The 115,647-nt window shown below is 45.3% G+C and overlaps 1 protein-coding gene and 1 long non-coding RNA gene across 3 annotated transcripts; both read right to left on the bottom strand.

The window, feature by feature from the left end:
- Positions 1-22,698: 22,698 nt before the first annotated feature.
- Positions 22,699-101,711, bottom strand: WBP1L (WW domain binding protein 1 like). Of its 2 annotated transcripts, none has more exons than XM_030568611.1 (4): positions 101,576-101,711; positions 40,777-40,879; positions 26,583-26,744; positions 22,699-24,912 (listed from the first exon to the last, which is right to left on the bottom strand). In XM_030568611.1, exons 1-4 carry the CDS (start codon positions 101,660-101,662, stop codon positions 24,161-24,163), a joined length of 1,104 nt encoding a protein of 367 aa, XP_030424471.1. In that variant the 5' UTR covers positions 101,663-101,711; the 3' UTR covers positions 22,699-24,160. The 2 variants fall into 2 exon arrangements, with proteins under 2 accessions (XP_030424471.1, XP_030424472.1); XM_030568612.1 differs by lacking the exon at positions 101,576-101,711 and adding an exon at positions 57,795-58,026.
- LOC115654394 lies at positions 81,485-84,057 on the bottom strand. Its single transcript, XR_004001191.1, has 2 exons — positions 83,480-84,057; positions 81,485-81,992 (listed from the first exon to the last, which is right to left on the bottom strand). It is a non-coding gene; the product is annotated as an uncharacterized LOC115654394 (long non-coding RNA).
- Positions 101,712-115,647: the final 13,936 nt, after the last annotated feature.

The following is a 115,647-nucleotide window of genomic DNA, read 5'->3' as shown; positions in this document are numbered from 1 at the left end:
ATAGGCAGCAGGTTTAAAACAAACACAAGGCAGTATTTCTTCACACAACGCACAGTCAACCTGTGGTACTCCTTGCCAGAGGATGTTGTGAAGGCCAAGACCACAACAGGGTTCAAAAACGAACTAGATCAGTTCATGGAGGTTAGGTCCATCAATGGCTATTAGCCGGGATGAGCAGGGATGGTGTCCCTAGCCTCCGTTTGCCAGAAGCTGGGAATGGGCTACAAGAGATGGATCACTTGATGTTTCCCTGTTCTGTTCATTCCCTCTGGGGCACCTGGCATTGGCCACTGTTGGTAGACAGGATACTGGGCTAGATGGACCTTTGGTCTAACCCAGTCTGGCCCATTTTTATGTTCTTCATTTTTGTTGGGAAACCCGCTCAAAAATAGGCTATTTGGCGCTGCAGCTTTGCCGCAGTCCTAAACAGAAAAGTTCAAATCAGATCTGGAACTAAGTGCTAAGTAACCCAAAGCTTTGTGCTATTTGGATTTAGGATCTCTGGCTTCAGTACTGAATACAATCGATCTTGCAAGCCTAGTTTTTTTGGTAATAATTTCCAGCACTTTGGGAGGGGAGGGAATCTGAAAGAAACCTTTAGCTGTAAGGCGTTACCCCAAAAATCCAAATCACCATCAGAAACACCTGGGAAAATTAATGAGCTGGCTAGTGAGTCTGGGCCACCATTGCCCTCCTTTGGATCAAATCAGAACTGTTCAACTATGAGTCAAAGGCCCTATACTGCTAATGGAGATTCTTCTTCAGATCAAATAGCAGGAGCTCATGCTCTGGGGCAGAAGGGTCTGGGTTCCATCACCCTAGATTGTCAGTCGCCATGGAGTTCTGAATGGCCAAGGGTGCATGGCATAGCAACAGCAGAGTAGTTCCCGACTGGCCAGAGTTTGTTACAACACTACCTTAGTGCACGCAAAGCTTGCAAAGTAAATGGTGCTGCAGACGCGGCCAAATGAGCTAGAGGGTCTAACCCTGCCCTCGGCTAGCTGCATGCCAAGCCTGCTATGTTGCTGGGGAGAGACGTGCCCACGTCACCAAGGGCAGAGTTTAGCATGTGGCCCTTCATCATGCAGCTGGGTGCAGTTTTGCTCTAAAGGAGGAAGAGCAAAATAGGGGTCCAGGCGGCTCCTCTGCTTCCAGATGGTGTGAAAAGCAAGGATGTGCTGAATGGCAAGTACCCAGCTCACAGCAGAGGGACAGGAGGGAATAGGGGGAAGGGGACAGTTTGTACATTTCTGGCACTTAGGTTTGTAAATGGATTTAAAAACAACAACACAAAACCCTTCTATTTTCCAAGCCTGCTAGATTTTATCTATGGCCTCATCTAATTTAGAAAGGGTTTGGATGGAGGGTGTATGGGGATGGATGGAAGTTCTCTGAACGGTTGTATGTAGTTCCCCAAACAAAATCTGCTGTACTGGCAAAAGGTTTTTTTATACCCGTATAACTCCATCTACACTGGCCTTTTGCCAGCAGAGCCACGTCAGTTGAGAGGGGATTTTTTCCAGGTGCCTGACATCGCTAGCCGGCAGGTCGTGGAAGGGTGGACCAGTTGTGTGTCTGCAGAAGGAAAAGGGGGCATTTGAGGTCATTGCGATGACTGCACTAAGAGGGCAACTATCATTCCCGTCAGCCCCATCCCCCGGTCCTATGTGGCAGGTAGATGACTCGTGCCACCCTGTACTGGGGGGCACAATCTAAAATGGAAGACATGCGACTGCCCCACGTCTCTTCTGCCCAGTGACACTCTCCCCTCCCCAAGCCACTGTGGTCTCCTGGCCCCATGTTACCTCCAGGGATGGTGGTGGTGGTGGGGAGTTTGCGCTCTCCCTCCCATGTTTGGTGGCTCTCCCTGGCAGCCAGGCGGGGAACAGGATGGAGCCACTTCTGCCTGACAGAGCCTGACTGGGAGACCTCAGCAGCAGCTTGCTTCCTGCCTGGGCTCGGCTGCCGGGGACAGGGGCAGAGGATGCCGGGGGGTGACGGTGATGACAGTGGTGCCTTCTAGCTGTACAATCTAAGACCTGCCCGGGGGGCAGATGCAGACACATCGCCACTCCCCCTGCCAAGTAGGGGAATGGGCATCAAGCTCTGTGCAAAGAGCCTGCCCCAGGTAGGTGCCTGGCCCCTGGGAAACCAGGCAAGCCAGGCGCAGCAGGGAAGCTGGATGCGAGCGGGGAGAGACACAGCCATGGAACCACGGGGAAGCAGGGTGTGACTGTCAAATGATGCAGCCGGGAGCAGGTTGGTGCAGTACACATGGGGAAGCAGCAGAGGCAGGGCCGGGGCCAGCGCCGAGGGGCCCCTATGAGACACAGCATTTCCTGATCCTGGCCTGAAAGCCTGCAGCTCTTTGCTTTTAATGGAGAACTAGCCTAGAGAGGCACTAGGCCCGGAGAACCCTGTCAACTGGACTGGCCCAGGGATCCACATAAAACCCACTACAGCTCCCTTTGAACTGACACTCTGCACCTAGACTAGTGCCACCCCTTCCCGTTAGCCGTGCATCTGAGTAGTAGGGTGAGCGCCACTGCCTCCCTTGCCGACAAGACTTGCCTCAGTTGTGGCACACCTGGCATGTTACTGGCCCTTCAGCGGCTGGGTGCACTCCAGCCCTGAGCAGCTCTGAAAGGGCTTCCCCTGTGGCCAGTTCCCAGGAGTTCACAAGCCAAGAGACAAGCCCCAGTAATCACCAGGTTGACTTCAAAAAAAAAATCATGTGGTTGAGCCTGTGGCCATCGCAGGGGCAAGCTTTTCTCCATGACCACAAGGATTCAAATCATATGTGGGTTTGGTTTTGTTTTAAATAAAAGCCAAGATTCTCACGTGATCACCTGACTCCAGGAGCTGGGGCTTTAAAAAAACCACTAAATATCAAAATGGTTTTCAACACTGATCTCCCCTCCTCAGCACAAACCTAGTCTGAGGTGCAGGGAAAGTAATTGACCTCCTAACCCCACACAGAGAGTTTGTGAGAGAGTAGGAATCAGAACCCAGGGCTCCTGATATGCAGGCTCCCAGCTCTGGCCACTAGGAAACCCACCCCACTATGGAATTAACTTGTAGGTTAATAAAAGCCAATAAATGAGGTAGGATCCTTTCCCTTTATCTCTGTCTGTGCCCATCACAGTGGTAATGTGCCTTTCCAGCCATTTACTTTCGTTGCTTCTGCAATATTCAGTCAGCCATAGGCAATAGAGTAACCTACTTTGGAAGTATCTAGGTGTCATAAACAGATAGCTAAGGGTTAATGTCTCTTTCACCTGAAACACCTGACCAGAAAACCAATCAGGAAACCGGATTTTTGCAACTTTGGGGGGAGGGAAATGTGTGTCTGAGTCTTTTGTCTGTCTGCCTGTTTCCTCTGAGCTTTGGAGAAGTAGTTCTATTTTCTAGTCTTCTGTTTCTAAGAGTAAGGACAAAGAGATCAGATAGTAAGTTCTATGGTTTCTTTTCTTTGGTATTTGCATGAATATAAGTGCTGAAGTGCTTTGATTTGTGTTCTTTTTGAATAAGGCTGTTTATTCAATATTCTTTTAAGCAATTGACCCTGTGTTGTATCATCTTAATACAGAGAGAACATTTGTATTTTTTCTTTCTTTTTTATATAAAGTTTTCTTTTAAGACCTGTTGGAGTTTTTCTTTACTTCAGGGAAATTAAGTCTGTACTCACCAGGGAATTGGTGGGAGGAAGAAATCAAGGGGAGAGCTGTGTGTTGGATTGCTAGCCTGATTTGGCATTTCCTCGGGGTGAAGAGGAAAGTGCTTTTGTTCCAGGATTGGGAACGGAGAGGGGGAATCACTCTGTGTAGTTTCACAGAGCTTGTGTCTGTGTATCTCTCCAGGAGCACCTGGAGGGGGGAAGGGAAACAGGATTATTTCCCTTTGTTGTGAGACTCAAGGGATTTGGGTCTTGGGGTCCCCAGGGAAGGTTTTTCAGGGGGACCAGAGTGCCCCAAAACACTCTAATTTTTTGGGTGGTGGCAGCAGTACCAGGTCCAAGCTGGTAACTAAGCTTGGAGGCTTTCATGCTAACCCCCATATTTTGGGCGCTAAGGTCCAAAATCTGGGAATAAGGTTATGTCACTAGGTTAGTCGCTGCCATCTAGAAAAATGTGAGCCAGATTCCGAAGCAGAAATGAGCCAGTTCTCCCCATCTGTCAGCAGCCCCACAAGGGCCCAGCCAGACCCTGATGCTACAGCTGGATTTGGCACAAAGTTTTCTGGGTTTGTTCAGCCCTCAAAGTCACAGTGAAATTGTCTTGGGGAAGTGAACCTGCAAGAAGTGAGACAAGGGGAAAAAAATATTCCCTGATTCTGTAGTGCTTGTAGAAAATTGGGGACACAGATAATAGGCAGAGTGGGTCAAACCCTGGACTGATGGCACCACGGTCAAGCCCCTGCCGCTTGTCTTGAACTAAAGGAGCTAACATTAATTACTGGTAAGCAGCAGGATTTTATCTTCATTGGGGTCAGCTACTGGAGGGAGACAAGTGGATGTATTTAGCCAGCTCATTGCATCTTCGTTGCAGTAGCTGAATTACTCACAATATTAATAGTTGGAAGGTGGAGCTCATTTCTGGTTTCTTGCAGTGATAAGGGCTGATCATAGATTCCTTTTGTACCAGGTCTTATGATACAATTGTTTGGAGAATTTCTAGCATATGCCATGAGATGGAATTTCTGGCTTTCTGAGAAGAAGGTGTTGATTAAACCAAGCTATAACCATAAACAGACTTGCTCACAACTTGAGTTCCAGCTTTGTCATCGTGTTCACCAAGTCTGGATCTCCATACAGAGCAGAGATCTCTAGTGACTGAATAATATATTGCAAGTAAACATCATTACAGTGTACACAGGTACACATGCTGCCCCTGACCATCACACGTTGAAACCTGGGCTCCATCAGCCAAAACAACAATGCTGAGCATCAGCGAGTGTAACAAATGCGATGGGGAGCATTCAGTGCTTTGAATATGAGGCCTTTGGTTAGATTCATGTACCAAGTCTCTGGCCTGCATGACAGAGGAAGGAGATGCCGATCTGGGCACACTGGTGTCAGCAGACTGTGTCAAGTCCATGCCCCCCTCGCAGCCTTGCACAGACACTGACTGAGACATGATTAGACTGATCTCAGCAGGCTCCCAGCTCCCATCTTAAAGAGCCAGCACCCACGCTTGCCATCGTTCCCGGGCTGCTGCCACCTCCCATTCACTGGGGCATGGATCAACTCCCCAAGGAGCTTGGGCTCCTCTGAAGCCTTGCACTTACCACCAGCAAAAGGCCCATGACAGAAGAAGGTAATGGGCAGTGGCTGCTAGTGCCGAGGTCTCCGGCTGGTAATAGTATCTGCCCCAAAAATGGACAGTTAGCAGAGAGGAAGGACAGTCTGGTGGTTCAGGTGTTAGCCTAGGACTTGGAAGACCTGGGTTCAATTCCCCACTTGCCTATGGACCACTTTGTCTCTTTCTACCTGAGTGCCCCATGTATACAAATTATGCCCAGCTGGGAGCTTAAACCATGGGCTTGAGAAGGAGAAAGTGTGGTTGTTGCTGCTGCCCCCAGACTGAGCAATAACAGATACTGTGAGCCTTAAGGCAGCTCAGTTTCCCCTTAGGGAAGAAATCAGTGATGCAGTCTGGGTATTTCCATAGTACACACACCAAGCCCTTAGCAGCAGGCAAGCCCCAATGTCAGGAATCTCCACCCAAACCTGGATCCCAGGTGGCAATTCTGTCCCCTAAATTGATCTTTGTTAGTGAGATGAAGGCATGCAGCAGACTCCTGCTGCTTGCAACAGCTCCCATAAAGACACTCCTCGTGTTTATCCAAAGCCCCCCAGCTGTAGGTTAAGAAAAAGACTTGAGAGAGTCTGTGAAACAGCACTGCCCAGACACTTCCTCCATAACAATGAATTGGTTGAGGTCAAACCATTTGTGAGAGAATTTAGGAGGCCACCATCTTTGTCCTTAAGGGAACCGCTCTCCCTAAAAGTTTAGACTGGGCATAAACGCCTGACTCTCACTCCCCTGCCTAGCTGCACCTGCAGGTACTGCAACCACAAGTGCCATTTTCAGGCAGAGAGGATTAAAAGGACACACCCCACTAGTCTCAAGTGGGCGGGGATGTGACGAGACTCAGGAAACGCTAAATTTCAATCTCACAAAGCACAGGGTTTGAATACTGGGGTATGAACAAGGCACCTCTCTCTGTTGCTAACCACCTACAGACCCAGAGGCAGAAGGTCTGGGCTTTACCCCCAGAACCCTGCAGGAGAGGTCAGCAGTCTCTATTTCTCCCAGGCTTTCACATGGCGAGTGCCCCAATCCAAGGAGGACACCCTCCCTGTGACAGACGTGATACCCACACACCACAGCACCAGTAGTGTTAGCGGCTGGGGTTTAGAAGACTGCTACTGCCTCACGAGATACCCAGGAGGGAACTGCCCCTTTCTGAGAGCGATGGGAATGACTAGCAACTGACCTACACTTCTTTATGGCTCTATATAAAATGGACCAAAGCAGGAGAACAAGTTACAGGAAAACAATGAATTGGAAAGATGGCCCAGTGCCTGGAACAGAAGGAAAAGAGCGGACGGGATTCGGTGCTTTTATAACCTCACTGAGGGCACTGGCACATATCACAGCTGGTTTCAGTTATTGCTGTTCAGACCGTTCCAGGACTCAGGGAACTGGGATGTGAGGTCCCAAGCTCAGGAAATTGAGGAGGAAATTCTCAATCAAGTCTGACTCCTCGTCTATCTCCTTTCTTCCCAAAGGGCCAAGAGTCTTACAGGCATTGGCCCTGACCCTTCAGCCCCTTACACAAAGAAGTGTCTTTGTGCTACTCACATGAAGAGAGACCCGCAGCACCAAACCCTAAAGAGAGAACCAACATAATGCAGCCACCTCTAGAGAGCAGCACACCAGCCAGCCAGCCAGCCACACCCAGGCTGGTGGGGGGAAGAGAAGCAGTGCTGGTTAAGGACACTGGTGCAAACACTTACTCTTCAGAAATGTGCCATGCAATCTTTAATATCTATGCCATCATGGCGGCTTAAGAACCAGTCTCCATTTACGAAGGGCTTGTCTGCATGGCAAGTTACTGTGTGCAAGCAGGGGTGTGAACGCGCAGTGCACTGGCTTGCTGCACAGTAACATCCCACCATGTCTGCTCCAGTGCAGCCAAAGTCCAGCTCAACGTGTACCACGACTTCAGTGCTGCCGTCGGGCAGATTCACACCTGGGCCTGCTAGGCAGTAACTGGCCATGTAGACAAGTCCTTAGATGCTCTCTCTCATTTTGCCGGATGTCACCCATCCTCAGCCCCTAGTTACCCATGTTCCACACGACTTGGGGCCCCCTCATTTTACTGTTTAACACTAGTTACGTGGGACAAAGGAGCTTATAATCATTTACCTGCAGCAGAGTGGAAGGATGGCCCAGTGGTTAGAGGGCTAGCCTGAGCTGTGGGAGACCTGGGTTCATTCCCAGCTCTGCCACAAGCAACTTGTGTGACTGGCACGAGCCAGTCTCCTGCCCCTCCATTCCCCGCTGGGCCCTGCCTCCTGGGGGTGCTGAGAGGGTAAATACATTACAGACTGGGAAGCACTCGCATACTTCAGTGATGGGGGTCAGCTAAGTCCCTTAAATGGATAAATACACTAAAGTAATCGATTCCAAAGCATACTACTTTCCCTGCAGGAATAATTTCTTTGTATCCTTCCTCTGGGTCTGTCAAACATCGTGTCCCAGACTGAGACCTCATCCAGGGTTGCCAAGTGTCCACTTTTTGATCAGAACACCCAGTCGAAAAGGGACCCTGGTGGCTTTGGTCAGCACCTCTGACCAGGCCGTCAAAAGTCTGGTGGGCAGCACTGCCGGTGGGCAGCGAGGTTGGCACGCCCTTGGAAGCGGCCTGCCTGGCACTCTGGCTCCTAAGTGCAGGGGCAGCCATGGGGGCTCCACATGCCACCCCTGATCCGAGCGATGGAGGAAGGGCTGATGGAGTGGGGGGGAGGCGCCTTGGGTCAGGGTGGGGCCGCGGGGAAGGACAGGGCCAGCGTGTTCAGTTTTCTGCAATTAGAAAGTAGGCAACCCTCGAGCCCTCATCAGGTTCAGAGATCCGATCACAGAGGGGGAAATGTAGAAATTTTGATGGACAAACCCCATTTTTTTAGCCAAAAGTGTGAAAGAAGGGGGGAAGTTCTAGTGGGAGAAGTGACTTTTCGATCCCCCATGGCTTCAACCTGCCAGGTGCTCAAACCTGTAATCAGCTCAGATGCAGCCTCTTTGTTCTTAAAGACCCCATGGGACGAAGTGGAATTATTGTATTTATTTTTAATGATGCCCATGTGTGCCTCGGTTTCACCTAAATGTTGCATTGTTACCCAGTTAGGGGCTGGGGAAGGAATTAATTTTGCTTCAGGGCAAACTAAAATCCATAGGTAGGTGACACCTCTCTTTCTGGGTAGAATGAAGAGTTGTTAAGGAACTGGTTGAAACCAGACCAGATTAACAAGGAGGGGATGGGGAGAGAGAAACAAGGCCGGCTCCTAGGACTCAGGGAATTCCCTCGCCTCTCAGCTGGGAGGCTGAGCAAAGACCCTCACTGGAGAACAAAAGACTGATAAGTGTTATGGGGGAGGGAGGTAAAGTGCTGGCTTCTGGAGGAAACTGGGAGCTCTCTCACCTGGAAATTGACTAGGGAGGGGAGGCAGCATGAAAACAGAGTTTCACTACAGCTTGACTGGGCTCTGGGCTCTACCCAGGCTCTGGGCTCCAGGTAGGGCCAAGCTATCACCTTAATTTCTCTGGGCTAACCTGAGGATTGCCCATGCTGTCCAGCTGACGGGATAATAAATTTGCCTGTTCTGAAAATGCTGCCTGAGTGTGTCTGCAGAAGCTTGGTGATCCCTGAAGAGTGGGCAAGTCTCCAGCAGGGCCTGTCTCAGCTGGACTCTCTGAGCTGAGCTCATGGTGTGAAGCCAGAAGCCCAGAGATTCAGTCGCAGGAGGGGATGAGGCCTGACAGGAAGAGTGAGTCCCCTTTGGGGTGTGGCACAAAGAGGTTCTTCCAAGAGACTGTTCCAAATCTGGGAGTCTAGCACAGATCCCAGGGATCTGTGATACCCCACTGCAGCCGACTAATCCCCCAGTCACCTATTACTAAGATAAAATCCTGCTGGTGCCTCACAGCGAGTGGACTCAGAGGGAAGCAATGCTGGTTTCCTAAGCATGTTACTTCTGCACGTTCCCTTCCCTAGCACGTGCTCGACGTGCAGAAAGGCGAGCCTTGGCCCCCAAAAGGTACAGCAAACTGCCTGATCCAACTCCCCGTCCACTGGGAGCTGGACTGCATCCTAAACACACATGGCACAGACGGAGGGGTGGGAGAGGAGATGCAAACACAGATCACATTTCTTGCAGTTTTCTACTCTTGTCTATCTACCTCCCTTCATCTCACTCGCTGAACACAAAAAAAAAAGCAGATCGTCGATTCCTAAGGGCTTAACCTTAATGCAGCTGCCCATCCCATCCCTTTGGCCTGCTACCCCTCCCAGCCACCAATACCCCCACCCTCTTCCCAATTGCCCTGCAGACATCACCAGCTCACTCGGGTTTGGCTCCGCTAATGGCCCTGGGGTGGGGGTAGACCCCTGAGACTGAAGGGTCCCATCGCTGAATGGATATTTATGATTATTTGTATTACTGCCGCACTTCAGAGCCCCAATCAGGGACCAGGGCCCCGTTGTGGTAGCCAGCTGTTGTACAAACACATACTGTCCCTGCCCCCTAAGAGTCGACAATCTAAGTCTAAGGAAAGTGACAATCGATGGCATGCAGACAGATGGGCGAGCACAAGAAAACAAAGAGACAACAGGGGTCAGCACGTGAGGCAGTGGTCTGAGCACTCCGGCGGCTTTGCAGCTGTCCAGGTTTTGGAGGCCTCATGGCAAAGGAGAGTTTTAAAGGCAAATAATGAATTTGGATTGTGTTTACCAGGGAGCTTCTCTCAGGCACAAGGGAAAACACCGGAGAAAGCAGGTAGGTGCTTGTTTGGAAACATAACGAGTGGGCGTTGGACGCTGACGTCAGGGGCCGATCGGCGTTTCTCTGCTCCTGCGCTAGCGTGCCAGGGTGCTTAGACGCGAGGGCGATTGGCACACTACAGCCATGTACAGATGAAGGGCTGTGATTAGAGATTGGAAGGAGCAGAAAAGGTGAACTTTGAGAACTGGGAGATGGAGAAGACCATGCAAGTCCCTCCCCCAGCCAAGAGGAGCCGCGTCCAAGACCCTAGGCACGTACTCGGGAGAGCTAGCCTGTCCCACCACTCGTACTCTGGTGACTACATCCTATTTTTAGCATGTTAGCTCAATGAGAACCAGCGCATCAACTTGAGCTGGTAACCACACACCCAGCAGTAAGGGTAGACACCCTATGGGACAAATGTTCTGACGCAGATGTTACCAGCAAGAAGCCAAGGGAGAGAAGCATGGGGAAGATCAGGCAGGAGAATATAGAAGACCCATTCTCTTGACATTTTCTTTTGTGTGGGGGTGGTCAGCAACTCTTTACATGTTTCCTGGGCAAGAAGAATTACACTGATGCAAGTCGAAGCATGTGCAAGTTATTAAGTGCTGGGACAGATCACAACCACTGGCTACACTGGGAGAGGAAGTTTATGTCCTAGTTTTTATAAAGCCTTTTTTTTTTTTTTTAAAGTTACTTTATTTTTCTCATTGCACAAACACTTGATGGGGGAAAACCAACCTGAACCTGCTGCCCAGGCACCAAGAGTGTATGTGGACTCAGACCGTGGCAGCACTTTCCAGACTGCAGAGCTTCCTTCGAAACTTGGTCTGGATCAAATCCCACATCCAACTCCTGAGACTTTATGCTCCAGATCTGAAATCCTGGCCCCACTGAAGTCAGTGGGGGTTTGGCTATTGCCTCCACTGAGGGAGTCAAAAAGTAAAAGGGACCCCAAGGATCAGCTAGTCTCAGCCTCTGCCGGATGTAGGGTTTGTTGTGTCTGAACACTTCGCTCATCTCAAATTGGAGGATTAGCCCAGAGACAACTGCCCAGCTCACATCTATGTGAAACAGCTGCTTTCGAGGGATTGTTTTAGGGGACACCTAAGGGATGGTAGTGTAGGAAGTGAAGCCAGTCCCACACGCCTTCTCTTCGGCAATTGGAAACCCTAACTGATCCCAGGCCTGTGCTCCTCAGGTGACCCACCTCTCTGCTACAGGTTTCAAACCCCATCTGGCTTGATTAAAAGAGTGACAGGGAGTGGGGCAGGGCAGCAGCAGAGGGAGGAGACGGATGGACCCCCTGAATGGGAGTATTTTGTGAGGCATGTAAATGTGGGGAGAGGAGCTTTGTTCAGTTTGAGGTCCTGCTGCTGGTGATATCAGGCTCCACTCCATGCCTGGGGGCACAGGAGAGGGACCACACTAGACTTGTCCAAGTTGCCTCCACTATCATAAGGGCTTAGCAGGGTTTTACAAACGATCTATTTCCCTTTTACGCTCTGGGCTGTAACCGGGGCTGCCGCAGTTATTAGCTTAGCTCAGAACTTCCTAGAAAGGACAGCATTTATTCAGAAACTAATGTCTCACCAGTGAAAAGGGCCAGCTGGTAATGTACATCAGTTAAACAAATACAAGGATGATACTGGAAGTCGTTATTCAGTTTGATTCTGCTAATTGTGATTTCTGGGACAGAATGGCCGTCGGCTGCTCAGAAACCAGCTGAGAACGCTGAAGCCTTCTATTTAGATACAATTCTGCTTATGTAATGACATTAGTTATGTTGCATCTCTTCCCACAGTCTGGGCTGTTCAGGATATTTGCATGGGGAAAAACAGGATATGAGTGTGCGTCTCTGAAGAGTTCAGATGGGGAATAGGCAGGGATGTTACAAAACAAAAGATCCTGCTTTCTTCACGTTCTTGCTAACTAGGGATGTTCGTAAGATGAGAGAAACAACAGAAAAATGTGTTTATAACTGCAGAAAACTTGAGGCTTTTCAAGCCTTTTTTCCATGAGACATCAGAATGGATGCTTTCCCACAAATTGCATTTGGCATCATATGAAGTGAAAGTTTAGAAATCTTAACAACCCTGTACAAAAATAAAGCCAAACCTACCGTAAGCAGATTTCGTTCTGCATCCTGGTGGGAACGCAGAGATGAGCAATACGTGATTATATGGGGAGGGGTTCGCAGGATGGTTTGAGAAGACGAAAACATGACCAAAGATCTGTCCAGGACTGTATATGGTGATCAGCACTGTTGTACTTTAGCATTGGGATAGTCTGGTTGAACGACAATTTATTCAATGGAAAACATAAGGACTCGAATATTTCAAGGGTTCAAACATAAAAGGGAGGAGAGGAATTATTTGGATGATGTGTGTTTGGGGAAGGCAATACCTCGGGCAATACCTCAGGGCACATGAGACACTAACAAAAAGACTTCCCACTGATTCAGCGGCATCAGTGCAGTAGGCAGGGCACTTAACTAGAACTCTGGAGACCTGGGTTCTATTCCCAACTCTGACACCTCATTGCTCTACTCTGTGCCTCTGTTTCTCCTCCCACTCTTTGCAAGTTCTCCAAGGCAGGGGCTGTCTCTTGCAGTATGTTTGTACAGTGCCTAGCACCACCGGGGCCTGATCTCAGTGGAGGCCCCTAGGGGTGGTTATAACACAAACCATTAATAGTGTAGACAAGGCTCCAGTAATGTCCAATATCTTAGACTGTCAGTTAAACGTGCTCTCTGACTGGACACTGGTGTGCTGTGGGAGAAGAGGAGCAAATTTATTCCTGGAGTTATTACTGATTTCCATAGTGTGAAGACATTTTTTAAAAAATTGGAAGGCAAATCTTACTGAGGAAAACAGAAAGGAACATAAACTCTGGCAAGTCAAGTATAATTAGCCAGGCTAAAACAGAATTTGAAGAGCAACCAGCAAACACCACAAAAAACAACAGCAACGTTTTTTTAAAATTAATCAGAAGCAAGAACCAAACAATCAGTAGGGCCCGCGGACAAGTGAGGTGCTAAAGGAGCACTCAAGGAAGACAAGGCTGTTGCTGAGAAGTTAAATGAATTCTTTGCATCGGTCTTCACTGCAGATGATGTCAAGATTTCCACACCTGAGCCATTATTTTTAGGTGACTAATCTGAGGAACTGTCCCAGATTGAGGTGTTAGTAAGAGGTGGTGTTGGAACAAATTGATAAATTAAACAGTAATAGTCACTAGGATGGTGTTCACCCAAGAGTTCTGAAGGAACTCAACTATGAAATTACAGAATTACTAAGAGTGGCATGTAACGAATCGCTTAAATCAGCCTCGGTACTAGGCGACTAATGTGACACTGATTTTTAAAAAAGGTTTCAGAGACGATCCTGGCAATTACAGAACAGTGAGCCCAACTTCAGTACCAGGCAAACTAGCTGAAACTATAGTAAAGAACAGAATTCTCACACACACAGATGAACACAATATGCTGGGGAAGAGTCAACATAGCTTTTGTAAAAGGGAAATCATGCCTCACTAATCCATTAGAATTCTTTGAGGGTGCCAACAAACATGGACCAGGCTGATCCCCTGGATACAGCGGACTTGGACTTTCAGAAAGCCTTTGACATGGTCCCTTCCCGAAGGCTCTTAAGCAAAGTAGGCAGTCATGGGGTAAAGGAGGGAAGGTCCTCTCATGGATCAGTAACTGGTTAAGACAAGAAACAAAGAGTAGGAATAAATGGTCAGTTTTCACAGTGGATAGAGGTAAATGATGGTGTCCCCCAAGGACCTGTATGGGACCAGTGCTGTTCAACATATTCATAAATGAGCTGGTAAAAGGAGTAAACAGTGAGATCACAAAGTTTGCAGATGAAAGAAAATTACTCAAGATAGTCCAAAGCTGACTGCGAAGAGGGATCAAAACTGGGTGACTAGGCAACAAAATGGCACATGACATTCAGTATTGATAAGTGCAAAGTAATGTACATTGGAAAACATAATCCCAACTATATAGATAAAATGATGGGGGTTAAAATTCGCTGTTACCACTCAAGAAAGATCTTGGAGTCATCATGGATAGTTCCCAATATCTGCTCAATGTGCAGCAGCAATCAAAAAGCTAACAGAACCAGCAGGAGCCATTAGGAAAAGGTAGATAAGACAGAAAATATCACTTTGCCATTACATAAATCCATGTCACGGCCACACTTTGAATACTGCATGCAGATATGGTCGCCCCATCTCAAAAAAGATGTATTAAAATTGGAAAAAGTACAGAGGGCAACAAAAATGATCAGAGGTATGGAGAAGCTGGAGTTAAAGAAGGCTGTACTGTAGAGGCACAATAGTGCAATACTTTCTAGAAAAGCACCAGTGCCTCACAAGTGCGTGGGTGTGTTCTCTCTTCTCATCCCCCTCTCCTTTTTCCTGCCAAAAACCTAGGAAATTAAATGCAGACACCTCTGTTCATGTAATACTAAGGTTCCATAGTTAAAGAAAATGCAAAGGTTAAGACTCCTACAGCAAAGTTAATTCTGCCATGTTTTCCTCCTGTAAGCATCATAGTGTGTTTAATATAGATTCCTCCCAGGGAGGTATTCAGAGAGCACTCACCACTTGGTATGGAGAACCACGTTCAATGTACACTGCCCCCAACAGAGAAAGTGCAGTCTGGCCAAGTTAGCAGAACTGCAAGACCCTTCACTTTTACATTTGCCAAGTTCATTTGGAATGTCAAACCGTAAGGTTGCAAAACCCCCTAAATTAACGCATTTCATAAGTCCCAGAGAAAGCTGAATCTTCTCCAGTAACCACCTTACTTATCCCTTAGCTGAGGATGGTAGCATGAACAATGGCTCGGTGTAGCTTGGATGCCAACGCAGCGCTTGCAGCAAGACGTGGTTTGTTAAATGGAATTCAGTGTGACACCAGGGAAGTCACACTGAATTCCATTTAACAAACGAAATGTAATTACAACTCAGAATGGCTGCTCTATGAATGAGAAGTAACGGCTCAGTCAAGAACCCAGCAAGCTAATGCAATGTGCTGACGGTGTTTTCTGCATTGAGAGGATTCTAAATGTTCTTGAACATCTGCAGCTTTAGAAGAGACCAAGGCCCCTCACGGTTGAGTGCTTTGTGAATTCCCAAAGGTAATAAAGCAATGGAGCCTCTGAACATTTTGGAAGCTACAATTAAAGAATACAAAGGTGCTACGGTAATAAGCTGATGACAATGTGAATTAATCTATCCCCCTTGTGGGCAAAGGACCGTGGAGTGCTTTATGAAGATGGGAAAGTACCAATTTTCCATTTTATGGAGGTGGGGACCCTCAACCTGTTGCATTGCAAGTCTGTGACAGACACAGAGTTACAGCGTAGGTCTCCTGCCTCGGGGGAGAGCCTTTCATACATCATGTGGGTGAAGTGCAGCAGACTTAGTCCCTGTTGCTGCTATCGACTCAAATGAGTTTTGCCCTTGACATCAGTTGGCATGGGCCCTTAGGCAGATCCCAGTCCAGACCCAAGGATGGGATGAGCTGTTTCTGTTTGCTCTGCCCAGGCCTGGCCCATACATTCATTCCAAACATGATGTGGGCAGAGAACCCGTTAATGATTTTGGTATTTTCACCTTGGTGCCAGCAGGGCTCAGGCCCCAGCAGAGTGCTTTTCAATTAGTGTCCAGCTAAGCTCGCAGTCAGCAGCGCTGCCCTAGTGGGACTGAAAGGACTTCCATAGGGAAAGGGTTCCCACCAGGACTAGGCCACCTCCAGAGGTGCTCATCTTACATACAATTGATCCAAAAGGTCAGCTAAAAAAATAGTTACGAACTCTCAGTTTCTACCCTACAGCTCCACTTTGACAACACCCAGCAAAAGGTCTTCAACAAGTACCAGATTATGGCTCCCTCCTTGCCAGACTTCCCGGGCTGCAGACATTCCTTTGGTGTTCATTTCCTCTCTTTTTGGTCCTGTTTGACACAAGGTTACACAACACTCACTAGGGACAGGGTAAGCAAGAGCAGAGAGCTATTTTCTTGCTGCAGACAGAGCACTTGCTAGACAGGGTAGGCGATAACTTTCAAATACCTGCAGGCCCCTGCGCTCCAGGCAGCTGGCCAGATGAACTGAGCCAACCCCTACCCTCTGGACACAGCTGTTCTCTGATCAAAAACAAATCAAACAAGAAATGCTGCATTGTTAATTTCACATGCCCGGCCATCACACTGGCTTCAGCGGGGTTGCCGCTGCCCCAGAAGGCGAGAAAGACGCATAGCGAGTCCCTGTAATATGGGGAGGTCGCTACCTGAGCATCCACCCCGGCCTGCTTGCCCCTTCTTCTGGGTTCTGTAAACAAACTCAGCCCAAAGAAAATTCTCCACCTGGGGTCAAATTGATCCAGTCCTCACATGCACACTGGCCTTCCAGGCCCCCAACCCAGTTCAGTGGGTCTCTCCCCTATTTCGCAGAGCTGGGTCACAGCTCAATGTCACTATAGGAGCCAGACTTGCTCTCTGGAGCTGCTGCTTCAAGCCAGCTTCTCAGGTTTCTGTTTTCGGAGCATCTCTTCGCTGCAGCCACCTGCTGCTCTTCAGAGGTAAACAGCTCCTCTACCACGTGTAACCTCTTAAGTAATCAGGATTGGCTCGCCCCAGACACTCCAGCCATTGAGGGCGATCCCAGATATGACCAGCACCTGCTGATAGTTGGTGAGGTGGGGGCAGAGTGAGGGCAGCTGGCTCCAACAGTGTTACTGGGCCAGCTCAGTACAAGCCAAGCAGCAAATCTGGGAGCAGGAAGGATGTGATCCCACATGCCCTCCACGTCAGGTCTGAGCAATCCCTCCCCCTCTTACAGTCCCATTTGCCAAAGCAGAGATTAACTTTAGAGGACATGTAATATTGCTACTGAGCTGCCTCAGTTTCCCCATTGGGTGTGTGTATGGGGGGAAGGTTTAGCCCCCTCCAAGGGCTCTCTACAAAGATGGAAGGAGACCACACATCAGGCCACCCCTTGGGAATCCTCTCTGAGGCCCCTTCCCAGACACCACCATCCATTTCCTGGCTACACTGGCCCTCTTTGCAGGACCCACCCTCCAAGCTGAAGGCAGATGGCTAGCTGGTGTACAATCACTGCAGCCCCATTTGCAGCTTGCGAAGGACAGTGGCTTTACCCTGGTGCTTCATCCCAGATGGAAATGACTAACCTCCCTGTGTTCTGGCTCGTTGGGGATGTGGGTGGGTGGGGCACTGCCGGCAGATTGGGGAAGGGCTTGAGAGAGTCTGGGGACCTGCAACAGGTTTCATTTCCAAGGTCAAGCCACACGCCTTAGAGCAGGAGATATGAGATCAAGTCAAACTGAATAAGAGCCTGATGGGAACCTAGAGGAGGAGGAGATGGGGGCGTTGAATCACACCAGAGAGAGAGGTCCTAGTTTCTTGTAATCACATCTTACAGCTTCCCTATTTTGCTGGCCTTGGCATAAGCGTAAAAAGTAAGACGGAACCATCCCTCAGGCTGGTGTTCCACCCCCAAATTAGCTTGGCCCACTGGCAAAACTTGCTCACCAAGTACGTGCGAGAGAGAAGTTCTTGTACCCTTTAAAAATCTTGAAACATTTAGGAAGTAGGCAGATTAGTGATGCTCCCAAGGTCATTGGTACAGAGATCCAGCAGCCTCTTGGCTCCTGATCCAGAATGAGAGTTCCAGGCAGGTTATGGCTGGCTGCTCCAGATGCCACTTGCTAACATATTTAGTGCCGTCTGCTAATTTAGCCTGTCATAACAATGATCCAGTTTCTCAGGTTTTCTAGCAAGTGGCTATGGTATTACTTGAGAAGCTGATAAGGGCTGAAATACACTCCTCCCCTTACCCTGGCTTAGCCCTTGGATTAGGCAAACATGATCTACTAAAGCATCAAACACTCAGGCTATGTCTACACTAGCACTTCTGTGGGTCAGGGGTGTGCTCTCCTGCCAGCATAGAGCACCTAAACGGGAGAGTGTAGACCTGGGCCTCTCACCTTCCTTTCCAAGCCAAGGAACAGGCAGCTGGGCACTAAATGTGGAGCATTTCACATGAGGGTGTGCCCTGAACTCAGCAGAGACAAAGGAACAGATTGCAGATCCGAAGTGATGGTGGACAGAGGAGTAAAGATAGATGATGTTTTAGGAAATTCTGGATTTGGATAAAAAATACTTTTTGGATTTAGGTTTACGTTCATCTGCTGGATAGATTTTCAATTCCTGAATTTTGTTTGTTGTGTTCTCTCTCACACACACAAAAAGTTTAAAATAACGTGTAATAATCCTGTAACCACATTATGAGCAATTACAAAACAGCCTTACAATGCGTTTGCGTGAGACCACTGATGTTCTACTAAAGTAAAAAATGCCCAGGGCTGACACTTCAGACCATGATATAGCAATTCCACTTTCCAGGCAGTGCATATCAGGGTGGCTAAATTCTGATTGCTCCAGTTACCTTCTACCTGCGGTGGGGTACGACTATGGCACGTGGTGCCCTGCGTGAACGGGGTGGCAGCCAAATGAACCTCTTCTTGTCCCATTACACCTGGCCATGTTTACGCTAGTGATTTTCCCTGAGCCCATCTGAGACCCTGGTCAGAGGATCTTTTTACCACAAGGATAAAGATAGTTTGGAAAAAAAACAAGCTAAATTCTCCTGCAGCTTCAAATGTATCTTCTCTTCCTGTCCTAAAGCGACGGACGCTGTGGACTGCCAAGTACTATTGAAAAGTTACTGGGGTTTACCCCAGAGGCAAGTGAAGTTCAAAAGTGAGTGAACAGATCCTGCTATAAATATTTTTAATACCTCAGAATCCTTTAGAAATAGGCAGAGTGTGTGTGTGTGTGTGTGTGTGTGTGTGTGTATTTTAACATTATTGTCACTAGCACCTGAAGCGTGTTGGCTGCATAAATTGCTTGAAACACAATCACAAGCCAGACATTAACTCGTCTATATTACACAGATGTATCCACCCCACCCCTCCCACACTTTCTAGTCCCTCTCCCTTTGAATATGCAGGGACTGACCTGGTTGGGTCTCTGGAGAACAGTGCCAATATGGCACCACACTGGTGACACTGCATTATTCCATGAGGTGCCTGGAAGCAATCCCAATACGCTCTAGGAAGGCTAAGACCATCGCAACCAACCTGATAAAGGTCTTTGCTAGGGTATGAGTGAGCAGGGAGATCTTCACTGACCCAGGGACCAACTTAATGTCATAGCTGATGAAGGAGTTATGTTGCCTGTTAAAGACTAAAACCATCCAGACCTCCTTGTACCACCCTTAAATGGACAGTCCTGTGGAGTGCTTATACCAGACACTGAAAAGAATGCCCAAGAAACCTTGGGAAGCCCAATAGCCTTGTTCATAGACCCTGATCTGCTAGAGATAGGAGCCCAGGCAGCAGAGCCTATACACGTAGGGGTGAACCTTCTGCCTGCATTGAAAGGTCAAGTGCAGCAGACTCATTCCCTTCTTTCTCACCTGAATTAGGGCAAACCCACTTAACCTATCATGCTATTGAAACCAAGCAGGTCATAGAGGTGGACACCCCCTGGCTCCTTTGCAGCAAGATGGGGTAAGTTGTTAAACAGGAGCTCCAAGCCATGCTGGAACTGGGAGTTACCGAGAAGTCCCCTCGGGAATGGAGAAGTGCTACAATGTTGGCCTTCAGACTAGATGGCATCTCGCAGTTCTGCATCAGTTTCTCCCATGCCCAGAGCGGACAACCTGCTGGAGTGGTAGGGTGAAGCAAACTACATCACCACACTAGCAGATGCTTCTTGCACCGTCCCATGAGAAGAGTGGTTTCTTTGCTCTGTATGGACTCTACCAATGACAGGTCATGCCGTGTGGCCCCCACAGAGCACCTGCAACCATTCAGCAGCTGATGGACTGGGTCCTCCAGCCACAGGTCCAATACGCTATGGTTTATTTGAATGATGTGGTCATTTATTGCCATGGCGGGGAGAGCCACTTAAATAATGTGGTGGCCACCCTCAGGTACCTAGAAGACACTGGGTTGATGGCAAACCCGGCTAAATACAAAATAGGGGAGGAGAAAACCACCTACCTGGGGTACACGTTGGGGAAGGGCAGGTCCAGCCCTTTGTCGATCAAGGGCAGACCTTGAAAGCTTTATCCATCCAGCTGTACTCAGTTAAGACACCACATGAGGTGGGAAAGGCTTCCCCAACTGCCTGCATATTCTGCCAAGGCAGGTGGGGAGAGCTGATGGTACCCTCTTGAGGGGGAGGGTGTGAAAGAAGAGACACCCCACACTGGTCAGGAAAGGGTTAACAAAGTGCTGTGGGCTCCCTCAGTCCCACAATCCCTGCAGCAGGTGTCAGGCTTGGAGGGAGGGGTTAAGAGGGGAGAGCACAGCTCATTTAGGGCTGGCTAGGAGGGAAAGCAGACCCCCGGCCCCCACTCTGTGTGAGGGGCCTGGCTGGAGCCAGGAATTTCTTGAGAGCCTGCTGCCTGTCAGAGCCTCCCTGAGGAGAGGTAGGCCTGATGCGGGACTGTTTGCTACCAGTGCCTTGCTTGCTGCGGTGGGGTACGACTATGGCACGTGGTGCCCTGCGTGAACGGGGTGGCAGCCAAATGAACCTCTTCTTGTCCCGTTACACCTGGCCACGTTTACGCTAGTGATTTTCCCTGAGCCCATCTGAGACCCTGGTCAGAGGATCTTTCTACCACAAGGATAAAGATGGTTTGGAAAAAAAACAAGAGTGGTTTGTGCCCTTTTTGCACAAAAAAGCAGCCTGAAAGGGTTTTTCAAGCACGAAAGTCCTTGTTTCTCATCTTAGCAATGTCAGGACTATCAACTCACTTTCCTTTTTTGCTGGAGACAATCTTGAAGATTGAGAGAACTGAAGTGGGAGCTTCCTTACCCTCAAACTGAAAAGGCAGGAGCGCTGCAAACTAACTGTAGTAAGATAAGGTCCTGAAACAGAAACCCTTATATCAGAGGCCTGGAATGAGGCCTGAACTAAAATAATGGTCAAGACTTTGCTAACACAAAGCAAACTGAAGCTGTGAGCCAGAGGCAGGCCCTTCTCACAGAAGCTGGCAAGGAAAGGGCTGATGCTGCAAAAAGAGACACCTAAAAGGTGCTGGACACCAGATATCAGAACATTCGCATCCTTGTACACTCCACAGAGATAACAAGGAACAGGCTGACCCATCCCAATGACAAGGTCAAAAGGGTAATATGATGGATAGAATTTTGTTTGAACCAACATGTACAAGGTGAGAGGCAGCACCTTGCTACGTAGAAGGGTTGCACCTCAATATATCAGGAGTGTTGTGTAACTTGTTTGTACTGGTGTATAAGAATGCATCCCTGGCGTGGTGTCTTTGTCTGGCCTAGGCGGCAGTGGAGAGTCCTGCCTCTGACTGAGCCAGTCCGTTGTCAGGAGCACATATGTACTAGCAGAACTGTAGACATCCAATCCAGGGAGCTTTTGTTTGAAAATAGACCTGGCCAGGTGCCTTCGTACCTTATAGAAGTCTGTGGTCCTTGGGGGTTCTCTCGGGGTCTGCTGTGCCAGCGATCTGCAGAGCTGGGGCAGCACACAGAGGGAACACACGCACACAGCCGACTGGTATCAACATTGAACAGAGCAGAGCACCACACCGGTGGCAATCTGACAAGGAAAGCTTTTCTTCTAAATGTCTGTGAGGCCAGATTCCACACATGGGATGTAGGTAGGAAATGTGGAGGGAGGAGAGGTGGAGGTAGAGGATTCTTACTATTAAAATCCTGATTTCTTAAAGTTGTTAAATGCTCTTTAAGCTTCCTTGAAATATGTGAGGAAGAGAATTTAACAATTTATTGGGGGGGAGGAAGAGAATTTAACAATTTATTGGGGGGGAGGAATAGCTCAGTGGTTTCAGCACTGGTCTGCTAACCCCAGGGTTGTGAGTTCAATCCTTGAGGGGGCCACTTAGGATCTGAGGCAAAAATCAGTACTTGGTCCTGCTAATGAAAGGAGGGGGCTGAACTTGACTGTGACCGTTAGGGGTCCCTTCCAGCTCTATGAGCTAGATATATCTCCATATATTATAATTCTGTAGCTGACAGATTTTAGTTCTCTCTTCTAAAGGGAAGAAATGATCAATGAGCACAGCAGCTGGTGACAATTTGCCATGGGGGAAGGGAGAAGAACAGAATTTCTAGGCTTCCAGCAAATGATCAGTTCCCTACTTGTGACCAGACTTACGGTGGCGCACACACTATACGAAGAGCCAGTCAGAACAATTAACATGCCATGGAGTATTTTTTAAACCACCTGCACACACCACAGCACGGAACGGGCTTTGATGAATCTCAATGAAGGACTGTTCACTGCATCCTAATGTAGACACTGCAATTCTAGTTCCAGTGGACATCTGCTTGATGTACAGCTGTTTGTTGGGGGAGGAGAGAGAAATGGCTGCTCTTTAAAGAAAGCTGCCCATTACAGATGAACAAGCACATACTGCTTGCCTACCTTCAGTAGAGACACAAAGTATTTAAATGAGACACTTCACATTTGTTACGAGCAGAACATTGTGTATGTCAAGTAAAATGTAAACACAGATTTTTGTTCTCCATTCACAAAATGAAACACACACAGTTATCAGAAAAGGCATTATATTTGGTTTCCACGTTACTGAAAACTGATTTTGGTTTTGATCAATCAAATCTGAATGCCTGCGTCAAGGTTTCTATTTCCCTCCATAACAGTAATGATCAAGATGACCATAAGTGACGGAAAGCCAGAGGGAAACCCAAGCACACTTCATATATAGACTGACTCCTGCCCTCTTCCACAGGAATGCTCCAGGGAATGTTAGTTTCAGCAGTTTTTTTTTTTTTCCCCCTTCCGGTTATACTAACAAAAACTCTACTGTTTATTAAAGCAAAGCTACAGTAAATTTTCTTGCAGTCTTACAGCAGGTTTCATATTACCAGTAGGACATGCATGCATGTATTGCAGTCACACACATACACACTCAGACATTGTACAGTAGCCATTTGCCACCTTAAAAAAAGGAAAAACCCTAGACATTCATTTCTTGTAAGTGGTCAGCATTAGAATCGCACCAAACTTTTGGATTTAAAAAAAGAATACCGCCCAGATCTCCGCTGTAAGTAATCCTTTTGCAACGGACGGAGCTTTTGTCTCCATTTGTTCAACATGCATCACTGAAACCTGAAGGCACACTGGCCAAAGACAGCCCTGGTTTTCATTTTGTCATCTTAACTAAAGTGCTGCCCTGAGGGGACAAAAATAAAATTAAAAGGCCAAACCTTACACAGCACACAAGTTGAATGTCATGTAGAGAGACCACAGTACTTGGAAAGGCAGCCCAGCTGCCTGGATTCTAACTTACAGCTGTGCTCTGAGAGGCATTGATTAAAGGAATATATTTGCCTTAAAAAAAAAAAGTACGTAAAGGCAAAATCTGCAACCCTTTTTGCAACTTGCATGCTATAGACTAATATTGTGTCTGGAAGAAACTGGTCCTTCAGTTACCAGCTTCAAGTGGGGAATCTCCTGCACCCCTACCTGTTGCTGAAGCACCAGAGATTACAGCGCTGTTCTGATTTAGTTATTTCTCGGTTTGGGGAAAAGTGGATGTGCTCAACTCCCCTCAAGAACCCTAATCAAAGCAGAACTCTTGGACTGCTGACTGCCAGTGCTATCAGAAGCTGTGTGCTTCTGGGAAGACACCTGGAGAGTGGAGCCATACTGTATTTCTTATCCTCACAGGGTTAGACTTGCTGAGCTTCATAACTTGCAAGATAAAGCAGGTTTTGGAAAACTAAAACCAACCAAACAATAAAAATCCATCACCAAAATCATCATTAGCAAAGTTCCATTTTACAAAAAAGTCTCCTTTTGAAACTGCAGTCCCTACTATGTGTACGAGGAGGGATGTGATTTAAAAAAAACAGGCACAGTTGCCCACCCTCCCAAACAGTGTTTTTGGGGATATTCCCAAAATTACATTGGGGGGGAAAAAAAGGTTGCGTCACCTTTTTAAAAGTTGTTCTTAATCCTTTTATAGACTCTCTGTTGGGACTCAGCCACCTTAGCTGGGAGAGTGATTAGTATGAGAGTTTGGAGAGTCCTGCTCGTTTATGGTGTTCAGGAGGACACACACCGGCTGCCGAGGCAGATGGTGGTGGTTATGTTCACGGTGCTGCTCTTCAGAGGCACTGAAAAGCCCTTCTTCCTCATCCCCATGGAGGCGGCCACTGCAGCTGTCACAGAAGTCCAGGGGCCCACCCAAAGTATCATCGATGAGCCCATCAAGCTCCTTAAGGTCGTCGTCATGGTGGCCCCGGTTGCAGACGCAGACTTCGATGCCCGAGTCGCCAGTGAAACGACGGTGCCTGCCGGGAGTCTTGTCCCTGGCATCGGGAATAGCGCTGTTATGATCTAAGCTTTCACAGCTGTAATCTTTAAGCAGTTCCTCCTTGCACTCGGAATCCTTATCCGGGAAGGACACAGGATCGGCCGTCTCCTCCAGCTCAGCTCTGGGGCTGGAGTTGCCTGGCTCGGTAGCCTGCATTTTGGTGACAGTTTGTTCAACCAGTGTCATGGAGGATTCAGGGTCCCGGACGCTGAGGGACCCAGTGCTGTCAGTGCTGTTGTTATTGCCACCCGGTGGTGGAGGAGAGCTTGTCTGTGCTGGCTGGAGGTTTCTTGGAGTATCCGGGATTGTGCTACTGTTGCCTGCCGGGACACACTGCTGATGTAAGGCACTATATGGTGGGGGAGGGGTTGGAGGTCGGTTCACCACTTCCTCATAGGGAGGTAGTAAATAATTTGGCAAAAATCCTAAAACGGGGAGGTAGAAGTTATTTCATGTGAAATTTCATGAAATTTGTTATTTAAAATAGATCAATGTCATTCACATAATTTATGATACTTTGCCCATCTCTAGCAGCTTCTAAACCAGTGGTTCTCAAACTGTGGGTCAGGACCTCAAAGTGGGTCACAACCCCATTTTAATAGGGTAGCCAGGGCTGGCTGGGGCCCAGGGCCAAAGCCGCACCTCCCAGGGCCAAATCCTGAGGGTTTTAGCCCTGGGTGGCAGATCTCAGGTTACAGGCCCTGCTGCCTTGGACTGAAGCCCTTGGGCTTCGGCTTTGGCCCTGGCCCCTCAGCCTGGGGCAGCGTGGCTTGGGTTTTGCTCCTCTCTTCTCCCCCAGGATGATGGGGATCAGGTGAGCTCAGGCTTTGGTCCCCACTCCTGGGGTTGTGTAGTAATTTTTATTGTCAGAAGGGGGTCGCGGTGCAACAAAGTTTGAGAACCCCTGGATTCTAAACCAAGCAATAATGAGTTAGCATCATCCCCTATGTGAGGACGTAATTATCACATTTAGAGAAGGGGAAACTGAGGCACGGAGAGACAACATGACTATATCAAGGTCAGAGGGAGTCTGTACAGAGTTGGGAATAAAATCCAGATCTCTTGACTCCCAGTCCCATGCTTAGCTACTAGACCACCCTGGACACAGCACTATAAATTACACCAGAGAATAATCCTGTATTGGTTGCAGGAAATTGACTAGGTGACTTCATAGATTTCTAGGCTGAGGTTCTACAATCACTAGTGTTTACATTTCCAAAAAAAATCAAAGATTTCACCCCCTGAAGGAGGCACCAATTAAAAGAAAATTAAGATATTTGTCCATATTTTGTTGTAACATTGGATTCGGTATTTGTAGTGTGGCCAGAGTGAAACCCTATCACCATGAGTGACGAGGGGAACATTATATTTGTGTTTATAATGGACTTACAAATCAATTAAAGATTTTCCAAAGGAGGCAAAATGGGCTAAAGTGGACTGAATTAAGCAACTGATCAAAACACTCTTTAAAAAGTATAACTTCATGTGAAATGTCCTTATATCATAATGTACCAGCGCAACTGCACTCTTCTTTTTCTGCCAATAAAGCTCCCCAGATGCAGTAAAAATGAATCTGTTAACTCACTGGAAATCTACCATGGTCTAGTAGGCAGAGTATAGGACTGGGAACCAGGAGGGTCCCAGCTGAGTCACCATTCCCGTCTGGCCCCTGGGTGACCAACCTCTGCCAAGCTACTTTCTTTACCTCAGTCAAACCAGCTGCAAAAATAGGTTACAAAGCAGGCGTATCAAAGAAAGATCACTCCAAGCTCTCCTGAATATGGTCTTTTAAAAACCTCTCCATGGCTCCAGGAAAAGTAAAGGTAACCCAGGAGCAGAAAAATGCCAGTGATAAAGGCCCTGTTGCTGGCACAGTTCTGCTTCCAGAGTCAGCAGGGCCACATGTTCTAGGCAGCTAGAATGTACCTCCTTCTCTCCACAAACCACAGGTTAGACAGCAGCAGCCCCAACCTCTCCCTCTGCCCCAGCAGCTTCTCCCCGCCTCCACCCGGTATGTCGAATTCTTTGGTTTTTACTCCTTCAAAAGCCAGCCTGCTCCCTCTTGCATCTAGGAAGATCTGTAGGAAGTACATACGGAAATAAAATGGCAGGGCTGAGTAGTTATGGGCTTCTCGGTAAGCAATCAGGTTAATCTCGTGTTGCCGCTGCTGTGCCTGGAGGCGGTGTTTGGCACGCCGATGATGGCAAACGCAGCAGCAGCTTAGTATGATGATGATAGTCCACACCAGCCAGAACCCTGGGAACAAACAGGGAGGGAAAAACTGGTTATTCACAGTATAATTCATTTCCTTGGGGGGGGGGGAGGAATGCAAAATACACACAAGACACAGTGGAAGAGATTATGGGATAATATTTAAAGCAATGACCTGCAAACCTAAAGCTGCAATGTCGCAGATGTTCTATATTCTACACTTGTGTTCAAAAATATACAGGTTACAACCAGGCTCCACGGCGACATATTGACCCTAACAACAAACGAGGCAATTTTATATGTGCTTCAGCACTCCAAAGAGCAGAGTTCTCGGAGAGATCACGAGCATGCTGAGGACACAGCTCCAACTTGTCTGGGCTGGGCAGGGCCGGTGCAAGGATATTCTGAAGCCCTGCCCTTGTTCTGCCTCTTCCTGCCCCTGCTCCATCCCCTCCCCAGTCTGCTTGCTGCTCTCTGCCCTACCTCAAGCCCCTCCTCTAGCTGTCAATCAGCAAATCAGGGGCACCTCCAAACAGCTGTTGCTGGAGGATGCAGAGCACCCACTTTTTTTTTCCAGGGGTGCCCCAGCCCCAGAGCACCCCTGGAGTCGGCGCCTATAGCAGTATATGAAGGGCCCTGACAGATTACAAAGCAAGTCTAACATTTAAGGACAGAGAACAAGTCTGATATTGATCTGACTGGAGACTAACATTTCTCATTAGTAAATTATTGAATTTGTAAACTTTGGTGTGACCTGGCACACATGAAGGGGGTGGACAAGGACGAACGACCTTGAGAACTTTACCTTCTGTGGCTGCCTAAGAGATGGGATATGGGAGGCTCTGGTGAGAGGAGACAGGTGGGGGGACTAGTACTTGTGCCTCCTGCATGGCATGGGGTTGGAACAGGGGAGCCACAGCAGTGCCAGCCCCCCAGAGGGCCTCCCGGGGTCAGCTCTAGGGCAGTGTTTTTCAAACCGTGGGTAGCGGCATGTAAGGAGCTGGGTCACTTTCCTTTGGTCAGCACTGCCGACCAGGATATTGAAAGTCCCATCGGTGGTGCTGCCCAGCTACGGCAGGCTAGTGCCTTCCTTTTCCGACACTGCGCTGTGCCCCGGAAGCAGCCAGCAGCGGGTCCAGCTTCTAGGCGGGGGGCCATGGGGATCAGCACGCTGCCCCGCCCCGCGCACTGGCTCTGCACTCCCACTGGCTGGCTTAGGGGAGGGGTGAAGGAAGTGCCTACGGGCGAGAGTCACACGGAACCATACCTGCTGCTGGCTGCTTCCAGGGCGCAGCGCGGTCTGCGATGCACCCCAGCTGAGTTGCTGACCAGGAGCTGCCAGAGCTAAGTCCATGCCCAAACCCCGCGCCCCTGCCCTGAGCACCCCCCACACCTGGAACCCCTTCCTGCACCCCAAACCCCACTCCAGAGCCTGCACCCGCAGCCCAGAGCCCTGACCCCCTCCCACACCCGAATCCCCTGCCCCAGCCCTGAGCCCCCCTCAAACCCAGAGCCTCTCCTGCACCCCAGACTCCTCATCCCCAGACCGAGCCCAGAGCCCTGACCACCTCCTGCACCGCAACTCCTTACCCCAGCTCAGAGCCCCCTCTCACACCCTGAACCCCTCATTCCCAGTCCCACCCCGCAGCCCTCACCCCCACACCCCAACACTCAGCCTTGACCCCTCCCTGCATCCCAACCCCCTACCCCAGCCCTGAGCTCCGCCAAACCTTTTGGAGTCCAGCATCTTTAATAATCCAAAAGGAAACTTTAAAAAAAACAAAAACAACCCACCAGTGTTTTAAACTGGTTGTGGTCACTGCTGCTTTCATTTCTCTCATTCTGGACAACATAAAGTCAACCGTTCAAACTCTTTGGCCTTAGTGAATTAACACAATGCTTTTTCACAAGAGAATTTTAAAACAAAACTCTTATCCAACTCTCTCTGAAAAGCAAACCAACCCCAAGACAATACTTCTAGAAATGTGTGTTTTACATAGGATTCTGCCTTCCTAGCCACAATATTTAGGGGTGTTTGGTTCAGATTCATCTCTGGTTAATTCTTTTTAAACCTAAATTTTGGCCTAACTTACTTAGCATACATATATAATTTACAGACACACACACACACACACACACACAGAGCATTTCCATAGTTAATGGTGCAACAAGATTTTCCTTTTAATGGGACCTTTGCAATTTTCTATTACACTCTCTTTCTCACACAATACATATTAACATTAACACCCATTTCAAATGCTGTAATTATACACTAACAAAACTATTTTTTGCCAAGTTGTATTAATAACTGAAAAAAATATTAAATTCAGGAGGTCCCCTCCTGAGAAAAGAAATGTGTATTTTTAGAAGGTAGGGAGAGGGAGGAAGAAAAACCTAGGAATCTCCGGAATGAGCAATCATTCATTCCAAACTCAGGACAGAAAGTAGTGCACTCACAGCACTAATCTGGAATGAGTTCACTGTTCTGAGTTCAAACAAACAAATACAATATACTGTGCCACCACGTTCTGAGAATGGCGCCTTGTCTTGACATAGTGAGATACACAAATCAGCCAAAACTCCTATCTTGGCCAAGCAGATTGAAGTACTGGATCTCTCCTTCATTATTTTCCTAGAGGAATGGAAATCTATCTTGTGCCCCAAAGTGTTAATGTTTTATGAGTACTCTGCATCTTCTGATATCTGTAGGTAAGTCCAGTTGAAAGCTCCCATGCCGTTTTCCCAGCTAGTCCACTCTGCCGGCTTATTGTATGGGTGATGGAAAAGAATGTAAAAACAAGGAGGAGTCCTTGTGGCACCTTAGAGACTAACATATTGTATTTGGGCATAAGCTTTTGTGGGCTAAAACCCACTTCACCAGATGCACAGAGTGAAAAATACAGTAAGTAGTATATACATTACAGAACGTGAAAAGATGGGAGTCGCCTTACCAAGTAGAGGGTCAGTGCTAATGAGGCCAATGCAATTAAGGTGGATATCGCTCATTTCCAACAATTGACAAGAAGGTGTGAGTATCAGCAGAGGGAAAATGACTTTTTGTAGTGAGCCATCCACTCCCAAATGTGTTAGTCTCTAAGGTGCCACAAGGTCTCCTCATTGTTTTTGCTGATACAGACTAACATGGCTACCATTCAGAAAAGAACGTGAACTTTTGAGTGACCAGAGTGACAAGGAATGCCTGTGGCACTCAATGTTCCAGCCTGATGTCAGAATTTTGGTATTTCTCTCTCCCGCAGTCACTCCCACTCCAAAGAAGCCTTTATCCAGAGTACTGAGGATTGCCCTACTCCCATCTCCAACACTGCCTGGAGGGACTGATTTGCAACCAGCACCTTTCTGGTTGAAGAAGACTGGATAGAAGTCCTCTTGAAAGAGATGATATCCACTCACTCAAGCCCTAGCTAGACTAGGAAGTGAGAAATCAGTCATTGAAATCAGGTCTTTCACATAGCATCATTATGGAGTCAGCACCATGGCAGGCCTAGGTTTCATTTAATCAACTTTCTGAATTTAATCTCAAGAAGAACAGAGAAAGAAAAGAGGAGAGAGGAGAGATATGGAGTAAGTCATCCATAGCCATACTCAAAAAACAGCTGTGAATTACACCCACCCTTTTCCAACTGTTACAGGGTTGTTAAAATAAACACAAAAGCAGATTATGTAGAACATTTTATCAGTTAATTTCCCCAGGAATTATTCATGTACTGGTAAGCTGTGCATGTTCAGCTAAGATGTGCTGGAGAGATGCCACTGGTAAGCAATTGCAGCTGAGGCAGCAGAATTCTTCTATTGGGATAGCTGCTCCCTCCCACGTCTTAGTCCTCCAGATACAAATCAAATATTTCTATATGAATCTTATTGCAAAGGAACCCAAAGTGCTTTACAAGACAAACTGTTAGACAAGCTGAATGGAGGGACTCAAGTAAAGCACGGTTATCTCCGGGGTGAAGTGTGGCAACTGTATAATGCACAGCAATATCACACAACAGTTCAGGATAGTAAATTAATGCTGGATTCCACTGAAACTGCACATGCACTTTGAGGGAGGCAGAACATAATTAACTGGCTTCTTGTCTGACAAACACACCAGGAACACACCCTATTCTTATGGAAAGGGTCATGGGATTGTTCTTGAACAGACGCAGTCAAGACTTCTGCTGTATTCCTCGTACGAATTTCTGGAACCAGAGCCAGCAACCACCATGTGGAGGGACTGGTTCACTGACTACCAACACTTCTTGCATATCTTGTAGGTATTCATAGGTGGCCTCCAATTACTGACTCAGCCCAGGCCAGAGTAGCTTGTTAGATCAGAGAATCACAGTGCAAGATGTTAAAAGTTGCAGGCCATAAAAACCTTAAAGCCTAGCAAATATTTAGTGCAATGATTTATTTGAAGTGAAAGTATTAATATAAGGCTAAGTGCAAAGATGTCTAGTAAGATACATTGAAAATACTGTACTGTGTTTACGAGGGGGGGGGAAAGCACATTAGGGAGTGAACTGTATGTGAGTGCACTGAGCATTGACTGACCTGGAATGAGTGATGGTGAAAATGTGAACAGAAACACATGCAGGATCATGCACAGACTAGGTTGTTCTTTCTGGGGGTAGGGGAGAGTTGGGGATTTCCAAAGTCATCCACGCAAGACTGGTCACATAGCAATTCACAGAAAACCCACAGAAATGAAAAATGGTGAGAGAATGATCTATTGCTTGACTGGTGGTGATCCGGAGCTGGCAAACCATGGCTGAGCACAGTGGCAGCAGCTACACTCCTAATTTGGAGAAACATTCATAGATTCCATGGCCAGAGGAACCATTATGATCATCTAGTCTCCTGTATAACACAGGCCACAGAACTTCCCCAGAATAATTCCTAGAGCAGAGCTTTTAGAACCACCACCAATCCTCTAAGTATGGCCTGTTTTTGTTTCCTACCCTTGGTACATGAGCACAAAAGAAAACATGTTTTCCATTACACACAGGATAAAATATACTTCTGGAGGGACTAAATAAAAGCCTTTCAAGAGTTGTTTCAAAGACCGAGAAAGCAGAGAGCAAGTCTACCTCATACAAACAATGGGGGAAATATTCAAAAGGCAAAACGGAAGTCTGGCACCCAACTCCCAGTGAAAGTCAATACGAGTCAGGCACCTACCTGCCCTCTGTGCCTTTGAAAATCTTTCCCTGATGTGTTTCAACAACTTTCTCCCTCCCACGTGGAAGACACCTGCTGGCTTTATTTTGGGCTGAGCAAAATTATCATTCCAGGAAAGGTGATAAAAGAACAGGCAGGGATCAAGCTACCCTGAGATGGAAAGTGCCTTCTTTGGAAGAATGACCAACCACTTCTTGGCCTATTGGTCAATGGCATCAAGATTTCTCAAATAGACAAAATGACAGAGCGGCTCATGTTCTTGGTTAAAAAGATGTACAGGACAATCATTGAATTCACAGACATTTCTGAATATTTCTCAGTTCATTAAAACAGTTTTGTCAAAAACAGAGGCTGACCTCATCTCAAAAAAGGTCAACTTCTGAGACAAACTGGTATCAACCGCAATCTGTGGAGGATATGGCAATAGCGATGCATTCAAAAGTGTTTATTGCATCAGTAACAGCCACGGAGTTAAGTTTTTCCACAAGAGCTCTGTGCCACATAGTGTCAAAAGCTTTTATTAAAAGATATTCATCAGCTCCATACACAGCATTAAACACACTGTTCAGGTAGCAACAGTATGAATACTGATCGCAGCCAAAACAGGTGCTATACTAGGATTTTTGTAGGTGGAGGTTCTGCTCCCAATACAATCAAACCCTTTTCTACTACACACTGGTGTCTTTGGAGATACCTATAACAACATTTCACCAAGAGGGGGGAGGAGGTCATTTTGTGTCTGACAACAGGACGCACAAATACCATGTTCACGAAGGGCAACATTCCAAGCAAAGATTTCACTGAGGGAAGCTCCTTTTATCCAGTGCAAAATGAAAAAATGTGTGTTCTTTTGTGTTCGTGTTGCAAGGGTAGAACAGAATAATCTGCCCTAGAGATCACAGTAAACTTGGGTAAATGCCACTGTTCTGTTGGCAGGAAGCTCACTAAGGCCAAGCCAAAATACACCACAGAATGCTTCTCTGTCTGACAAGCACGTTGGGTAATGATCTTGGATTCACAATATCTGGTCCAACAGGAGGGGATGTGTGGCAGTTTCACTAATGGAAAGGCATACTTCCAAGTAGCAACATCTTCCTCAAAGATGCTTGAATAAAAGCTAGCTGAAAGGTCAATATTTTTGTCACCCAAGAATGGGAGACCACTTTAAATCAATTTTGCAATCTTGGTGTACTGGAGTTTTGCAGATCGCGCTAGGAAAAAAAGACATCTCTGATCTCAAAGGTCATGTCAATATCTTGCCTTTTCAGAGAGGAGGCTGCTCCAAATCAGTACTGTCCCTTAAGAAGGGATTATGAGGCTACTGACAACGTAAATTATCATACAACAGTAGAAGCTGCCAAGTGTAACAAATATTTGTAGAGTGGAATGGTCAAAATTCCAACCCCTGCCTATCTGCCTTCAGAGCTGCTGACTTGAACAGGTGACGATGGAGGTTAACTGCAGCTAATTCTTAGCCTCCTGGATGGTGGTGAATATACACATGATGCAACTACTGTATAAAACCTAAAGAGAGACATAACAAACAGTACTGAACATCCCTGCTCGTAGCTTCATCATCTTTCAACTATAGTCAAATATGAGGCAGCAAATCAGCAAACACTATTTAAGTCTATGTTTGTGTCCAGGGGAAAGACTATCTAGAGATAAATAACTTCTTTATGCTCCAGATGAAATAACAATGCTACAGGCCTAGTGAGGACCAGCGTAAGACAATTGATCCCCAGTCTCCATTACTAGAATACAAATGGCAAATTGAACAATGGCCTCAAATGAATCCAAGGTGCACATCAAGTTTCAGAACATGTCCAGGCCATTGGAGAACCAACTCCAAGATAATATTTTACACAGGCAAACCAAAGCGGCCAGAGGTGCAGAAGAAGGTTGGAAGTAAAATGACCATTGAGGGTATGTCCACACGGCAATTAAGACACCCGTGGCTGGCCCGTGCCAGCTGACTCAGGCCAGCCAGACTTGGGCTAAGAGGAAGTTTAATTGTGGTACAGACATTCAGGTTTGGGCTGGAGTTTGGGCTCTAGGACCCTGCAAGGTGGGAGGGTCCCAGAGCTCAGGCTGCAGCCTGACCCTGTTTACACTGCAATTAAACATCCCCTTAACCTGAGCCCCTTAGTCCGAGTCAGCTGGCACAGGCCAGCCATGGGTGTCTGACTGCAGCGTAGGTTTTAGAAAGTAACAGGGTCTCAGCTGAGACTGAGGATTTATTTTTGGGGTGGGGGGAGGGGGGAGAAATAAAAACAACCACTCTCTCTCAAGGTTCCAGGGAACACATGTAGAGGGTTAATAAGAACATGGTTCAGAACAGAAATAATATAAATGGTGCTGTCTGCAAATGGAGAATGTTTTTCATTTATAATCCTTCTCCCAGTGGCTGCATATTGAAGATATATATTTTTTCAGAATTGAGGTGATCAGTATTGCTGCTCAGGAGTAAAAGCAGCAGAGGCAACAGAGAGGAAATGCAGATCTAGAAATAATTCTAACTGCCAAGAATTCTTGCTCACTGAGCACCTATCTGTATAAAAGCTCCAGAATAAAACTGCCAGTAAAATACTATGGCTACTCAGTTAAGCACTCAAAAACCATGAAATGCCATAATTAAGATTGCACATGCAACCTGACTCGGCTAATTGCACACGTGTTATGATTCATTCTTGATACAATGAAGTTAGTCTTCCAATGTACAGTATTTTCCTACAGCCCTAAGTTGTTTTGGTTTGGTTTTTTTACACCCTTTAGGGTCTCTTTGCCTTGTCAGGCATCAGACTTAGGGCATATCTACACTTACCGTGGATCGGTGCTGCAGCGACTGATACACCGGGAGTTGATTTAGCAGGTCTAGTGAAGACTCACTAAAGCGATTGCGGGTCGCTCTCCCGTCAGCTTTGGTACTCCAGAAGAATGAGAAGCATAAGATAAGTCAACAGGACAGTTTCTCCTGCGGACTCAGCGCAGTGTAGACACTGCAATAAACTGACCCAAGCTACATGAACAACATAACTGGAATTGCGTAACTTAGGTCAACTTAACCCTGTAATGTAGATCTACCCTCAGACTTCAAGTCCAGAAGGGATCATCATGATCTGCTTGTCTGACACCCTGCACGTCGCAGGCCACAGAACACCCACTCCTGTAATATACCCATAAACTCTGGCTGAGTTACTGAACTCTTCACATCTTGATTTAAAGATTATAAATTACAGAGATTCCGCCATTTCCTCCAGTTCAAACACCAGCAAGTGACCCATGCCCCTCGCTGCCCAAGAAGGCAAAAACACCCCAGGGTCTTTGCCAATCTCACCTGGGGAAAATTCCTTCCAGATCCCAAATGTCTTAGATCCTGAGCATGTGGGTGAAATTCACAAGCCAGGCACCTGGGAAAGAATTCTCTACAGTAACCCACAGCTCTTCCCATCTAGTGTCCCATTTCTGGCGGCTGGAGATATTTGCTAATAGTTACAGATGGGCCATATGCCATCGCAGGCAACTACCATAAACTCAGATTCAGTCTTGAAACAAGTTAGGGTTTTTGCCCCTACTACTCCTCTTGGAAGGTTGTTCCAGAATTTTACTCCTCTGATGGTTAGAAACATTTGCCTAATTTCAAGCCTAAATTTATTGATGGCCAGTTTATATCCATTTCTTATTCTGCCAACAGTGGCTCTTAACTTAAATAATTCCTATTCCTCCCCCTGGTGTTTATCCCTCTGATGTATTTATAGAGAGTAATCATATCTTCCCTCAGCCTTCGTTTGGTTAGGCAAAACAAGCCAAGCTCTGAGTCTCCTCTCATAAGGGAGGTTTTCCATTCCTCTCATCATCCTAGTAGCTCTTCTCTGCACCTGTTCCAGTTTGAATTCATCTTTCTTAAACACAGGAGACCAGAACTGCATGCAGTATGCCAGATGAGGTCTCACCAGTGCTTTGTATAATGGTGCTAATACTTGTCTCTCTCTACTGGCAATACCTTGTCTGATGCACTTAGGATTGAATTAGCTTTTTTTCCACAGCCACATGACATTGGCAGCTCATTGTCATCCTGTGATCAGCCAGTACCCCCAGGTATTTCCTCTCTGTTGTTTCCAATGGCTAAGTCCTCAGCTTGCAACAAAAATGCTTGTTTTTAGCCCCTAAATTGATGACCTTGGACTTTGCACTATTAAATTTCATCCCATTTCTATTCCTTCAGTTTTCTATTTTATCCAAATCTACTTATGTGATATTCCGGTCCTCCTATGTATTGGCAATACCCCCCAACTTTGTGTCCTCCGCAAATATCACTAGCACACTCCCACATTTTGTGCCAAGGACATTAATGAAAATGTTAAATAAGATTGGTCCCCTGACTAATATAGTGTCAGCTTAAACATTCAAAAATGACACCTTGGGACAAAGGCCAAACTCAGAAATTTCAAGCAAATTATAAGCAATTGAAAAGGGGATTAGAATGGAAATTGTTAGCAACCTATTTACAGGGCTACTGCACCCTCACTATTTACCACTTGGATAGTGCCTCCCATTTGGGGATTCCAAAAGCACTTCAAAAATATTAATTAAGGCAACTCAATACTCCTGCAACGTAGGTGTTCTCTCCATTTCAAATCCACATCTAAAAGAAAGGAAGACACTATTCAAAGTGACATTCTCCATTTCATCTTCTCCTTGTGCTTACCAACAGACAATTCAGGCTGTATAGCTCAATTTTTGGAACCAAGGCATTCAAATTTTGTTTTACTAGGGGATGGGTGGGGAAACGGGGGGGAGAGGGATAGCTCAGTGGTTTGAACATTGGCCTGCTAAACCCAGGGATGTGAGTTCAATCCTTGAGGGAGCCACTTAGGGATCTGGGGCAAAATCAGTACTTGGTCCTGCTAGTGAAGGCAGAGGGCTGGACTCAAAGACCTTCCAGGGTCCATTCCAATTCTATGAGATAGGTAGATCTCCATATATTTATTTTATATGTATATTTAAGCTGTTATCTATTTTTAAACACAGCCTGTTCACCTGCTTGACATATGTTCTTTACTTCTCCACTCCATCCCTTAACAAAATAATACAATGATTTTGCTTCCTATTCTCCCCCTGCTGCCACACACATACTATCATCTCCTTTAATTGGTTCATAACACTACATACCTCTCACTCCCAGTTATTTCTAGAACTTTTCAGACCCCCCGATTTCTAAACCAAGACTCCCTCCAACTCCTTAAAGTGGAAAGAGAACCTGTTTACAGGAAATTCTCCCACTGCCCACAAGATGGGATCATATTACAGGAGGCACCTCCAGCCTGGACTAAATTTCTTTCCATTCCAAAAAACATTTATTCACATAGCTGGAGTTGCGTAGCGTAGGTTGACTTATTGAGGTAGTGTAGATATAGCCTTAATGTGCATTGCAGGAAGTACAAAGAAGTAACAACAACAACATAAGTATGTGTTGGGAGGCGAGTGTGTGAGAGACGTGGGCGTGAGAGAGAGACAGACAGGAGTGTATGAGACTGTGTGCTGGCTGCTGGAGAAGTCTATAAAGAGACAGCACACACTCTCTCAAGGCACTCACCTGAAGGCTCAGACCACAGCAGCTAACCTGCTACTTAGCCCTGTCTCCCCTCCCCTGCTCTGTGGAGATGGGGTACATGGGAACAGAGGAGGCAGGGGAAGGGGGACACCCTGATAGCAGCAGCGCCCCCAGACACACACACACTGCACAGCAAGCAGGAGGGTCCTGGGAGCAGCTGGCCAGGCACGCCAAGGCAGAGGGCAGGAGCAACGCAGCTGCAAAGCAGTGGTGGGGAGGAGCACCTGAACACACGCCACTGTGGGCGGCTCTGCTAATCGAGCGCGCGGCACTTGATTCAGTCCTGAGCAGCCAAGTGACCACGCAGCTTAGAGGGAACACAGGCCCTGAAAAGGTCAATATGAGTTGCAACTTCTCTACAGCTATTTCAGTATATGGATTGCACTGGTTAACGTCAAAAGCAACCACAATTTAAAATAGCAATTTAATCATTCATCAGTAAAAATTATTAATATGAGTCCCCATGCTGGCTGTGTGGAGAGCAAAGCTATTGCCATGCACGCAATGGCTGTTGCTTTCCATATGGGAGAGACAAGCGTTTGATCTCTGTAAGCTTGAAAGCTTGTCTCTCTCACCAGCACAAGTTGGTCCAATAAAAGATATTACCTCTTTCAACTTGTCTCTCTAACATCCTGGGACCAACAGGGCTTCAACACAACCACCGCTTTCCATATGGTCATTTAACTGCCCATAATATTTATATAGCATCTCTCATCTTGAAGGATCTCAAAGTGCTTCACCAGATATATATACCCAGGATCCTGCTGTTCTGTGATTTATGTGGCAACGGATGAAGTCTCTAGATGCAGAGCTGAGCTCCAGAATCTGAACTTTAATTTTAAAAAAAAATTGTTCTCATGGATGGAAAGAAACCCTTGAAAAAATGTAAGCTGAAGTGATATCTGCCTAGGCCTGCAGCCAGCCTGAAATAACAGCTCTGAGGCAGGAGTTGCCCCATTGAGATAAACTGGGCAAGGACTCAAATCTAAAAATGCCAGTTTGAATCCCTATATTGTTAGCTATTCCCCGCTGAACACTTTAGCACATATATCCAGGTAATGCGTTTATTCCCCCCATAATCTTCAACTGTCTTCCTCATTTTCCCCAGCCAAATGTCCCACATGTTTGGTTCCCAGCTACCTAAATCTTCAGATTTTCCAACTGCTTTTATGACGCAGTGAGATATTGTCAATGAAAAGAACTGTCACATACTGATAATGTGGGCCCAGTGTAAAATAAACTGAGTTTAATATTAAAAAAATAACAGGCACTACACTATGCTGATTGCATTGTTTGTTTTCACTTCAGTACAATCTCCATTTTAAAACATATAGGAAGCTATCTTCTGATTTCCTTATTTCTTCTAAGGAGCAGCTGTATTCAAGGGCCTTGTTGCAAAATTTAGGTCCAGACAAAGGATGAAAAATCAGGAATTACTGCCGTTGAATCTGGAGAGATCGGAACTCCTCATGTTTGTGTTACTACTTTTTACGTAAGTATCTCACTGTGGGAAACAGACTGCCAGTATCAGAGGGATTAAGCAGTAGGTACAACAGTTACATAAAAGCAACAAGACTACAAGGTGTGGTGATAAATAGTATCAGCACATTAGAGATAGGTGATCAGTTCACAATAGTTCCAGGGGGCGTGTGCACAGGCCCTCCTTTCTACCTAACCCCTTGGTATTATAGAAATATACAGAATAACACCACCTCATTTCTCGGATCATATAAGATGGAGTGATCTTTCTTACTTCCTGTCCTTTGAGCCTCCCTTTTCCCCTAACACCTCTGATAAGAGTCCTGCTATCTTTAATCAGCTTCTCTCTCTCTGTTTGGTGCCCTCCAGAAATAGGCTAGTCTACACTGGGACCTTACACTGGCATAGCTGTGTCTCTCGGGGGTATGAAAAATCCACATCCCTGAGAGATGTAGCTATGCTGGCCTAACCCCGGGTGTAGGTGGCACTAAGCCAACATGAGAATTCTTCCGTTGATCTAGTCACTGCCTCTTGGGGAAGTGGATTACCTATACTGATGGGAGAACCCCTCCTGTTGGCATAGACAGTGTCTACATTGAAGTGCTACAGCACCATTGTAGTGGTTTAAGTGTAAACATACTCTAGATCTGACATCTCCAGTCCTTGTGAGTCAGTAGATATATTTGCAGCATAAAGGAATCCTGTCCTCTGACTCAATTAGAAGACAAAATATGGGCACTCTCAGTTCCTTGGGTAAAAAAAGCTAGCAAGGAGTGTAGACAACAGTGTACATTAATCAGGGCCCCACACACCTACTCTACATCCATGGAATCTGCCCAGAATCCATTCTTCGCCAGATGAATTGTGCTCCAAATCTGAACTTATTTTTTTTAGAAAGATGAAATTTCTAGTCCTGATGCTTAAGAAAACCTTATAAATAAGGCTACAATTATGTCATGGAATCCGTGACTTCCAGAGATCTCCAGGATATTTTTCGCTTCAGCCCTGGGGCAGTTCTCAGCTGCTGCTAGCAGCAGCACCCTTGCCTTCCCCTGCACCTCCAAGCCCCTGGGCAGCAGGGGGACTTGGAGCTCCCAGCCTCTGCAAGAGGACCTGGGATCCCACACATCTGCTGCTGTGACTCCCCCAAGAGCTCCCTGCCACAGCAGGAGGCAAGGACCCCCAGAGCTGTCCAGCTGCGGTGGGCACGGGAGAAGGGTACCCAGGAGCTGCTCAGCCATTACAGGTGCTAGACCCTCCGTCCCTCCCCATTTTGTCAGGGATATTTTTAGTAAAAGCCAGGGACAAGTCACAGGGTTCTGTGAATTTCTGGTTATTGCCCGGGACCTGTCCCTGACATTTACTAAAAATATCCAAGACAAAAGCTTAGCCTTACTTCTAAACAAAGTGAATCAAATGTAAACCAATCCAGTGTTGTACAGGGCGTCTGTTGCAGATAGCCTAAAATGATGAAAGCTCAAGCTGTGCTGGTCTCTGAAGCTAAATAAATCTGCCTGAACCAAATGGAGAAGGTTTTTTTTGTTGCAAACTCCAAGCACTCTGTCTTGGCTGTTGGTAGGAAGTACCACTGCCATTACACCAGAAGATGCCAGGCTAAGCAGGTCCTAATTGCCACAACACTCCCGCCCAGCCCAAAGCAGGGATCCAGTTGTTGCGACTGTTGTAGCACAGCTGGATGGCAACACATAAAAGGAATTTAAGAAGGCAACCCAGAAGAAGGCTCAGAAAGGGTCATGGTCATGCAGATTATGCAGGGAGTCTATAAAACAAGGAAGGACTTACACCACAGTTCATAGTAGTAGTTGCAACACTGTGACTGTCCACAACAGTGGCCTGTTTCACATATATAACTTTGATTGTTGACGCCCAGGCAGGTTTGCTTGTCCTAAAATTAAAAACAGAGAGACACAAGTTACTAACATTATATTTTTAAAATGTAACTATATAATGCCTTCCACACAAGGCTCTCAAAGCATTTTAAACACATGCATTAGATTTCTCAAGACACTAGTGAGGTACGTAAGTATCAACTCAAATTTACACAAACAGAGAGCGCGAAAGAACTGCCCAAGTCTATTCCATAATTGAGATAAGAACCCAGGTCTACCAGCTGTATATGGTCCCATATGACTAGACCACGTCACCTTTTATTACACACCCTCTGGTTCATTTTTAAGACATCACATTTTGTGCTCTGGACATTTTGTATATAGGAGAGAGAGATTTTGTTCCACATTTTACTTTGTTGTATTACTGAGGCAGCGTGTCAAGCAGAGGAAATGCTTTATAAATAGAGAATGTTGTAATCTGAGTGAGAACTGCTTGAGTTTATTTAAATCCAAGTGGCAATTACGGTATATTCTTGTAAAATTCGGCTCTGGAATTGTTCTTTATAATTAGTAGCTTAGTTTATATCAGCTTTCTGGTAAAGCTTCTTCCTGGAAGCTTCAGCATTCTAGGAGTGGAGCCAAATCAGCTGTACTTTATCACCTTGCAGTCTTCCATCACTGTGGTTCTCAACCTGTGGCCCAGGTAACACATTGTGGACCGCATATTTGGCCCAGAATGATAAATAGTTGGGAACCACTGGTTCACGTGTTACTACAAACAGGACTACATGTTTAAGTGATGTGTTTTCAAGTACACACCATAATAGGTGAAGAACAACTGTCAGTTCTTGGTATTTACCAAGGCTAACAGGTTTGCTGGATACCCTGTGTATTTTTTATTCCTTCATTTTGGGGTTGTTTTTTTTTTTTTAAAACAAGTGATATTTCACTTTCGTTGAACATACCACTCGGACCAATTATAGTTCATGTAAATGAAACCCATAAGCTATTTTTTTTTTAAAAGATGACATTCTATTTTTGGATTCAAGGAACATGTGAATATCAGTATTAAAAACATTCCCACCCTTCCCACCAACCCAATCAAGAATTAGCACACACCACAAAAGCCACACTCCTGGCTTCAACTCCTCCAGTGCCTGCATCGAAGTAGGAGTGTAGTTTCTAAGGGCACATCTACACTACCCGCCGGATTAGCGGGTAGCAATCGATCTATCGGGGATCGATTTATCGCTTGTAGGGCAGATGTGATAAATCAATCCCCGATCACTCTCCTGTCACCTGCTGAACTCCAGCTCGGCGAGAGACGGAAGCAAAGTTGACGGGGGAGCCGCAGCACGCCACGAGGGCACGAAGTAATTAATTTTAATTTGATCTAAAATACGTTGACTTCAGCTACGCTATTATCGTAAAGCCTTGCAAACTGTAAAGGGGTTTTGAGCATGTGCACAGCTTCATGAAAATACAGAACAGTGTGCTTCTTTCCCTTAATCTGAATTGGGGTAGAGGCCATGAAAAGATATCAGCAATCCACCTGCTTAATAGACAGAATGAGAGAGGGCTGCCTGTCCTGCTAGCTCTGCAGAGGCAGCAGAACTTTCTGCCAAAACCTCCCAAAGAGCTTGGCTGCAAGCGACTGCTTTTTCCACCCACAACCCTGATGCCAGACTTGCTTTGAAATAAAGTTCGTTCAGTCATGAAGTGTTAATGCAATTAAACAGTGTTACAAAGTGCCATACGTTTTAGGTTCTTTATTGGAGGGGCTTTTTTTTTTTTTTTTTTTTTTAATGCTAGGTGCAGAAAGCAGATGTCCCACGCCTTGATAGGGTCTTTTCCACCTGTAATTTCTAAGATGACAGTCAAATGTGCAAGTCACTCTGCTGCGCTATCATAGCATTTTACATTTCATTTTCTTTAACCACAGCATATGTTTCCCAACGTGAAATTATGGTCAAGGAAATCACTAGAAATGGTACATTTTGCAATGTCTTTGTGGCTGATGTATCCCAAGTCATATCTGTCCACTTACTAACCATTTTTTCCCCTATTAGCCATGCAGCAGCAATGCTATTGGAGAATGAATCGATTCTTTCCTGGCTCATACATCAGCAGAATTGAGACTTAAAATCTGTAATATTGTTGATGATGCACAATAAAATGCAAAACTTGATTTTCAGATCAGAAATTTGGCTTTGCAGCCGTGACAAACTCTAAAGCAACATTACGTGTATCAAATGAACAACTGTGAGTTAGAGTCAGAGACAGGCCAGAACTCGAATCTCGCACTGCCATTTTAAGTGTTGCTTTGCACTAGGTCACACATTTCAAGGAATTAAACAGCATTTATTCCTATACACATTTTCTTCTGTTCGAAGTATAACATTTCAAAGAGCAAAAACGACGACTTTGTGGCAACAACCTGTAACAAAGATATAAACCTCCCTGGATTGTCTCACTCACTTAAAGTTGAATTTTATTTTGGGGGATTTCATCGTAAGTTGTTCAAACCACATCACCAACTCTCTGAATTCCCCCCACTGACTCTCCCTTGCCTACAAAAATCAAGTTTAAGACAACTGCCCTTTCCAGTCCAATGCTGCACGGTATCATCCTTGCCTATACATACTTACAGCGGGCATTTGGTGACCCTGAATGTTTTGTCTTGTTAATTAAGTACGTTGTAACAACCATCAGGCACTTTGTTAAACTTTGATTTCTCACTGCATCCCACTTTGTCCCTTTACTCCACAAGTGATGCAAACCTGATTTAGAGTCTCCCCCTCGCCCTTCCCTCCCCCCCACAATATTCAATGTCTTGTAGGCACAGAGGGCTGCATGGAATATCACATTTTCCTCTCTTTATATGCCAGGCTGCCACCCACTTAACAGAAATCACACAGCCTGAAAACCCTCTTTTCCCACAAGGCCTACAAATGTTAAAAACTTACTTCAACAACATGCCATTCCCATTCCCATCTATATTATATGAAAGATTTAAGTTATCACCATCCCAAGCCTCCGAACGTGTTCTTGTTCGGACTTTGCAATTTAGGCCAAGCTCTTCTTGGGCAAGGGATGCATTTGTAAACACATGGTGCTTATATAATAATTAAGGTAGCCTTCAACTGCAGCTCTTTTAAATGAAGATTAATTTTTACAAAATCGCAGCCATTGAATTATCAGTTACCAACATACCCCAAACAATGTGACTCTTATATTTCAAATGTCTCCTGGGCAAACACCATGCACCTTTGTTATTATTAATTATTAAAGTGAGGCACAAAAGGAAAAAAAAACAGGTGTGAGCAAGACAAAGGACAGGAAGAATATTTTTGTAAGAAGAGAATGCATGCATGCAAAAAATTATTGTCTCCTGGAGGCAAAAATTAAAGGATTAATGCATTGTGTTAAATTGCTTTCGTGTCTTGCAGCTATTTTTAGAGGAGTAGCTGTAAAGGTCATTTTAATCAGAGAAAGGACTTTCTGTGCTAATAATAATGGAACAATTAGATAGTTGCAGTTTTAAAAAGGACATCGGCAAATGCTGCTTTATGTTTTATTCTTGCACTCACTTGTAAGTTTTATCATCAGAAATGGGGGAGGGGGAATCTTAGCTGACCAATTCCCCCCCTCGTTTTATTAAAGCATTATTCTTTGCCATAGGTACTAAAGCTGCAATGCAGGGATTCTATTGGACACTACTGGCTGTGTCTGGTTGTCAAATAGCAGAAATTTGCAAGCATGCTTCTCCCACCTCAATCTTCACTGGACTAATAGCAACCATTCATCTCTGCTGGTAACCTCACCACAGTTATCCATTTACTGTCACCTCCAGAATAGATTCCTGCAGTGGAGTCTACACGGGACTACTCTTGAAGGACATTCAAACTTCAGCTTAGAGCAGAAAGTGCCAGTCTCCTTACTTAGCATTTTGTTCATGTGCCCACTACATCTATTCTGGAAGATTGATTGGCTTCCAGCTACTTTCCAGGTACAATTCAAAGAGTTGGTTCTCTCCATAAAGCTCTGTATACTCTGAGTTCTAGATACATTACAGACTACCTCTTTTAGGCTATCCTCCAAAAGCCATGACTATCTGGGACACGTGAGCTGAACCAGCGTTAGGGGATAGCAAGCAGGGCAAATTCCCAGGGCCCCATGCCACAGGACTTCAGCTCCAAGCTGCCGGGCCAGGGCTCCAGCTTCAGCCTGGCGGGGCTGGGGCTTTGGCTTCAGAAACGTTGCAGAAATCCAATGTGTAAGCAGGTAAGGAAGGCAGGGTGGGGGCCCACTCCGTTTCTGCCCTTGACCCCACCAAATCTAATGCCATTCTTGCATGAGAGTTGACAGAACATTGATACATACCATTCTGGGGGCAGGCGTTTTCAGTGGAGGGCCCTCAAGCCTGGCACTCAGTTCCTACACCCACTTGGTGCAACAGAGCAAGCACAGCAAGCTGTTAGACATGCTGCAAGGCCCATCTATTGCTCAGGATTTTTCTGAGGTTGAGTTGGCACAGTCTGAAGATCCTTTCTGTATTATTTTGACATGTTAATCTGGATTATTTTTGCATTACACCCGTAGTATTTATAATACACACTATATAAATAAAGTAAACTTGGCTATTTTGGTTTGTTTCCCAGTAAATAATAAACCCACTGCTGTGTTGACAATTCCACAGCTAACAGGGGACGTGCAAAGCTGCTTTTATTTACACCTTGTATAAATAGTGATTTCAAATTTTATAGTATACGACTTTCAAAACTGTATTAATAAAAGGCTAATTAGGATTTCTATAAACACTTCATATTCAGAATGCTTTATAAACAATCCTTGTAACACCCATCTGGAGGTGGGCACATGCAGAACCTGAGACAGCATCGTTAAGCAATTTATTTAAAACCACAGAGAACACTAATGCATCTGTGCTGGGATTAGGAATCAAATTTCTTACTCCTAGTTCTGCACTCAGACCTCACTGTGTATCCAAGTCATAAACTTAAAGGTCAATTTTGAGACTAAACTACTTAATGTCTCTAACCTTCACACATATGCTACCTGAACTGCCAGTCACAAATGAGCAATAAATAAGATTACATTTAGATAACTATAGAATTAGAGTGACAAAGTAGGTGAAGTAATATCTTTTATTGGACCAAATTCTGTTGGTGAGAGAGACAAGCTTTTGAGCTTACACAGAGCGCTTCTTCAGGTCTAGGAAAGGTACTTGGAATGTCACAGCTAAATACAAGGTGGAACAGAAAAGGAGTTAACACACGGCACAAGAGACCGGTCAAGAGGAAGCGGGCAGTAACACATCTACAGTCGTAGGACAAAGGAGGGTTACAGTGGGTTACAGATTGTTGTAATGAGCCACTAACCCAGTGTCTTTATTAAGTCCATTATTTTTGGTATTTAGCTGAGTTATGAATTTAAATTCCCAGGCTTGATTTTAGAAGGTGTTGGGAACGTTTCCTTGGAGGATGAGGTCAGAGGGATTTTTTTTCTCCCTTTACTGAAGCATGCTTTCTTGGGGTATTTGGTGGCCCGGTCCTGATGCAATCTACTTATCTGGTGGTATGTCCTTGTTTGGTGAACGCGATTTTAAGTGCATTAGGTGTGTATCCTGGGACTTCTCAGAGCACATTCGGGAGTCTCTGTGCTTAGCTGTAGCTAACAGATTTCTTGGCGTGTTTGAGGTGGTTCTGGATCCGGTTTTTTGTATATAATTGTCTATAGGATCCATTATTGAAACTGATTGTGGTGCCCAGGAAATTGATGTTGGTGTGGGAGTGTTTCAGACAGAATTTAATGGATAGGTGGTGGTGGTAGAAGTGGTAGTGGAATTCTATGAGGGAGTTCAGGTCATCTGTCCAGAGGATGATGAAAATATTGATATGTCGGTGTATCCTTGATTTCATGATGCCTTTGTCCAGAAATTCTTCCTCAAGGCGGCCCATGAAAAGGTTGGCACATCCTGGGGAGCCATCCTACTATCCAAGGCTGTTCCCATGGTTTGGAGAAAAAGTGTTTGTTGTTGAATGTAAAACTGCTATCGGTGAGGATGAAATGGATGAGTTGGCAATGTTTGGGGTGGGATCTGAGTGCTGTCCACTGTCTTGTAAATATTTGTGACAGCCAACAAAGCTGTCATTATGAGGGATGCTGGTGTACAGGGAGGTGACATCCAAGATGGCAAGGATGGTGTTTTGAGCGAGGTTAGCCCTGTAACCATGACAAGCATCTTCTAGATAACACTCAGAACACACAAGAAATTTGAGTTTACACACATCCCTTTTTTTAAACACACACACACACACAGACACAGACACACACACACACTTCAACTACCACCTCTGATCTGACCACCCATGCCGCTTCCTGCAGCTCCCATTGGCCTGGAACAGTGAACCGCAGCCACTGGGAGCTGCGGGCAGCTGTGCCTGTGGATGGTCAATGTAAACACTGTCTCGCGGCCTGCCAGCGGGTTACCCTGATGGGCCGCAGGTTGCCCACTACTGCTCTTGATGCACTATCCACTGATGTGGAATTTCAATGTACTAACAAAGATTGTTTATTAAAGTATGATATTTTCTCCCAAAATCCGGCTTTGGTGTTAGCTGCTCCTGATTTAAAGTGATTCATAAGGATTTATGGCTCCTCTGAAATCCATGAATACACAAAAATTTCTGGCTGCTCTCCACTTTCCATGTGGTTTCACAGATCTCAGGAAAGATCCTAACAAACAGCAACTACATTAATCATGGCCACATTCTTTTCTTAGTATGAAAATCTCATTAGTTGTGGTCACCAGTCCTTAGCTGCTGACACAGAATCACAGCAATGCAGGACTGGAAGGGACCTCGACAGATCATCTAGTCCAGTCTCCTGCACTGAGGCAGGACTAAGAATTAATCTAGTCCATCTCTGATAGCAGTTCGTCTAACTTCTTCTCAAAAACTTCCAATGATGGAGATTCCACAATTGCCCTAGGTAATTTCTTCTAGTGTTTTAGAAGTTTTTCCTAATATCTAACCTAAATCTCCTTTGATGCAATTTAAATCCATTACTTCTTGTCCTGTCCTCAGTGGTGATCCTCTTTTACATACCTGAAGACTTATCGGGTCCCCCCTCAGTCTTCTCTTCTTCAAACTAAACAAACCAATTTTTTCAATGCTTCCTCATAGGTCATGTTTCTAGACCTGTAATCATTTTTTGTTGCGCTCCTCTGAACTTTCTACAAATTTGTCCACAACTTTCCTGAAGTGCAGTGCCCACAACTGGACACAATACTCCAGCTGAGGCCTAGTCAGTGTGGAGCAGAGTGGAAGAATTACTTCTCGTGTCCTGCTCACAACACCTCTGCTAATACATGCCAGAACGATGTTCACGTTTTCTTAAACTGTGTTACCTTGTTGACTTCTTAGTTTGTGATCCACTATAACCCCCCAGAGTACTCCTTCCTAGGCAGTCATTTCCCGTTTTGTATTTTTTCATTGATTCCTTCCTTCATTCTTAAGCGTAGTACTTTGCATTTGTACTTACTGAATCTCATCCTATTTATTTCAGACCATTTCTCCAGGTTTTCAAGATCAGTTTGACTCTTAATCCTCTCCTCCAAAGTGCTTGCAACCCCTCCCAGCTTATCAATGGCAAACTTTATAAGCGTACTCTGTATGCCATTATCCAAATCATTTATGAAGCTGTTGAATAGAACACACTCCTGCGGGACCCCAATCGATATGTCCTCCCTTCTTGACTGTGAACCACTGATAACTACTGAGTACAGTTTTCCAACCAGTTGTGCACCCACCTGACAGTAGATTCATCTAGTCTATATTTCCCTAGTTTGTTTATGAAAAGGTCACGTGAGACAATATCAAAAGCCTTACTGAAGTAGAGATATCAATCTATTGTTTGCCCCCATACACAAGGCTTGTTATCCTATCAGAGAAGGATATTGGGTTGGTTTGACATGATTTGCTCTTGACAAATCCACATCGACTGTTACTTATTACCTTTTAGCTGCTTACAAACTGATTATTTGATCCATTATCTTTCCAGCTATTGAAGTAAAACTGACAGGTCTGTAATTCCCCAGCTTGTCCTTATTCCCCTTTTTATAGATAGGGCAAATATAGTACCTTTCTCCTGTCCTCCACAAGTTCACTTAACGATTCCCATGATGAGATTTGGGAGAGTCACCAAAAGTACTTTTATTTTATCATTCTAATTCAAACTAATTCTCCTTATCTGGCCTCACTAAACTATCCAAAATCAAAATAACCATGCTCACTTCACAAGTTTCACTCCGCACCATTGTGGCTGGTCTTCATCATATAGCATTAGTCTGTGTTCAAGCAATGAATTAAATGGACACTGACAAATATGGCAATTTCCTGCAATATCCTGAGGAGAGCTTACGGAATTAAGTTTAAGTATGTTTGGGATCCACTGTATGGTTTTTGTGGGCCAGGACTGTGTGCAACTTCTCTCTAAGAGGGGAATGGGGATGCGAACCCATGGAAGTGTCATGAACTTCAAAGTAGTATACTGAACAATGTGCTAAACAATGGTCTTCTGGGGCAAACAGTGTCAAGAGATTTGCCCGGGAATCCATAGGGGGAAGTGAATGCTAATTCCTCGTCTCCCCACCCTGATTATGGAAAAATCCAGCCTTTTGATGCCACACCTTGAGAAGTGGACCATTGTCTATGGATAACCAGAGCCTCAGGATCAAAGGTGCAAGCTGTATAAAGCAAAGACTAATCTATTCATAGGTATGCTAGTTTGGAGCGGAAGGCTGTTATTACATGAACTCGTAACAGAGACAAGACGGGTGAGGTAATATATTTTATTGGACCAACAGAATTTGGTAGAATGGACAACACCACGGCAATGAAGTGTTACTACACAGAACTCCCTTGATTGGGGTTTGATGGAACTGATTCTTACCAGAGTCCTTGCTGGGGTGATCTCTGGTAAACTTATCAGCACGCCTGTAAATTCTTTTATTGTATTTAACGTGTTTTTTCTGTAATGCTTTCACTTTAAGAATAAATGTGGTTGCTTATAAAAGGCTGTATGGTAACTTGTAACTGCCGATAATTACACTGTTTGTAAGCCTTCAAAGAGAAAACAATGCTCACACACTGGCCTGGTTAGGCAGTCTGGCTTGCTGGGAATATCACAGCGTAAGCAGGGGACTGAGTAGCCTGAGAAAAACTTGGTCAGGAAGAAGAGACATGGATCTCTACACAGGAGAAGTGGTGGCTGACAGGCATGGAACCTAGGGTGAGTGCCCTCCAGGAGCAAAGGTACACTTGCACTGAACTTGACATACAAGTGGATGAAAAAGGGGAAAGCAGTACAGAGGCCATATTTATGAGCTACTATTAGTCAGAGTTAGGGAAGTAAATCAGAAAGCTTTCAGAAAATGGATAGACACAAACTTTGTATTTCGATTAATTCACAATCAGCTCCTATACTATATATTTTGTATACCTCCAACAGTAATAAAAGGGAAGAATGGTTGTCTACCAACACAGGAAAAGTGTCTAAGAATCATCAGCCATAAAAACTCATAAGGAAATCTATCAAATGCAAGTTTATGTCTTCATTTATTAGGTTTCATATATCAGACTGTAACTAGCCATTAGCTAGCCCTGTCCATCATCAATACCTCATGACAGAGTACACACAAGGGAACTGAAGTAAACTGGTGTCTATGCTCAAATAACGAGGGCTTATGTGGTTGTGGGTTTAACGAACTAGTCTTTTACTGCTGAAGATTTTAGCTGAAATGCCGACTCGGGTCACAAGAGCAACTGCATTTAGCGGTTCATCACTGCCCTCAGTTGTGCACGTCATAAATTCATTTTGTAACCTATCATGCTGAAGATAATCTCAGATGTAAAATCGTACCCAGTCAAGGCCAAGCCTCACCCTGGACCCAGAACTGTGCAGGGGATTCCCCTATATACTCTGGGGGCACTAGGAGCCAGATGGTGCATCCCCTGCTCCCATCATGGGGTCTTGGGGGAGAATTGAGGAGGACGAGGAGCCAGCCAGAGATTCCAGCTGGTAGAAGCAGGAGCAGCCAAAGCAGAGACTGCTGCACATTCCAGTCAAAACCGGAGGTTCTCAGACTTCCTCTGTCCTGTGCTGATCAGCTATTTGCTCCCATCCGCCCCCTCCTGCCTAACAGTCTCTTCACTTTAGCTTCCCTCCACAGCCACTGCTCCTACCCTCTTCTCCCCTGCCATGTGCTCCTCATTTTCCCTTCCCTTTCCATTTAGCAGATCTATCTAAATCAGTGGTTTAACAACTTTAACAACCTGTGAACCCCTTTCACTAAATTGTCGAGTCTCGCAAACCCCTTCCTAAAAATGAATATTTCCAGGGATTTTCTCCTTTACCTGAGTATAAAAGCAGTGCTCTTGGAAATATAAAATTTGTTTCTGAGATATGCTTATTACACACTATTTATTATTATTATTTATCATTACAGTTTTTTCATTACATTTTGAAAATGGCAAAAAACTCTTCCAAGATGTCACTTTTGTAGCTTGTATCACTTTGAATAAGTCTGTTATAAGACAAGGTGCCTATGTTTCATCAAGGAGTATCAGATATGAAATAGCATGAAGGTATTTAAGAAGCCAACTCAAAGAGTTCCTCCTACACAAGCAGTCCTGGCAAACAATTCATGTTATAACAAAGCTTAAACTTGTTCTTCATAATAATTTAAAAAATACTAGCTGCCTATTTAATTTTAAAAACAGCAAAAAATATCCACCTCCCTTTCCATTTCTTATAAGGAATCTTGAAGTTTAAATCTCCTCTGTGGTAGATATGCTTGCTTTGATCTGCTTAGCTCTTGGAAGTCCAGGGGCTCCGAGTTGCTGGCCCCATGCTGCCTGGGGTCCCTAGGGACAGCTCTGTCTGCCATTAGGAAATTTTTTCCTGAAAACCCCTTGTAACATTTTGCAAACCCTTGTTTGGGAACCACTGATCTAAACTTACCCCATGCCCACAAAAATCATGGAACTAATACGCTGCTTTTGCTGCCATCAATTGATCACTCTGCTTCTGTATTATATACCCTTTCCCCCAGCCTGTTTCTGTCTTGTCTATTGGCCAATTGCCCCAAAGAGTTTATAATCTACTAGTGTGTGTGTGTGTGTGTGTGTGTGTGTGCGTGTGTGTGTGCACGCGCAGTGCCTAACACAATGGGGTACCACTCTTGGATGCCCCTTAGACAACACCTTAATAACAATAACCAGCTAGCATTGCAGGCCAGGACTGAGATGCACCGGCAGAACCATAAAGCACTGGACTAGCAGAGGTGATGCAACTCAGGACTGCATTACATTGGCCAGGCTGTGTGCAGCACTAGATTAACCTTATAGGTACTGTTGCAGGTCAGAATTGAGGCATAATTGTGAGAACTATGCAGTGAACTATTCAATATCATTATAGATCTTCATTTCTAGAAGCGCTAAATTCCTCAGACCCAGGAAAAATTAGCAAGCATTTGCATTTTTCTTCCATAAGTATTGTGACTTTACCAGCATCATTTAATGCAAGCATGAATAGGCAGGAGTTGGGTAAAAGTGCAAACTATGATAATATTATGTAACAGTAACTACTGGAATCTGTGGGTATCGACCTGTGCCATGTCATACAGGCAATAGCCTCTTGTAAGTCTGACCCAAGTCAGGTGACTGGGGCTAGGGAATAAAGAGAAGTCTTATTAACTCTCCTGCATGGTATACCTTTATTACAAATAGTGACATGTTAAGTGTTCCCTTTTATATGTGGCAAAATGCCACATAAAAGAAATATTTTGAGACAAGTCAGCACCAAATGTTGACAGTGTAGTAAAGTGCAAAGAACACATACATCAAAGCTGCCTAAACACAAGAGAAGGGCCCCAAACAGGAGTTTCAAAATACACTGCTTGGTGCTTTGCTACTGCTGGCATCATGAGAACAATATTTAAAACATTTAATCACCAAGATTAATTGGCCACAGTGGACCCAACCTTAGCCACCAAAGCACAATGTTAGAGGTTTTATAAACACAGTTCACCTTCATGAACAAGTTGGCTCACTCATTCATTTCTATGCTTGAGAGAGACTTAACCTTTCAAAAGGGTACCCTGTCACTTAAAAAAATCATGCTGTAAATTTTTATCTACTATTAAAGCCAGTTTTCACTTTTGTCTATAGAAAAATTTCATTTTCAGGTCCTTAATGCTGCAGTGTCTGGGCTGTAAACATGACATGGAAATGTTTACTTGTATAAAAACATTTTTTTTATGCCTTGAAGGAGGAGTCCTTGCTGTGTCCTGACTCCTCCCCATTGGTAATGTCATTTCCAGGAAAGAGCTATTTAGAGAACGTTTCAGAACTGGCTTGGATTTTTTTTTTTTTTTTTTTAAAAGTTGACAGCATTTTAAAGTTTAACCAAATATTTTTTTAAATAAAAGTAATCCAACGTTTAATTTGCCTTTTGCTTTTTGAGTCTTTAGGTTGTACTCGGGTCACGTTCCTCTCTGCAGCCAGGAAGGCGAAAAACTCACTTTTAATGAAAGCTGGGATTCTTACAAAAATCAAATGCGGTCAGGAGCTGAAGCTTTAAGAAACACCCAAATACCACAAATATCAGACCTGAAGACGAGCTCTGGGTAAGCCTGAAAGCTTGTCTCACCAACAGTAGTTACTCCAATAAAAATATTACCTCACTACCTTGGCCTCTCTGACAGAGTCTTCATTTTCTTTTATATTTTAAAGGGAAGTGAACATTTCATCTTGATTGCTTTTTCTATCCAGTTGTTTTGACTGGTGTTGTCCACTGTTGCTGCTTTTACAGTTTCCAATTTTCCTTCTCAGCAGCTCTTCCCTGGCAAAAGCACTTCACTCGGAAATGTGGGGCCAAAGAATAAATAGCTGCTCAAGAAGTTCTTCCAAACAGAAGCAACTACACCAATTGATTAAGGCCTGCAATGAGTGGAGTTAGAGAAGAGGCTCCATATGCACATTTCCCTCCCAAGATCTTTTTCTTCCCCTTCGTCCATATTTAGTCCATTTGTTAGACTCAGTTCTGTCAGGGAAGAGGTTACATTCAGTAAAGCATGTAACTGAATCAAAACAGTGGAGCAAAACTTGATGCTGTTTTAGCTCAGATCAAAATATTTTTAAGATTCATAGAAGCTGAGGGAATCATACAAACTTTTAAAGGGCGAGAGCAAATTAAACGACTTGCAGAGATTTATGTCCCTAATATTCAAGAGAACATTTGCATGAGGCTTTCAAAAATAAATCCAGAGCCTCCAACCTTTATACGTTAGGTTTAAAGGAGTGATCTGAAATAGGCTCCTCTTATAAATCAGCCTTTTAAATTAGAGATTTCAAAAGTGAAATTTGAACCGATTGCCACTCACTAACATTTGAAAATTCATAAGGGATCAGCAGATAAAGGGGTCTAGCAAATCACTCTATTTTTCTAATTTGCAGAGAGTTTTGAAACAGATTCAAGCAAACTTTTTTTTTCCTGGGTGCTTTTTATTATGTGGCTGCATTTACAGTAAAAATGTGTACACCTGTTGTCCAGTTGACAAGGGTCTGGAATTTTCAATCCTGTATCATGAAAAGCAAGGCCCTCCTGTCTACACTATGCTCTGTCACTGTTGCCAGGACCAGCTGAGCATAGATTTTTCCAGTGTAAACAAGGCTTCTGCTAGCCCCAGGCACTAATGAAGTTCTCATCCTTGCAAAAAACTTGTTTGATCCCTGCCTGATATATTACATAGCAGTGCAGAACACTACGATTAGACCAATAAGGAGCACAAGTTCTTGAGAAGACAATAGCTGACTTAACCTTGCATGCATTTAAATTCTTCTAAACTGTAACATACACGTCAAAGTTAACAAAATAAAATAATAAAGAAAGACCTGGAAACATTTTTTGAAGAATAAACAGTGAAGAAAAGCGGTTATCTACAGTGATACAGGATAAGAGAGATAAAATTTGGGTTTAAAGTTCTACACAACAAGAGGACACAATGATATTTTCCAGGATTATTCTCATACTGATTAGGAGTGAAGAGCAACCTTGCAAGATTTGCCAGCTCAGGCAGAAACTCTACTCACTTCACCACCTTTAACCGAGATTTTTGACAATGAAAAAACAGACATTTTACTTGCTTGTCAAAAAACCTGCCCAATTCGGATAAGAACTTTACAAGGGTGGTAAAAGGGGCCTTCAGCTCCAGGCTGGATTAAATATTTAAACTTTTTAATTGCTGATAAACTATTGGTTACTCAAATGCAAGATGCTTTAATCTTTTCAAACCTGATCCAAGCCCACTGAAGTCAATGGAAAGATTCCCACTGATTTCAATGGGCTCTGGATACAACAACCCTACTTTATGTAGTACCAAGAATTAAATGAATTGAGAATAAGGCCAAGATACTGAAACAGCAAATTCTACCAGCAAACAACGCTCATAAGCTCCAAGCACAGGAGGACTAAAAAAAATGCTTATACCTGTCTCCCTACTTTTAAACACTCAAAGACACAACACTGTTGATCTTTCCTGGATTAAAGGCTTCTAGTAGACATTTCACATTTGCTATTTACAGGATTTATCACTTAAAGTGACCTAGCAAGGATGGCCTGGGCTTTGAGTCTAACAAGCTTAATTACACACATGGTACTTGACATTTTATTATATGTATTATGCAGCCATATTACATGCTGACAGCACTAGATCACAAGATAAGCAGATTCTGCCCAATATTGAACCAAACTCCTATCATGGTGTCAAGAATGAATAATGTACTCCTTGAGGAGTCTCTCTCTTTACAAAAGAGGGGGTTGTAACTGCTTGTGGCCATTTTGACCTCCATAACACTTGTTGTAAGTGCCCTGGCCAGATGCCAACTGGGGTAACTTTACTTAATTCCCCTTACAGTTTGATATGCATATCATATTTTTTCACTTCCTGTCTCAAAAACTGTTCTGTAGTTCCCATCATGGCCTGGTAAACAGTTGCTCAATTTCATACCACAGGGAACTCCACTTCAGTGGTATGTGAGGTGATTCCTGCACATCATTTGTATACAGGAAATTATCCTAGAAACTGACAGAACTGAACTTGGTGTTTTCCCTACACATTAAATGAAAAAAAAACACTTTCCCACTACTGTTTTTAATCCACAAATGAAGGACAATCAAAATATACAGAAATCTGTTCTTGAGACATCACCAGCTGTTTCCCCTTCCCGTTTATGCATTATGTACCTAGGGGGTGTTTTTTAAAATGTATACTGCAAGTGGAACAAAAATAGATAAGCAGTCAGGTCTTCAACATTAAACTGCCCCGTGTTGAGCTAGACAGATGAGTAAAGGAAACTCAGGAGCTCCTAAACTCTGGTTTTGCATACTACCTGGCTACCATGCAATAATTGCCCTCTTTTTTTTTCGGGTAGGGGGGAGAATAGCTTCATAGATTTAGAAAAATAATCTTAAAAATAAAATATATGGACATCTGATGCTGACCTCACTTCAAAAGCTGAACTGATCTTGCAGAATTTTATTACAGATTGAAGATTTACTTAAAATCCTTAGAATAATTTCTTCAGAGGCAAAACAGCTCTTCCATACCTACTGCCCACACAACTTTTAATCACAAAGGTCTTTCCCACCACAAAGCTATGACAGCACTGTATTACCTGTTCAACTCTGAGATTTTCAAGCAGATTCTAGTTGGATTTGGTGTGCTAACAAGTGAACCATTGTTAGAGCCATTATGTTCAACTGCAAACGGATCATCACATAAAACTTTTAGAATTAGTGAAAAAAAAACAACACCCCCTACAAAATAAGCTGGTAACTGATCAAGTGACAAGGCTGCTTATGCAGCAATTTGCTAAAAGTTAGACCAGTGGTTCTCAGTCTTTTGTACTGGTGACCCCTTTCACACAGCAAGCCTCTGAGCGTGACCCCCTTTATAAAATTAAAAACACTTCTTTTGTACATTTAACACCATTATAAATGCTGGATGCAAAGCGGAGTTTGGGTTGGAGGCTGACAGCTCATGACCCCCCAATGTAATAACCTTGTGACCCCCTGAGGGGTCCCAACCCCCAGTTTGAGAACCCCTGAGTTAGACTCTGCTGTCCTTGTAAGCAACAGAAAGTGTCTAGTTTTAAATGCCTCAATTGACTTGGTATTGTAATACTATATTAATAGTTACAAAGCTATACCTATTTATTGTACGTTACTGACTTTAGTAGTGTTGAGGACAGTTTGCAGTTAGATCTCTAAACAGACATGCCTCCCAGACCAAAACAAGTTTTGGAACTCTCAGAAACTTAAGAACAAATAGTTGGCAATGTACTCCCAGACAGGGAGCAGGTCAGTTGCTACTGTTTCTCATTCCTTGTTACATTACCAAATATAAATTGATTGTTTCTTGTTAAAACACCAACTTTCCAAAGCTACTAAAGTCACCAGTGCACATGTTAACTCTGCCATTTTCTGTTTCCTCTCTTCAATGAGTTATTTTGCTACACAGCATGACTCCAGATAATAAATATTACCCATATATTAAAAAAAAACAACCTCTTCAAACACTGACAGAAGTTTTAAAGCAATGTAAACACATTTCCATATTAGGGCCTGTGGAAAGTAGACATTAAAAAAAAAAAGCACACAGGAGAATCCTCCTTCCTTGTGAAGCTTGGAACAACAAAAGCTTGTTCTCCTGAAGTGAAGTTTTGTTTTGTCTTTGCTAATGAAAAGAAAGTTGTCTTGCAACAGCACCACCAAAACACACACACATACACACACACTTCTCTCCTTGGAAAGTGAGAAAATATTTTCTAAAAAACAAAAAGTTCTCCACCGGAACCGGCAGCAATCAAACCAACCCAAACTCGTTACCTGTCTCAGCCCCAAGAGGAAAGGCATCCTGCATTCTCATCATCCACACTAACGCTTTGGAACAAAGGAATTTTAAAGTCCCCCTACAACCATTTCCTCAGCTCGTGTGCGCAGGGTGCGCCTGCGAGCCTATTTAAACCAGGGCTTCCGCGGCTGGGAATGGTAAGTAAACAGGGTCCCAGAGCTCAGCATGCACTCGGCTCGCTCTCCGCCCTTCCCCTCCCTTCTCCTCCCACACCCTGTGACATCTCAGACGCAGCAGAGCTGTGGGGTTTGGCAAGGGGGAAATGACATCAGTTCAGGCAGTGCACAAAACTGGAGACAGCTGCTGATTAACAAGAAAAGGGCTTGCTCCAAACTTGCGATGCAACTTGGTATTTAGCAACCCTGCTCTATGCAGAGGCACTAAACACTACATCTTGGGTGAACAAGGAAAACTGTCTTGGCTCTAACCAGATGCCCCAAATGGAATAAAAACCTATATTAAAGAATAGCTCTTCAATGACATTTAATTAAAATCCCCTAAGCAAAAATACCTCAATTTCTCCTCAAAAATGGCTGTCTACTTTGGATGCAGCTCCTCTGAGCAGCTTTGTAGTCTGCACTAACAGGCAGCATTTGGGGAAGATGGATCAAAACCAGAACCAGGTATTTAAACATCTCCAAACTTGGAGGATTTGGCTAAAATTGAACACGGATCTAAACCACTCCCCTGGTTTGCCCACTTTGAGATTTTCTTTAAGTAGTTCTTACTACACGACTGGCAAATTCACCACCACAAATACCACCTCGCTTACTATGGCAAAGCTCCCCTTTCTTTCAGTGGGAGCTGGATTGGGCCCCCAAAGAAGACTATAAAGAGGTGAGGTGGAAGCTATTTTTATCCTTGCCATGCAGTAAGAGCACACTGCTGTCCCGCAGCGCCCTACTTCTGGGCATTAACCATCTCCACACTTTCAGACCAATGGGAGGTTGTACCTCGTAAAAAAAACTTATCTAGTCACCAGGAATGCCAGTCTTGTTTGTCCTCTCATAAACAAGCGGTACAGCAAGTTCTACAGCAGCAGGGGAGATGACACAGCAGACAGTAACCTAAATTTAAACTATCTATACCTCCTACTTTAAAAGTTCAGCGACCCCCTTTTTTTTTTTTTTTTAAATTTCTCTTAAATCAGCAGCTGCTCTCATCTGTCATATGCCAAACTAGAACACTCATCACTTCCATGTGCACAGGCAGCAACTAAGCAGGCATTTAACAGAAGGGGAACTTCTCTTTTATTTGATCTTCTCAGCCTCTAGGCTGCTACAAATTAAAGATATTTGGGAAGGATCAGAGCAGGAGTCCTTGATGTACAGAAGCCTATTAAATCCCTTATTAGTAAATACTGGTTTTTAAATCATTTCATGGCTTTAAAAAAACAAAAAGAAAAGAAACTACTTACAATTCTTTTAAATTCTGATTTTCAATTGCATTACATTTTTAAAAAGCCTTAAAAACAACCAAACCGTTCACAAGCAAGTTTGGTGAGCACTAGTCTGAGACAGTTACCCCCTTTTCAAACTTCAGCCCTCCGGAGCCACTGTTACCATGTTCTCTTTGGAAGTTCCTGAATTGTTTCCCAACTGAGCATGTAGTTCTGGAGGTTCTCCGAACACAAACAAGTTGGGAGAAAAGTAGTAAGTATCCTTCATACTTACACAACACCTCATCCAAGCATTAGAAAGCACTCTACAAACACTAACTAATCCTCTAAACGCATAATTCAATGTTACATGGTACCATCCCCATTTTATCAACAGGGAAACTGAGGCACAGAAAAAAGAATAGGAGTACTTGTGGCACCTTAGAGACTAACAAATTTATTTGAGCATAAGCTTTCGTGGGCTACAGCCCACTTCATCAGATGCATAGAATGGAACATACAATAAGAAGATATTTATACATACAGAGAACATAAAAAGGTGGAAGTACCCATACCAACTGTAAGAGCCTAATTAATTAAGAGAAGCTATTATCAGCAGGGGAGAAAAACTTTTGAAGTGATAATCAAGATGGCCCATTTTGGACAGTTGACACGAAGGTGTGAGGATACTTTAACATGGGGAAACAGATTTAATTAGTGTATTGACCAAGCCATTCCCAGTCTCTGTTTAAACCTAAGTTAATGGCATCTAGTTTGCATATTAATTCAAGTTCAGCAGCTTCTGGTTGGAGTCTGTTTTTGAAGGTTTTCTGTTGCAAAATTGCCACTTTAATGTCTGTCACTGAGTGGTTAGAGAGGTTGAAGTGTTCTACTGGTTTTGAACGTTATGATTCCTGATGTCAGATTTGTGTCTGTTTATTCTTTTGCGTAGAGACTCTCCTGTTTGGCCAATGTACATGGCAGAGGGGCATTGCTGGCACATGATGGAGGGACAGAAGTTAGTAGTAAATTGCATCTGCTCAGCTATTGGATTTTCTACCTTTTGCAAGTTATCAGAACTTTAAATGACCAGTCCAAAACGTTACCCCGATGTTGATTATGCCACATAACACATGGCTATAAACTCATGGATGAAACATTCAAACCATCACAGGTTGCTTTGACAAGCAAATGGACAACAGTAATGATACACAGGAGCATGTTCCTGTTTTGGCCTTGGGTAGGTAGGGGCTCTTTTGCCAACATCTGAAGCATCTGGTCCTGGCCACTGTTGGAGACAGGGCATAGGACTAGGTGGATCTTCAGTCTGTTCTACTCTGGCAATTCCTATGGTCCTACTGTTAAAAGCTGACACTCTCTGACAACCTCACAACTTCAACTGATTCTCCCTCTCTTTAGCAAATCATGCAAGAGTCTCCAGTACACATTCAAAAGACAAGAGCTCAGCAGTAAATCTAGCGACTCAAGACCCAGACTCTAGATACACAGTAGAAAAGAAAGTAACCGATCTTAAAAGTAACAGCTTCCCAGCTTACTTGGCACCACTCCCTCAGAAGGTGGCTTGATGCTCTATCATTGGACGAGTAAAGTCTCTCTCTTCTCTCCATGGGGCGGTTCTATGCTGGGAGCCCTGTCACTGCTTAGTCCTTCCTTTTGGCTTTTCCCTTGTGTGTTGGGGTGCCAGCACTAGCTCCAGCGATGATGCTGTCAGTGCCAGAGGAGCTGGTGCCGACACTGGTGCTAGGTCTGTTGGTACTGGTGCCAAAGTAGTAGCTGGCAGATATGGTGTTGAGAAAGCGACAGCCAGTACTGCTCGTCCCGGCATTAAGCTGATCAGAATCAATGTGACTGGTGTAAAATTCAAAGCATTTTTCTTCCCGGCCTTTTCTGCATCCCTACAGCCTGGGATGTGGCATCTACCTGAAGGGGCACTTGCTGAGGATGACCCTTGGGGTTCCTTGGAGGTGAATGACTCCTCCAGGTCTGAGACCATGAGCATCAAGTCAATCACGTGTAGCTTCAGCAATGTGTCCCTCAATTTGCAAGTGATTGATAAGAAGTATTTTCACTCTGAATGCTTATCAGGGATGTGGTTCTCCCCCAGACAGAATAGGCATCAGCTATACTGGGGAATGAAGTCTGGCAGCCCTTAAACCCAGATTTAGAGTCTGCCAGGGTGGTAGGCATGAGGTACCTTGTTCCACTGTGCAGGGGTGGGTATGGGGAAAGGGGTCTCTTTTGTTCTGTTTTTAGGGAATGTCGAAAGCAGAGAACTGAAGATAAGGAGGGGTGAAGAAGTATTTGTTCTCCAATTAAATATAGAAGATGAGTTTGAAAAAAGAAGAAAAAGTAGACGGTTGGACGCTTGCCAGATTCAGTCTTGCTGCCTCAGGCGGTAAGAGGGAATGGGGGGAGGATGGCAGCTGCAGTTGCTCCAGTCCTTTATGCCTTTGCAGAGAAGCATGAAGTGGCACTCATGGCCTTGATGGACTCTGCGATTCAAAAAGATCCCATCTCATATGCAGTGGGATCCACACTGACCCGTAGCTGAAGACACAGTGTTCCAGGTAATGGTATGTCAATGATTTTACATGAAGTAACAATTTTTTCTATATTACTCTCCACTGCATTTCTCATCCAGCCTAACATTGTGTTTTTTTGACCACTACTGCACCCTGAGCAGAGATCCTCATTGAGCTGTACACAATGATGCTCAAGTCTTTCTCTGGAGCAGATACAGTTAATTTAGAATCCCATAAAGTGTATGAGTATTTCAAATTATTCCCTCCAGTGGGCATTACTTTGCATTTATCTACGTTGAATTTTATCTGTCATTGTGTTGCTCACTCATTTACCTTAGGGCTGATCTTCACTATGGGGAGATCCACGCTGCTACAGTCAATGCAGCAGGGATTGATTTAGCGGGTCTAGTGAAGACCGCTAAATCAACAGCACAGTGCTCTCTAGTCGACCCTGGTACTCCAGCTCTCCGAGAAGAGTAAGGGAAGTTGACCGGAAAGCATCTCCTGTCAACTCAGTGCAGTGAAGACACTGGGGTAAATCAATCTAAGCTATGTCAATTCCAGCTATGTTATTCACATAGCTGGAGTAGCGTAACTTAGGCTGACACCCCTGTAGTGAAGACAAGTCCTTAGGTAGGTCCCATTGAAGTGCCTCAGTCTTCTCTGGGCTTGATAATTTTATATCACCTAAAGTGATAATTTTAGATCATTGCAAGTTCAGGAAAGCAGCAGGAAACCCAGAAGAGAATGGTTACGATTTGTTCTTACCATTCAGTTTTACAAGAAATATAGAGGCTCTACTTCCTTTTGTATTGGCTCTGGGACTCAGCCTGAATATGTTTTCAGGCAAGTATCAATTCTGCATGGTGGATACTTTGAAGAAAACTGAAAACTCTGATTTACTGGGAGATGATAAATATAGGAAGAAGAGTCAGCATTAACGGTCTCTTCCACAGCACCACCACATTGGGTGGTACACCTTGAAAACACTATGAAGGAGTAAAACAGCACAGACTACAGCTAAGCATAGCAAAAGCTCCCTGAAGAGTTCTACAAATGTACCACAACTCAATCCAACCTGAAGTAATCTCCTGGACATGCCACCCCTCCACCCCCTTTCTGACAATACACCTCAATCTTGACTTTTACCACTGTCATTATTCCAGTCATGGGTGTCTCAAACAGGAATGGTTCTGTTATAGAGACAAATGCTGATTGGGATTCAGATGACACCACCAAATCAGCCAGTTAATCTGCTGGTCTACCTAGTCCCCAAGGTTCTCTGAGGTTTCTGTTGCCATCTAACAAGAAGAAACCAAACCTGTGACTAGACTACTATGGGAAAATGGAAATACTGACAGAGCTCCAGCATAAACTTTGAGAGGTACCTCTCCAAAAAGAGTTAGCATGCACTGACCAGTATAGTGCAGGTTCTGAAGAGCAAGGAGGAAAAGACTTAAGGAGAGTCTCTTCAGGTATCTTCAAAGAACCTAAGCAAAGTTTAAAAGAATAAATGGAAACTACAATTTCAATCATCAGGAAAGCTCAACACCAGTTATTCAAAAGAACAGCAGTTTCTGAACACACATTAAACTTAAGACATTGCACTTCTAAATTACTGTACAAAAGCCTGGCTAAAAGTAACAGAAATCCAGTCTTAACTTCCATTCTCCATTTCAGTATCAGAGGGGTAGCCATGTTCGCTGCTTTTACAGATCCAGACTAACAGTCCTGTGGCACCTTATAGACTAACAGATGTACTGGAGCACGAGCTTTCGTGGGTGAATACCCCTTCGTCGGTATTCACCCACGAAAGCTCATGCTCCAATATGTCTGTTAGTCTATAAAGTGCCACAGGACTCTTTGATGCTTTTCCATTACAGTAATTTTGTTTTCATACATAGATTGGGGGGGGGGAGGGTGGGGAGGGAACCTCAATCCCAGAAACCTCAATCTTAAATATACTCTCATACTAAAAGTTTCGTAAATCGCCCTACAGAGCATTTCCTTTAAAGTACTCATGACACATTTGAATACTTGGGAGAAGAAATTTGATCTGTTTTTCCAAACACTGAGCTGCTCCTTTCCGAAATGTTATAACATCTAATACAAATTAGGATGGAGTGAGGGATTGACGTGGGTGTTGTCATAAGTACAGATCTGGACTGATTTAGTACAAGTGCTTACAGGAAACAGCGGGAAACTTGTCAAGATCTTACAATCTAATGTCACATTTTACTACATTCATTGTTTCTACTTTGGCTCATGTTTTTGCATAAACAGGGAATACTGTAGATACTCCACTGCTCACCACCCCTCTCAAAGAATGGGCAAACCCTTCCTTTCTAATAGAGGCTGCTGGATGTAGTTCCCTCCAAATTTGATCAAGGCTATTGCATACATATACACCTGCCCCTGGAAATTTCCACTACATACATCCGACAAAGTGGGTATTCACCCACAAAAGCTCATGCTCCAAAACGTATGTTAGTCTATAAGGTGCCACAGGATTCTTTGCTGCTTTCATTAGATTGAAAACCTTTTCCTCTTGAATCAGCATGCACTTCTCGTAGGTTCCTTTCAAACAGCAAAGATGATGTGAGACACCAAGGGCCAGATCCTTTGTACTACTCTAGCTGGGAATTCTCCTGTTGTTGTAGAAGCCTCAAAAGCAAAGTTTTCAACCTGATGAAAGTGGCTTCTACAATAGTCAGTAGGGTTAGAAACCAAACCTGCCTGGGCCAGAAAGGGGCTATACAGATATGGAACCTTTGTTTCTTCTAATCTTGACTGAGACCTTTGAACAACAAAGGGAATTGGAGAAAGGAACATGTGCAGTCCAGCCCATTCAACCAAAGAATGGAAAATAGGATTATTTCTGAGAGGTGGTGGGGCTGCTTTGATACATTCTGGAGTGCTGCCTTTGATCAGTCAACTATCCAAATAGGGAGAACATGCACTCCCCATGATGATCATAATGGCATATCAACAAGTGTTTAGTAAATACATGCAATGCTAACGCCAGTCAAGAAAGCAGTACACTGTCACAAGTACAAGGCACTTCTCCAGGCACATCTTTACATGCACATTAATGTCTGCAAAGCCTAGAGCAGAGAACAAGCGGTCACTTTCTTCTAGAAGAGACATTTGTTCTCAGATACAGAGTTGGAACTTTTACCAGATAAATGATTCAGGATGGACCTGAGCCTGTGTTGTTGTTTTTATCCTATGTCTTAGGGACAACCTGAAATGAAACCACTTCCCTCTCTTTACCAAACAGTAGGGAATCAAAGGAGTTTTTTGCCAAGGAAGATAGAATTTCCCAGTGTCTCTTTTAATGCAGTGTTGGACTCAAGGGCATTCCTGACTGGGGCAAGATAATTTTTCTGACCCAAATTTGGTAAGCCTATTTGAGAACAATTGATCTATATCTCTAAAGATGACCAATGGCCACCAAGGATATTGTACGTCTAGTTTACCTCCCAGCAGGAAACTCTCTGAGGTGCCTTCTAGCTAATACACTTATCCCATAAGTTTCAATCACAATTTATGCTCACACACACTGGCACTAATTAAATGTTTTTAATAGTTTCTTTGTGAAGACTATTAAAGATAAGTCACCTAGAAAATTGAAAGTAAGTTTCGAACTGAAAATGTTATCTTCAGTTTTTTATTTTGTTCTCATAAAAATGTTGATCTTTACTAGAATATGAACATGAGTATGAAATGGTATTTTAGACAGTAAGATTCCATTTTTAAAGTTAGTAAACACTAATTTATAAATTAATAAGAATATTCACTGATAACCCTAATGGGAGTGGGAATACCATGGTATGTGCAGAAGACCAGATTTGATCTCTCTCCTTTTAGGGTAACCAGAGTAATTCCAAAGAAGACAATTAATTATGAAAGAAGACAGTTAATTATGCTAGATTGACCCCAGTAAAACCAAAAATCTGGCCCAGTATGCATGTTCTGTAAAGCTGTTAAATAAATTCTAGTTTGTATTATTTGGCTAGTACAATGATAGAAAAAGCCTATATTTGGACATATCTGTTCAAGGGACACAGCCAAGGTTGAACCACGAACCCTCAGTTCTGCATTGTCTGACTTGACTGGTTTTCTCAACTTAAATGTTGCATTATCAGTAGTATTGTGGGCAAGGAAAATGAAATATTAATGCAAATGACTTCACTGCAATTTTAAGATTTTAAATGTAAAAAGTCAGGGAGTGAAAAGCTTCAGGTTCTCATTGCAATATTAACGCACCTACTGTACAGAGACTGGAAATAAAACAAAATTTTTATCAATTATACCTCAGCACATACAAAGCAGCTACATTAACAATGCAATCTTAAGGCTGAGCAGTTAGAAACAGAAGAGCCAGGAAAAGCAAGAGTTCAGGTTCCCACAGCGATGTTATTTTGGCCACCTTACACATCCTGTATGTTTTCCACTTCATATTTAAAAAGAAGATGAGCATTACAGCCTGTAGTTAATGCTTGTGCTAGAACACACTCAAAAAAGTTCATTGACTCTTTGCTATTACAAAGTCTCTATTTCAGTCTTAACTTTTTCAAAATAGAAAAAGCATTTACAGAATTATAAATAAAGCAACCTTCAAAAACTAAAAGAAGAGAGTCATATGTAATTTGAACCATGGTGATTTGCCCACCTCCTCCAAACTTTTTCCATCCTGAGACACTGTCATATTTCAGGATAAAGAATTTTTAGGACCAAATTATGAAACCACAAAAATAGGGACTATCACTAATTTCTGTTATTCAGAGGTGCAATCACACAAGAAGAAATGTGAGGAAGAGGGAAGCAGAAGTGAAAATCATGAGCTTTGCAGTCAGATTGAGAGGGATGTAACAGAAAAGCAAAAAATAAGTTTAGTGAGCGTAAAGGAGGAACGCCTCCTACCCACACACAATAGCTCATCCTGTGTTTTCATTCAATTCTATTTAGCTATTGCATTATATAAATGCTCTGAGAAAGACGAGATTCCCAAATTCTCCACACGCTAGGCCAAAAAGGGCTAGAAGCATACACAAAAGGAGCACACTTAGCCCATGAGTGAGGGGGAGAGGCTGGTTAAGGAAGTGCCTCAATATTACTCGATAACCTCTTTAGGTGTCAAAAAGCTTTAATCGGCTCCAAAAGAAGTCCTGTCCAATTCTCCATGGCCTGAAGAACAGTGGCTATGATGTGGGGGGGTTGGAGGATGGCAAGATTAAAAAGAATCAGGAAAGCAACCTACAGGAACTTCAGGGTTCTGTAAATGATATGGAGGACCCCCAATGAAACCAAAGGATAAGAAGATAAGAACTGAAGCCAGAAAGCAGAAAGTGGCCTTCTCTACAGAACTGTTAAGACTGCTCTTGGAGGCGCACAAGGTGTATTTTCCACTCTAGACACCGCTCACTCCCCATTAAAGCACACATTTTAGACTGACTGCACAAGAGTTACCAAGGTTACAGACATACTCCTTTCAAGGCACCAAAGCAGATTTATATCTGCTACCTGCCTAATCTGTGTCGCAACCCTCATCCCTGCCAACCCCACCTTCCACACTGGTTTCTCTTACAGGACAGGTAGCACATCCACAATGCTGTCTTAGGCCTTGAAATCTCAAACATTCCCAGAGAGGTCCTTCCACTGCAGAAAACAAATCAGAAGAGTTAATCTGGAAGCACAAGAAAAACTCAGACTGAAACACCTTGAAATCCCCCTGCTCTATTTGGCTGCCTAAACCAATCCATGCAAATAGCTTAATAGTCCCATTCTAAATGACACCGACAGGGGAAAAAAGTTCAATTTTTATTCAGCAAAGTCTGGCTCAGCCATACTTGACCCCAGGGCTGGCTCCAGGCACCAGCATAGCAAGCAAGTGCTCGGGACGGCCAATGAAGAGGGGGGCAGCATGCCCGGTGGCAATTCGGCAGTAGGGCTGTCACTCTCTCTCAGAGCGAAGGACCTGCTGCCGAATTGCCGCAGCAGACGAAGCGGCGGTAGAGCTGCCACTGGATTGCCGACAATCGCAATCGCAACAGCAGCTTTTTTTCCCCCCCTCCCTGCTTGGGGCGGCAAAAACACTAGAGCCGGCCCTGCTTGACACAGGAATATCTCCGAAGCTTAAAGTTATTTTCTATTGATATTCTGTTACATTCTTCCGCATCCTTTTTTTCCTCTCTCTCTGATAAAGAAAATATGAACATTATTTTACACAAATATCTATCTTTTCTTAAAACGAAGCATAGCCTTTAGATTATAGAAAAGAACTCAGATTTGGGTGACGTGGGTTCTATTCTCAACTTTGCACCAGATTCTGACCTTGGCAAAGTCACAGCTTTCCTAGTCCTCAATTTTCCAATGAGCAAAATGGGGATATTACTTACATATCTCAGAGGTGGAGGCAGCTTATTTGTTAGAGCTTGTAAAGCACTTCAAGATCCTTATATACAAGGCACTATAGATGTACTGACCATTATATATTCTTATGCTGAGTTAGGCATGTTAACTAATTGGTTATCAGAGGGGTAGCTGTGTTAGTCTGGATCTGTAAAAGCATCAAAGAGTCCTGTGGACTCCAATGAAGCATCCGACGAAGTGGGTATTCACCCATGAAAGCTCATGCTCCAATACGTCTGTTAGCCTATAAGGTGCCACAGCACTCTTTGCTGCTTTTAATTGGTATATAGTTGCAAATAAATACTATGACTTCCAATAGTTCTTGTCTAAAGAAGGCAATTTTCCTGGGTTTTAGAACTGGCCATTCACCAACTCAAACATGCCCATGGTTTATCGGCTTCCCTTAATCAGGGAAAACTTGATACAGGTAGAAGGCCATCCCCTGCACGATGACAGTGAATGACCCTAAATAACGGAGCAATCTTCAGAGAGTAAGAGAAAATACAGGCAATTGGATTCAATACTCAGTCTTCTAGGACAGTGGTAAAAACAAGGACAAGGACTGATTGGGAAAAGGGGACTGAGGCCATGTCTACATTACAAACTTTGTTTAACGCAATTTATGCCAACATACAGCTGCCGAAATGTACGCATGCATGCTTGGCTGCTTGCATCAGTGCTCTACATCCTCACCAGCAGTTTGTGTGTCGATGCAAACCACAGTACACCACAGGTAGGTATCCCAGTGTGCCACATGCTGCCATCTGGCACAATGCCTCCTCGGAAGTGTTCACAATGTGTTGTGAGATAGATATAACTCACCCAGGGATCTCTGGGAGTTAGGGATCAAGTTCCCAGTATGCAACTTTCTTCTTCCCATAATGTAATCCACCTTCTTTCTCCCCCCGCTCCTTTTTTGTTTTTTACATCTCAAACTCACACAGGACTGTTCAGTGACAGAAGCATGGAGCCCACACAACTCTGTACTACTCAGATGAAAGTCGCAAATACAGGATGTGTGATTCTCCACTATTATCAGAGCTGCAACAGTGGGGAACAGGACCGATTTTTTCAGGACAGATTGCTGAGGGATATAGCACAAAACAATTCCAGTCATTGGTGGCACTCAGAGCATCTGCAGATGGTGGAGCGCCGCTTCTAGGCCCAAGAAACAAGCACTGAGACTTTGTCTATACTGCCACTTTACACAGGGCTGGCGCAACCCCTTAGGCGACCTAGGCGGTCGCTTAGCGCACTATCATTTGGGGGGTAGCAACTGTGGCAGCGAGACCTTCCGCTGCCCCTGTCAGGGTTGGCATTTTGGGGGCGGGACCTTCCGCTGTCTAGGGCAGCAAAAAATCTGGCGGCGCTCCTGACTTTACAGCACTGAAACTTTCTCACTCAGGGGTGTGAAAAAATGTGGGATGACATAGGCACATGGATTCCAGAACAAGAGCTGCACTGACAGGAAATAAAAGAGTGGCAACCACGCTCCGGAAGCTTGCACTGCTGGATTGCTACCGGTCAGTGGCAAATAATCCACAGTGTGGACCTTTGTCATACAAGTTGTCAGGGTTCCTTCCCCCACTCTGAACTTTAGGGTACAGATGTGGGGACCCGCATGAAAGACCCCCTAAGTTTATTTACCAGCTTAGGTTAACAGTAAGCTGCCACCACCAACTGTGTTCCAAATCTTAGGGGAGAGCCACTTGGAACTCTGCCTTCCACCAAATATTTCCCAAGCCCCAACCCCCCCTTTCTTGGGCAGATTTGAGACTATTTCCTCCCCCTTAAGTCCTTACACCCCTTTTCCTGGGTAGGCTTCAGAGTGTACTCTCATCAATTAGTCCTGGTGAACACAGATCCAAAACCTTGGACCATAAAACAATGAAAAATCAATTAGGTTTTTAAAAGAAGGATTTTATTAAAAGAAAAGGTTAAGTTTATCTCTGTAAAATCAGGATGGAAATAACTTTACAGGGTAATCAGATTCAAAGAGCCCAGAGGAACTCCCTCTAGCCTTAGGTTTCAGAGTAGCAGCCATGTTAGTCTGTATCCGCAAAAAGAACAGGAGTACTTGTGGCACCTTAGAGACTAACAAATTTATTTCAGCATGAGCTTTCGTGAGCTACAGCTCACTTCTTCGGATTTCAAAGTTACAGCAAAACAGGGATAAACCTCCCTCTAGCAAAGGAACATTTGCAAGTTGAGAAAACAAAGATAAAACTAACACGCCTTGCCTGTTACTTACAAGTTTGAAACATGAGAGACTTGTGCAGAAAGATTTGGAGAACATGGATTGATGTCAGGTCCCTCTTAGTCCCAAAAGTGACCACCACCAAAACAAATAGCATAAACAAAAGCCATCCCCTGCCCCCAAGATTTGAAAGTATTGGTCCTTTGGATCAGGTGTTAGCCAGGTTACCTGAGCTTCTTAATATTTTACAGGTAAAAGGATTTTGGTGCCTTTGGCCAAGAGGGATTTTATAGAATTGCATACAGGAGGGTTGTTACCCTTCCCTTTATAGTTATGGCACAAGTGTGTAGGGCCATTGTGTCCGGCTATCCAGGACTATGTAGCTCAGCAGTGTGCAGGACATAGTGGATGGATTTGCAGAAATGGGCTTCCTGAACTGCAACAGGGCTATGACACATATACCCCTATTTTGGCACCAGCCCACCTTGTCCTTTATTTCCCACTTGAAGTCAAAATTCTCTCTAGAGCAAGCAGTATGGCTTTACTTTAAGTGAATTTAGTCCTGAATCTTGGTGGAAGGTGTTACCTCTCTGTAAAGCCTTATAGTTGTTACCAGCCTAGACTGGATTTGAATGGATAACCTGGAGGTAAAAAGCTCCGTATCTCATTACTAATTCCTTGACCTGTACTGATTCCATATAGCAAACACTGAAATCACAGGAGATTATGCCTCTATTAAGAGGAATAGCAGCAGGAGCAGATAAACTCTTAAACCCATGATCTTTGTTCTTAAGCAAATATATCAAGCAAACAGGGAAAGACTGAATACAGAGAAGAGTAGTCTCCAGAGGTTTTACATGAGCAATATACTACATTGTATCTCAGTCACAGCTAACACAGATCATAGTTATTTAAAAAAAAAATCCCATTTGTCTCAAAGTGTTCTAAAATGAAGGCAAGAGACTTTTCGGCTCCATTCAAATGTGCACAAGCGCCACTCCACCCACCCACACCCTGACTAATACATTAGGCAAGTAGTATATCACAATACCTATGCCACAGATTAGAGAAATCCTGGATGCTACACCTAAGGCTACGTCTACACTGGCACTCTTGTCCCTAAAAAACTGTGTCGATCAGAGGTGTGAAAATACAAATCCCCTCCCCCCCCGAGCGACAAAAGTTTTAGTGACAAAAAGCGCAGATGTGGACAGTGCTTTGTCAGCGGGAGTCGTGCTCCTCTGGACGAATCTACCGCCCTGGCTGGGGGTGGTTTTATTTTGTCGCTGGGAGAGCTTGCGCCATTGTAAGGTGTGCTGTGCAGACATAGCCTAAATGTGCAGAGCCCAGCATCTAATATCTACCCTCCAAGAGCTATGTTGGCTCTCACTACCCAATGAATATTCACTAAATTTAGACCCTGGTGCTATGCCAGTACGAATACGTGCCAGCCCTAATGATGCAAGAGGAAATTCTCACGGTGTTTCAAAGTGGCATCAGCAGAGCAAGGTCTAGAGGAAGTATCTTTTTTTTTTTTTAAACTTCGCAATGTCATACCTTCCAGAGAGGCTGGCACACCAGGGGATAGCCACAAACAACTAAAAATGTTAATCAATGGAGTAGATGCTACTCAATACCTTTGAATGACTACTATATATGCAGATTTACTGCTTCATTAGATTATCTACATAGACAGCAATGGGAAAGAAACATTCTGATCAGCAACAGTTCCCTTAACCTCTTTCTGTTGAAGGATGTTCCTTCCCTGACTAGCCATTACTTCCACCACTCTACCCCTTCCCAAAATAGGGATGCCTTTCGAAAACCTGTGTGACTGTCAACCACTAACACCAGTGACCACTGTGATGTTATGAGTGTAATATAATATTTAATTGAAAGGTGACATAGGGCCAGAAAGAGTTAATCAGCTCACAGACTGACCAGACCCATGGCCGAACTTTAAAGACTTGTTAGGAAGACATGTAAATGAACAGAGCTTTGAAATGCAAGCCTGCATTGTTAGAGATAGAAGGGTAGATGTTTGCTCAGGTCTTGGGATGTAAGCAAACAAGTCTTGTTTATTGCTATAGCTTTGATTCAAAGATCAAAAAAGGAATATTAACGTTTATGACACTTCAGTGAAATAGTATTATTGTCTACATGGCTCTTTGAAGGTTGTGATAAACTGTATATTAACTGTTTAACGGATAAATTACACTATGCTAATTGCCATGATGTTTGGGAGACAGAAGATTAAACTTGCTCTCTCAGGCCAAGAGGCTGCTGGGAAATGTTTAAAAATCCTTGGACACCATCCTGTTTTATTTCAGATTTGTGTTGGGTTTCGAGAAGGGGAAACCCTAAGCCAAAATAATTTAGATCCCCAGTCACTGACTGGAGTCACCCTGAATATGGACAGTGGACTATAACCTGTGGATTATTTCTAAAAGGACTTTTGGCAGCTACAAATTCATCTCTGCTATGTATCTGAACCTCAAGAATTGCATTCAAGTCTGTAGGCATACTGATCTTTTAACCAACATTCTCTTCTTTTTTAATAAATTTTAGTTTCGTTAACAAGAATTGACTATAAGCGTGTATTTTGGGTAAGATCTAAGTTATAATTGGATCTGGATGTGTGGCTGATCCTTTGGGGTTGGAAGAACCTTTTCTTTTATATGATGAGATAAGATTTTCAGTAATCATCATATCTGACATGTGTGTCTGGATGGAAGCCTGAGGCTGGGCACTTTAAGGGAACTGCATTATTTGGACTTTTGAGTAATCAGTATGGTAATACAGAAGCTGTTTTGTGCTGGCTTGCTAAATCTAAGTATGGAATATCCACCAGCTTTTGGGGTTTGTCTGCCCCGTTCTGTTTGCAGTTCACCCTGAGTGACCAGAGCTGGCTCCCACAGGCAGCATCGTCACAGTCACACATAGGAAAAGAGCCGTTCACCTGCTACAGGAGCATTTTTGTTCCATGTCTGTATGGTGTCTAAAACAATGGGGTCCTGGTCTATGACTAGTGTACCTAGGTTCTACGGTAATACAAATTAATAATAATTTGTTGCTTTTTATTATAGTTGAGCAGCTCTAGCCGAGATATTTGCGTCCTCTTCTAAGCCATCTTATCTCACTCTCACATACAAAACATTCTAGCAGAAAAGAACCAAACCCTCTATATTAAGACTAACTAGAGGACATGACTGTATCATGAGTCGTGCATTTTAGGTCTCCTTGTGAAATCCCATATACCTACACTCACATTAAAAATAGTTTGAGGAAAGGAAAGAAAAATGTAATACAAGTTAGACAACAAACAATCAGAAGACTCAGGCAGGCAGTGATGACACTTTTAGCACAGATCACATTATAAAATGTTCTTGCAAGTGACCTTGTATGAGTTACACATTTCTGATTAACTCTTTTGCATCTTAGAGTCTAACATATAATCTCTGTTGTTGCTAAGACCATCTAGTCTGCCAAAGAAAGCATGAGCAGCCTCAGAAGCAGAATGACATACCTAAAACAATAAATATTAATCCCCAGTGCAGATTCCACGCAACTGAATTTGGTCATAGAAAATGGGATCAAAAGTTCTAAAAGAAACATGCACTGGAAAAATTAGGAATCATCCCACACGCATATCCAAAGTCTGGAGCAATTCTTAAAAGAATAATTGCTGTCAAGTTAAGAGAAAGAGGAGAGCAGAAGAAAGCCCAGCATGTATAAAAAGTAGCCATTAGGCAGTGTTTTGTGGACACTTTAAAAATGACACACAGAGCTTATTGATCAGTGTTATCATGATTAAACCATACATGGTACTCCATCCATAACCACTCCTCACTTAAAAGCTTGAGAGAGAAAAAAAAGATAGGCATTAGAAAGCCAAGAAAACAAACACAATGGCTCTGGCTAATAGACTGGGGGAGGCAAGGAGTGGGTCAGACCAAAGGGATTCCCACTCAGAATGCTCTACCTCCAGCCTTCAGATATTTAAATCAGCAAAACCCTTGCAGCAATGAGCAAATATACAATACTAGCGAGCGTCTAGGACCTCAGGAGAAAGAGGAACCAATCAAAAGTAATTCTGTATACACCCACCAGGATCCGAAGGCGAGTCAACAAGACTTCAGGGTCAGCGGTATCAGACTGCTGCTGATAGATGGAAAAGGAACTGCATGGACACCCAACCGTTGTCTGAGACTAGACGCTCACCAACGAGTGACTAGCATAGTCTCTCTGCCAGACTCAAGGAGGTCTGAGGATTCCATTATCTGCTCTCTCTTTTGTAAGTAGGAAGCGGGAGACTTTGGTCATTAAATACTTCCTTAGCTTTATTTTTGAGCTTCTCTTTCCCTATACATTCCCTCAAACCCACCCCTAAATTTAGCAAACATTATTATTATGCATTTGGGGGGGGGGGAGAGCCAAAATGGTCATTTTGTTTACTTCTCTCTCTGTATACCAGCATCATCCAGGGAGTCAAAGATATGCACATCCCTGAGTGCAGACACAGATACAGTGGATGCTGGTTATGCACAAATTCTTGGTTTCCAGTAAAAAGTTGCCATTATCCAAGAGTTGTAAATAAATTAAGGTGTTTAAGTGCATGCACTGCATATGTACAATTATACAATGATAAACTACAACTGTCCTTACAATGAGTAAAATAAACACAAAAAATGTTGATGTAGTTATAATCAGTGCTCAAAGGGAAACAGCACACACATTTAAAAAACACAATTTATTCAATGTTGTTTGCTAATAACCAGCATCCACTGCTCAGCTACTCACACTTGCTTAGCAAAGGGCTCATGTAGTGTCTCCAGAACCCAAACGCCATCAGCAAAACACAGGTCCACATTGTGAGGGGTTACCCTGGGGTGCCACCTGATGTCCTGGGGTGCCACTGATCCCGCCCATTCCACCAGCCTGGGCTCTCTCACCCTGTCCTGCTGAGCCAGGCCCTCAAGCCTCACCTAGCGCGCACACAGGTAGGGACATGCCCAGCTGCAGAAAGAGACAGACACTGAAATCAGCTCTGCATGGGAAGAAACAGCTAGGGCATTGCCCAGCACTACAGTGCATACCCCCTCTTAGGTGCAAACCCCAAATTGTATTGTCCTGCACTGCACAGAGAACTGTACAGCGTAAGCTCATGAAAATCACCCCCTCCCTCATTATGGAGGAAGACATACACAGCTTTTTGCCCTGAGCTACGAATTGCACAAACTGGTTTAGAGAAAACAAAACAAGTTTATTAACTACAAAGGATATATTGTAAGTGATTATATGGGATAGCAAACAGATCAAAGCGTATTACTGAACAAAAAAGGCAAACATGCAAACTAAGCTTTATACACTAAAGAAACTGGCTACAAGTCGTAATTTCTCACCCTAGATGTTGTTTTAAGCAGGTTACAGAATTTCTTGAAGATGAGCTACTCCTTTCACAGGCCAGGCACCTTTCCCAGCCTGGGTCCCATCCTTCTCCCACCCTTTGTCTCTTTCTAGATGTTCACAGCAGTCATCCTGGCCGGGGATTCAGTGAAGAAAGAACCCTGATCATCTCACTCTCCTGTCTTAAAATAGGATTTACATATGATGGGAATTCTTTGTTTCCCAGTTTGATTCCCCAAGGTGGTGGAACATTTCACAACAAAGCATTGTTTTAAGTTAGGTCAAAATGTGGGTCTAAATTAACTGTCTGGAATTCTGTTAAGGATGGTTTTGCTCAAAGAAATGACTGCCATAGTGTAGTCATGAACACTCATTTCAATTAGTGCAGGGGTTCTCAAACTGGAGGTCGTGGCCCCTCGGATGCTCATGAGGTTATCACATGGGGGGTTGTGAGCTGTCAGCCTCCAATCTCAAACCCCGCTTCACCTCCAGCATTTATAATAGTGTTAAATATAAAAGAAGTGTTTTGAATTTATAAGGTGGGTCACACAGAGGCTTGTTGTGTGAAAGGGGTCATCAATACAAAAGTTTGAGAATCACTGAATTAGTGCGTGAGAAACCCTACTTTTAAGAGTTATACTGAGCCAGTTATCTACATACAGAAGTTAAGACAGTTCAGAAAAAAATACTTATGGGTGACAGAGCACATTAAGGGACCCTTTTCCCAACAGCATTCCACCTTATCTGGCAGAATGAATATCACGTCTAAATTGCTTTACTTATTCTGCTAGAAAAGTTTCTAAGAAGTGCTAGGAATATTTATTTCAGGTGGGTTTTTCTGTTGAGAAAATGACATTTATTATAGAATCTCCAGTCTGGCCTGGCTTGCTAAGGAATTACATGTGAAAGTCAGCTGCACAAGAACTCATTAAAGTGACCTTTAGAATTAAAGTGTTCTGCCTTAAACAAGAGACTTTGTTGAATATTCCCACTAAATAATACCCACAGTTTACAACTTGTGGATCAGTCCTCAAACCACTGATTTAATATGCTAACTACACAGTCAAAGTTTGCACAAGGTCAATCAAATGTCAATTATATTCCGTGCAGATTATAACATGGTGAATTGTGTCTGAAAAAAATCAGAGAAATGTCTATGTAGTTCAGGCCCAAAATTTAGTTTTCATATGCTTTTATTAAACATGATGTAGCATCACAACTTTGCACATATTAAAAAAAAAAGACCATCTCCACCCTCAGAAAATTTACCATTTAACTTAGAGAAAAAGAAGCTGGTATTACCACCCCTAGCAAGAGAATCATGCAAGTGTTGGTATTTTTAAATAGATGTTCACCATGGAAATCCAAGCAGTAGTAGCTAGTTTTGAGGAGGATTGAGGAGAGCAAAGATATGACGCACAAAATGGATTCTCCTGCACACACTGGAAGCTCAAATACAACTGCATTTGAGCATGCTAGCACATTGAAAGTAGACAGCCTAGTTTCATGTCCAGACCCAGTGAAAGTCAAAATGTGATCTAGGAAAAGTATATTTGGTTTTGAAATTCCAGGTTGGCGTGGGGTGGGGGAGGGGCACGGCTGGGTTTTTGTTTTGTTTTTTTAAATGTGAAAATGGTCAGTATCCCTTTAACACATCTCAGGAATTCTCTCTTTCCTCATCTCCCAGGAAGGGTGCATGTGATAACTGGTTCACTCCCTAAGAAGCTAAAATCAGTCAGATAACTGTTTGCTCTAGATGTTCCAGGCACTTTTAAGATAAAAAAAAAAATCTGACTGACAAAGCAGTTTATGGTGCCAGTTCAGCTTCTGTATTTCCTTTACAACTGGACTGTTCGTATTTGAGTGATCTCTTCCTCATTTCACTGCCCTTCTGATCTGCTGGTTTAGTCCTGATTTTGTGACTTCACCATCAGTTGCCTTCAACTACACTACAGGATCAATTTAAACATGAGTTGTGAAGAGGAAAACGTTTCACCCTGAATTCTTCTCTACCATATGTGAAACATGCCACATGTGTCTTGTAGAGGCTCAGTAACTTAACACTTTTAAAGTGCTTTACACATCTACTGTTTATGGTAGCACTGCTATGTGCCAGGTGCTTTGGAACGGTCCCTACCTTAAGGATAACACTATCTAAGAAAATACATAAGAATTTAAATCAAGTCTCCACAGCTATGTATAATGAAGTTTGTCCACAATATTTAAAGCCTCTGAACATCTTGGGACAAAGATATCACAGAAGAAACCCCAAGTTTCTTAATCATTAATTGTATTTTAAACCTGAAGGATCTAGTCTAACACACTGGACTCAGTAGAAGGAAATGAAAATGTGTTTTATGTGCTTCATGCTGTACAATATAAGCTATTCGTCTCACTATCGCTGTAAGACGACACAGCAAGTATCAGGGTTTTTGTGTATCTTCATTAAGCGATTTGCAACAAGCACTGTGTGAGTAGTGTATAGGCATTATTATCCTGAGATTAAGGTATCTTTTTGCCTCGTATCATTGCTGCCACAAAACAGTTATGGTTTGAAACAAGTGCTCAGCATTCTCACCAGACATCCCATGGTGCACTGCTCCACTACTGTGGTGATGCATTTTGGCATTTCCCACTTTGCACATTGTAGGATACCTACTGGAAGGCAATGGAATTCTGGAGTTTGGGGAGAGGGGGAGACGTCAGAGTACATTCCCATGATCTCTCTTTTCACCCCATCATCCATCTGGGTTTTGCAAGCCAGTGCCGTTTTCAAAGTGCTGTCAAGGAAGCATGGAAGAAACATTGGCGCACACTGCAATCCTTAGGATGATGACTATAAACAAGCTGCAGCAAGCATGTCGACAGTCATGCAGTGACGAAAGAAGCAGGTCACCTGAAAGATGATGGTTGACATACAGGAAACACATCTCCTAGATATTTTCCAGAAGTGCCTTCACTGAGAGTGCCACTTTTGGACTTGGACAACTAGCTCTGACTAGTGGGACAGAATAATGCTATAGACCTGGATGATCAGAGGTGCTGGCAGAATTTCAGGATGTCAAAAGCCACTTCCGTACAAACCTGTGCAGAGTTCGGGCCAGGGCTGCAGTGGCAGGACACCTATGTGAGAGTTGCCTTCAGTGTGGAGAAGTGTACAGCTAGTACCATCTGGAAGCTAGCAATCCCGTTACTACCGATCAGTAACTAACTAGTTTGGTCTTGGTAAGATTAACCACTGGGACTGTTGGCATGGACATGCGTGCAGCTATCAAGAAAGTGCTTTGCCCCCAATTCCTAAGGCTAGGCAATGCATGGGAGGTGAATGGTTTTGCACAATTGGAGTTCACAAATTGTATTGGGGCCATTGATGGGATCCAGATGCCCGTTGCTTGCACCTTCACCCTCCAGCACCAGGCCGTGGAGTTCAAAGTTATTTCATCCTGGGGCTGCAAGGCCTGGTTGATCAGCATGGACAGTTCACCAACATTACTGTGAGGTGGTCTGGAAATGTCCATGGTGCCAGGAGCTTTACAAACCTGAGAATTTCCTGTAATGAAAAAAAAAACAAAAAAAAAACAAAAAAACTTTTGCTTCAATAGTCTTTGTGGACTATGGCAGTGCCATTCCTCAGCCATTCTTCCCTGACTTACAAAGCCTTCTGTTGGGCAACTGGATGGGAGAAAGATACATCATGAGTAATCGCAGAATAACAGGGGAAAGTACATTTGGGAAACTGAAAGGTAGAGGAAGAAGCCTGATGTCAAGGCTGATGAGAAATCTCCCTCTTATGATAGCTGTTTGCTGTGTTTTACACAACTTTTGTGAGAGGAAGGTGGATAGCCTTGTAGATGGCTGGAGGATAGCTACTGTAATCCCAGTACTTAACAAGGCTCTAGAGGTGATCCCAGCAACTACAGACAGGTAAGTCTAACATCAGTACCAGGCAAATTAGTTGAAACACTCGTAAAGAATAAAATTGTCAGACACATAGAAGAACATAAATTGTTGGGCAAAAGTCAACATGGTTTCTGGGAAATCGTGTCTTACTAATCTATTAGAGTTCTTTGAAGGGGTCAACAAACATGTGGACAAGGGGGAATCCAGTGGACATAGTGTATTTAGATTTCCAGAAAGCCTTTGACAAGGTCCCTCACCAAAGGCTCTTATGTAAACTAAGTTGTCATGGGATAAGCGGGAAGATCCTTTCATGGACTAAGAACTGGTTAAAAGACAAGGAGCAAAGGATAGGAATAAATAGTAAATTTTCAGAATGGACAGGGGTAAGTAGTGGTGCTCCCCAAGGGTCAGTCCTAGGACCAACCCTATTTAACTTATTCATAAATGATCTGGAGAAAGGGATAAAAAGCGAGGTTGCAAAGTTTGCAGATGATACTAAACTGCTCAAGATAGTTAAGACCAAAGCAGACGATGAAGAACTTAAAAAAGATCTTATAAAACTAAGTGATTGGGCAAAAAAATGGTAAATGACATTTAAAAGTGGATAAATGTAAAGTAATGCACACTGGGAAAAATAACCCCAACTAAACATACAATATGATGGGGGCTAATTTAGCTACAACTAATCAGGAAAAAGATCTTGGAGTCATCGTGGATAGTTCTCTGAAGATGACATGCTACAGGGGCACAATCAGTCCACGCAGTGTACAGTGGCAGCAAAAAAGCAAACAGGATGTTAGGAATCACTAAAAAGGGAACAGAGCGTAAGACGGAGAATATCTTATTGCCCTTATATAAATCCATGGTATGCCCACATCTTGAATACTGCATACAGATGTGGTCCTCTCATCTCAAAAAAGACATACTGGCATTAGAAAAGGTTCAGAGAAGGGCAACTAAAATGATTAGCGGTTTGGAACGAGTCCCATATGAGGAGAGATTACTGAGGCTAGGACTTTTAAGCTTGGAAAAGAGGAGATTAAGGGGGGATATGACAAAGGTATATAAAATCATGAGTGATGTGGAAAAAGCGAATAAGGAAAAGTTATTTACTTGTTCCCATACTATAAGAATAGAGGGCACCAAATGAAATTAATGGGCAGCAGGCTTAAAAAAAATAAAAGGAAGTTCTTCACACAGCGCACAGTTAATTTATGGAACTCCTTGCCGGAGGAGGTTGTGAAGGCTAGGACTATAACAGGGTTTAAAAGAGAACTGGATAAATTCATGGGATAAGGAATGGTGTCCCTAGCCTCTGTCTGTCAGAGGGTGGTGATGGATGGAGAAAAGAGATCACTTGATCATTACCTGTTAGGTTCACTCCCTCTGGGGTACCTGGCATTGGCCACTGTCAGACAGGATACTGGGCAGGATGCACCTTTGGTCTGACCCAGTACGGCCGTTCTTATGTTCTTACATTCTTATGGTTGGGAGACTTGCTGAATGTTTTGAACAACCAGAGAAGATGACATGCTACAGGGGCACACAGTCAGGCATGCACTGTGCTCCTACTTTGAGGCTAGAGATCACTTGTGAGAAATGTGTATGCTTTTGTTTAAGGCTTAAATCAGGATTACTACACACATATTAGCATGTACGTGCCATGCTGCAAAGCTTCCGTCATGCTATAAGAGGGGATTTCTACTATGCTTTGTGGGGGTTTTAACTTAGTGTATGTATGGATCTTACTCTAGTGTATGCAAAGGTGAAGTGGAGGTGGGCATTTTCATTAGTTGTTCTAGATGCCCAGCCCAGACTACAAAAACATTTTGAAAGTATTTTTAATAAACAATATACCAATGTAAATGTTTAGATCAGTAAAAAATATTAACATACATACCAATATGCAAATAGTAAATGAAAAAAAATATACCACAGTCAAGAGTAGCATGCAGACAAGTTTCTGCTTTTAAGGTCACAAATGTGCACATGTAGACAACTCAATCCTGTTGTCTGCATCTTTGATGTGGGAGGGCCTCTCCCTTGCGGGTATCGCCCACTGTCTACCATTTTCTTTGTTGTCCCATGGCACAGAATGCCTGGAGCAGGACCTGTTTCTGAGCATTGTAGCTGGGGACACACAGGCTGTGAAGCAGTCCTTGACCAGAGAGCTAGCATGTTTTCCAGGAAGCTTTGCCCCTTTGTATCCCCAGCAGCTGTGTTTGTGAGGACCATGCCATTTTCCTGTCTTTTTCCTTCTCTCTGTCATGCTCTTCCTTCCACTCCTCTGTCTTTTTCATCTCTTTCTTTGTTCTTAGTTGCCACAAGCTGTCAGCTGCTCGGAGGGGCAGGGAAAGAGGGTAGGAAAAAAACAGCCAGTTATTGTCCAAATTGAAGTTTCAACGCCAGCAGTGATTAAATGTTGCTTTTTCCTTGATTTTGGAATTCTATTCCCACAGCTCTTCCCAGTCTTGGGTGAGCTTGGAGATGGTAAGACTTTTCACAATTGTCTTTGCTTGTGTAGAAGCCCTGGGCCTGTGGTAGGTGGTTGTTCTGCCAACTCGGGCAAAGGGATAATAAATGTGAGGTAGACTGTGGGTGTCGAGAATAGGATCACCCCTGCAGGCTGTCATAGAATATCAGGGTTGGAAGGGACCTCAGAAGGTCATCTAGTCCAACCCCCCGCTCAAAGCAGGACCAACCCGAGTCAGATTTTTGCCCTAGATCCCCAAATGGCCCCCTCAAGGATTGAACTCACAGCCCTGGGCTTAGCAGGCCAATGCTCAAACCACTGAGCTATCCCTCCCCTCTTATCCTGTCCATACATTTGAGGAACCATCTCCTCAAAAGGCAAAGGATTATGATCAAAAAGTCAATAGGCAAACAGAGAAAAATATGCCATGCAGCTGTTTGACCGGGTGGTATCCCAAAGCTGGCACAGGAATGGAAGGGAACCATAAGCTGAAGGGGCAGTGCCAAGAGTGCTGCACTGCTGTGCAGTCTCTGGACAATTAGAGCACTCTTTGGCTTAAGTTCTCTTTAACCCTTGCGGACCAGCATAAAGTGCTCCGCAAAATAAACAATGTTCTGCATTAGCCCCCTAAGGCTTACAGTGCCTTACAATATCTTTTTCAAAATATTTGTGTACCACGCATGACTTTTCTGGTGTAACCCATAATACCTCACACTGACTAAAAGCTGAGGGCATTAATGAAAGTGTGAGCCAGATAAATGCGTAGTGCTTTCTTTCTCTTTTCTGCAACTGCTGCTACAATAGAACTACTTTTATTTAAAACCACCTCATTGTTAAAAATATAAAACATATAGAGATCTACCTATCTCATGGAACTGGAAGGTCATTGAGTCCAGCCCCCTGCCTTCACTAGCAGGACCAAGTACTGATTTTGCCCCAGATCCCTAAGTGCCCCCTCAAGGATTGAACTCGCAAGCCTGAGTTTAGCAGGCCAGTACTCAAACCACTGAACTATCCCTCCCCCCACACGGTGCAGCTGGGGGGTACTGGGTGTTGATTGCGCAATGAAGACTGGGTGGGAATAGACGGCCAACAGGCAACACAGGGGCTAGTTAGGACACAGCAAACAAGCTATGGCTGTGTTTCACATCGATAGAAAAGTGTAGAATTTACACACGCCTCAGCACAGACAGCGCTATGAGCAACGGGTGGAGGAGTTAAAAGCCCAGGTGATGGAAAATGCCTATACAAACATGGTGGGGTTGAAAACATATGAAGCAGAAAGAAGGTAGACTAACATGGCAACATCCTCAATACAGCTGTATTATAATAGATCACACAGTACTTACTGCAAGTGATCTCTTCTCCAGGTCAGATATCTTCCTGTGATCCAGATGGTTCCTTTGGCTGTGAACTGGCCATTTCCTGAGTTTCCAGGACTGCGCTTCTCTCTTAGGGCTTGTACACACTAGTGCTTATTTTGACATAAGTTAAGTCGCTCAGAGGTGTGGAAAAGCCACCCCCGAGTGAGGCAAGTTACACTGACCTAAGCGCCCGTGTGGACAGCACTATGTCAGGGGGAGACGCTCTCCTTCCGATATAGCTACTGACGTTTAGGGAGGTGGAATAATTATGCCGACGGGAGAGTTCTCTCCCATTGGCATCAAGTGTTTGCACTAGCAGTGCTACAGCAATGCAGTGCTACAGCCATTGTAGCAATTTGTGTAGACTAGCCCTTAATTCATCAAGTCAACGATATCAGAGAATTCATTCAGTCTCCTCCCTCTTGGTTTGCACCTTGGTTGACATTGGTGGAGGGTGTCCTCAAAATGCAGGGAGTCAGCGGTGAGATTTCCAGCAAGTTGACAGTCCAGCCTCGGCTACACTGGTGCTTTACAGCACTGCAACTTTCTCACTCAGGTGTGAAAAAAACACCCCCCTGAGCGCTGCAAGATACAGTGCTGTAAAGCGCCAGCGTAAACAGTGCTGCAGCGCTCGGAGTGCGGCTCCCAGCACTGCAAGCTAATCCCCATGAGGAGGTGGAGTACGTGCAGCGCTGGAAGAGCTCTCTCCCTGCGCTGGCGCTGCAACCACACTCATACTTCAAAGCGCTGCCGCAGGAGCGCTTTGAAGTTTCGAGTGTAGCCAAGCCCTCCTATTCATTATAGGAGCTGTAGATGTTGCAAGCTCTCCCAGAGGTCCTATTATTGTACTTCACACTCTTATAACCCAGTCGGAGTTCCTTTCCTTTATTGCGGCATTGGCTTAAGTCCCAGTTGTACCTCCCTCTCTTTCATCTGTTTGGACAGCTGCTTGTATATTTGCGCATTTCAGTGGTTAGAATTCAGATGGGCCTGTACATGCTCCTCTCCCCTCAGGGCAATGAAGTCTCTGACCTCACCCGGAGGCCACACTGCAGTACGAGTCTTGACTGATCAGCATTAAGGAACATGACAGCTTTGTGATCTCCACAAGAGCTGGAATTACAAGACACAGAACCTGCACCAGCATTTAAACAGGGAGGTGACCTCCAACTAGGATGACCCCAGGCAAGAGAGAGCACACATGTAAACAGACAGGCCAACCCCAAGTCAGCAAAGCAGTGTGGGATACCAACAGGAGGAACTGGCAGATGCACAACAGTGTTGGGATGGGTAAAGTCATTCCACATGTCTCAGTAAATCTGCTTTTAAAGTGGATTGATTAATGCATATTAAAACACCTGGTGATAAGCAACCGAAAAAAAAAACCCAACCAAAGCCAAAAACAAAACAGAACACAAAACTGACTGTGGAAGCAAGACCCTTTAACAGGAAATAACGCAAGTTAACCTGCAACAAGTTGCAATTGTAAACAAGCCCTTAGTTTCACCGTCTAAATTGCTGATACTGAGACAGAGAGGTGAAGTGATTTGTACAATAATGCTTCATAAGCAAGTCAATGGCAGAACCAGGATTAGAATTTAAGAATTCTTAATACCATCCCTGTGCTTCTCCTTTAAAAGGTCTGACAATATACAAAAGGAAATCTTTTTAAAGTGTTATAAGAGATCAAGTGCTATTTTAAAGTTCGCCCTCATGAAAATGTACCTCCTTTAAGAAAGCCTGGCTGTTCAGCCCTCTCTATTACCACAAACTTTACACTAATCTCTAATTTGCATGTTCATCAAGATACTGCGCCCTCAAAGGCTCTTAGTTTGGAATTGACAAGATGTCTGGTTTTGGGGTGGGGATGAAAAATGCTGACAAATGCAGAATCAGCCAGAGGACTTCATATGCAATATTTGTACTATCCAGAGAACGTTTAAAAAAAACTATTTATATAATTAAAGGTGAAAATTAAAGGCCTAAAGAAGCTAAGTTTTACCCTGCACCCAGTGCTGAAAGAAAGGACAATGATTTACAAAGATTATTGGAAAACACTTAAAGTTGTGCAAGAGACAGCAGAAGTTTTCTTCATAAGAATTTTGACAAAGATGGTGTGTCACTCATTTAGGAATCTATCCCAACTGTTTAAAAAAACTGTAATGGCAGTTTAAGTGTTTAGACTTCAAAAAATTAGATTCCTCTATACTGGAGATGCAGGACAGGAACTTACAGAACCAAGATGGAGAGGGCTAGGACACAAATGGAGGAAAGACCTGAACAACATACTGAAATCCCCAGGGCAACAGGCAACAAGCAGGCCGAGCACAACATGAAAATGCACAACAGAAGCAGAACTGAAAGCCATCAGAACAATAACAGAAGAAGCTAAGAGTAGAGCAAGAGCCTGTCAGAGATAGAACGCAATGGTGAAGACCCTATGTTCCGCATGGAACAAAGAGGCATAAGTCAGTCAAGTGACTCAGACTGGATATGCAGAAATAGCTCACCAAAAACCCATCCAAATGTTTATTTTCCTCCAAGCGCAGGCATGTAACTCCATTAATATAAACATACCCATCATCTAAGGTCCCGGTAAGTTGCAGAGCAGCCTATTAAGCCCCGTGCAGGCGCACAGGGGACCCAGACCTGTCACAGCCAACCCTCTGCCCCAGCTCTGAGCCCCTCCCACACTCCAAACCCCCTGGCCCAAAACTAGCCCAGCTCCTGGCCTGCCACGGCTGGGGAACAGGCAACCCACCCCCAGCCTGCCATGGCAGGGAGAGGTGTGTCCTTCCCCCTGCCCCCATCCAGGTGCTGCTGTAGGGAGAGAGAGCTGGGGGGAGTCATCTCTCCTTGCCATAGACCCAGGGCAGCCTGCATCCCAAACCCCACATTCCCAGCCCCACCCCAGAGCCTGAACCCCCAGCCGGAGCCCTCCCACCCCACACCCTCTGCCCCAGCCCTGAGTCCCTCATCCCCTGGTCCCATCACAGAGTCACACCCCAACCCTCTGCCCCAGCCCTGAGCCCCACATCCCCAGCCCCACCCCAGAGCCTGAATCCCCAGCTGGAGCCCTCACACCCCCGCACTCCAACCTACTGCCCCAGCCCTGAGCCCCCTCCCAAACTCCAAACCCCTTGGTCCCACCCCCACCACATGAATGTCGCTATGTGCACCAATATGGAGGTTGTGTATCCCACATCACCTCCTTATTGGTGCAGATAACAAAATTCATTCTGCATATGCATGGGAAAAATTAGAGGGAACACTGCCCAACATCAGTTTGCTAGATTCCAAAGGATCAGGGTATTCAGAGACCACAATACTGTATCTACACCATTCTTAGAGGGATAATGTGTTTTGAACATCATTTCTCCTTCCCACTCATTCCCCTCATGTTATGTGCACAAGTATTGGTTTGGGGTTCATACTGTGACCTGCGTTCATAATTTGACCTGTAATTGGCATATAGGATTTATCAGACCCTTAATTGATCATTTCTAGTATTCTTCCGCCAGCAGTAGCCAATAACTGCTGTTTTAGAGGAAGGTGAAAAATATAATGCACGTACCCAGTTACGCAATGCTGCACACACAGGCAGTAGAGAGAAAATTCCTTCCTGATCCTTGTGGCCATTAGCTTACACCTCAACCCCTACTAATGTACAAGACATTTAAATGCATGACATATGACCTAGGTGTGGAACACCTGGAGTAACTATCAACCTTATTTTTAACTTATTCTCACTCTGTGGATCAAATGAACAGATCAGCACTGGAAAGGATTTTAAGGAGAGGTTCCCTACTCAAGGGTTTGCAAAGAAGTTCCCTGCCCAGGCTTCTCATAAGACATGAGGGGAGATCCCTGACCAGGCTGTCCCCAAATCCAGTAAATGCAGGCCAGACTCAGCCAGACTGCATTGGTACTGTTGTCGTGCTACCACCACCCGACCAAGGGTGCAGAAGGTCCTCAGCTCTCCTCTTCCAGCAGCTGTAGCCCCCGCTCCTTCTCCGCGCTACACTTCCCCTCCAAAAGAGATCTCGTAAGGATCGATGGTTAGGGGAAAGGGAAGGGAGAAAAATGGGGCCCCACTACAGTTTTCACAGGAAGGGAGAGAGAAGTTGAGCCTCCTAACTCTATGAAGAAAACAGCAGCCTAGGGCCTCTTCTTCCTCTGTCTGTGAAAACCATACAGGCCCCAGCTGCTTTCCCTGCCCTGAAATCACAATGGGCTCCTTGCTCTACTGCTTTAAAAGGGAAGGGAAAGCAGAGAGAGAAGCAGGGGGCCTAACTGCCATAGATGGGTCACCTCCTCTTCCCAGCCCTGCTGGCTCCTGAGGTCTGCAAAGCATCATCTAAACTGCCAATATAGCAGCATAGGGAGGCCAAATTAGCGGTAATGCAGAATGTGCAACAAAACGTGGATGCTCAAGAGCTCTGGTTTGCACGATATTTGATAACTCCTTTGTATTCAAAGCTAATCAAAGATATTATTGTTCAAAAACATTAGCCTTTACAATCCTGCTACAGTATTTGACTATAAGCCCCTGCTGAAGTGAACTCCCCAGGATGATTACAGTACTCTGACAATTCTGTTCTTTTTTTAAAGCCAGGATTATAACCTGACTGATTTCAACGCTTTAGGGCAGTGTTTCTCAACGACCTGTCCACAGACCAGTGCAGGTCCCCGAGATCTCCCTGACACAGTTTAGGAAGGCAGCAAGCCAGTCCCTGGTATCAAAAAGGTTGAGAAACACTGCTTTAGGGCATAGTATTCATTGGTGATAGACGACATTTATCCTTAATCCTGCTCTACCACTTCTTCCACTACATTTCTTTCCAGTCAGCATTGAAAACAAGACTGCAAATGGCATGCAGAGGTGCTTTGTCACAGAAGTTCTGTTTTTTGTACTAGATGTATAATCACGATACTAACCATTCATCTAATCATTAAAAGATACCATAGCACTTTCTGCAAATGTAATGGTGTTAAATCCAGTATTTCTGTCAAATTCTAATCTATGTATTTACATTCCGCCTCCCTAATTTCCCACACCATTTCAGACGGATAAAATAGTCCCTCCAATTCCAGTTCTGAACTGTAGTGTAATGTTACTATGTGCTATTGGAGAACTTCTGCATTCCACTCAGAGGAAGCGGCATCAATTCCTGTATATAGAGTATAATATACTGCAAGCAAGCAAGACGGAATTTTCCAGCACCTAAGCCACACTGAAAGTAAATGAGACTTGTGTCCTAAATCAATTGTCTCTCTAATATCCAGGGGCCAACACAACAACAACACTGCAAACCTACCAATTAGGTGCTTTCGAAAATACTACCCACAGCCAGTAAATGACTTTAGTATCTCTGCTTCAAAAAGGGTTACAAAATTACTTTGCATAATAGAAACCTTAGCATGTGTCTCACTGATTCAGACACACTGCACAGTCTGCACATAACAGGTTCCCAGGTCTTCAAAGACCCTGAAGTAGGACATTCATTTTCTAAATACACTTCTACTGCTATCACTTTCCAGTTTCCAACAGTTCTAAACACTTCACAGGGAAGATACAAACAATTTTTTATAAATACAAACCTATCCAACTTTTACAGGGAAACAACAGGAGCGGTGCCAGCGTTTCTGGTGCCCTAGGCAGAATTTGGGGAGGCGGCATTTTGTGCGCTCCCCCCGGGGCACACAGGAGCTTCCGGTTCCACTCCCATTGCGCTGCCGAAGAAGGATCCTCCGCCAAAATGCCGCAGGTGACAGCGGCAGTCATTGAGCTGCTCAATTGCCTGACGCTGTTTTCCGCGGCACGTCGGCAGAAGGTCCTTCTTCGTCGGCGCAATGGGAGCGGAACTGGAAGCTCCTGTGTGCCCCATGGGGAGCGCACAAAATGCTGCCCCCTGAATCCTGGTGCCCTAGGAGACTGCCTAGGGTTGCCTAATGGAAACATCAACCCTGGGAAACAAAGATCATTTAGTGCTTTGGTTCCTCATTTTCTAAAATCTTTGTGACTAGAAACCACAGTAGGAAGATTTTTGTTTAAAGGCATTACACTGTATTATGCATGTAGAAGTCTCTCCATTCCCTATCATTTTGTTCCTGTAAGTGTATCTGCTTTGTTACAGGCCAATGAACACAGGTGAGCTTGGGCTGTGATTTGTTAACTCAGGGAACACAGCCTTGAAATCTTGATTAGCAATCACTTACCACACATGCCTCCTCTCAGCCCAAAGCTATGTGGCAACAGAGAATTGAGATAAAGCAGCAAAAAGCAACATCACACAAAACTTGCCTCTTACTTCCCTCAATCTAAAAACACTCAAACTTATTTTTGATATTGCATTTTTCAAGTTTCAGCATGCCGATATTTAAGGAGGGTCTCCACTTCAATTATTTCATTAGGTGAAAGCTGCCCACGGTGTTTTCAAGTGCAGAGAATGATGGGAACGAAAATAGTGTTGAACTTCTTTGGTGACTTTCATTCACCCTTGTGAGACAAGCAAGTATCTTCATTTCACAGATGGAGAAAACAGTCACCAAAGGTCAAAGGACTTGCCTCAAGACACAGAGTGAGTCAGTGGCAGAGCTAGGGGTAGAATCCAGAACTCCTGATTCCTAGTCTCATGGCCTAACCACTAGATCCCACACTGCAAGTAAGAGCAAGGACAGGGATACAAGGACAGGTTAACTTAAGTTTTTTGTTTTTCTAATGAGACATACACACAGCAGATGCAAAAAAATTCCAGATGAGACTGACAGGAAAGGGATCAAGATCTTGGGCTGATGAAGAGGAGAAAAAATGAAAAATTAAGAAAATAAAGTTAAGAGCTTACTGTATTTTTGACATTGCAATTCGAAACAGACTTTGAGGTGAAATGCTAATTCCTGGCAAATGGAATGCAATCACTGGTGATGTAACATCTGCAAAGGCTATTTTATCTAAACTTCAGATCACAAGAGACTTAACTTTCAAAAACAGTCAAAATGACAATAGAGAGGTTGTTTGAAGACCACGCTATATAAATTCAGCCCTCTTCCCAAGCATTAACTGTTTGGAAAGCAGTCAGCAGACTGGCAAATGAGACACCCAGTAATGAAAAGAAATCATCATATAGATGGAGACATGTGTCATGATCCTTGGCTCACATTCAGGAACAAAGACATGTATGAGTAGCCAAAAAGTACTAGCTGCCTTTCAAACACATAGTAAGACATGGTCCCTGCCCTAAAGAGGTTACCATCTAAAAGAGTTTTGTCTAAGGTTATTGCCTGTTACAAGATCCCAGGTTTTGCCAGATTGGCTCAGATCCAAGATCCATCTAGTTCAGTATCTTGTCTCTGACAGTGACTGGTACCAGATATTTCTGAAGAAGGTAAAAGAACCCTGTAGTAGCACACTTGTATATTCTGCCCACAGTCTCCACCTGATCTGTGAGATCAGACCTCTTGGAACACTGGGTGGTTCCAGACAACTGGAACAAAGCTAATGTTTTGTTCCAGTAGTACTGGCACAACTTACTCGGAGTTGTGGTGGATTCTCCATCATTGGCAATTGAGATTGGATGTTTCTTCTAAGAGAAATGTTGTAGTTCAAACAGAAATTAATTCAGGGAAGTTCTATGACTAGAGTCCTACCAAATTCATGGCTGTGAAAAACACATCATGGACCATGAAATCCGGTCTTCCACCGTGAAATCTGGTATTTTGTGTGCTTTTACCCTCTGCTATACTGATTTCACATGGGAGACCAGAGTTCTCAAACTGGGGGTCCTGACCAAAAAGGGAGTTGCAGGGGGGTGACAAGGTTATTTTAGGGGGGGATTGTGGAATTGCTACCCTTACTTCTGTGCTGCTGCCTTCAGAACTGGGCAGCCCGAGAGTGGTGGCTGCTGACTGAGGGCCCAGCTCTGCAGGCAGCAGTGCAGAAGTAAGGGTGCCAATACCACACCAGGCCATCCTTACTTCTGTGCTGCTGCTGGCAGCGGCTCTGCCTTCAGAGCTGGGCTCCAGGCCAGCAGCTGCCACTCTCCAGCTGCTCAGCTCTGAAGGTAGCACCGCCGCCAGCAGCAGTGCAGAAGAAAGGATAGCAGTGCCACAAGCCCAGTACAATAACCTTGCAATCACCACATAACTCCTTTTTGGGTCAGGACCCCTACAATTACAACACCGGGAAATTTCAGATTTAAACAGTAAATTTCATGATTTCAGCTATTTTTAAAATTCTAAGACCATGAAATTGACCAAAATTGACCACGAATTTGGTAGGGCCCTGCCTATGACCCATGACATACAAGAGATCAGACTAGATGATCACAATGGTCCTTTCTGGCTTTCTAATCTATTAATCTTAGATGCCTATATACAAATGCAAGAAGTATGGGTAATAAGCAGGAAGAACTGGAAGTGCTAATAAATAAATACAACTATGACATTATTGGCATTACTGAAACTTGGTGGGATAATACACACGACTGGAATGTTGGTGTGGATGGGTATAGTTTGCTCAGGAAGGATAGACAGGGGAAAAAGGGAGGAGGTGTTGCCTTACATATTAAAAATGTACACACTTGGACTGAGGTGGAGATGGACATAGGAGACGGAAGTGTGGAGAGTCTCTGGGTTAGGCTAAAAGGGGTAAAAAAACACAGGTGATGTCGTGCTGGGAGTCTACTACAGGCCACCTAATCAGGTGGAAGAGGTGGATGAGGCTTTTTTCAAACAACTAACAAAATCATCCAAAGCCCAAGATTTGGTGGTAATGTGGGACTTCAACTATCCAGATATATGTTGGGAAAATAACACCGCGGGGCACAGACTATCCAATAAGTTCCTGGACTGCATTGCAGACAACTTTTTATTTCAGAAAGTTGAAAAAGCTACTAGGGGGAAGCTGTTCTAGACTTGATTTTAACAAATAGGGAGGAACTTGTTGAGAATTTGAAAGTAGAAGGAAGCTTGGGTGAAAGTGATCATGAAATCATAGAATTTGCAATTCTAAGGAAGGGTGGAAGGGAGTACAGCAGAACAGAGACAATGGATTTCAGGAAGGCGGATTTTGGTAACCTCAGAGAGCTGATAGGTAAGGTCCCATGGGAATTAAGACTGAGGGGAAAAACAACTGAGGAAAGTTGGCAGTTTTTCAAAGGGACACTATTAAGGGCCCAAAAGCAAGTTATTCCGATGGTTAGGAAAGATAGAAAATGTGGCAAAAGACCACCTTGGCTTACCCTTGAGATCTTGTGTGACCTACAAAATAAAAAGGCGTCATATAAAAAATGGAAACTAGGTCAGATCACGAAGGATGAATGTAGGCAAATAACACAGGAATGCAGAGGCAAGATTAGAAAAGCAAAGGCACAAAATGAACTCAAACTAGCTATGGGAATAAAGGGAAACAAGAAGACTTTTTATCAATACATTAGAAGCAAGAGGAAGACTAAGGACAGGGTAGGCCCACTGCTCAATGAGGAGGGGGAAACAACGGGAGACTTGGAAATGGCAGAGATGCTTAATGACTTCTTTGTTTCAGTCTTCACTGAGAAGTCTGAAGGAATGTCTAGTATAGTGAATGCTTATGGGAAGAGGGTAGGTTTAGAAGAGAAAATAAGAAAAGAGCAAGTAAAAAATCACTTAGAAAAGTTAGATGCCTGCAAGTCACCAGGGCCTGATGAAATGCATCCTAGAATACTCAAGGAGTTAATAGAAGAGGTATCTGAGCCTCTAGCTATTATCTTTGGGAAATCATGGGAGACGAGGGAAATTCCAGAAGACTGAAAGGGGGCAAATATAGTGCCCATCTATAAAAAGGGAAATAAAAACAACCCAGGAAACTACAGACCAGTTAGTTTAACTTCTGTGCCAGGGAAGATAATGGAGGAGGTAATCAAAGAAATCATCTGCAAACACTTGGAAGGTGGTAAGGTGATAGGGAATAGCCAGCATGGATTTGTAAAGAACAAATCGTGTCAAACTAATCTGATAGCATTCTTTGATAGGATAACGAGCCTTGTGGATAAGGGAGAAGCGGTGGATGTGATATACCTAGACTTTAGTAAGGCATTTGATACGGTCTCGCATGATATTCTTATAGATAAACTAGGAAAGTACAATTTAGATGGGGCTACTATAAGGTGGGTGCATAACTGGCTGGATAACCGTACTCAGAGAGTAGTTGTTAATGGCTCCCAATCCTGCTGGAAAGGTATAACAAGTGGGGTTCCGCAGGGGTCTGTTTTGGGACCGGTTCTGTTCAATATCTTCATCAACGATTTAGATGTTGGCATAGAAAGTACGCTTATTAAGTTTGCGGACGATACCAAACTGGGAGGGATTGCAACTGCTTTGGAGGACAGGGTCAAATTCAAAACGATCTGGACAAATTGGAGAAATGGTCTGAGGTAAACAGGATGAAGTTCAATAAAGATAAATGCAAAGTGCTCCACCTAGGAAGGAACAATCAGTTTCACACATACAGAATGGGAAGAGACTGTCTAGGAAGGAGTATGGCAGAAAGAGATCTAGGGGTCATAGTAGACCACAAGCTTAATATGAGTCAACAGTGTGATACTGTTGCAAAAAAAGCAAACGGGATTCTGGGATGCATTAACAGGTGTGTTGTAAACAAGACACGAGAAGTCATTCTTCCGCTTTACTCTGCGCTGGTTAGGCCTCAACTGGAGTATTGTGTCCAGTTCTGGGCACCGCATTTCAAGAAAGATGTGGAGAAATTGGAGAGCGTCCAGAGAAGAGCAACAAGAATGATTAAAGGTCTTGAGAACATGACCTATGAAGGAAGGCTGAAGGAATTGGGTTTGTTTAGTTTGGAAAAGAGAAGACTGAGAGGGGACATGATAGCAGTTTTCAGGTATCTAAAAGGGTGTCATCAGGAGGAGGGAGAAAACTTGTTCACCTTAGCCTCCAATAATAGAACAAGAAGCAATGGGCTTAAACTGCAGCAAGGGAGATTTAGGTTGGACATTAGGAAAAAGTTCCTAACTGTCAGGGTAGTTAAACACTGGAATAGATTGCCTAGGGAAGTTGTGGAATCTCCATCTCTGGAGATATTTAAGAGTAGGTTAGATAAATGTCTATTAGGGATGGTCTAGACAGTATTTGGTCCTGCCATGAGGGCAGGGGACTGGACTCGATGACCTCTCGAGGTCCATTCCAGTCCTAGAGTCTATGAGTCTATAATCTTAGAGAATGGATTAAGCCCTGAAACATGACGTTTAATATTCCTTCCAAAATTTGTTAGTATTAATCATAAGCACTGAATATTCTTGATAGCCATATAAGTGTCCAATCCCTTTTTGAAGCTTGTTAAGTCTTGGCATCATCTTCTTGTGACAATCTTCACAGTCTAAATATGTATTATGTGAAAAAAGTATTATTAGTTTTGCATTTTCCACATTCTAATTTCACAGAAGGTCTTGTGTTATGAGACAGGGAGAAATTTTTGATGTACCTTCTTTATATCTTCAGCAGTTTATATTTGTCTTCTTATACTTTCTTATTTGTCTCTGTCGCGGGGTAGGTACACCCCATTCACAGGATAGCAGGCTGAGTGTGACAAGGGGTTATGACTAAGTGGCTAGAGTAGACATTGATGTTATAAATATACTTATGCTGTTATAAAGATATTGCCCTATAAAGCAGGGCAATCCAGCCTAGCAGCTGGAGTCCTTGGAGCTGCCCTTGCTCTCAGGGCAGCGTGGCCTAATGGCCAGAGTCCTTAAGCAGTGCCCACACCCCGGAATAGGTGTGGGGCAGGGTACAGGGATCCGCGTCCACCGTTCTCAACCGGGTCCCAGCTCAGGGCCCTAAGAAACTGGTAGTCTGTGGTTTGGCTAAGTTTCCTATTTTAACAGTTGCATTCCCTGGGTCGCTTCCTAACATTGTTTCCTGTTCTGTTAGTTCTCATAGGAGCGTCGGCCGTGTGGCCCACTCTCGTCCCCCAGGGTCAGCAGGGATTCCGCTGTCAATCTCACTGGCTTGGCCTCCACAGTCTGTAGAGCCAGCAACTCCCTGGCAGAAGCCCACAGCATACATCCTCTCTTCTCCTCAGCCAGCCCAAACTGAGCTGGGCCACTCCCTTTTATATCTTGTCTCCAGGTTGAGCATGCCCATTAGGGGGCATGGCCTCTTCATCTCACACCGTGCGGTTAACCCCAGTGGGATCAATGCTGGGGAGGTACACCCAGTCACAGTCTCCTCTCTAAAATAAACAATCCCAGTCTTCTCAATCTCTTTTCACACCAGTTTTCTATATTCCTGATTATCCTTGTCACCATTCTCTGAACTCCACCTAATTCTGTGAGAGAGAGTAACTTATTCAACATTCCAGATGAGATAACATTTATTAATAAAGACATGATAACGTTCTTCATACCATTCCTTATTCATCTTAACATCCTGTTTGCTTTCTTGACTACAGCTGCACATTGAGCACACGTTTTCACTGACCTGTCTACGATGACTCCCAGGTCCCTTTCATGCACCAATACCGTTAATGTAGAACTCTGAGGGGTATTAATAGTTAAGTGTATTCCTCCAAAGTTGATTACTCTGCATTTATGAACACTGAACTTTGCTTGCCATCCTGTTACCCATTCACCCAGCTTGTTTATCTCTCTCCAAATGCACCACAGTCCTGTCTGGTTCCAACTAGCCTTAACAGCTCTCTCTCATTTGCATCTTTTGCTACCTTACTACTCATCCTTTCCAGATCACTAACAAACATAATTAGACAACACTGGACCTAGTATGAAACCATGATACACCCCACCATTAAAAACTTACACCACGGCTAAATTTGATTTAATCCTACTCTGTTTTCTGCCTACTATAATTTAAACAGGAAAAGGATAATAATCTTATATTTACTATATGTAATGCCTGGTACCACAAAGGATACCAGAATGCTCCTGAGTAAATTGAAATATACACTATTACATATACAAGAAACATCTCAACTGAAACACAGCTACCACTCACATTAAATGTGACCCTGGTTTAATAATGCCAAGCAATACTATACAACAGGCAACCCAGGAACCAAACCCTGCAACAAACCCCGGTGCCAATTCTGTCCACGTATCTATTCAAGGGACATCATCATAGGACCTAACCACATCAGCCGCACCATCGGGGTGCGTTCACCTGCACATCTACCAATGATATATGCCATCATGTGCCAGAAATGCCCCTTTGCTATGTACATTGGTCAAACCAGACAGTCTCTACACAAAAGAATAAATGGACACAAATCTGATCTCTGTAGGAGAACACTTCAGTCTCTTTGGTCACTCAGTAACAGACCTAAAAGTGGCAATTCTTCAACAACAAAACTTCAAAAACAGATTCCAACGTGAAGCCGCAGAACTGGAATTAATTTGCAAACTGGAATTAATTTGCATACCATCAGATTAGGCCTAAATAAAGACTGGGAGTGGTTGGGTCATTACAAAATTTAAACCTAATTTCCCCAATACTAACTTCCCCCTACTATTACTAACACCTTCTTGTCAACTGTCTGAAATGGGCCACTCTCATTACCACTTCAAAAGTTATTCTTCCTCCTTTGGTATCCTGCTGTTAATTGAATTGCCTCATTAGACTGACCTCACACTTGGTAAGGCAACTCCCACCCTTTCATGTATTTATATCTGCTCCTGTATTTTCCATTCCATGCATCTGATGAAGTGGGTTCTAGCCCACGAAAGCTTATGCCCAATAAATGTGTTAGTCTGTAAGATGCCACAAGGACTCCTCCTTGTTTTTTCAGATACCATTGTTACACACAGTATAAGGGATTAGAGATGGATGTTTAGAAAGAGAAGAATTTTGAGAAGAATAAAATTTGGTAGGATTATTTTAGGTAGGCAGGCCAGATAAATAACTGTGGGTGGAATTTGGCCAGAATAATACATGTATCCAGCAGCACTATACAGAACCATTGGTTCAGAAGAGACTCAGAGGGAAGAATAAAAGAACGAAGAGTACTTGTGGCACCATAGAGACTAACAAATTTATTTGGGCATAAGCTTTCGTGGGCTAGAACCAACTTCATCAGATGCATGGAAGAATGCAGGGAAGAATGCCACCTGCTGGATGATGTTGAGACTCAAGCCCTGACCTGGCCTGACCCTGCTTGACTTGCGAGGTCTGACAGGATCAAAGAACAAGGTGCTATGGCTGACAGGCATAGTTAGCTATAACTAGCCCCATTAGAATCCAGTCTTATAAGAATTTTCTGGGTTGTATTTTTAAATACAGTTAAAAAAAAAAAAGTAGTGGATTCTCAGAAAGATACTTATGAGTCCAAGTTAAAAGCAGCTCCAATTACTCCAAAAAAACCAACAGCCAGCACAGGTGGGCAGCCAGTTCAATTATGGTGCAACTATCACAGTACATGGAGTCCTTTATCCAACTTGCAGTTACTTAGAGGTTCTCATTTTGAGCAAGTACAGAACGTACTTTGATCCCCACTGTTTCCTGCCAAAGCTGCAGAAATCAGTGAGCCAAAACCAATAGTCTCAAAGGATATTGTGGCAGAGGTGTAATATGGCCTCCGGTTATATACAGCAGATTTCATTCCGAAGGATCTCAATGCACTTTTAAAGTCATAGGAATAACTTCACTCACTGAATAAAAGTGGCTAGGCCAACAAAGGTCTAAGGCTATATCTATGCTAGCATTTTTGTCAGTATAACTTATGTTGCTCATGGGGTGTGACAAAACACCCCCAAGTGACATATGTTAAACCAACAGCAGGGCTGATGGGGACAGCGCTAGTCAGCAGGAGCCGCTCTCCCACCAACATAGCTACCGCCGCTCATGGGGGCTGGCTTAATTATGCCAATGGGAGAGGTCTCTCCCATCAACACAGAGCGGCTACACAGGAAATGTTACAAAGGCAAAGCTGCATTGGTACAACTGTGCCACTGTAAGGTCTCTAGTGTAGACGTAGCCGAAAAAGAAGGACCTGTACACTCACCACACCCATCGGTGGGTTATAGAGCTTTTATCTTGCTCTGATGTTTCAGGCACAGACCTCTACCTGAGGCAGGATACCAGCTCGAATCCCGGGTGCTAAATTCAGCCTTACCTCAGGTGAAATGTGGCAGCTGTTTAACAGTGTACACCCATGTTATACAAAAGTTTAGAACATTAAACAGAAATGCCATATTATGATAATGCTCGACATAGCTTCAGCTCCAGAGTTGAGTTTTTCACTTAAAGCAGGGATTCAGCCTCCTTCTTATGTATAAAGACTAAAGAGTATCATCCCCAAAATTAGAACACTGATTTTGAACTTGGCATGAGACTTTTTACAAGTAAACCCATTACACTGAGAAGACTTGTAAAATGTGTCCTTTAAGCTCTGTCAGACTGTTTTGTCTCAAATGATCTTAAAAGTGGAACAACATAGGCTCTTTTCACATTAGTTATACCTCATTTAAATCTGTGCATAAGCTACATTCAACAGAATATAGTTGTAATTAAGCTAAGAAATCCATATAAGCTAGGCATGGAAACGTACAGAAAAGGCATTCAAACTACTTTTATTCTACTCTATAGTGACATGATACAACACCACAGAATTATGATTAATGCATTTTAGAGTTTATGGTTCCAGATTCGATAAAGCAGATATTTAGAAATATTTAATTTTTTCACTCCCACCACCATTTATGGTGTCACTACAGAGCAGAGTTAAAGAATCCAAACCTCTTTAACTGTTTGATTTCAGTTTAACCTTAACTCTAAATTTTTATTTGTAGTGTTGTTGTATTTGTAGTGTTGTAGTGTTGTTTTTTGGATAACTACAATATTTTAACCCTTAATTTACTAATACATACTCTCAAAATTAATTCCAGTTTCCTGGATACAGTTGAAATTGCAAGGAAAGGACAAGGAGGCAGAGCATGGTTAAGCAAACTGAAGTCCAGATAGTATAGAGCAATAAAACAAGAGTAACTATAGGAGATTTTTTGATAGAGACTACAAGCATACTGGAGTATTTTTAATCTGAAAATCAGAATCATTTGCAACAGAGCATGCTCTTGGGAACATTTGTTCAGTACAGACTCAACACTAAGGGCTCAACGTACTGAATTACACAACACATTCCCTGCAATAATACCTCAACATTCTTTAGGTCTCCCAGTGCAAGTACTGCCCCAACCTAGTTTTAGCAATGTTATTTATAAAATCTGAAGGAATTACAAATATAAAGTGGCATGGATGCAGGTGTACATGAATAAAATTTTGGTAAGCTTATTTTCAAGATTTCACATTTCTGGCGACAATTCATCATAGGCAAAGAAATAACACTAGGTGTTTGAGATGCAGAGGTAACCTATGATCTAAAATAAGCAATATAAGCAAATTTTCTATATTTGAACTAAAACTATAAAAAGGAAACTTTATAAAATAGCTTCTTGCCTCTATCTGGTCTCCACAGGAAATACACACTACCAATAACAGTGTACCTTCACCCATGAAATACATAAGCTTTTTAAAGCAGCCCATTCACTCTCTTGCTGTCTTCTTCCCCCTAGCCCCACTTCTCATATCCACCAAGGTCTATTTTGCTGTGATATTGATTTAAAAGATTAGATGTACAAATTGCATACACAAGAAGTGTGTTCTTTTTGCAGATACAGACTAACACGACTGCTACTCTGAAACTTGCTTGTATTACCATTCTCATGTCTTCCCTCACCAATTCCTTCTTGTTTGACATACTTTGTGAGGCAGGGACTAACAGGTATCTTCTACTCACTTTACAGCAACTACTGCATCTTTGTTTGTATATAAGGGAACACAGAGGTCCCCAGTTTTCTAGAAATAATTCCTCTCCCTCAATGGCACACTACTAAGATATGCCATTCGCAGTAAGCTGAAAAATGTATTTACATTATCTCCCAAAAGAAGTGGTCGAAGCCTTACCACTTGGGTCAGTAAAACCAAACCGAAGACACAGTCGACAATACCCAATAGGGTACAATTTTGCACTAGCCCCTATAGGAAAGGACATGATGGTTTAACAGATCTCCAATTTCCATGGTCACAGATAGACTGCATTTGAAAATATTTAAAAGATTCTAGATAGTCAGCACTCCAAAACAGCAGCCTTCATGCCACTCTGCAAAACAAGATTTTCAACCACCTTGGTAAATATATACAATCAGGAGGAGATCATAAATTTTGTGGTCAATTCTCCAGTTAGTCAAGACTGGGTGTCCTGAACAATATATTTTGAGCTGGATGCATATCTGGGTGACAGTCCATGACCTGAGTTACATAGGAGGTCAGAATACAAGATCATAATTACCTGTCCTGGATTTAAACCTAATAACCTGTTGGATTTACTTACAGGTTTGGGGGTTGGCTGGTTATTTTTCTTTTACCCAGGGTACTTCATACACCACCACACAGAGTAAGAATGGCAGGGTAGTGCTGACACAGGGCGATGGGGTGAGATGAGGTACAAGAACATGACAACAGAGGCAAAAAGATTCAACCGAACATGGGAAGGGAAGCAGGGAGGGTTGAGATTCTTCACCTGGGGAGCTCAGAATAAGGGGAGAAATCTGGACGGTGCGCAGGGCAGCGTGGTGAGGGAATCAGCAGCACAGGAAGGAAGGTGAAAGCAGTGACCTGAGCAGACCCCTTTCCCGGGCATGAAGGGGGAGAGGGGAGCCCCAAAGAAACACCCCCTCGCCCGCCCCTCAACCCAGGGAGCCCCAAAGAAACACCCCCTCGCCCTCAACCCAGGGAGCCCCAAAGAAACACCCCCTCGCCCTCAACCCAGGGAGCCCCAAAGAAACACCCCCTCGCCCTCAAACCAGGGAGCCCCAAAGAAACACCCCCTCAACCCAGGGAGCCCCAAAGAAACACCCCCTCCCCCTCAACCCAGGGAGCTGCATCTCGAGCCCCCCCCCCTTCAGAGCCCTGAGAGGTCAACGCCCCCTGCCAAGGCCTGTCCCCTGAGGGCAGCTCCCCTCCCCCCTCCTCAGACACCTGCCCCCCAAGCCCGCTGCCCGCCCCCCCCCCGGTCCCTACCTGGGCGGGCTCCACGCTGGCCGGCAGCGCCTCGGGCAGGGCCTGGAAGAGCAGCAGGGCCATGGCGCCGAGGAGCCTCCTCTCCATCCCCCCCACCCCCCGCCTACCTAACCCTACCGCGGCCCGGCCCGGGACGGGAGCAGAGGGGGGCCCCGGCTGCCGCCCCGCCCACCTCGCCTTCCCATTGGGTCACCCCACGCCCCACTCTGCCTGTCATTGGCTAATGCCGCTTCCGCTCGTGACACCCACCCCCGCTAGGGGCTGGGCTAAGCCCGTGGGACGCCATCTTGAGTGCGTCCCGGGAAGAACTTTTTCCGGGTTGGCTGCCATGATAGGTGTGGCGGAAGCACATGGAAGGGGGAAGTGGGAACCTGACATTTAAAGGGCCGGCGGTGGCGGGGGGGAGGAGGTGGATGGTAGCTCAGGGCACCAGCACAGCCCTCTGGCCTGTGCCCGCCACACACACCCCGACCATGTCCCTGTACTTCCCTTCTCTCTGCCCCTACCGTGTCCCCATCACCCTGACCCGTAACCCTTTCCCTGACTGTGTGCCCATCACCCCAGTTCCCTGCCTGTGTCCCTGTCACAGCTCTCTCTCCCACCTGACTGTGTCCCATCACCTCCCGTAACCTTTCCCGACTGCCATCACCCCAGTTCCTGCCTGTGTCCCTGTCACAGCTCCCCTTCTCCCAACTGTGTCCCATCACCTCCATTCCTGCTGTGTCCCTGTCACAGCTCTCCCCTCCCTCCCCGACTGTGTCCCCATCACCCCCAGTTCCCTGCCTGTGTCCCGTCACAGCTCTCCTCTCCCTCCCCGACTGTGTCCCCATCACCCCCAGTTCCCTGCCTGTGTCCCTGTCACAGCTCTCCCCTCCCTCCCTGACTGTGTGCCCATCACCCCCAGTTCCCTGCCTGTGTCCCTATCACAGCCCTCCTCTCCCTCCCCGACTGTGTCCCCATCACCCCCAGTTCCCTGCCTGTGTCCCTATCACAGCTCTCCCCTCCCTCCCCGACTGTGTCCCCCATCACCCCCAGTTCCCTGCCTGTGTCCCTGTCACAGCTCTCCCCGCCCTCCCCGACTGTGTCCCATCACCCCCAGTTCCTGCCTGTGTCCCTGTCACAGCTCTCCCCGCCCTCCCCGACTGTGTGCCCATCACCCCCAGTTCCCTGCCTGTGTCCCTGTCACAGCTCTCTCCACTCCCGCCCTCCCCGACTGTGTGCCCATCACCCCCAGTTCCCGCCTGTGTCCCTGTCACAGCTCTCCTCTCCCTCCCTGCCTGTGTGCCCATCACCCCCAGTTCCCTGCCTGTGTCCCTGTCACAGCTCTCCCCTCCCTCCCCGACTGTGTCCCCAATCACCCCCAGTTCCCTGCCTGTGTCCCTGTCACAGCTCTCCCCCTCCCTCCCCGACTGTGTGCCCATCACCCCCAGTTCCCTGCCTGTGTCCCTATCACAGCCCTCCTCTCCCTCCCCGACTGTGTCCCCATCACCCCCAGTTCCCTGCCTGTGTCCCTATCACAGCTCTCCCCTCCACTCCCCGACTGTGTCCCATCACCACCCAGTTCCCCTGCCTGTGTCCCTGTCACAGCTCTCCCCGCCCTCCCCGACTGTGTCCCCATCACCCCCAGTTCCCTGCCTGTGTCCCTGTCACAGCTCTCCCCGCCCTCCCCGACTGTGTGCCCATCACCCCCAGTTCCCTGCCTGTGTCCCTGTCACAGCTCTCCCCGCCCTCCCTGACTGTGTGCCCATCACCCCCAGTTCCCTGCCTGTGTCCCTGTCACAGCTCTCCTCTCCCTCCTGACTGTGTCCCCATCACCCCCAGTTCCCTGCCTGTGTCCCTGTCACAGCTCTCCTCTCCCTCCCTGACTGTGTCCCCATCACCCCCAGTTCCCTGCCTGTGTCCCTGTCACAGCTCCCCCCGCCCTCCCCCGCCTGTGTCCCCATCACCCCCAGTTCCCTGCCTGTGTCCCTGTCACAGCTCTCCTCTCCCTCCCCGACTGTGTCCCCATCACCCCCAGTTCCCTGCCTGTGTCCCAGTCACAGCTCTCCCCCGCCCCTCCCCGACTGTGTGCCCATCACCCCCAGTCCCTGCCTGTGTCCCTGGTCACAGCTCTCCCCTCCCTCCCCGACTGTGTGCCCATCACCCCCAGTTCCCTGCCTGTGTCCCTGTCACAGCTCTCCCCCGCCCTCCCCGACTGTGTGCCCATCACCCCCAGTTCCCTGCCTGTGTCCCTGTCACAGCTCTCCCCGCCCTCCCCGACTGTGTGCCCATCACCCCCAGTTCCCTGCCTGTGTCCCTGTCACAGGTCTCCCCGCCCTCCCCGACGGTGTGCCCCTCACCCCCAGTTCCCTGCCTGTGTCCTTGTCACAGCTCTCCCCTCCCTCCCTGACTGTGTCCCATCACCCCAACTGTGTCCCTATCACAGCTCTCCCCTCCCTCCCCGACTGTGTCCCCATCACCCCCAGTTCCCTGCCTGTGTCCCTGTCACAGCTCTCCCCGCCCTCCCCGACTGTGTGCCCATCACCCCCAGTTCCCTGCCTGTGTCCCTGTCACAGCTCTCCCCGCCCCTCCCCGACTGTGTGCCCATCACCCCCAGTTCCCTGCCTGTGTCCCTGTCACAGCTCTCCCCTCCCTCCCTGACTGTGTCCCCATCACCCCCAAATGGGTCCCTATGACAGCTCCTCCCCTCCCTCCCCGACTGTGTCCCATCACCCCCAGTTCCCTGCCGTGTGTCCCTGTCACAGCTCTCCTCTCCCTCCCCGACTGTGTCCCCATCACCCCCAGTTCCCTGCCTGTGTCCCTGTCAACAGCTCTCCCCTCCCTCCCTGACTGTGTGCCCATCACCCCCAGTTCCCTGCCTGTGTCCCTATCACAGCCCTCCTCTCCTCCCCGAACTGTGTCCCCATCACCCCCAGTTCCCTGCCTGTGTCCCTATCACAGCTCTCCCCTCCCTCCCCGACTGTGTCCCCATCACCCCCAGTTCCCTGCCTGTGTCCTTGTCACAGCTCTCCCCGCCCTCCCCGACTGTGTCCCCATCACCCCCAGTTCCCTGCCTGTGTCCCTGTCACAGCTCTCCCCGCCCTCCCCGACTGTGTGCCCATCACCCCCAGTTCCCTGCCTGTGTCCCTGTCACAGCTCTCCCCGCCCTCCCCGACTGTGTGCCCATCACCCCCAGTTCCCTGCCTGTGTCCCTGTCACAGCTCTCCTCTCCCTCCCTGCCTGTGTGCCCATCACCCCCAGTTCCCTGCCTGTGTCCCTGTCACAGCTCTCCCCTCCCTCCCCGACTGTGTCCCCATCACCCCCAGTTCCCTGCCTGTGTCCCTGTCACAGCTCTCCCCTCCCTCCCTGACTGTGTGCCCATCACCCCCAGTTCCCTGCCTGTGTCCCTGTCACAGGTCTCCCCGCCCTCCCCGACTGTGTGCCCATCACCCCCAGTTCCCTGCCTGTGTCCCTGTCACAGCTCTCCCCTCCCTCCCTGACTGTGTCCCCATCACCCCCAACTGTGTCCCTATCACAGCTCTCCCCTCCCTCCCCGACTGTGTCCCATCACCCCCAGTTCCCTGCCTGTGTCCCTGTCACAGCTCTCCCCGCCCTCCCCGACTGTGTGCCCATCACCCCCAGTTCCCTGCCTGTGTCCCTGTCACAGCTCTCCCCGCCCTCCCCGACTGTGTGCCCATCACCCCCAGTTCCCTGCCTGTGTCCCTGTCACAGCTCTCCCCTCCCTCCCTGACTGTGTCCCCATCACCCCCAACTGTGTCCCTATGACAGCTCTCCCCTCCCTCCCCGACTGTGTCCCCATCACCCCCAGTTCCCTGCCTGTGTCCCTGTCACAGCTCCCCTCGCCCTCCCCGACTGTGTCCCCATCACCCCCAGTTCCCTGCCTGTGTCCCTGTCACAGCTCTCCCCGCCCTCCCCAACTGTGTGCCCATCACCCCCAGTTCCCTGCCTGTGTCCCTGTCATAGCTCCCCTCGCCCTCCCCGACTGTGCCCATCACCCCCAGTTCCCTGTCTGTGTCCCTGTCACAGCTCTCCCCGCCCTCCCCGACTGTGTGCCCATCACCCCCAGTTCCCTGCCTGTGTCCCTGTCACAGCTCTCCCCTCCGTCCCCGACTGTGTGCCCATCACCCCCAATTCCCTGCCTGTGTCCCTGTCACAGCTCTCCCCGCCCTCCCCGACTGTGTGCCCATCACCCCCAGTTCCCTGCCTGTGTCCCTGTCACAGGTCTCCCCGCCCTCCCCGACTGTGTGCCCATCACCCCCAGTTCCCTGCCTGTGTCCCTGTCACAGCTCTCCTCTCCCTCCCCGACTGTGTCCCCATGCTCATCTGTGATCGTGTTACACCTGACCCTCCCCTGACCATGTCCCTGTCATTCCCCAACCCTCCCTCCCCTGACCCTGTCACCACTGGACCCTCCCTCCTCTGCTACATGTCCCTATCATCCCCAACTGTGTCCGTCACAGCTTTCCCTTCCCTCCCTGTGTTCCCCCATGACCCTCAACTGTGACCTTGTTATACCCTGACCCTCCCCGATAACATCCCTGTCATACCCCAACCCTCCCTTCCCTGTCACACCCAGACCCTCCCTCCTCTGCTACCATGTCCCCATCATGCCCCAACTGTCTGAAGACTTCATCCTCCTCCCCACCCAGTATGATTGGTACCATCATCACCTGCCTTGGCAGGAAACTGAACTAGACAACCTGACAGGTCTGGTCTGGTCTCTGGCCCCATCTATGACAGTCAAGACAGACTCAGGAGGATGCCTGATGCCCAAACAGCTCCAGTGCAGGTGCCCCTGTTGCTACCACCCTAGAGAAGGACAATATAGGGTCATGGTGGGGGAACAGGTGGGAAAGCTTCACAGTGCATGGGCCATAGGAGGCTCCATGTGTGGTAAGCCTAGGACCCCAAATTGCCTTAATCCCTTCCTGTCCAGAGCACATTCTGCTTGTGCTCACTAAGCAGCTCAGAACCCGCAAGCCTGAGAATCCCATCCCGGCAGTCCCCCTCCTGATCGGGGCAGGGGAGGGAGAGAAAGTAGGTGTGGGAAGGAGATCAGCATGACAGGTGAGTGGATACATTCCCACTGTTAAGGTGTAAGGTTGCTCCCGCTGTGTTAGCTCTGCCATGTTGCACATGCTGCATCTTCAGTCCCCAAGACTAAATAACCAATAATGCAGTGACAACGTTAAAGTAAAGAGGAACAGAAAGAGCCGCTTGACAGAGCTTAGTTTAGGAAAGGTCTTGGCTTTTGGATGTGCAGTGTAGCCTACCTGTCTCTTTGCACTAATGGGGGGGGGGATTTTTTTGCATGTAATTCCCATTTGATTTGATTTTTTCTTTTCAAGATAAAACGCTGTCATGTTTCACGTTTTTGGCCATCAGTTTGCTCAGGACTTGTGCTCACAATTGCTCAGTAAAAACATATCCTTGCTTAGCAAAATTAATAAATAAATAAACCCTCTGTCCCTCCCAAGGCAGCAGTGTTTGCTCAGCTTATCGCTAAACCCCTCCCCCAGCAAAACAAACAGCACGTGTTCCTCTTGAGTCAGGTCCAGAGTGCCTGTCCAGCATGCCAGTACTCACCGTGACAGGAGATGTAAGAACATAAGAATGTCCAGACTGGGTCAGACCCAAAGTCCATCCAGCCCAGTATCCTGTCCACTGACAGTGACCAATGCCAGGTGTCCCAGAGGGAGTGAACCTAACAGGTAATCATCCTATCAGGGTTGGAAGGGACCTCAGGAGGTCATCTAGTCCAACCCCCTGCTCAAAACAGGACTAATCCCCAGACAGATTTTTGCCCCAGATTCCTTAATGGCCCCCTCAAGGATTGGGCTCACAACCCTGGCTTTAGCAGGCCAATGCTCAAACCACTGAGCTATCCCTCCCCACATGATTGCTCTCCTGTCATCCATCTCCACCTTCTGACAAACAGAGGCTAGGGCCACCATTCCTTACCCATCCTGGCTAACAGCCATTAATGGACTTAACCTCCATGAATTTATCTAGTTCTCTTTTAAACCCTGTTATAGTCCTGGCCTTCACAACCTCCTCCGGCAAGGAGTTCCACAGGTTGACTGTGCACTGCATGAAGAACTTCTTCCTTGTATTTGTTTTAAATCTGCTGCCCATTAATTTCATTTGGTGGCCCCTAGTTCTTATAATAAGGGAACAAGTAAATAACTTTTCCTTCTTCACTTTCACTGAAGCAACATTCCTGGAGAAGTGAAAATGGTGGTGGAAGCATCGGCTGGTGTCCGCCTCTGTGTCTTTTGCCTTCTTTATTCCAGTTTTCTTTCCTGCCCCTCTGCCTGAGAGAAGAATGAAAGTCTGTGGTGGAGGACTCAGGCTCTGGGCATCTGATAGACTTTCTGCACACAGAGTATGAGATCCCTGAGAGACCCCCCTTTTCCTGAACAGTGGTGCCATAACTGGTCAATACAAAGTCCATCCATGGTGCTCGTCCCTTGCCCGAGGAACTCCTTGGAGAAGGTGGCTGCACTCTCATTGCCAGCTGCTGGGTCTCTTGCTGCTACTCCACCAGCAGAGCCTTGTGCGTCAGCCTTGTTTGTGTGGTCCTCCTTCACAAAGATGTAGCACTGAAGCTACTGGACAGGAAATCCACCTGGAGACGTGGCTAAAGGGGCGGCAACCTAAAGCTGGCTTGTTTTTGATGTTACCAGCTTTGCCAGTTACTTTGGGGTATGCTCATTTATTAGGGTTACTCTTCAGGGTGGGAGGGAGGAGAGAGAGAAAAAAGCTTAACAGTTTGAGCATTGGCCTGCTAAACCCAGGGTTGTGAGTTCAATCCTTGAGGGGGCTATTTAGGGCACTGGGGAAAAAAATCAGTACTTGGTCCTGCTAGTGAAGGGAGGGGGCTGGACTCAATGACCTTTAGGGGTCCCCCTTCCAGTTCTATGTGATAGGTATATCTCCAGATATTTATTTAGAGAGAGAGATGGATTCCCACTACTCCATGGAGCTTGATTTGAGTGGGGGTTCCAGGTGGTGGTGGTAGCAGAGGATCCAGAGTGCTGGAGACAGGCAGAGCCCCCAGCACGATCAGTCAGGAGAAGATGAAGTCCCAATGGAACTGATGCAGAGTTTGGATCCAGGCATCAGAACACTTACTTGAGTGTGGGTGGGTGGGTTTTTGTAGAGAAACAACAGTGGTCCAAGGGAGAATACTAGATTTGTTTATGTGTAAACAAGGGAGAATACCAAAGTTGTTTTGGTCAGGCTAGAGATTGGAGCTGATCATTCCTGGTTCTGGATGGTATTCCTTGGAGGGAGCTCACAACGCAATTAGGGAGCTTCACTATTTTGGATGCCATTAAAGGATTTATTACTGGAATTGGTCTGATAACTACTGAGCTGGGTATATGCAGGTGTAGGGTCATGAACATTTGGAGCAGAGATCCCCCATGATGCAGTGCTTCCCTGCTTTTCTGGTCCCAGAGTTCTGTGCGGTTCTTGCCTTGGAATCTCTGTTCTCCATTCTGTATGCTAATGGAGAAGCCTCTTTGTCCGATCTTTGATGCAAAAGGCCAGGGGAGTTTCCTTAATCCTGTCATCCTTATCCCAGAGGTTAAGGTGTGTCTCCCACTGCCTTTTCATTGCTTTTTGTAAGTCTTTCTTCTGATGCAGATTTAGTTCAAGCAGAGGCTGGGGTGGGGAGTCAGACAGGCTGGGTACTGCACCCTGGATCCCCATGAACACAGAGCTGCTAGGTAACAATGATGGTGCCTTCTATGCTAGTGCTATTAATGATGTGCACGTGTGGACATTTCTCCTGTTCCGTCATGGCAAAGAACCTGTTAGTTCCCCAGGGCAATGTTAGGCTGGCCCATGTATAGCTGAACACAGTCTAAACTAGCCCTGAGGCAGCACTGTATGTGCTGAATAGTTCGGACAAAAGAAAAGCCATCTAGAACACACATGAAAATACTCTTGGGTAAGCACCACCAGGTGGCGCTGTTACACATGCCTTTGTTTTTCTTAGCATGTGAACAAATGATCAGTCTTGGGAAGACATCCTATGTTGTGGTTATTTTTTGGGTTCTGCAAGGTTTTTGTAAAGGCGGGATGGGAGCCTTAGTGAGGGAGCTGTGCAAGCAGCAGGGGAATTTAATAGATGCATTTAGCTAGGCTTATCAAAATTCCATTTTAAAAATTTCAACAGATATCAATGTTTATTTTAAAGCATTTTAAAAGATTTTTATCAATGTAAGTGTTTACAGTTGTGAGAGATTATGGGTTAAGCAGTTTTCTCTATTTTTATTGAAGCACATTTCAATCTACGGAATGTTGTGGTTGGAGAAGAAACAATTAATGATTAGTGACATGGAGATTCAAAAAGTGAAAGCTTTATAACTGCTATAACATGCATTATCAACATCATCCATCACAACACCTAAAGTCAGTATCCTTACGGCAACAAGTCATGCCTGTTTTTACTAGTCCATCTGCTAGCCCATTTGTAAAAAGCCTGATTCAAAAGTCTGAATCACTGGATTTGGAAGCTAAGGTCTCAAGCAGCATTTTTCTTACTGTGCCTATCTGTGAATTTTTATTATTATTGATGGAAATATTTTTTGTGTGTGTGTGTGTGTGTGTGTGTGTGTGTGTGTGTGTGTGTGTGCAGTGAAATTGATGTTTACTGACATTGACCAATAAAAATGTAATTTTTCCAAGTCTAATTTTACTTACTCAGTTTCATTAAAACAGGACCTATACATACGCAATTCCCAACAGTCACTACAGGGCAATTTGAGTAACAGGAACAACAACCAATGGGTCCCACACTCACCTGCAAGCACAACCTCCACCATGAGGGGCTCACAAGTTACATCACGCCCGAGTCTAAATCCACTCATTAGCTGGAAGGCTCCTGTTGTACCAAATCTCTGTGCGCTGGATATAATGAGAAGCAGGAGTTAGACCAGGGGTCGGCAACCTTTCAGAAGTGGTGTGCCGAGTCTTCATTTATTCACTGTAATTTAAGGTTTCATGTGCCAGTCATACATTTTAACATTTTTAGAAGGTCTCTTTCTATAAGTCTATAATATATATCTAAACTATTGTTGTATGTAAAGTAAATAAGGCTTTTAAAATGTTTTAAAAGCTTCATTTAAAATTAAATTAAAATGCAGAGCCCCCTCGGACCGGTGGCCAGGACCTGAGCAGTGTGAGTGCCACTGAAAATCAGCTTGTGTGCCGCCTTCGGCACCGGTGCCATAGGTTGCCTACCCCTGAGTTAGAACCATTGCCGATTAACGCTCAGGAACAAGCTACCAAGGGAAGTGGTGGATTCTCCAGCTCTTGCTGTCTTAAAATCCAGCCTGGAGGCCTTTCTGGAAGTTGTGCTTTAGCCTAACAAATTATTCAGCACAATGGGAGTGATTGGGTGAATTTCTCTGCCTGCGTTATACAGCAGGTCAGACTAGGTGATCCTTTCTGGCCTTAACATCTATCAAACCTGCTTTTCTTCTGCTCCAAAACTGAAAGAATGATCAAGTCATCAGGATGCTAAGACTGGGACTCAGGAGCTCTGGGTTTAATTGGCAGCTCTGCCACAGACTTCCTGTGTGATCTTGGGCCAGTCACTTAATCTCTCTTGCCTCAGGTCCCCATGTGAAAAATGGCACTGCTGTCCCTCGCACAGAGGCGTTGTAATGATAGATTGCCAGGTGCTCAGCTACTGCAGTAATGGTGACCAGGTAAGTACCTCAGCTAGAAAAACATTCACAAAGTTTAAAGCCATTTTTACTACTGCTAAGGACCCTCATTTGCCCCCAATTAACATGTGGGATTTCTCCATTTGGGTCCCGCATTATCCAAGTGGCACATCTCACACTTATTCACCATGAGGGGTCCGGGATCCCAGCTGGGAGCCTTTGGGAGCCAAGGTAATACAAAGCACACAGACCCATCAGAACCTGGTTTGCCACACAGGGGTTTCCAGAGCCTGTAATTTAGTTTTGCAAATTGTAACCCAGTCTTGTGCCTGGCCTCAGACCCACAGTCTAGGCATTGTTTTTTCCTGTGTCTGTGCTCATGTGACTCTGAGGTTTCTTTTCGCCCTAACAAAGCTGATACAGTCAAAGGTACACTTTGCATTTTCCAGTTCTTGAAGTCCCAGGACAGCATCACATTAACTCTTCAGAGGCTGCAGGGGACTGGGGAGCTGACAGCATTTTCTAAGAGGCGGCAGGGGATCCGGCCATTTAAACAACATTCTATATTGGGGAGGGGGAGGGGGAGGGTTCACTCTGCACGGGCATCCAGGGTGATATTTTGTTGGTGTTTTTCTCACGTGTCTACCTTCTATGGGCCTGCCATTGACAATGACTGAAGAATATCTATTTGGTTTAGTTTTTGCTGTGGGAGGGGGAAGGCGGGGCGGGGGGGGGGGGAAGTTGTCCATGGGCTGAGTTTGGCTTAGGCATTGGACAACATGTCCACCAGTTGTTATTACAACACCCACTCCAGGCTAGCTCTTAAATTAACACACACACAGGGAGAGGTACTGTAAGCAAGCTAGTGGGATGAGTCCGGAAGAGGATTTGTCCATTGTTACATAATACATTCATTAATGATCTAGAGGACGGCGTGGACTGCACCCTCAGCAAGTTTGCAGATGACACTAAACTGGGAAGAGTGGTAGATACGCTGGAGGGACAGGGAGAGACAGAAAGAGCCCAGGCTGTTTAGCTGCTCAAAAAGGTTGAAAGGAGACTTGGTTACATGTCCCAGAGAGACAATCCCAGGTGCTGAAGGGCCCTTTACTCTAGCAGAGAAAAGACAGAACAAGAGTGACTGGAGGGAAGCTAAGCCTCCAGACCAATTCCAACCAGAAATAAGGCAGATGAGGGTGGCTTCCCCACTGCTCGCTGGATTCAAGTCCAGGCTGAACGCTCTTCTGGAAGCTGCTTTAGGCAGATACAAGTTATTGGGCCTAGCAGAGGAGCGGGACTGGCTGAACTCTCGGGCTGTGTTATACAGGAGGGCGGGTGACACTTCTAATTGTTTCCATAGGCTGAGCTCTGTGCTGATAGCATCTCAGGTTTTCTGGAACTAACCCCACCCCATGAGATTCCACAGACAGACTAGCAGCTCTGGCAACGTCACAGGCTGTAGCGGCCAGGGGCTGCCATTTCCCCCCCTCATGTGAAGTTTCTACAGCGCTTGTGCTTTGGGGTCAAAAGTAAGTGTAGACATTCTTGCTCAGGCTGCACTCGGGCTCGGAGACCCGCCACTCTCGCCAGGTTTCAGAACTTGGGCAGGATGTCTACACTGTTATTTTTATCCCTGTAGTGCAAGCCTGAATCAGTTGCTCCAGACTCTGAGAGTGGCTTTTGAGAGGGGGTTGCGGTGTAGATGTGCCCAGCGTTTGCAACAGGCATGTTCTACTATTTGAGCAAGTTGAGACAAGGGGTGGAGCTCATTGTTCCTTGAAAAGAAACGGGCACATTTTTGCCCAAAGATGCAATTTTAAGCACATCATAGAAAGGCCATGCAGTCCCCAAAGCGGTAACACTGGACGAAGACAAGGGAGCAGGCACATCCCAACTGCATGGTATTGGAATTAACAGCCACCAGGAACCTCGGGTATGCATTTCAAAATTCAGCAGCAGCTGGCTTGTTGGCAACCCGTGTAACCAGGATCCCATCCCCTGTTCTCCACTCCCTCCTCTGGCTCTCTGTGGAACATGGCCTCAACTGTAAAATCTTAGCCTTTATTTTCAAGGCCCTGACAGTCTGGGAGCAGGACATCTAGAAGTCCACCTCCAGCTTCAGCCAGCTGCCATAGACAGTTCTGCTCTGACACAATGGAGCAGTCTACACCCAAGGGACAACCAGTGTGCACGGGAGACACTGGTTTCTTCAGGGATGGCCCAGGACTGTGGAATCCTGCCAAAACTCAGAACAACAACAACTATAGTCCTAATATCAGACTCTCTTCTTCAGTGTTGTGTTCTCCCTAAGCATGTCATGACTGCAGCATGGGAATCAAACTAGAAAACTGCTGTCCCCATCTCTAGCAAAAGGGATTAATCAGTCTTAACGTTCAAACACTGTTGGTATCTTAGTCCATCTAGCATCTCCTCGAGGAATCAGCTGCTGAAGTCACGTCAACAACAAAACTGAAGCACATCTGAGTTCTCGTGGCAGGGAGGAGTCCCCTCAAGAAGCTAATGACCTTAATGCCAAAGAAGGACGAGCATGTGTGTTTTGAATAGCAGTGGCACATTGTGTTACAAGAAACGACTTGTTAACACCAGGGCATGAGGCTCCTTGGCTCCAAGCACAGACCCGGCTGGTATGCACACCGCAGAGCCCAGGTATGGTGTGTTTGCCACAGGCTCAGCACAATTCCAGACAAATTGCTCTTGTGCAGCCAATGCAAAAAAGCTGCAGGGAGGGAGAGGAAAGAGGAGTGATTCCCCTCTTCTTGGGCCTCTTCCCTCCCCAGGAGAAACTGGACCTTATTTTATTGGGGATTAGAAATATCTGAGGTACCAAATGACCTCCATTATGTCCTAACAGCAGGACAGCAATAGAGAACCCCCGCCCCAGACAAAGCCATTGTCCAGGTGACCAGCTGCGACCTGTTTGTTATTTACAAGTGCCCAAAGGGGGGGCTGAGGCCTTGTACCTGCTCCCAGCCCCCAAGAGCTTAGGATCTGAAACCTTTATCCTACAGCCAGATCCATGCAGGCAATGGGGCCCCACCCGAGCCCAAGAATCCAGAGCCAGCTGCAGGACCAGGGCCTAAATTCAGACCTAACAAGCAAGAATCATAAGAAAAGAGGGATGGAGGGAGGAGGAGACAGGGATGAGATGGGGGAATCATGAGAAGATCAGGTGGTTAATCAATAAGACACTCAATTAGGGCTTTTAACAACTGTTTGCTGGCTTCTCCTAGGGGAGACATTGAGGGAGGTGTTTGGGGTGAATGGGTTTTTGGAGGGTGCCTCAAGCAGGGGGCAAAGACCATAGATAGCACGATGGTAGCAGGGGTGAAGGGGGAGGGGAAAAGGAGACCAAGGCAGAGATGTGGAGGCCCAATTGCCCTCAAAGGAGGCCAGGATGCTTGGGCTCGCTGCCTAGGACAATGGGGAGCTCAGTGGGCTGTTGATTAGGGACACAGCGACTGGGATGGACTGGAAGGAGCAGGCCAGCTGGGGAGATTGCAGTAACTGAGGCAGCAAGGAATGGATGAGCAATTTTGCCAAGAGGAGGGAAAGGAGCAGGCACCGTTCAATCGGCCGTTGGGCTCAGTGCCGGTCTTGAAACACTCCGAGCAGGCAGAGGGAGAGTCAAGCTCAGGAGTTCAGCCTTTCGTACTCACACTGATCTCCAGCCCACGCACCCGCCTGCTGCTCATCCTCCCCAGCCCCAGCGCACTCCTTGTATGTCAAAGCCACAGCCGCCTGCAAATTGAGGATGGACGTTACTGCGCTCACAGGGTGGTCACAACTTTCATCTCCCACGAGGCCGGGGAGCATTGCAAACAGCCCACCACACTTCCTGGCCATGGCCCAGACTGCTCTTTGCCAAGCCAGTCAGAAGGGTGTGCTGCTGGCATGCCCTTCTCTGGCCAGGTGGCCACGTGGCTACAGAGCAGCTCACACAGCCTTGGACATTAGAACTTGCTCCCCTCGGGCCAGGACAGCAAGGTTATTATCCTAGGTGCTGTAATTGCCACCTGGAGCGTTCCGCAGGCAAGGGCAGAAGAGAGGCCAGCCAGTGTCTCACCTGGTCGATGGCATCTCTAATGGCAGCCAGCAGGCCAGGATTGGGTGGCAGAGATGCAGTTTGTAGGGCCTGCCCTGGCGCTGGAACTACTTGCTAAGTGTGTGTGTCCCCAGGATGGATTTAAGCCCTCACCCTTCCATGGCAATAACTGAACTATCGGACATTTGTTGCTGCAGTCAGGACACACGCCCCACCTACTTGCGCTACCCCTTCCCCAATACACCACCCCAGCCACACATCCTTGCCTCACTAATAAAGACGCACCTTCCTCCCCCCCTGCACTGTGACTGACTGACACACACACACCC

Source organism: Gopherus evgoodei, chromosome 7 (assembly GCF_007399415.2).
Source record: "Gopherus evgoodei ecotype Sinaloan lineage chromosome 7, rGopEvg1_v1.p, whole genome shotgun sequence".
Lineage (NCBI taxonomy): Eukaryota > Metazoa > Chordata > Testudines > Testudinidae > Gopherus > Gopherus evgoodei.
This window is presented reverse-complemented; position numbering and strand designations above follow the sequence as displayed.

What these genes read in the sequence shown, in the direction of transcription:
- WBP1L (XM_030568611.1), bottom strand. Translation starts at nt 101,662, where the DNA reads ATGGAGAGGAGGCTCCTCGGCGCCATGGCCCTGCTGCTCTTCCAGGCC. An exon ending in CCAGCGTGGAGCCCGCCCAG is followed by an intron (nt 40,880 to 101,575) that starts GTAGGGACCGGG and finishes TTTTAATTTTAG; the next exon opens with GACAAGCAAACCTGCCTGGG. An exon ending in CTACTACTATGAACTGTGGT is followed by an intron (nt 26,745 to 40,776) that starts GTAAGTCCTTCC and finishes GTTTGTTCCCAG; the next exon opens with GGTTCTGGCTGGTGTGGACT.